The sequence below is a fragment of the Maniola hyperantus genome, chromosome 13, assembly GCF_902806685.2.
Source record: "Maniola hyperantus chromosome 13, iAphHyp1.2, whole genome shotgun sequence".
Classification (NCBI taxonomy): Eukaryota; Metazoa; Arthropoda; class Insecta; order Lepidoptera; family Nymphalidae; genus Maniola; species Maniola hyperantus.
This window is the reverse complement of record NC_048548.1, coordinates 13,642,941-13,775,798: the sequence shown is the minus strand read 5'-3', so window position 1 is coordinate 13,775,798 and position 132,858 is coordinate 13,642,941. Positions and strand designations below refer to the sequence as shown.

At 39.4% G+C, this 132,858-nt stretch overlaps 4 protein-coding genes and 1 non-coding gene across 6 annotated transcripts; 4 read left to right on the top strand and 1 right to left on the bottom strand.

Moving 5' to 3' along the window:
• Positions 1-11,793: 11,793 nt before the first annotated feature.
• LOC117987905 (probable cytochrome P450 9f2) lies at positions 11,794-37,423 on the bottom strand. The gene is made up of 10 exons (XM_069502724.1): positions 37,168-37,423; positions 36,730-36,893; positions 35,416-35,532; positions 32,991-33,196; positions 32,415-32,550; positions 29,533-29,613; positions 28,740-28,958; positions 28,296-28,393; positions 27,712-27,880; positions 11,794-12,035 (listed from the first exon to the last, which is right to left on the bottom strand). Exons 1-10 carry the CDS (start codon positions 37,374-37,376, stop codon positions 11,794-11,796), a joined length of 1,641 nt encoding a protein of 546 aa, XP_069358825.1. The 5' UTR covers positions 37,377-37,423.
• Positions 37,424-46,434: 9,011 nt separating this feature from the next.
• LOC117988000 (cytochrome P450 9e2-like) lies at positions 46,435-58,323 on the top strand. Its single transcript, XM_034975097.2, has 10 exons — positions 46,435-46,818; positions 47,214-47,377; positions 49,019-49,135; positions 51,608-51,813; positions 53,223-53,358; positions 54,450-54,530; positions 56,030-56,248; positions 56,454-56,551; positions 57,137-57,305; positions 57,867-58,323. The coding sequence occupies exons 1-10, from the start codon at positions 46,610-46,612 to the stop codon at positions 58,031-58,033; spliced, it is 1,566 nt and encodes a 521-aa protein (XP_034830988.2). The 5' UTR covers positions 46,435-46,609; the 3' UTR covers positions 58,034-58,323.
• A 2,051-nt stretch (positions 58,324-60,374) lies between these two features.
• LOC117988002 (probable cytochrome P450 9f2) lies at positions 60,375-76,934 on the top strand. Its single transcript, XM_034975099.2, has 10 exons — positions 60,375-60,631; positions 60,753-60,916; positions 61,515-61,631; positions 69,760-69,965; positions 70,748-70,883; positions 71,622-71,702; positions 74,128-74,346; positions 75,368-75,465; positions 76,033-76,201; positions 76,768-76,934. The coding sequence occupies exons 1-10, from the start codon at positions 60,423-60,425 to the stop codon at positions 76,932-76,934; spliced, it is 1,566 nt and encodes a 521-aa protein (XP_034830990.1). The 5' UTR covers positions 60,375-60,422.
• Positions 76,823-88,303, top strand: LOC117988003 (probable cytochrome P450 9f2). Of its 2 annotated transcripts, none has more exons than XM_069502568.1 (10): positions 76,823-76,960; positions 78,504-78,667; positions 79,197-79,313; positions 82,749-82,954; positions 83,818-83,953; positions 85,296-85,376; positions 85,798-86,016; positions 86,257-86,354; positions 86,924-87,092; positions 87,660-88,303. In XM_069502568.1, coding segments are annotated over exons 1-10 (1,359 nt in total). In that variant the 5' UTR covers positions 76,823-76,958; the 3' UTR covers positions 87,827-88,303. The 2 variants fall into 2 exon arrangements, with proteins under 2 accessions (XP_069358669.1, XP_034830991.1); XM_034975100.2 differs by lacking the exon at positions 76,823-76,960 and adding an exon at positions 78,107-78,382.
• A 12,615-nt stretch (positions 88,304-100,918) lies between these two features.
• On the top strand, positions 100,919-100,990 carry TRNAA-CGC (transfer RNA alanine (anticodon CGC)). Its single transcript has one exon. It is a non-coding gene; the product is annotated as a tRNA-Ala (tRNA).
• Positions 100,991-132,858: the final 31,868 nt, after the last annotated feature.

The window sequence follows — 132,858 nt, the reverse complement described above, 5'->3', positions numbered from 1 at the left end:
CTATATTTTTATAATTTTTATAGTGTTTCACCTACACTTGAAGGAAATTTCTAAATAATTTTAAATACACATCAAAAATTGCGAACCGGCAGGAATCGAACCCGCGTCTCCTGGGATCATGAGTCTCCTGGGAGTATGTCATTTCTCGTTCAAAGAGCTGCATTGTAATATGGGCCTTTGAAAGTAGTTTCGATAACTGCAAAAAGATGTCGCTACTAGATGGCAGAAACAGTCGCTTCAGTACTGAGTGAGCATGTACACGTCACAAATTTCGTCACTGGCAGTAAGCGGGCTGTAGCTTAGTGGTTAGAGCGTCGGGCGCGATCCCAGGAGACGCGGGTTCGATTCCTGCCGGTTTGCAATTTTTGATGTGTATTTAAAATTATTTAGAAATTTCTTTGATTTTCCTGGTTAAAAAGTAGCCTGTATCACTCTTCAGGTCTTTAACATCAAGTATTGTCCGTGCACAAAATAACGTCGATTCGTTGCTTCGTAGCGACGTGATTAAAGGGCAAACCAACAAACAAACACACTTTCGCATTTACAACATTGTAAGTAGTGATTACAGTGTTATTTATTTTTGTTTAAGCTTTAAAAAGAATAGTCCACTACGCTGGCCAAGTGCGGATTAGTAGACTATTTAAATGTGTACCTACTGGGTAGTTAAGGTGACGCAGGACGCTCGACTGAAATTGGCAGCGCACGTGGGTAACATGTTTTCTTTTCACTTGACATTGTATGAGAAAGTTGAGAGGCACGATGATTTTCTCTGAAATCAAGCGCGCGAAAAGGGTTCAGGAAAAGTATTTTTGAGAAAAAACGGCTGAATTTATGTTTGCACAGTAAAGTTATTTCAACTAATGAATAAATAAACAACGTCTAATGATAAATTGTTTTAGAATTTTCATATCCCTAATCTTATTTATTTACGCCCAAAGTTGTCATTATTTTAGTGTTAAAATAGGAATCTTTTGAGCCTCGTAACTTTTAAATCAATATTTTTTTTAATGTTTTATATATCAATAAACCTAGATAATGACGAGATAAATCGATATAATTCTTAGTTTTGTGCGTACAATATCGAATATTGTTGTATTTTCCCTCCTACGTTTGTATGGAGAAAGCACTGAACTGAGCTACCTTAATCACGAGAAACTGAATGTTAAAATCAGGTTAACCGTGGAAAGTAATAAAGCTGCCCGCAGCCGGCCAGTAAACATGTCTGGGAAACGAAACTATCTCGAAATAGGAAACCCTGGGTAAAGTACACTTCACATCAATCCCGTAGAAAAGGTTTACTAAGTACCTCTTACATTTTATGCTATTAAAATAGCAGAAAACGTTTTTCAAGGTGTTTATACCAAAGATTTTTTAACCTAAACTCTAGATATACATATCAATGGACAAACTGACTGACTAACATAATATAATATTATGTTAGTCAGTCAGTTTGTCCATTGTAATAATATAAATATAATATTATATATAATATTATAATAATATAATATTATATTATGTTAGTGATTATGTTAGTGATAATGCGAAAGTGTGTTTGTTTGTTGGTTTGTCCTTCAATCACGTCGCAACGGTGCAACATATTGACGTGATTTTTTGCATGTGTACAGATAAAGATCTGGAAAGTGCCATAGACTACTTTATTTCCCGGAAAATCAAAGAGTTCCCACGGGATTTTTAAAAAACCTTATTCCACGCGGACGAAGTCGCTTGCATCAGTTAGTCGAAGATAAGTTTAAATCAAAAAAGTACGCGACAGGTTGAAATGGCAATCGAGGAGGAAACGCCCACACCCGCACATCCCCCGCACTAAAACGGTTCGGGCGAGCGCGGGTGACTTGCTGGTATGCGGGGCGTCCCCCTGCCTCATACCCCGATTGGCATCTCGACCTGTCGCCAACTATAGATACCCTAGAAACTTGACATTTTGCATGTATGTAGATTTTCTACGTATAGAGATTAGATAACCCATTTTATAAATTCCAACGAATTAAAAAAAACTTAAATCCCCAAATAGCTAGTACCTACATTTTTTTAAATTCATTGAAAACGTGAAGGTGGAAAAGATGACTGACTGACTGATCTATCAACGCACAGCTACTTTTTACAGCTACAACTATTTTAGATTAAGAACTCAAGATATTTGGCATGCTATTTATTTGGCATATTATTATAAGTAGCTTTTATGCTCGCGACTTCGTCCGCGTATTTCAAACCCCTATTTTACCCCCTTAGGGGTGGAATTTTCAAAAATCCTTAGCGGATGCCTACATCATAATATCATCATAATCTGCATGCCAAATATCAGCCCAATCCGTTCAGTAGTATGAGCTGTGCGTTGATAGATCAGTCAGTAAGTCAGTCACCTTTTCCTTTTGTATATTTAGATTACTACTATATAGCTACTTATATTAATATTCGAAAATGTAACTTAACTCGTAATTTAATCATAAACTCAGCAAGAATAGCCGCAAGTATGGCGGGCAGCGGTAAAGCAAGAATACAGCGTCATTTCGCACAACGCGGCGATTTCCGCCGTGTCAAGGAGAATTATAGCGAATTCTCCGCGCGGGAAATCACAGCGCGGGAATAAATGCGGGATGCTGCGGTATTCAAATATACGTTGTGACTCCGCTCACTACTGAAATTGTGAACTAAGGGCTTAAAACGCACCCAGAGAGTAGAGCTTAGCTGAAGCGCAGCGTCGTCGTTTGTTCGAGCTTACAATCAAGCTAAATAAATGGTTGTAAGTGGCGGCCATCTTCGCCTCTGTCTTTGAAAACAATTGCCAGAATTTAGGATGTCTTTATGTTTTTTTTGTCCCAGTCATACAATATTATAACTGCTACTTTATTTTTATTTTTTCATAACCACCGTTGAAAACCAAGTTTAAAAAAAATAAAAATCTTTTTTATTCGAATAACTTTTACAAGTACTTTCGAATAGTCGGATGCATCTACCACTGGTTCGGAATGCCTTTGAGTTTGAGTTACAAGATTTAAAGACATTTAAAGTGATTTCACTTATTATAAAACTAGCTTATGCTCGCGACTTCGTCCGCGTGGACTACAAAATTTCAAAACCCTATTTCACCCCCTTAGGAGTTGAATTTTCAAAAATCCTTTCTTAGCGGATGCCTACGTCATAATAGCTATCTGCATGCCAAATTTCAGCCCGATCCGTCCCGTAGTTTGAGCTGTGCGTTGATAGATCAGTCAGTCAGTCAGTCATTCAGTCAGTCATTCAGTCAGTCAGTCACCTTTTCCTTTTATATATATAGATTTGACTCTAAGCATGCAATTTAATCCTAAACTCAGCAAGAATAGCCTCAAGCATGGCGGGCAGCGGTAAAGTGAATACAGCGTTATTTCGCACAACGCGGCGATTTCCGCCGTGTCAAGGAGAATTGTAGCGAATTCTCCGCGCGGGGAATCACAGCGCGGGAATAAATGCGGAATGCTGCGGTATTCAAATATACGTTGTGACTCCATTCACTACTGATAGCGAAAACTTAAGACAAATAAAAAATTACCGTGACGTGATTTTTTGCATCAGTATAGTTAAAGACCTGGAGAGGGACATAGGCTCCGGGAATTTTATCCCGGGAAATCAAAGCGTTCCCACGGGATTTTCAAAAACTAAACCCACGCGTACTAGGCGGGCATCAGCTAGTAAAAAATATTTTTATTTATATATTTATTAGGATTAAGCTCAAGTTGCAAGTGTTGGTGTTGCCTGCATAAGTTCGTGGGTAAGTTATACAGCACCTCATACATCATACAGAGCGCGTACTTAATCTCAATTTATTACCACACAGTGTTGGCACGCGTCACCACTCACCACGTGAAGTGAGAATACTTTACGACGTGTATTTACAGTTTATACTACATCATCAGTGGACATAGAGTACCACTACACACGGTACTTACTTCATCTTTATCATGTCATCATGTCATGATCAACCCATCACACTACAGAGCACAGGTCTCCTCTCAGAGTGAGAAAGGTTTTGGCCATAGTCTACCTTGCTAGCCAAGTGCGGATTGGCAGACTTCACACACCTTTGAGAACATTATGGAGAACTCTCAGGCATGCAGGTTTCCTCACGATGTTTTCCTTCACTGTTAAAGCAAGTGATATTTTAATTACTTAAAAACGCACATAACTCCGAAAAGTTAGAGGTGCGTGCCCGGGATCGAACCCCCGACCTCCGATTGGAAGGCGGACGTCCTAACCACATCTTTCTCAGTCCAATATATAATAGAGTTTGGAGTTTCGGTTTGCGAAAATGACGTAGTGGCAATGGGCAGGGTACATATTCGTAGTTCTAAAAATCGATAGACGTTGGGGTCCCAAGGTCTCAAGGAATGGCGACCTCGCATCGGAAAGCGCAGTGTAAGACCCCTTCAACCCTGGGCGCATCAATAAAACGTTGCAAAAGCCACGAAAGAAATGTATTACATACCTAGTACCTACCTATATCTTTTGTTTCAACTTTTAATAGTGCGGCCTCATAACATTAATAACATAGTAAAACGGGTTTTATATGTTAATGTAAGCACAATTTGCATTTAATATGTTGGCACACTTCGTCAAAGGCACTTGGACACCCTCCCAATTGTGCGGAACATAAAAATGTGACAGATATCCCCTAATGGCGGCCATAAAATAAAAGTGTATGAAACTGGATGGCTGACATAATTTCATTTTATTTATTGGTTTTTTAATTTGATATTAACAATTTTAATTGGAATTATTTTCAACTCATTTTGTCGTCTTATTATAACACATCTGACAAGAATACCTACAAATATTTATCGGATAGTACCTATCGATTGATTATAAATCTAAGACTATGTATTTTGATTTTTATTTTATCTTTTATTTATTTTTATTAACTGAATTTTGTAATAATGTGTAAAATAATAGTTAATCTTAATAAGTAAGTAGGTACTTCTTATAGCCATAGTAGTAACTCAACTGCAATTTCTGTGACAAATTGTATAAAACCACATTATGATTGAATTGGAATAAGGGCTTTATTTATTTATTTATTTTATTTTTATCTACTGCGCCACATCACTATAAAACAGCCGTAAAAAATAGACAACACACGAAGTTTAATTTTGGGCTCCGGGATAAAAAAAATAGACTAATATATCTATCTATCCCTCTATTTTACAAGAAAATGATACCCAATATAGGTTTAATAAAAACATATTGTACCAAGTAACGTGAAAATCATTTTTTACCGCTAACAAATGATAGTGAAGCTGGAACACGAGTAACCGCCATAATATAGCCGCGTCATCTGATTAAGTTGGTAAATCGAGTGGAAGGATTGATTGATGGCCCGCTCGTTAATTATGTTTTAACCTACCTATCTGCCGCGAGGGGGGAGATCGTGACTCGAAAGTAAATAGTGTGTGCACTATCATATCCTGGAGGGAAGCTTGCCAAAATGTCGAGTCTTTATTTAGGAGTATGAAAAAAATATGAATGTAACCTTTGCTTACAGTTAAAGTAAAACTAAACTCACGTGGGATTTAATTATAGAAAACTAGCTGATGCCCGCGACTTCGTACGCGTGGATTTAGGTTTTTAAAAATCCTGTGGGAACTCTTAAATTTTCCGGGATAAAAAGTAGCCTATGTTCTTCCCCGGGTTGCAAGCTACCTCTGTACCAAATTTCGTCAAAATGGTTGAACGGTTAAGCCGTGAAAAGCTAGCAGACAGACAGACAGACAGACAGACACACTTTCGCATTTATAATATTAGCATGGATGTATAGGTTTTCTATCATTTATGTAGTAAGTAAAAATAAAACACCGTTGCTTACCAGCTCATGAACTTAAAAAGATGGCGGCTAGCGTTTTCACGGCGAAATTTGAAATGCAAATTTAAAAACATTTTTGCACTTACACATCGAATTGTAATTTTTTGGATAGTTTATCACGTCTTTAGGATCAAATTAAGACACTTTTTCAAAATCCGGCCAAGTGCGAGTCAGGCTCGCGCAACGAGGGTTCCGTGCTGGCGTCGTATTTTTTCGACATTTTGCACGATAATTCAAAAACTATGATGCATAAAAATAAATAAAAATTTGTTTTAGAATGCACAGGTGAAGCCCTTTCATATGATACCCCACTTGGTATGGTAATCTTACTTTAAAAGTTGAAAATACTAATATTTATTCACGAATAAATTTTAATTTTTCTCTTGTGATGTAACCACAAATTCACGGTTATTAGATTTTTCCCCTCATGTCTGCTATACCTAAGACCTACCTTCCTGCCAAATGTCATGATTCTAGGTCAACGGGAAGTACCCTATAGGTTTCTTGACAGACAGACAGACAACAAAGGGATCCTATAAGGGTTCCGTTTTTCCTTTTGAGGTACGGTAAAATAGCCTACCTAATGTTCAATTCTAACAAGCGCTCTGTAAGTAGCCATAGTTTTAGACATTTCTGTTCAAAATTTCATATCCAGGTATACCTCGTAAATATATTCGGCAGGTAAATTCTGCAGTTAATGTGGCTGGTGGCAATACGTTTCTGTACCCTCGGCACAAAACAGCGGGTTTGTGTAGCATTGCTATTGCACGTGTGTTTTATATTGTTTTATTACACGAATGCCCAAAAACAGGATTGTACGTTAGCTGGCAAGAAATATTGTACATCGACCTTTAGAATGAGATAGCGGCATTGACTTATATATTACTTCGTATTAATAAAAATAATTTCAATTTATAAGAACTGACTTTATTCCATCTATACAATGCTTAATAAACTTCAACCAAAGTTCTAAACTATTATCTTCTTCAAAACATGATTATAAATTCCAATCTCTTCTGCTTCGAATCAATAGCTCCCGCTTTTTCTTGCCGCCATTTTACATCTGCGGCCAATTCTCTTTTCTTTTTTTAAAAATTCAACTCTAGGCAAAGGCAATGCCGCTAACAGTATGGACAGGGTCAGTGAACAAACAAAATGGCACCGACTCATTGGTGCTTATGCACCAATGCAACCTCAGTGACGTCTGGATTTCAAACGGGTCGTTCATTAATATCTAAGAGGTGGCGCTGATTAATTTGGTTTCTAAACCGTGAAAAATTTTGTTCGCTTGACCATATCTTGTCATTTTATATCGATGGATAGCGGTTTCGTAGAGTTGTCTCTGTCGTTGAGACCGACAAAACATCACATAGATATAACTGACAGAGAACGCTCTACAAAGCTCAAATCTCATTCTAACTAAATAAACAAACCAACAAACAAACAAACTTTCGCATTTATAATAATATGTATAGCGATTATGAGATTGTTTTGCCAAGCAATAACAAGTCAATAATAAATCATTTGCTTTAATAACCAAAGTGTTAAAATATTCATTAAAAGGTAATAATGACAATAATTTATTCAGCGTAATTCATTATACTGTATTTAATTACCATTTCATAAAGCTGGTAGGGTTATTGCGATATACAATTGCTTATTACGATACGTCATAGCAACGACTTTAGAACTAATTTTTAACCGACTTCAAAAAAAGGAGGAGGTTCTCAATTCGTCGGAATCTTTTTTTTTTTTTTTTTTTTTTTTTTTTTTTTTTTTTTTTTATGTATGTTCCCCGATTACTCAAAAACGCCTGGACCGATTTTGAAAATTCTTTTTTTGTTTGAAAGGGTATACTTCAAAGTTGGTCCCATTTCAATTTGGTGAAGATCTGATGAACATCTTCGAAGATAGATACTGGAACTCCTCAACGGATAAGAGTAAATTGCTCGCGATCAGTGTAATAGCTTAGTAAACAGTAGATTTTTAACCAGTCATAGCATAATTCCATGGGGCCACTAAAAATTGTGAAATAAATTTTTTTTACAAAAAAAATAAAAACCGACTTCGTTACATAAACACTAAAAATTGAAAAATAATTTAATTTATTACCGAATATATTATGTATACAAGAGTTAATATAGTTCCATAATAATATTTTTTGGGGTCGGTGCCAATAAGGTGCCATTGTGGAGTCCCATAAAAATATGAAGTCCAGACGATTCGCGCAGCTAAAGCTATTTGGCACCGGCACCAAAAAGTATTATTATGGAACTATATTAACTCTTGTATACATAATATATTCGGTAATAAATTAAATTATTTTTCAATTTTTAGTGTTTATGTAACGAAGTCGGTTTTTATTTTTTTTGTAAAAATTTTTTTTTTAGTATTATGTACATTTTCAAAAGTTGAAACCGGAAGCAAACCATGCGTTTTGATTTTATTCTTTGATTATGATTAGTACTTACGTGTGTTTGCCATTATTTTGTTCAGGAACTATTAAAGCTTAAAACTTATTTCGTTCGCAGTGCATATAGCCCAAGTTACTTTTGGATAAAGCAGTTAACTAATGGTAAAATAATAATTAAAATCAGTTCAGTAATTTGAGAGTTTATCAATTACAAACAAACAAACAAATCTTGGGTATATTATAATTATTGTAACTACTAGCTGATGCCCGCGACTTCGTCCGCTTGGATTTAGGTTTTTACAAATCCCGTGGAAAATCTTTGATTTTCCGGGTTTAAAGGTAGCCTATGTCACTCTGCAAATCTTTAAATATACCCATGCAAAAAATCACATCCAACCGTTGCTCCGTTGCGACGTGATTGAAGGACAAACCAACAAACTAATAAACCAACAAAAATCACACTTTTGCATTTATAATATGGGTAGTGATTGTATTATAGTATAGATTATACGCTCTGATTGGCCTACATTAATTTCAATTTTCGAACGCGAATGTGATTGCGACTAGGTAGGTAACCTAATAACTCTCATGTAGTTAGGTATAAATAATAAATTCACAATAAGCTTTACGTTCATTTCGGTGTAGTCATTCCACGCTTACATTGTAGGTTCTGTTTAACGATCCTAATTTACTTTTAATGTGATGTGGTGTTTACTTACATTATGCCTACGTAAATAGAATAAAATATTGTATACTAGCGACCCGCCCCGGCTTCGCATGGGTGCAATGTAGATACTAATGTGGTGTCATTGAGGTGTATTTGCCACGGAAACTCTCAAATGAGAGGATTTTTTTCGATCTAATTCACATTATTTCAATTTCTCTAGCTCAATCTATAAACCTTCCTCTTGAATCACTCTATCTATTGGTGAAAACCGCATTAAAATCCATTGCGTAGTTTAAAAGATCTACGCGTTCATACATACAGACAGCGGGAAGCGACTTTATTTTATACTATGTAGAGATGTTGTATAGAAGCTCTTCTCGGTAGGAACGGCATTCCGAACCAGTGGTAAATTAAAACTACCTGACTATTCATAAGCACTTTTAAAAAGTTTACATGAATAAAAAAACATTCTATTCTATTCTAAAAGCAGGCGTTACTTTGCGGAAGTCCATGATATACAATGAACCAAAAGCTTAATTTGCTATAATCCGCTGAAACAGGTCGAATCTGTATGGTGCAACATGCAGCATGCGAAATGCACCGCCCGCCCTCCCACTGCTAAACATGCAGGAAGAAGCAGCCACCAGGCAAGCGATACGTACCACCACCATGCAGCACCACACAAATCCCAAACACACTCGACGCACGTTTCGCCCCGACACCGCAGCATCCTCAGGAGATGTAGACCTTACAATCCACAATTCAAAAGTCAAAGAATAAAATAGACGAATGGCAAATTCATGGGAAATTTTTAAACTTCTTCGTTAAATTATTTAATGAAAAAGTTCTGCCTACTGTTGAATTCATATTAAATTTATACTAACTAGTACCTACTAGCTGTCCCGCCCCGGCTTCGCTCGGGTGGAATTTGGAAAATCGAGGTGGGGGTTGAATTTCCAAAAATACTGAAACACGCTTTTCTTCATTTGTGACCGAAAACCCAAATAACAATTTTCATGCAAATACCTTGCAAAATGACGTACAAACTTTCATATCCTAAACTATTTTACCACCTTGGTAGTAGAATTTTAAAAAATCGTGAAGTACTTACGTATTGTTTGATTTTTAAACCGGCTTCCAAAAATGAGGTTTGTTTTAATAGAGATAGCGAGCAAACGAGCAGGCGACCATGTTAAGTGATTACCGAAGCCCATGAACATTTGCAGCACCAGAGGAACCGCCGATGCGTTGCCGGCATTTTAGGAATTTGTTGGGAGGTGGTTCTCAATTCGGCCCGTTTTCTTTTTTTCTTTTTTTTTACTACCTACCTCTGTACCGAATTTTATCAAAATCGGTTGAACTGTTGGGCCGTGAAAAGCTAGCAGACAGACAGACAGACACACTTTCGCATTTATAATATTAGTATAGATATGGATTAGTATGGATTTAGATGGAAAAATTATTATTAAGTAACTCAGTAAATGAAACTAACTACACATATTTTTTACAATTTTTTATTATGAAAGTGTAGCACATAATTCATTTAGTTACCAGGCAAAAATGAGTTAAGTGGTAGACCTTCACACAATAAGCTGGTAAGTGTATTAGGCGTGTGGCGCTGTCCGTCCGTGCGTCACGCTCATCTCATAAACTAATAATCACGTTATCCGGCTGAACCGCTCTGTATTAGCCCGGATCGGGCCGTTAGAAGGGCGTTTTTGAAAATAGCTGGTGTTTACTCTGGCTAGATTAAACATCATGAACATAACTCTTAGAATAGATGTACTGTACTGACGTATTTGTATCAATTCAATTCAAATTTCTTTATTGCGAATATGGGTATACAGTGGAGATGTTACAAAAATAAAAAGGTACAGCTAAATTCTGCCTATTAGCATGCGATATGTTATGATATGCCTAACAACGTGTACATAGTTTTTATAAAATAAGTCACATTAGAAACCTTACTCACATTAGAATAAGTCCCAAAAAAATTGAAATACATGATAGTATTACAGAATGTCAAAAATTAAAATAAAATTAAAAAATTTCTAAAAGGTATCATCAATCGAGTTCTTATAGTAGTTGCTATAAAATATGGCAAAATTACTTTCCGTGAAAAATAGCCTGTGAAATCACTGTGAAGAAATAAGTAAATGATTTCATCAAATCAAATTAAATGATTTAAAAAGTAAATCAAACCAGAGGAAATTTTACGTTTCCATCTTTCTAAATGCCAGATGACTAGTGGGTAAGATCTGCTTTTTTCTGGACTCCTCAGAAGAAGTCGGAACGACCACCACTGAGTTTTACTTTTGCGGTAGTACAAATTCTACTTACAGTGCGACAGTTTTATCTTGGCGCGTGGCGAAAATCGGAACTAACGTTGCCGTCAAGTTGTTCTTGTTTGAATATTCTAAGCATTTGTTCTCCAACAGCGCCCCCCTGTCAATGTCATTCAAGTGCCATTTACAGTGCGACAAGGCTTGTAGCACTGTAAATACCGATTTTTTAATAAGTTTAAGTTTTTATAAATGGAACTTTTACGTAGTTATACAAACTCTCATTCGTTAGTTATCTCTCGCGACTCTAATGGCTGTACGGCAGCGTAAAACTTTTACTAAACCATTTAACTTCGTTAGGAAGTCTTTATTTCATAGCCGGGGCTTTTTGCCTAATAGGAAATATTCATAACCTTATATTCTAAGCCTTGCTGCCCCCCGGGCGCTGTAGGGCCGCCCTGGAAACATGCTTAAACACTTTCCGAATATTTTGCTGGTTTTATTAACACGAGGTTTGAGGCCGCTATTACATTTTTCATGGAAATAACCTTATTTTGGGAAACTTTTACGCTTAACCATATTAGACTGGGGGCACACGATGCGTTGCGGCACCGCACCGCAAAGATTTCGCACACGAGCAGTACGGCGCCGCAACGTTGTTATGTCGCAGTGGCGCCGTAGCAGCGTTGGACAGTATGTTAATAAAACAACAGAGCGGCGCCGCTCCGACGTCGCAACGCATTCCCCCCTCCCCGCCTCGTCTCGGTGGTTGCAAGTCCGGTGCGGCGCGGCGCCGGAGCGCATCGTGTGCCCCCGCTCTTACTTGTTATTCATAATATCTTAATATCTTCTTATACGCTGTCTTCCAACGCTGCGCCATCCGGTGCGAGGTCGCCATTCGAGCACCTTGGGACCCCAACGTCTATCGGTTTTACGAACTGTGCCCTGCCCATTGCCACTTCAGCTTCGCAACCCGTTGAGCTACGTCGGTTACTCTAGTTCTCCTACTCCTAACTTGGGCTGTGTTGAGGTCTTTACAGCTATCCATACTAATATTATAAATGCGAGCGTGTGTCTGTCTGTCTTTCCGTCTGTCTGTCTGTCTATCTGTCTGCTACACGGCCCAACAGTTAAACCGATTTTGATGAAATTCGGTACAGAGTTAGCTTACATCCCAGGGACGGACATAGGCTACATTTTGTCCTGAAAAATCAAAGAGTTCCCACGGGATTCTTAAAGGGCCATCCGCTTAACCAATTTGTATGAATTTTGGTACAGAGGTAGCTAGGTCCTGGAAATTAGCATAGGCAACTTTTTATCCCGGAAAAGCACAGAGTTCCTTTGGGATTTTTAAAAAACCTAAATCCATGCGGGCGAAGTCGCGGGCATTAGCTAGTTAGAAATAAATAGAATTTTTATTCGAATAAACTTTTACAAGTGGTTTTGAATCGTCAGAGTAATTTACTAGAGCAACACATAATACGTGTACATAGGGTGGTCTAGAGTCTAGACGCGTCTTGCTCCAGGCAAACCCATTAATTCCAGCCTCAACCGGCCAGCAATTGAGGAGATAACTTTACACGGCCGAAATAGTTTCTAGTTTCGTTTTCAGTCTCACATAAAAGATTATGATTGTCGAGACTTTAGGCGTTTTGGAGTGTTCATGTATTTTAAAGCAAAACTTCTTTGAACGCAACTAACACTGCCGCCAAACAGAACAGTTGTTTTGACATCGTCATTTTTATCGGGGCATTTATAGTACCATCATCATCATCATCATGATCAACCCATAACCGGCTCACTACAGAGCGTGGGTCTCCTCTCAGAGTGAGAAGGGTTTTGGCCATAGTCTACCACGCTGGCCATGTGCGGATTGGTAGACTTCACACACCTTTGAGAACATTATAGAGAACTCTCAGGCATGCAGGTTTCCTCACGATGTTTTCCTTGATATTTAATTGATTAAAACGCACATAATTCAGAAAAGTTAGAGGTGCGTGCCCGGGATCGAACCCCCGACCTCCGATTAGAAGGCGGACGTCCTAACCACTAGGCTATCACTGCTTCTCAGCTTTAAATTATAGCAAGTAGGTAATAGCAGTATCAAGACCATTTTAAATTTTTGAAATTTTTAGTTTAATATAAGAGAAAGAATATTTTTAACAAAAATATTAGGTACATAACTCTAGATACAGGCAAAGTCTAAACAACAATTGTATGTAATTTGAAAAGTAAAAACAAATACTACAGTTACAGACTACATAATATAGATATTGATGCGGGGTTTACATACCTTTTAGACACCTACGAGCGAGGTCCAAAAATAAGAAGAGAAAAAAAAATCGATGTAGTACCTGCATACATAACAAAAAAAAAAACGGGCCAAATTGAGCCTCCTTTTTGGAAGTCTATATATATAAAAGGAAAAGGTGACTGACTGACTGACTGACTGAATGACTGACTGACTGACTGACTGATCTATCAACGCACAGCTCAAACTACTGGACGGATCGGGCTGAAATTTGGCATGCAGATAGCTATTATGACGTAGGCATCCGCTAAGAAAGGATTTTTGAAAATTCAACTCCTAAGGGGGTGAAATAGGGTTTTGAAATTTTGTAGTCCACGCTGACGAAGTCGCGAGCATAAGCTAGTTGATTAATAAAAAGTACCACAAACCAAAATTTACGTCTTAATTAAAACACCACAAAAATATAACAGAATCCCGCTCAAATAAAGAGCGAGGAGCAATTACAAATGAGACGCGGAATAGCAATAATACGCTCAAAGGACCCAAGTTCACCCTCCAAGGCACAACACGGCGTAATTCCACAAACTTCTTACTCCCTGGTAGATTCGCCATCAAGTGTGACATTATTAGGACGAAACCATAATTAACGGCATAAAAAACATACCTAAGCGACAGGTCGAGATAGCAATCGGGGTATGAGGCGGGGGGACGTCCCGCACACCACCCGCACTATCTCGCAATTGGGTAGCACGGGGGTGTGCGGGGCGTTTCCAACCCGATTGCAATCTCGATCTGTCGCGTACTATATTATGCTAGTCGCACTTTGGATATGTTTTCGTACGAATTTGACATTTGAATCGCGACATTCTAAGTACTATTGAGAGCGCGCTAATTGGGTATTTGACTACATCAAAAACAAATTATTTATCAGTGATTATTAAATAGAGGGTCTTCCAAAATACGTAAAATCCACGCCCTTTGTTGGTTTTAAGTGTAATAACCATTTTAAATTATCGATTAAACTAAAAAAAGCACGTCAAATGATTGTGACGTCACACACCGGTATTTCATAGAATCTCGCATACTAAGCGGGCGTTTTGACGTTTGATAAAAAGTTACTGCAGGCCTACCGCGGTAGTTTGACAGCTACAGTGTGACGATCGCAATCACCTCCGATTGGTTGACGCTCGCTTACTATTGGCTACAATGCATTGTTGCAACAAGAATCGCACAAATTCAGCCAATCAGAACAATTGAGATTGTAATAATGATTGATGCAGGTTTTAGACAATCGCCCTGCTGATGACTAGCTGTCAAATACCGTATTGGGTATGAGATGTGAGCACCCAAACTGCGTGTTCCCATATTACTTGGAAGTTTGGACGCACCTCGATTGCGGTAGAATGACAGCTACAATGTCACGATCGCAATCATCTCTGATTGGTTGATGCTCGCTTACTATTGGCTACAATGCATTGTTGCAATAAGAGTTGCACAAATTCAGCCAATCACTACGATTGCGATTGTAATGATGATTGATGCATTTTTCCCGCAATCGAGGTGCCGCAATCGCCCAGATGGTTGTCCCGATTTATAATTCACAAACCATGGCGACCTCAAGCAAAGTTTAGGAAATATGAAGAGAATGCGCAATAAAAACAATCGTAAAAAGTCGGAACGGCGTTGTTGTCAAATATTGCGAATATATGTAGTGGCAGCTAGACTCCGACTCGCGAGGATTTATGCCACCCATTCAATATCGGCCCACTTGGAAACTTCAATATTAGGTGAATAAGAACATCGTTTATTTTTTGAAGTGAAACTTCTTTTATATATTTATTTGATTAAAACAATTTTCTAATTATTATTAGAGAAAATTAAAACAATGGCTACTACTTAAATGCTTTTATGATATACAAGAATTTCTAACTGCATAAACCTCAATAGCGTAACGCACCTGTAAATGACATCTGATATTGACATTTAACTATAAGACCTTGTAAGATTAAATAATTGCAACATAACCATAACTAAATTAAATTCTTACAGTAACTATTTTTAAATATTTTATTCCATTGACAGAGACTTAATCAGACCATGACAGCAATTATTTAATACTACTATACTTTGACCTTATTTTTATTTTGTACTAATCTTGCTTTATAATAAATTCTAGTCAACATTCTCATAATATAATAATATATAAGCATGCAAATGAATAATATTTAATATCTAGTAATGATAATTTTAATAATTTTAATCCTATTCGTATTGTATCTTTAATATTTACCATTTTATTGTACCTAAAATTGTATTTGCAATACCCTGACAGGGTCTCATGTATTTAGCTTTTAGCTTTAAGCACCCACCATCAATAAATGTAAATGTACATGAAAGCAAATAAATAAATCTGAATCTGAATCTGAATCTGAATCTGATTTTCTAGCTGATGCTCACGACTTTACGTGGATTTAGGTTTTTAAAAACCGGGCCACTTGGAAACTCTAATATTAGGTGAATAAGAACATCGTTTAGTTTTGAAGTGAAACTTCTTTTATTTATTTATTTTACTAGCTGATGCCCGCGAAGTCGTCCGCGTGGATTTAGTTTTTTTAAGTACCGTGGGAAATCTTTGATTTTACGGGATAAAAAGTAGCCTATGTCACTCTCCAGGACTTTATCTGTACCCATGCAAATCACGTTAATCCGTTACACCGTTGCGACGTGATTAAAGGACAAATCAACAAACCAACTAACCAATAAACAAACACACTTTCGCATTTATGATAAGGGTACTGATTTTGAATAAACCATTTGATTTGATTTGATTTGCAACACACACGGTTCAAAAGCTGTGAGAGATAAGTAGAAGAGATAGAAAAATAGAGAAGAGAAAGAGTCCAATGCCCCGGAGACAGGTGCAATGTCGTCACTAAAAGGTAAACCAATTAGCACTCTTTAAAAATTCAACACGCTCCAAGAAGCAAGGCTCTCTTTTAAAAGCGTTACGGAGAGTGTCGAATTTTTGGATAAGACAGGAATTTTTCAAAAATAAAATACAAGGTGTAATCAGAACGCTAGCAAAGCAAAAACGAAGACAGGTGATAAGTACTGATGATTACTGATAAAAAAACGTAAAATATAAAATAAAAATATCCTGTAGCGATTTGCCTCCTCATTTCTAATCCGAACCGCTAAGATTTGGAACACTCTTCCAGCATCAGTTTTCCCCTCCAATTATAATAATTAATATGGGTACCTTCAAGTCAAGAGTGAATAGGCATCTTCTAGGCAAGCACGCTCCATCTTAGGCTGCATCATCATTTGCCACCAGGTCTGATTTCAGCCGAGCGATTTCGATTTTTTTAAATTAAAAAAAAAAGTTCTCAAAGGTGTGTGAAGTTTGTGAATCTGCACTTGGCCAGTATGCTGGACTATGGTTTTCTCGTTCTGACAGGAGTTAAGTTACGGTTAAGTAGCAAATGCCTTTCATGGGGATAACTATGGATTTACTTTAGAAAAATCTTGCCATATCCATAAATTTCTTGATTTATGCGACCGCACTTTTAAAATGTGGTGATCTTGTATCAGTATGCGGCGGCATGATCTCCGCGTTACACTCAACGCCACAAGTTACACTCAACGCCACAAGTTTAGTATCGATTCCGCGATAATTGGAAAATTGTCTGCACACTGCACTATTTTTGATATTGGGGATTTGGGTCACTTTATTGCTGTTACTGTGCTTTTATATCGTGCTATTAGATTCTTGAACGCGAAATGTTGAAAGATTGTTAAGATAGAAGATTATCACGCTCTAGAAATGAGTAGGTATACTGAAAACAAAACGCGGAGAATGTTGTATAGAATCAGGCGTTTGTTTTACTTTCCATGATATAAAATTGTATTGTCTTATATTGTTAAATCTAGTATGTATGCATAAAATATAATTATTAACTTTTTTTTTTTTTTTTTTTTTTTACAGGTGTAGTTAGTAGGTACTATTTTTTTTTTTTTTTTTTTTTTTAATACAATAAAACTTAAAGCTAGCCTTATCTAATCTCTCAGTCTAATAGTATCTTATATCTTATTATTAACTATATAAAGATAAGTAATAATAGATAATTCAATTGTAATTTAAGTACTGACTTAGTACTACTGAGTACTGAGTGACTTAGTACTGAGTTAGTGACTTGAAGTTGGTTTATTTTTTTATTTTTTTGCATGCTATAATATGGCTCTTTGTGGTGAAACTTTAATAACTGTAACATCTGTATATACATACCCACATGTGCAATAAAGAATATTTGATTTGATTTGATTTGATAAAATGAACCAAAAGCTTAATTTGCTATAATCCGCTGAAACTGGTCAAATCTGTATGGTGCAACATGCAGCATGCGAAATGTACCGCCCGCCCTCCCACTGATAAACGTGCAGGAACCATGCAGCCCACACAAATCCCAAACACACTCGACGCACGTTTCGCCCCGACACCGGAGTATCCTCAGGAGATTCGACCTGGTTCAGTGTATAAACGCGGAGAACTCTGAGAACTCATAATACATATTATGTCACATTCTTTTCTCCCACACTACATAGTTCGAGCAACTGTCACCATTTATCAGCGCACAATATATAGCACGGGTCGCAGTCAAGCTCATTAACTCATTCACGCCATATTGGAAATTTCACACGTGGAAGCGTTCCCGTAATGCGTGCTCATTGACTCATTTTACATCGACATCCGACATATTACAATATTGATTTAAATTCTTTATACATATTTCGAAGTATTTTAGCTTATTTTACAAGAGAAGTACTCAGTCCGTCTTCTTCCAACCATATCTTTTTTTAAAAAAGAATATTAGCCATGTTAAATGACTAATATTCCCCTTTCCTCTCCAACTAAGCGTCCACTAAGCCTGACAAAATCCCTGGCACTAGGACTTCGAGGTCGCCAGTGGCTGCACTCTCTCCAGGATGTGTGCAACGGGCGTCGCGCGAGAGAGGCACCGGCGTACGTTCTTTAGAGTTCCCGGAGCCTCTCAATAACGCGCTGAGGAGGGCCACCGAGGGGGTTTTAGTGGGTAGAAATCCCACAAAACCCGATTGGGTATCTTCCGAAGATTACCCCTCGAAAAAAAAAGGGTACGAAAATAGTGCAACGGGCGGGGTATGAACCGTCGACCTTTCGGTTTTCATTCCACTCCTTTACCGGTTGAGCTATTGAGGCTATATCACACATAATATGTCTCCTAGTTGGGTAATTAAAAAAAATTTGGATCTGATTCTCCGACATATGATTTGACTAGCTTATGCTCGCGACTTCGTCCGCGTGGACTACACACAAACTCTTATTTCACCCCCTTAGTGGTTGAATTTTCAAAAATCCTTTCTTAGCGGATACCTACGTCATAATAGCTGTCTGCATGCCCAATTTCAGCCCGATCCATCCAGCAGTTTGAGCTGTGCGTTGATAGATCAGTCAGTCAGTTAATCCTATTATATATTTACATAGATTTAATTTGTCTTACCACACAATTCATATGCTCGTAGTATTAAAAATTTGTAAAATGCGTACGTTAATTATTTAATTAACTGTTAGTTAGTTGGTAAAAGCTACTAGGCACTTCAATTATAATACAGCATACAGTACGTGGCAGAAAATAATGTACATCGATCTTTTAGAAAGAGATAGCGGTTTCGTTGAGACCAAAAATGTCACATAGGTATGAGTGACAGAGACAACGCTCTACAAAGCCGAAATCTCATTCTAAAGGTCGATGTACATTATTTTCTGCCGCGCACTGTACATGATATACCTAACAGTACGCGGCAGAAAATAATGAACATCGACCTTTAGAAAGAGATAGCAGTTGTGTAGAGCACTGTCTCGGTCGTTGAGACCGAAAAAAGTCACATAGGTATGAGTGACAGAGACAACATGTACATTATTTTCTGCCGCGCGCTGTAGATGATATAATCAGTAAGTATACCCTTATTATCAGTACCCTTTATAAATGCGAAAGTGTGTTTCTTTGTTGTTTGTCCTTTAATCACGTCGCAACGGTGCAACGGATTGACGTGATTTTTGCATGGGTATAGATAAAGACCTGGAGAGTGACATAGTACTACTTTTTATCCCGAAAAATCAAAGAGTTCCCACGGGATTTTTAAAAACCTGAATCCACGTGGATGAAGCTAGATAATATTACTTATTAGCCCATAGGCTAGATGGTAGTAGCAATAAAGCTACCATTTTATAATGGTGCTTTATGGTGGGAAAAAAAAAAACGTGGATGAAGTCGCGGGCATCAGCTAGTGTACAATGTTTTTAAGCTAGCTGTCAGTCTGTCCCAGTTGTGGATAGTCGGCAGTCATGTTCGGAGCGCGTCACCGCCCGCAGGTTTAAACCAACACAACACAGGCAGGTTTTCGAACGTAAACTGACTGAGAACGTAACTAACACATTATTTCTAAATAGGTATATAAAAGGAAAAGGTGAATGACTGATTGACTGACTGATCTATCAACGCACAACTCAAACTACTGGATGGATCGAGCTGAAATTTGGCACGCAGATATCTATTATGGCCGAGTCATCCGCTAAGAAAGGATATTTGAAAATTCAATGTTAAATTTTCAAAGGGGGTAACATAGGTGTTTGAAATTTGTTCAGTCCACGCGGACGAAGTCGCTAGCATAAGGCTACGTTCAGATGACAGCGTTCAACGCGCGCTAATTTTTTTTACGGTGTTCACATGACACGCGCTGATCAGGCGTTGAACGTGCGTTGCCGCGGCTAATGGTTCAGTAGAGTTCTTGCATTTGTCGAGGATGGATGGATGAAGCTTCGGTTTCCATTTCGAACGATTTCTGAACGTACTGAACCCTAAAATACGTCAATCCGCGTCGAAAGCGCGCACCAAAGAGTATTATAATTGCGCGCGCTCAACTGAACGGTGACATAGAAATCCCATGATCTCAAAGCGCGCGTCAACGCGCGCTGACAACTGTCGAGCGCTAGCGCAGCGTTCAACGCACGCTTAATTAAAACGCGCGTTAGCATGTGTACGGCCTGAATAAAATGTATGTAGTTGTAAACGCGCGTTATCAAAACGCGCGTTAAGCGCTTGTCATCTGAACGTAGCCTAAGCTACTAAATACCTACTAATATAAAATTTAAATTATTTGGCGCAAAAGTTTACATCCTCTGTCGGGACCACGTTGGGAACTCGGGACGGACGGACATACGTTTTGTGCAAGCGAGCGAATTCTGTTTGTCAGCTGTCAATACCAAAGTTGCTTGCTCTAGTCGCTCGTGGCCATTTACGTTTTTTTCCGACTACCTACAGAGTACTTTTTATTTTAATTTTTTAAACAGTATTAGTGAAGTTTATTATGCTGACTAATATTCCCCTTTCCCCTTCAATTAAGCGTAGAGTTTGTGCTAGGAGTAGGTGCGACAATAGTGCAATGGGTGGGTTTTGAACCGGCGACCTTTCGGTTTTCAGTCAGCTCCTTTAACCTTTGAGGTATCGAGTAAATATAAGGTACTAGCTGATGCCCGCGACTTCGTACGCGTTAATTTAGGTTTTCAAAATCCCGTGGGAACTCTTAGATTTTCCGAGATAAAAAGTAGCCTATGCCACTCTCCAGGTCTTTAACTCTACCCATGCAAAAAATCACGTCGTTCCGTTACTGCCTCTGCCATGCCATACCAATTCTAAGTGAGACTGGGGGCCACACGATGCGTTGCGGCGCCGCGCCGCAAAGATTTCACCGTATCAGCGGGCACACGAGCGGTGCGGCGCCGCAACGTTGTTATGTCGCAGCCCCGCGCCGTAGCAGCTAAAAAAAACTGAGCGGTGCCGCTCCGACGTCGCAACGCATTCACCCCTCCCCGCCTCGTCTCGGTGGTTGCAAGTCCGGTGCGGTGCCGGAGCGCATCGTGTGACATGCCACAGATATTTCTATGTGACGAACGCAGCGACACCGCTCGGGCGCCGCACGCCGCCGCAACGCATCGTGTGCCCCCGCTCTTAATCTTTTTCTATCTTAGACTGCATCATTACTTACCAGCAGGTGATATTGCAGTCACAGGCTAACATAGTAGGTATATTACACGACAAGTCGAGATGGCAATAGGGGTATGAGGTGGTGGGACGCCCCGCACACTCGCACAGCCCCCGTGCTAACCCGGTGCGGGCGAGCGCAGGTGACGCCTCACACCCCGATTGCCATCTCGACCTGTCGCGTACTATACCTATCGGTATGAAAAAAATATATAGACCATCTGATTAAACAATAAAGGTCCCACAAAAAAGCGATAGAACCAACACCATGATTTATATGACAAAAATATTCTTCGCAGCTTTTTATAGCTATTTATTCCCTCACCGCAACGATACAAAATCTCCTTTAACCATGAAATACGTCGACGCTCCCCTAACGCATAATAAAATATGAAAATCCTAACAAAAAGACACCTTTTTCACATTTTTAGCGCCCCAAAAAATGTACGGAAAGTATAGGTACCAGTTACGGATACAGCTATCCTTACCTATCTATATAAAACCCAGGCATCGCCGGGGGACCTAACATGTCGTCCAGCAGCCCAGCTACGTGTGGAAATATGCCATCTCATCACGTTCCGGCACATAGAGTCATCAAGGTCTGCAGCCACCTCTGTACGTGATCTCTGGTGCTAACCGACCACAGAACGGTAGAGGGGAAATCGATATAAAATCGATAGAGTTAGTTTTAAGGTAGCATTAATCTAGCATAAGTAGTACTGTAATTTAGATAAGATATAGTCAAGTAAAGGCCTTCGTGTCCTAACGTCGACACGAATGTCCTAATTAAATCATTTTCGTAACCAAAAAGGACTTCTACCTTCAACCCCCGCTCCAGGTAGCCGCCATTACGTAACTTACCAGTGTCTAAATTTGTTTTTAAACTTACTTTGAAGCTGATGCCTAGTCTTTCGGGACACCTTAAGGTTTTTTAGAAACAACAAGTAATTCTAGAATATACAATGAACCAAAAGCTTAATTTGCTATAATCCGCTGAAGCAGGTCGAATCTGTACGATGCAACATGCAGCATGCGAAATGCACCGCCCGCCCTCCCACTGCTAACCATGCAAGAAAAAGCAGCCACCAGGCAAGCAATACGCACGCAGCATTACACAAATTCCAAAACACACTCGAAGCACGTTTCGCCCCGACACCGAAGCATCCTCAGAAAATGTAGAAATTCAGAAAATTGAAAATTCTAGAATCGTAGGCAAGGGGGTGAAATAGAGGTTATAAATTTGTGCAGTCCACGCAGAAGCGCGCGCGCATAAGCTAGTTTATTAATATAAATAATATGTATAAAAGACATATTTTATTATCAACTTAATAACAGCAATTGACAGGTTCTCAGCAATCACTCATGTAAACACTTATGTATCAATAATATTGAAACATTCGCAGCGCTTTATTAATTCAAGCGAGACGAAAAATGTTGGCAAATGCTCACGAATGAAAGTAATGTAATATTTGTGTGTAAAAATAAAATCCTACGCGTCATTACATCCTCAAAGATCCGTGGTGAATTATTTACGCGTTGAGTATTTCAACAAAATATTTAGTACTAGATGATGCCCGCGACTTCGTCCGCGTGGATTTAGGTTTTTAAAAATCCCGTCGGAACTCTTTGATTTTCCGGGATAAAAAGTAGCCTATGTCACTCTCCAGGTCTTTTACTTTTTAACCGACTTCAAAAAAAGGAGGAGGTTCTCAATTCGTCGGAATCTTTTTTTTTTTTTTTTTTTTTTTTTTTTTTTTTTTTTTTTTATTTTTTTTTATGTATGTTCCCCGATTACTCAAAAACGCCTGGACCGATTTTGAAAATTCTTTTTTTGTTTGAAAGGGTATACTTCAAAGTTGGTCCCATTTCAATTTGGTGAAGATCTGATGAACATCTTCGAAGATAGATACTGGAACTCCTCAACGGATAAGAGTAAATTGCTCGCGATCAGTGTAATAGCTTAGTAAACAGTAGATTTTTAACCAGTCATAGCATAATTCCATGGGGCCACTAAAAATTGTGAAATAAATTTTTTTTACAAAAAAAATAAAAACCGACTTCGTTACATAAACACTAAAAATTGAAAAATAATTTAATTTATTACCGAATATATTATGTATACAAGAGTTAATATAGTTCCATAATAATATTTTTTGGGGTCGGTGCCAATGAGGTGCCATTGTGGAGTCCCATAAAAAGATGAAGTCTAGACGATTCGCGCAGCTAAAGCTAATTGGCACCGGCACCAAAAAGTATTATTATGGAACTATATTAACTCTTGTATACATAATATATTCGGTAATAAATTAAATTATTTTTCAATTTTTAGTGTTTATGTAACGAAGTCGGTTTTTATTTTTTTTGTAAAAAAATTTATAGGTAGTAGGTACCCATGCAAAAATCACTTGAAGGACAAACCAACAAACAAGCACACTTTCGCATTTATAATATAGGTCGGGATTTAGGCGTGAAGGTGGCTTTATTTTATTGAAGCAAAGCCGCCAAGCGATTTAGCGTTCCGGTACGATGCCGTGTAGAAACCAAAGGGGTATGGGTTTAATAAAAAAAAAAAACTGCCATACCCCTTCCAGGTTAGCCCGCTATCATCTTAGACTGCATCATCACTTATCACCAGGTGTGATTGCAGTCAAGGGCTAACTTGTATCTCAATAAAAAAAAAAAAAAAGTGAAAACTTTGTTAGGCGCGTAGGGCAATTTTGGGAAGAGCGATAACTTCAAGGTTGCGTCACCGACATGCTAACGTTAATAGTATATCTGTAGCTATATCTAAGTATGATGTATTGCGCCCATAGAGCAGAATTTCTGCTCTATGGTTGCGCCTATGATATTATGCGTGTTAGATAATAATAGGTTACATACCTATCTATCTATAATTTTTGACACTACTAGTACAATTAATTTGAAAATCCAAATAAAAACCAATGTTATTTCATAGTTTTAAGTTTCCACTTCTGTCGGCAGTCCCGACTGACTGCAACTTTTCTTCTATATCTTCGCGTAGACTGTTCTGATCAATAATAATTTTGATCTATGGTATTTAATAATGAAAGATCTGTACCTGTTCGTTGAAGAAAAATAATTCGAGTCAAGGTTTTCAACGTTTTTTTTAATTCATTGTTTGTAAAAAGTTTGAAATTATTCTGGTCTAATATTTCATGAATAACCAGGGTATTAGGACTTACTAGACTACCAAATATATATATATATACCAAATATATATAGATATATATATATATATATATATATATATATATATATATCTATTTGGACGGCGTATATTTTTTGTAAATATAAAATTTTTAGTGATAATTTTTTTTTTACATGCAAATGTATGTATGACTTGTATGTAATAGATATATTATAAAGGTTCTCTCTCATTAAACAACTTTGAAAGGCAAATTAGACTCTAAAATAATAAATAAAAGAATCCAAAAATTCCAAACTAACGGGAAAAATACGAAAAACATTCCCTATTTTCGGCTAACGAATCCCGGCCCGTGTAATTTGCAACGTCAATAGCTGTAAACGCGGCGGCAATTGCAAAGCCTAGGAACACTAAAAATCCTAGCTGCTAATTAGGGTTTACGAGATCCGCACAAAAAGAATGCGTGGGTCTCGTTTGTGCGGCGCTTTTGGCCAAAGGCAAAACATTGCGCCTAAAACTCTAGTAGGTACTAACTAGTTACTAGCATTAAGCATAGACTACAAAAGCTGTGGTAGCCTAGTGGTTAGGACGTCCGCCTTCCAATCTGAGGTCGGGGGTTCCATCTCGGGCACGCACCTTTAACTTTTCGGAGTTATGTGCGTTTTTAAGTAATTAAAATATCACTTGCTTTAATGGTGAAGGAAAACATCGTGAGGAAACCTGCATGCCTGAGAGTCTCCATAATGTTCTCAAAGGTGTGAGAAGTCAATCCGCATTATAACCCTTCTCACTCTGAGAGGACACCCGTACTGACCCGTCTGTAGTGAGCCGGCGATGGGTTGATCATGATGATGATGATGATGCATGGACTATTGCGAGCCCAATGCCCGTGTAAATGACGTAACCAAAAGTACAGCGCGACAAGATCTTGGCGCGTGGCGAAAATCGGAACTAACGTTGCCGTCAAGTGTCCCCTTTGTTCTTGTTTGAACAGTCTAAGCCTTTGTTCTACAACAGCGCCCCCTTCTCAATGCCATTCAAGTGCCAAGAGAGCCTTGTCGCACTGTAAAGTTTTCCAAGAACTGTATAGTATTTCATCAGATCTAAAAGTTAACTCCTACACCACGCCACCCAGTCGGTAAACTAAGGAAGCCCTAATTTAAATCTCAGTTTAAAATTGACGCCATTCATCGCCAGCGTCGTGTGAAATTGAATCGCTTTACTTAAATTGAAACTTGTTCGTGGCGTTCTATATCTACTAACTTAATAATATAACTTAGTTGGTGTCTTTTGTCTTTATGTGTTGTTTTTTGAGGAGCTCGCGACCATTGCGCGAAATTAAGGTAATTTGATACAACCAGACGCGAAAATTCAAATTTTAGTTAATTTTTCGAAAATAGTAGACTTATCGTACATCGAAGGCTTATGGTAATAAGTTTTGCGGGTATAACATTTATGCATCTACATGTTTTTCTATAAAAACTTTGGTCAAAAATAGTCATTTACTTCATATTTGTTCCTGACAGATAATTTTCTGAATTTTCCCAGATTCGCACAAATTTTAGAATTTTACTTTTAATCCTTCTTTTGACATGACAATTGACATATTATAACGTTAACATGGCGCGTGAGGAGTCATTTTGTACGGACTATACGTCACACTGACCTACTTAAATAAAAACAATGGACATAAAACCGTTGAAGAAGGACATAGGTACATAGAGCTAATATGGCAAGAATACGCCAATAAAAATCCAAATGAACCCATTCCGAATGTAAAATGACAAATGAGTACACATTATCTTGCTGCGGTAAATATAAAAGTTGCCAGCCGTTGTGTAAATCACCATAATTGCCGTTGATATGCCACACCCCAGATACACAGTGTCGTGCAGTATCATCATCATGATCAACCCATCACCGGCTCACTACAGAGCGCGGGTCTCCTCTCAGAGTGAGAAGGGTTTTGGCCATAGTCTACCACGCTGGCCATGTGCGGATTGGAAGACTTCACACACCTTTGAGAACATTATGGAGAACTTTTAGGCATGTAGGTTTCCTCACGATGTTTTCCTTCACATTTAATTACTTAAATATTTTTTTGCACTAAGACTCAATCGCCTCAGCATTTTCACGGCAAACGAAACCTTTCTTGATATTTTATATATCAACGTCAATATCCCATGGGGTTGCAATTTGCGGGTAGAATTGGATTAAGACGGAAATTCCCCATACATCGCCCGCCCGCCATGTTCTACCGAGCTGCGCATTAAACACTCCGACACTGCCTACCTACCATGGAATAATAAAAATACGCATTCATCAACTGGCGACTTGGAAACACACGGGGTAGTACAGTGACACGTGACGGCAGCAAGAGCAGTTTCTTTAAAGATTATGCATATGGTCTTTAACATTAGAATCTTCCCCAACTATCGTAAGGCTTGGACATGGAGTATATACAAAATTTTTGAGTACTAATGACTGATTATTAAATAAGTTGTTTTAGCGTTTAAACTACCGTGAGTGATTTCCATTCTAAATAATATCTGTCCCGGCTGTACTTACGTGTTTAGTCGACGTTAGCCCGACTAGTTTCGAACCCATCCGGAGTCCTTTTTCAAGGGAGTCCGTTCGCGCACGCGCCGCGGTCATTTAGAATTAAATAAGTTGATTGACAGCCGTACTCAAAGTCGCTTAATCGTACGGGGAAATACGAATTCCCGTTTCACCCACTAGTGGGAGAAGCCCACAGATGCACAGGTAGCTCCCCAAGCAAATTAACAAGCTTTTGAAAAAAAAATATACTTATTATTAGTACGAAACATAACAAAATTAGTACAAGTATAAATAAAAAACAAGATTATACAAAGTAATATAAACAACTAGCTGCCCCGGCGAACTTCGTACCGCCTAAAAAATATTTTTAATTTTTCTCTCCGTAAGAACCATCCCCGTACGGGGAAAAACTCTCAAGTGAGAGACTATGTAGAGAACTCTTACCGATGCAGATCCTAGGTCCCATGCCGAAGGGCATGTAGGTGAAAGGTTTGATGTTGTGCTTGTTCTCTTCGGAGAACCTGTCTGGTTCAAACTTGGTCGGGTCGGGATGGTATTGCTCGTCCATGTGGACAGAGTTGACTAGATTGTAGACTACATCGCCTTTATTTAACTGTAAATAACATAAAATGTGGGTAAATCAGTTTTTATTTTTTATTTTATTCGCTCCCGTGGGAACTCTTTGATTTTCCGGGATGAAAAGAAGCCTATGTCACTCTCCAGATCTTTAACTATACCTTATACGTTCTTCTCGGTAGGAAAGGCATTCCGAGCCAGTGGTAGATGCATCCGACTATTCGAAAGTACTTGTAAAAGTTTATTTGAATAAAAAAGATTTTTATTTATTTATTTATACCAATGCAAAGCATCACGTCAATCCGTTGCTCCACTGCCACGTGATTGAAGCACGAACGAAATTGTGCCTGCCATGAATCGAACCTGAGACCTCCCACATATAAGACCAAAGCGCTCACCACTGCGCCAGAGAGGTCGTCAACATCTCTAATGGACCTTTTAGGGTAACTTACTTGCACTGGCTTGCCGCCCTCCCTTGGTGGGGGTAACTCATAGGGTTTAGTGCAAACCCTGTCCATGATAAGAGCGGCTGCCCATTTCCTTTGCGTTTCTGGAATTCACACAAGTATTGTACTTAATGACTGAAACATAACGTCATTATTTTATAGTTTGTAAATTTTCATCATCATTATCACCATCATCGTCATCACGTGTCCTCTTCGAAACGAAAGATCTCTCTTCGAAATATTGGCAGCCATCATAATATGAAAAGCTTCTTTATTTAAAGCCGCTCCTTTTAATTTCGGGTAACTAAGCCCTGTTACAATACCATTAACGTTTTGGCCTTCAATTCTTCCTTTGGTTCGAATATTAGGGATGAGAATTTTGCTCCTTTCAGTGTGACGGTAGAGTTATTTACCCATTTTATTCCGATGTTAGTTAGGTAATATTCTTACCACATATCACGCAGTCCAAGTATTTCAAAGCACTAAGGTTGTCGTAAGTCAATTCCCCGTGCTTCTCCTTGAAGCTTCTGATCTCCTGGTACAATTTCTCCTGGACATCGGGGTTGATGGTCAGCTCGTGTAAAGTCATCACCAGGGCTGTAGCAGAACTCTCGTAGCCAGCTTTGAAGAAGATTAAAACTTGGCCCGCCAGTTCACTTTTAGTCCACTCTAAAAAAAGGGACATAATAAATAACTCGGCTCGGTTATGCCCGCGATTTCATCCGCGTGGATTGAACTAACTTAGAAGATATAATATCAAAGATGTCTCTCAACAAGTTTAATTTCTTTAGGGTTCCGTACATCAAAAGGAAAAACGGAACCCTTATAGGATCACTTTGTTGTCTGTCTGTCGGTCTGTCAAGAAACCTACAGGGTACTTCTCGTTGACGTTCTAGAATCATGAAAGGTAGATAGATAGGTCTCATAGCACACATTCGGGGAAAAATCTGAAAACCGTGAATTTGTGGTTACATCACACAAAAAAATTTTAATTGTGGTCATAAACTAATAATTAGTTGTTTCAATTTTCGAAGTAAGATAACTATATCAAGTGGGCTATCATATGAAAGGGCTTTTCCTGTGGATTCTAAAACAGATTTTAATTTATTTTTATGAATCATAGTTTTTGAATTATAGTGCAAAAAGTCGAAAAAATACGACTGTACTACGGAACCCTCGGTGCGCGAGCCTGACTCGCGCTTGGCCGGTTTTTTAGTATATTATATAGGTACGGTAAACTTACGCCTCTGTACTGCTTTTGGTTTGAAAGTGTCGCCGGCGAGCGTCATGTCGTCGCTTGCGTCAGTATCATCTTTTAATGCACCTGTGAATAAAATAAAACATTACTATAACACGCGGCTGAAAGTGATGAACATCGGCCTTTAGATTGACATTTCATCTTTGTAGAGCGTTTTCTCTGTCACCCGTTTTTGTGTGTGTTGTTTCGGATTGACTATGCTGCGTAGGCCCTATTGGCCGCTACAGCGTCACCGGGGGGGTTGGCGAGCGCGAAGCTCCGCCTGGGGGTGAGCCCTAGGGCTCGAAGAAATAATTCGAGAGGTCGGGGGGCAACGTCCTCCTAAGGGCGCCTCCTGTGAGGCTCGGACCACGGCTTAGGATGACGTTGGGATGGGTGGAGTTGTCGGTTTTGTTGGTTAGTCCGTACGCCCCCGAGGCCGTGGCGTGAGCCCACGTCCGGGTGACGTTAGAAATCGGGGACCTCGTCTTCGCCGGCGAAGACGCTGTGATGAGGTTGAATTGTGTATCCCTACGAGATAGGGTGCATTGTCGGTCATGATTTGATCGTCGGGGTCGTTAAGGACGTGCTTAGGGCGTCTTTTATCTGGGGGGTCGTTTCGGTCAGGGGTGTAAGTCGCTGCCTCAACTATTAGGGGGTTGGGGTGTCTAATGGCTTTCTCAAAATAATTTTTGGAAAGCTGTTTAAAGTAATGAGCTATTGTCGGGAGTTGGAGGTCTCTGTGGAGGTCCACGTTGCGCATGTACCACGGGGAGTCAGTGGCCGTACGCATAAACTTATTCTGTAGGACTTGGAGAGGTTTGAGAGAGGAGGGCGGCAGGTGTGCAAATGCAACACAGGCATAAGACATTATTGGGCGGATGCACGTTTTGTATAGCGTGACTTTATGTCGAAGTGACATTTTGCTCTTTGCGCAAATCATGGGGTAAAGACGGGAGAGCACATACGCTGCGTTCTTGCGGACTCTACGAATGTGCGCGGCGAAGCTCATCTTGTCGTCAAAGGTTACACCCAAGTACTTGGTATTAGTTTGCCAGGGAATGGGGCGGTCGTAAAGAGTTATTTCAGTCTGTCGAAGTTTGTATTGTGATTTCCTTTTGGACTTTTGAAAGAGCACTGCTGCGCTTTTCTCCGGGTTAACCTCTATCCTCCAAAGGCGGAACCAGTGGCCTAGGCTACTGACTGCCTTTTGGAGTCGAGCTTTAACGTTCCGGTAGTTTAAGTCGGAGCTGTATAGAGCGGTGTCATCCGCGAACTGGGCTATATGAACATGAGGGGATCTGGGAATGTCGCTGGTGTACAGCGCGTACAAAAGTGGCGAGAGCAGGGAGCCCTGAGGGACTCCTGCTCGAAGAGGTCTTGGGGAGGATAGGGTTCCATCCAGACGGTAGCGGAAAGTTCGATTGGTGAGAAATTCTCGTAGTAAACGTACGAGTCTTTCGGGCACGCCTAGATGGTAAAGCTTGTAGATCAAGCCGGCGTGCCACACCTTGTCGAAGGCTTTGGCTACATCGAAGAAGAGGGCTCCCGTTGGGATGCCTCTCGTTTTGAATCGGTTGAAACCGAGAAGGATGTGCTCCGTGAGGCGGTGCACTTGATGAACACATGAGTGTCTGGTTCGAAAGCCAAATTGCTCGTCGTTGAGGAGGTTTTTCTCCTCTACGACGGACCTAAGTCGGTTGAGGATGACTTTCTCATACACCTTGCCAAGGGTGTTGAGCAAACTAATGGGGCGGTAGCTAGTAGGGAGGTTCCTAGGTTTCCCTGGCTTGGGGATGCCTATAACGGTAGCTTCTTTCCACCTGTCGGGGAAGGAGCATCCCGCCATGAGGGTGTTGAAAATGACAACCAGGAGGTTGATTAATACGTCGGGGAGTAACTTTAGAGTTTTGTTATTAATAGAGTCGGGGCCTGGGGCTTTTTTGGCGTGAAATTCTTTGATAATTTGACGAACTTCGCCGCTATTCGTCGGGAGAATTGGATCGCCACCTGGGGCGGAAGAGAAGATAGATGCTAGTTTGTTTTCGACTAGTTCTATATGGGACTTGTCTACAGAGATGGTGCTCGGGGAGCATTGGGCTTCTAAGCTATCGGCCAAGCATTCGGCCTTATCGACATCTTCAAAGGCGGGCGGTTGATTGGGACGTAAAAGCGGAGGAGTGGCCGAGACAGGGTCGGCTTTGAGAGCTCTCGCCAGGCTGTAGTAGGCTACATGCGATGGCTTGAGCTCACTCAGCTTCCTGTCCCATTGTTCGTCGCGGAGTTCGGCAAGGCGAGCCTTTACCTCCCTCTGGGCTCTCCAGAGTTCTCTCCGGTTGTCGGCGTTAGGACATGCGTCATGGGCTCTACGTTTAGCGTTTTTGATGGTGATGAGCTCTCTGGCGTCGTCCGGCAACTGTCGACGGGTGAAACCGTTCGGCATCTGTCGGGAGCAGGCGCTTAGAGCATCGCGGATATGATTAGTAAGGTGCAGTGAGGCTGCATGCGCTTCATCTAGACTACCTATAATGTCAGGAATTTGAGAGATGTGCACTGAGTCTATAGACTTAAGATGCTCTGAGAGCTTCTTGAAGTCAATGACTGTTTTGGTCGGGGGGGCCGCGGTGGGCGGGGGTCCTAGCCGCATTAGGACGGGACGGTGGTCTGAGCCTAGCTCGGACAGCACCTCCAAAGGACTCACCTGAAGGGCGATGTTCTTTAGAAGAGCTATATCGAGTATGTCTGTCACCCATACCCATATGACCCTTTGTCGGTTTTAACAACCGAGACAGTGGCGGATAAGACTTCGCGCGTCGACGGCCCAGACTTTTGCATACATTTCGTCTTTGTGATCCCATTTCGCCTTAATGAGTAATTTCTTGACTTACCTTTAGACGCCTCCATCAGCAACTGTATCATATCGGGTCTCTCCTTGTTGTTCTTCTCTCTATCCTCCATCGTGGTCGCCACCAGCTGGTTGAAGAAGTCCATTGTCTTGGCCGGGAAGATATTTACGCCAAGATTCTAAATGATACAACTAGTTTAAAAAACCGGCCAAGTGCGAGTCATATTCGCGCACTGAGGGAATTACGTACTGCAGTCGTATTTTTTCGACATTCTGCACGATAAATCAAAAACTATTGTGCATAAAAATAAATAAAAATCTGTTTTAGAATTTAAAGGTAAAGCCCTTTCATATGATATCTCACTTGGTATAGTAATATACAAATTATTTGTTCAAACACATTTTAATTTTTTTTGTTATGTGACCACAAATTCACGGTTTTCAGATTTTCCCCCGAATGTCTGCTATAAGACCTACCTACCTGCCAAATTTCATGACTCGAGGTCAACGGGAAGTAGGTACCTTGCAGGTTTCTTGACAGACCGACAGACATAATTCCGCATTTGTAATAGGTATTACTAGTATGGACATTATGTGGGCCAGTTTTATTGCATCTCACCTTAGATAAACTAGGGAAGATAGCAGTAAAGAAGAACATGAATCGCTGCCAGCCGGTGAAGTTGAACAGATGCTGGCCAGTCTTGTAGAACTTGTTGTCCTTGTCCCGCACCGAGTCCACCTGCAGCCCGAAGGCGGCGGACGCGATGACGTCATTCGTGTAGCGGCGTATCAGGTCCTCAACGTCGATATCTTCGCCGATACGATCTATGGACAACCAGATAGATTTAAAGCCTCGATAGATCGATATTATATTCCGTAGTGTGAAATGAGCTTTAGCACAAAATCATTACTCAGTTCTTCATTTGTTGTCAAAGTTGGAGCTAAAACTAATATTTATAAATAACTAGAGGATGCCCGCGACTTCGCCCGCGTGGATTTAGGTTTTTAAAATTCCCGTGGGAACTCTTTGATTTTCCGGGATAAAAAGTAGCCTATGTCCTTCTTTCCCCGGGATTCAAGCTATAGCTGTACCAAATTTCGTCAAAATTGGTTGAACGGATGGACCGTGATAGGCTAGCAGACAGACAGACAGTCAGACACACTTTCGCATTTATAATATTAAGTATGGAACAACATATTTTTACCCGACTATGGCAAAGCCAAAAGGAAGGGTTATGATTTTAGCAGTCTATGTATGTATGTATGTTTGTAAATATTTTATGTGTTCCACTGTAGCGGCTAAACTACGTTGTCGACTACATAATAAAACCTTCTAATTTGATAGACAAATAAAACCAATGGGAATGCCGTCAATCAATAAATTAAAATAATTTTAAAATTACTTAATTTAAAACGGCGCAGCAACTTTTAATGGTGTTAAAATCCAATTAATGTTTAATGAACGTTTATCAAGCGTGTTTATTTCATCTAAGTGATTTGGGACCCGGCGCGCGTCGCGTAGTTACGCAATTATGGTGATGGGATCCACATCCATTTCTGTTTACTGTAAAACTAATTCAAATAAAATTATAGAGTACTAGCTGATGCCCGCGACTTCGCACGCTAGATTTAGGTTTTAAAAATCCCGAGGGAACTCTTTGATTTTCTGGGATAAAAGTAGCCTATTTCACTCTCCGGGTCTTAAACTATACCCATGCAAAAAATAACGACGATCTGTTGCTCCGTGGCGACGTGATTGAAGGACAAAGCAACAAACTAATAAACCAACAAACAAACACACTTTCTCATTTATAATAAGGGTACTTAATTTAAAATGGCGCAGCAATTTTCAATGGTGTTAAAATCCAATTAATGTTTAATGTGAACGTTTATCAAGCGTGTTTATTTCATCTAAGTGATTTGGGACCCGGCGCGGCGTTATGTAATATGGTGATGGGATAAACACATCCATTTCTGTTTACTGTGAAACTAATTCAAACAAATATGGTGCAAAGCCGCTGCTATTAGGTTTTGTGCCTGCTCAGTCCTTTAAATCGCCCTACTTTTAATAAGTATACCCTCCTATAATTGTATAATAAGTATTAATTTTTCATTAGATACTGTTTAGGTTTAAGTGTTTTATATATTATATATGTACTAATTATTTATGTAATTGTAACTGTTTATCTCCATAAAATAAATAAATTAAATTAAATTACTTTTAAGCGTTGTAACAGTGATAGATTTAAGCTTATTAAGACCCTATTATAGAGTCGAAATATCGACAAATTATAAAACCATCACATTCATAGTGACAACTAGTTGTGATTGACCGATGATATCACTTGCGTCCGCTAGGTTGACCTTGCGTGTGCTATCAAGGGCATCAATTTAGTTTTTTGGTTGGCGGTTGGTTTATTAGGCTATTAGTATGGGACATCGATGGTATGGGACCACGAGAGAGTTAAAATTATGACAGAGCACCAATATATTTTTGAAAATTCATGTCTCTATAAATATGAATAAATTTTCAAAATGAATGACTGTCATAATGTAAATACTAGATTATAAAAAAAAAATATTAAAAAAAACTGACTTCCAAAACCACTACAAAGTAAAAAATAACTTTTGTTTCTAGGTTCTGTTTTTATTATGCTCGCCCGACTTCATACATACATAGATACAAGTGTAAAAACATAAGATATTTTTACTTTGTAGTGGTTTTGAAAGTCGGTATTTTTATTCTTTTATTTTAAGCTGTTTAGTGTAAGTACTCATTGCTTGATACCTGAAATAATTCACCAGCAAAACTTTCGAAATCCACACGGTTTAAAAGTTCAGATTTCAGCATCAGGAGTTACAATAAAAGATTATTTAAATAAAAAGACAGTTTGGGAATGAGTTGCCAAACAGCTTTGTGATTTTTAAAGTGGGGATGATAAAAAAAATACCCGGCCTCAGACCTGGGCGCGTTTGGAACCCTCGTAGCTTTAGTTTTAATGGTTTACGCAATTAATTATCACCACTATGTCGTGCTATCTTACTTTTCAAGTGGTTGACGATGTTGGCGCTGATCTCCGTCATGAACGGCAGCATCTTCCTCATCTTGGAGCCGGTGAAGGCAGGACTCAGGGTGGTGCGCATGTCGTGCCATTTGTCACCTAACAAAACACATTATTTTTATCTTAAAATCGTTCTTGAAAGAATATAATGCGCATAGACACGATGACTTCCAGAATTACTCACAATCCACATAAATTATAGATTCTCACGGTCGCCGTCGACTGAGTTGCTGGGCCTGGCGGATTGTGGAAGTCGCCGTGTCCGCACCCGTCGCGGCAACAACGTGCGCATAGGCGCTAGGTACGACTTCTATACACGGTGAAATTTTAGTGGTTGTCTTCCCGCAGCACTAGTACTCTTTCGATAGTAGGTACTATTGTACTATCGAAATTTTAAGTCAAACATAAAAAGTAAAAATGTTTTTGTTTGAAACAATTTAAAAAATATCATCAACTCGAAAGTGTGAGAAACTATAGTAACTCACTAGACGTAATGTGAATAGTAGGTAGGTACATCCACTCGAACCGCGCTGCCTATAAAGTGAAAAAGTTTAGAGCAAAATAAACTCTCGCGCGTAGTGATACGGCTTAAACTAGCCTGCACGCACGCAGTACTTCTTCTTCTTCTTCTTCTTCGCTCTGGGCTGCTTTCCGCACTTAAACGTTTCCGTCTGTTGTGGCACGCAGTACTACTATTGGTTCAAGGTCTCATTCGATTTTTGTTTTCCTCGATTATAAATTTGACATTTCTGAATTTTTTATATTTATAAATCCATTGTAATACCACGACAAATAATCATCTCGCTTCGGGAAAACAACCATTACAATTTTAGCGTGTACAAACTATACAGGCGTGTAAGCATTTGTTTCATTTTGTAGTTTTAGTGATTTAGTATTTTTCAAACCCACAATGTGTAGCGTGCAAAACTCGGGTCAATGCCCTGCCTACGAAGCAGCATTGACTCCGAGTGGCCTACTTTCGCAACGTTCGTTGACGTCTAGCGTCAGTCAGATGTTTTCAACATACCGTAAACTTTTACAAAATCATAGGATTTTTTAAATATTTTTTTCGTGTTTTTTTGTGGTATCATATCAGTAATCATCAGTACTATCACCTGTCTTCGTTTCTGCCAGCGTTCTGGTAACAACAACCTGTAGATTATCACGGTCACCGTCGACTGAGTCGCCTGGCGACTCAGTCGTGCGTAGCGTGCGTAGTGGCTCAAGTAAGTTATCGAAAGATTACAGATATATTATACTATTACTTTTGACTGAAAGCCATCATAAACTGTGTACCTTTCATCATAGGTAAGCTGCCTCCAAGCAATGGCTCAATCTCTTCAGGAAAGAATTCCTTGTGGTCAACGAAGTGATCGAAGTCCTTGATCGTGATGGCTTTCATCAGCTCCCGGTCTCGGATGAGGAGGATCGGAGCCGTGCCGTCTATGTAGCCTACATACCTGAGCAAAAAATAACCTAAGCAGGTACTTACGTTTAAATTATTTCTGAAGAGGTAAAATTATTTCAAATCGTTCGTGCCTTTCAATTCCTCGCTACGCTCAGGATTTTATTTTTGAACCACTCGCTTCGCTCACGATTCAATCTTAGAATCCTTCGCTGGTTCGGAATTCAACACAAAATCTCACGGCAAAACAATCACATTTCAGGCTTGCAAAGCATAACAAATAACTATTTTTTGTCCAATTTTCGAAAAAAATATACAAAAAAACTTACTTTTCATCCGGGAAAGCTCGATACAACGTATCCAAATCATCAATGAAATGATTTTTCAGAAACGTAGATTTCAAAATATTTCCAAAAATCGGTACCCCGGGTAAGTACTTCACTCCCCTCTTGTCGAAATAGTGATGTACCCATTTGTACAGGTACAAAAAGTACACTAATAAAGCGGTTATCAGAAAGACTATGATCTCCACGATCATTTTGTTTGAATGTCACTCGTGTAATAGATACTAGTGTTTGTCCGTCCTTGATGAGCAGAGGATACATATGTTTTAGTTGACTGATAACTGCGCGGAATACCTATTTAAGTAACAAGCGATGAGCAGGCGAAAGTTATATACGAATAGTTACGAAAAAATAAAATAAATTCTATGGAATAGGTATTACTCAAGAACTATGTTCAATCTTGCCGTAAGATGCAACATGATCGCGCGTAGATTTTTCCGCTGCAATGAACAAGGTAAGAACAAGAGTGTTCTGTCAAAACATTTACACTTGCCAACTATGGTTTTTCTAAGAAGAAGGTATGTGATGAATGGTTAGAATAAATAAATAATTGTTATCGCTTACGCTTACGTATTGGGCCACCCCACCGTTCATCTTTTATTCAATTAAAGAATAACGACTACCAATTGGTGTGAATTCGGAGGCCACATTCCACCTTCAAAATTTCATGTTATAAGTCCCGCAAATTGCTAATGCGCGTGGCTGCAATTTTAGTGACGTCGGCACTAAACTGAAGTGTGAGCTGATGGTATATTTTTATTTCGGCTGACGTCAAAATGACGCCATTTCAATGTGAGACATGGTTCCATCGCAATAGCAATTTGCGGGACTTATAATTAAATTATAAGCAATTAAATGATAAGCAAGCTTGGGAATGAGTTGCTTAACGGATTGTGATAGTTCTAATAAGTTTCAATAATTTTGTAAAGTGGTGATAATAAAAAGAATACCTGGCTGAGTTTGTTGTGGGCTCTTCTCAGACCTGGGCGCGTTTGGAACCCTCGTAGCTTTAGTTTTAAGTTTGCGTAATAATTATCACCACTATATCTTAGAAATCCAACATCTGACCATCAAAAAGAGTTAATTATTACCTATTTTTAATAAATCATTTGACTTGACTTTTTTGACTTTTTAAACACATTATTTTAACCCATAAAGTAGCCATTAGGTAGCGCCACCACCAATGCTTTACACTTACAGTAATCGAGTGTCCTCTTAAATCTAAATATATAAAAGGAAAAGGTGACTGACTGACTGACTGACTGACTGATCTATCAACGCACAGCTCAAAATACTGGACGGATCGGGCTGAAATTTGGCATACAGATAGCTACTATGACGTAGGCATCCGCTAAGAAAGGATTTTACAAAATTCAACCCCTAAGGGGGTGAAATAGGGGTTCGAAATTTTGTGTAGTCCACGCGGACGAAGTCGCAGAGCATAATGCTAGTTGTTTATACGTCAAGTATTTTACTTTGATACGAGATACGTTTAAGCTTATTTCACATTACGGGACATAAATTATATTATAGTCCGGTCAAAATAGACATTCAAGGTTACAATAATTTGCATAGGGCTAAAAATTGGTACGAATGTTGGCAACATCAATGGAAATCGTCTACGTCATATTAGCTGTTTGCATGCCAAATAGCCCGATCTGTCAGCTTTTCTTTTTCGTTTCATATATGTATAAATATATAAGATACATGAATCGCGGAGACATTTACTATGCCGCGTTGGCAGCATAATAACTTTCTGTCCGTGTGTCAGCCGCGTGACGGATTGCGATGGGGGAGCCATCTATCGGAATGCGACCCACTTCGCAACAAATGTGCGCGGCTTTTACATGTAATTCATAATATTTCTTCTGTCAGCATTTTTGGGAATGTTCTATTATTATACCCATCCATTTGGACGTGCCAGACCTACCTAGAGCACTCATCATCATCATCATCAACCCATCGCTGACTCGCTACAGAGCACGGGTCTCCTTCCTGAGTGAGAAGGGTTTTGACCATAGTCTAACATGCTGACCAAGTGCGGATTGGCAGAGAACATCATGGAGAACTCTTAGGCATGCAGGTTTCCTCACGATGTTTTCCTTCACCGAGTGACATTTAATTTCTTAAAAAACCCTGAAAAGTTAATGCTGCGTGCCCGGGATCGAACCTCCGACCTCCCGAACAAGAGGTGGACGTCCTAACCACTAAACTATTAGCGTTTCAAGTAGTATCTCATATTGATCCGAAATACCAGCCGTGCGAAGCCAGGGTGACGCAGCAAGCAACTTATAATTAAAATATACATCCACGATTTATTTCCCAAAAAATACATGCAATAAGCTAAGTAGGAAATATGGCGGTGTGAATAAAAAGTAAAAACCTTTTTGCCGTTGCAATAAATCCACATAAAGCTTGACCCATAGAGGATAAAAAGTGTCAGGCAAACGTCCGTACTATTTACAAAAGTAACATTCAAAATGGCGCCATCCATCATGGCGGATCTGTTTGGCGAGTATAAATTTGGCGGGAAATCCTCACGTGCATTGTCACAGCCGTATAATATATTGTTAATTACAAGGTAACTAATGGACTTGTATACGGGTGTATTATGTTTCTGTCATATAATATGTTAACGAACATATTTTAATGTATATAACGGATACATACCACGATTAATTTTTATTTTAATTTGTCGATATTTCAACCCAATTGCACAGGTCGTGGTCACGACGGGACTGCGGAGCTGCGAGACATGAATTTCGAGCTGTCAAGGGCAGTAGCGAACTACCCTCTTTCTTGTTATTTTCGCTGGAACTTCACGAGTTGTCCGGCAAAATACACTCACATCGTCACTATTAACTTTCGATGTCGTACGATCCTGTCCTGATTTGCATAATTCTACCACTGGATTCCACATACTTGTCAAAATCAAAGTCAAAGTCAAATGATTTATTCAAAATAGGTAATAAATTACTCGTATTGATGGTCTGGTATGGTGTTAGATTTGTAAGATATATTGGTGATAATTATTACGTAAACTTAAAACTAAAGCTACGAGGGTTCCAAACGCGCCCAGGTCTGAGAAGAGCCCACAACAAACTCAGCCGGGTATTCTTTTTATTATCACCACTTTACAAAATTATTGAAACTTATTAGAACTATCACAAAGTCGTTAAGCAACTCATTCCCAAGCTTGCTTATCATTTAAATAATCCTTTACATTGTAATTGGATTTTTCAATTAGTTTACGTTTTATGAAAACTTTGAACTTATTGAGAGACATCTCCAATATGTCTTCTGGAAGCTTATTATAGAAACGTATGGAATTACGAGCAAATGAATTGCTAACTTTACTTGCTAGTTTAAAGCCATCCTCACGATTGAAATTCTGGTGTTTGCGAATTTCAACCGCTTCGCGCACTAGTCTAGGCATATTATAGTTGCGGTCTGTGGAGACTAGACTAGTGAGCGAAGCGATTAAAATTCGCAAACACCAGAATTTCAATCGTGAGGATGGTTTTAAACTAGCAAGTATGTGGAATCCAGTGGTAGAAGTATGTATTAATCGTCGGGTTAAATATGAGCCATACAACCGCCTACAATGACTAGCATAATTCTTATCTACCCTCAAAATGTTATTCGACTCGCGTGCAACATCAACTGGGGGAAGATAAATATGAGGAGGCGACGGCTTACTCAATTAGTTTTAACGCCTCCGTATCCACGTAGAAGATTACACTGAACAACTCATAAATACAAAAGGATTGTATTATTCTGCATCGCTTTTTATCTCAAAGATTTTCAGCCGAAATGAATAATTGAATACCTAATCAATCTCATATGTAACTAGCTGAAGCCCGCGACTTTGTACGCGTGGATTTCTGTTTGTAAAAATCCCGTGGGAACTCTTTGATTTCCGGAATAAAAAGTAGCCTAAGATGTCACTCTCCAGGTCTTTAACTATACCCATGCATAAAATCACGCCAATCGGTTGCTCCGCTAAAATTTGTGTAGTCCACACGGACGAAGTCGCAGGGATAAGCTAGTTGACACATAAAATTAAAATGGCGCGGGAGAGGTCATTTTGTACGCATAATATGGTACTTTTACGGCTGAAATAGTATTAAATTATACGTTATAAAACGATAAGTATTATTATAATCGCAAGTCCATTGTACCGTACCTACTTCTATTTAACCTCAATAGCTCAACGGGTAAGGAGTGGACTGAAAACCGAAAGGTCGACGGTTCAAACCCCGCCCGTTGCACTATTGTCGTACCTACTCCTAGCACAAGCTTGATGCTTAGTTGGAGAGGAAAGGGGAATATTAGTCATTTAAATTTTAACATGGCTAATATTCTTTTTAAAAAACAAAAAAAAATGTAGATTTCAGTGACCTACTTATAAATACAATGAATATTAATGCAGTTTTAAAATAATAATAATGCATAAAACACCCCCATTAGCTTAACTCATGCGTTATAATAAATTTGTAACACATATTCTAATTCGGTTATTATGCCAAACCATACTTCCCGAACTAAAACTCATATTGAAAACATGAAATTTGCATAAAACGCAACAATATTCCAACAACGTACTATTAAATAGACTTCACCACGCTATAAATTTCCGCCATAGTCCAATTAAACTTTGCTAGGAAAGCGTCGGTCGCGCGAACTGGCGTGAAAAAGAACTTTCCAAGCGGAAGTTGGTCTTGCGAAATCGGTGTTCTGTATCAGGATTGTTGCGGATGCCAATATTTTGACATCAACGGATGCGGATGCGGATGTCTGAATTAATGCGAAAGTTTCGCATTTGCGGATGCGGATACGAATATCCGTACAACCCTGTTGGGTGCCAATTGTACACTTTTTGATTGGTCAGCGAATATCAACTAGGTAGTAAACACGCACGAAGCACGCACCACTCTGGCTGGCCCCGTCTACTTTCTTTGCAGGTCGTTACTTCTTTATCCGTGCATCCATAAAAGCTCCGCGTTAATTGATGCGGATGCGAATGCGGATGTTTGAATCAATGCGAATCTTCCGCATTTGCGGATGCGGATGCGAATATACGTAACACCCCTGTTCTGTACCGGTGCACTGACAGCCCGTTCTTTCTTGTTGCAACAATGCATTGTAGCCAATAGTGAGCGAGCGTCAACCAATCAGAGGTGATTGCGATTGTGACATTGTAGCTGTCAATCTCCCGCAATCGCGCAGCGGGGTGATTTTAAAATGGTTCCATTATTAACATGGGTTACGGAACCCTAAAAACGAAAAACGACCAAACATGGGCCAAACTCTAGATAGTTTTGTGGTTTGAACGCGGGCGACGTCATATCCGTATGTGATAAATGCGTTGCGCCAGCAGCCTCGGCCTCGTCCTCGATTATATTGTAGTTGCGATATACAGGGTGTAACCAGAACGCTGGCAAAAACTAACACAGGTGGTAGTACCTACTAATGATTACTGGTATGATAACAAAAAAAACGCGAAAAAAATATCCTATAGTTTTGTAAAAGTTTACGATATATTGCAAATAAAACATCTGACTGACGCTACAGGTCAACGAACATTGCGTAAGGAGGCCACTCGGAGTCAATGCCGCGTCGTAGGCGGGGCATTGACCCAAGTTTTGCACGCTATACATTGCGGGTTTGAAAAATACTAAATCACTAAAATTACAAAATGAGGCAAATGGATTTATTGGATTGTGTTTAGGCGCTCAGTTTTTGCTAGCGTTCTGGTTACACCCTGTATACAAAATTTAAAATACAAAGTTCAAATGCATTTTTATTGCACTTATCGATCGAATAAATTTTTTGTAAATTTTTGATAGTTTATTATCTATTAACTTTAAGATCAAAACTAAGCCACTTTTCAAAAAAAGGTAAAATTCTTATTTTTTATATCTTATTCTTATCCCAGCCGCAGTCGACATGCTAACCTACGTTACGTACTGTACATCTTAAATATATTAAAGGAAAAGGTGACTGACTGACTGACTGACTGACTGATCTATCAACGTAAAGCTCAAACTACTAGACGGATCGGGCTGAAATTTGGCATGCAGATACCTATTTACTATTATGACGTTGGCATCCGCTAAGAAAGAATTTTCGAAAATTAAATCCCTAAAAGGGTGAACTAGGGGTTTGAAATTTATGTACTCCACGCGGACGAAGTCGCGAGCTTAAGTTAGTTTCAGGCTAAAACTAAGAACTAGCCAAAATGGATTTTGGAATAGCCCGCAATAAAAAGTAAAAGGACGTCGATATTCGATGTGGATGGATTCAAAAGTGCGATTTAACGGTTCCACACCTCCGAAATGCCATCGGAATTGTAATATCGGGACGTAAAGGAACCAGCGTCCTGAGGTGGGTAATACCCGTAATACCCAACCGCTCTAATAGCGACTCATTGCTATGCAAATGCCTTTACGATCCAATGAGCGCGCGGAATCGTTATATTGATTCATCAGGTTCCTACTTTTTGTGGAAAGGAGAAAAATCTATTGGAAATCTACCGAATATCAAAGAATACTCAACCAAAATAACTTATTTAGATCTATAGTCGAATTTTTAACAAAACAACATTTTTTGATTTAATTTCAGTGCTACCAGATTTTTATGAAAAATAAATAGTGCGGGGGCATCGATATAAATGACAAGATATGCCCAAGCGAACAAAATTTTTTACGTTTTTGGAACCAAATAAATCAGCGCCACCTCTTTGAACGACTCACGACGAGTTTGTTCAATGGCCCTGTCCATACGAAGTAATGTATAAGTCAATGCAAAAGTGAGATTTAACGGTTCCACACCACCGAAATGCCATCGCAATTGTAATATCGGGGTGTAAAAGGAGCCAGCGTCCTGAGGTGGGTACTCAACCAAAATAACTTATCTAGATCCATACCTACTCGAATTTTTAACTAAACAACGTTTTTTGATTTAATTCCAGTGCTACCAGATTTTTATGAAAAATAAATAGTGCGCGGGCATCGATATAAATGATAAGATCTGCCCAAGCGAACAAAATTTTTTACATTTTTGGAACCAAATAAATCAGCGCCACCTCTTTGAACGACTCACGACGAGTTTGTTCAATGGCCCTGTCCATATGAAGTAATATATAAGTCAATGCCGAAACGTGGAAACGCCGTACCCCGTATGCTACAGGAAAAAGTTATCGACAAAAACTAGTAAATAACAAAATCAGCTGCCGATCATGTCACTAGTTCGTATATACATTTTGATTAATGTTATTTCCCCCGCCCTTCCCGAGTTTCGGGGTAGGGTTGGAAAAAATTGTTTTCTGGAGGAGATAAATATGTCTCGCGTCGACTGGAGCGGAGACATCCATCATAATATGATTACAAGTCACCATGCTGGGGTGACGATGGCGTTCCAAATGTGAGGACAGTCTTCAAATAATTTCTGTGATTCCTAATGAATTTTTATCAACAAACTAGCTGACCCGCCCCCGGCTCGGGTGGAATTTGTAAAATCGAGGTGGGAGTTGAATTTCCAAAAATCCTGAAACACGTATTTCTTCATTTGTGATCGAAAACCCAAGTACCAATTTTCATGCACGGACTTTCATACAAACTTTCAACCCTCTTGGTAGTAGAATTTTCAAAAATCATGAAATACGTATTTTTTATTTTTAATCGAAACCTTAAATACCAATTTCAATCGATATAACTTCAAAAATGACGGACTTTCATACAAATTTCCATCCCCCATTTATCCCACCTAGGGGTGGAATTTCGAAAAATCCTTTCTTAGTGGATACCTACTCTTTATTAAGAATACACCCTCCAAATTCCACCACCCCACCTCCACCCTCATGTCTAACCAGCGGTTTATGCTGTCGCTTATATAAATAAGTCGTTCAGTCAGTCAGAAAGTCAGTCCGTCAGACGTATCTACCTTTATTACTCTATCTACGCCGTCAGGACTTTAAGTTTTATATAATATAGATTATAACAAATTAAGCTTCGGAAAATCTTTGAAATGAGGGTTGGTATAGTTACCCTACTCATCACAAAATCTGTCTTCGACGGGGGAAAATATAGGGTAAGTCAATGTTGATAAGGAAAAACATCGTGAGCCAGAATGACGGGATAGGAGCTGTTTACGCGATCAGATACCAACTTATTGATGGCTCCCTTATTGCTAGCGTTTCGCTTGTTAAATACAGATTTGTCATACATTTCCACAATATTTCCCTTTAAGTACCAATAATCATATTTATATCAAGTAGGTACTAGATGATGCCTGCGACGTCGTCCGCGTCGATTTAGGTTTTTAAAAATCCCGTAGGAACTCTTTGATTTTCCGGGATAAAAAGTAGCCTGTGTGCTAATCCAGGGTATAATCTTTCTGGGGTACCAGCTAGGTAACCTCCCCGTGTGCCTGAGTGTTGCGAGTCCCTTCCGGGGGAAGAGCAGCGCTTGGGCCGGTGTACCCTGGTAACATGGTTAAAAGTTTCTCTTCACGGGATATTGTTAGCCATGGATGGCTAATTGACCTGGCAAGGAGGGGGTGTTGTCCGCGCGTCCCTCTGAGAGAGCAGAGGGCGCAGTAGACGCACCCATGGGGGCTAGCCCCAGGAGCGCAGGGTGTGGCTGTGGTGGGTGGTATGGTAATGACTAATGAGTGTTTCATCACCCATCCAAACACTGGCTGCCCCAACGGTCTCTCGCCTGTCTCGTTTGGTGACGGGCGAGGGAGATGGTGAGGATGGGGAACGTGGAGAGGGTATGGCCCTCCCCGCGAGCCCTAGGCCTCGTGAGGATCTGTAGATGATGGACACGGGGCGGTCCGTCGCTCACGGTGTGGTTCTCAGGTTGGTTGACGTGCTGTGGTTCCGGCATGCCTCTAACGGTGTTTGGGGAGACGGAGTGCCCCAGTGGTGGGTCTGCTGCGGCGGACATCCGCTGGCGGAGTAACGAGACGTCGTTGGTCCCTTGTGCTGTGTGAGATTTTTAGTCGGTAGGAGTCCGACATAACCATTGTGCACCCCCGTGGCCGGTGGTATCCATGATGGATTTTCCTCACGAGAGAAAAAAAAGGGCACTGGTTTCAAAAAACTGCCATACTCCTTCCAGCCCGCTTCCATCTTAGACTGCATCATCACTTACCACCAGGTGAGATTACAAGGGCTAACTTCAAAGGGTATCTGAAACAATAATTAAAAAAAACTTGCATAAAAAATTAATTTTGTAATGGCCAATCCAGTTAGTAAGGACATACTTGTAGATATCGATAACTTCACCAGCCACCCCTCGTTACTTTAGCCAAGTTATCAACTTTAAATTTAAATACTCGTTCGAAAACTTGGTTTGATACGAATTTCTGATAGCTAAGTACTAGTTGTTACTTGTTAGTACATCAGTGACATTGAGTCGAAATGATCGTCGAAATTATAGTCTCCCTTTTAACCGCGTTACTTGCGTACTTTTTGTACCTGTACAAAAGGGTACATTACTATTTCGACAATAGGGGAGTGCAGTACTTACCCGGGGTACCGATTTTTGGGAATGTGTTCAATTCCACGATTCAAAGGAGTCATATGGTTGATGATTTAGATACGTTGTATCGGGCTTTCCCTAATGAAAAGTGAGTATGTTTTTAGGGTTTTTGTTGTCTGTCTGTCTGTCTGTCTGTTCGTCTGTCTGTCAAGAAACCTACAGGGTACTTCCTGTTGATCTAGAATCATGAAATTTGGCAGGAAGGTGCTTATAGCTGGCATTAGGGGATAAATCTGAAAACCGTGAATTTACACCGTTATATCACACAAAAAAAAAATTGTGGTCATGAACTAATAATTAGTATTTTCAACTTTCGAAGTAAGATAACTATATCAAGTGGGGTATCATATAAAAGGTCTTCACCTGTGCATTCTAAAACTGATTTTTATTTATTTTTACGCATCATACATAGTTTTTGAGTTATTATACGCGGACGAAGTCGCGGGCATCAGCTAGTATTTATATATATAATATTTTGTTTAGGTATGTAGGTTACATAGACGGCACGGCTCCGGTCCTCCTCATCCGAGACCGGGAGCTGATGAAAGCCATCACGATCAAGGACTTCGATCACTTTGTCGACCACAAGGAATTCTTTCCTGAGGAGGTTGACCCATTGTTTGGAGGAAGCTTGTTTCTGATGAAAGGTACACAGTTCATGACGGCTTAAACATCTTAGATTTCATCATCATCATCATCAACCAATAGACGTCCACTGCTGGACATAGGTCTCTTGTAAGGCTCCCATACAAGGTTTTGCCCGTAATGACCGCGCTGGGCAGGCGTGTTGGTCATCGCAGGGCTAGACTGGTCGCACCGGTTTCGCTGCTGCCCGACACCGGCCTGTGTCATTTATCCAGTCTAGCCAGCTCGAGTGGTTGTACCGCCATTTGTCGGTCGCCAGAGCCTCGTCAGTAGTCCAGCAGGGGGCACCGCGTGCAGGTGAGAATGACCGTAAGAGCGCTGGGTGGCTGGGAGGTGCGCTCCCTTAAATGGGGGATATCATAGATTTAATCCACCCAAACTATCTCTCTCTAAATCGTATTCCTCATTGCTGAGGGGCATGTTCCCTTTCATTTAGTCATAATATAGAAGGAGTTTTCTTGCCAAAGACCAGGCAGAAGTCATAATCCACCACGCTGGCCAAGTGTGGATTGGCAGACTTCACACATCTTTTAGAACATTATGGAGACTATCAGGCATGAAGGTTTCCTCACAATGTTCTTCTCCCTGTAAAAGCAAGTGATGTGTAAGGAACAGCAGGGTGATTCGCTAATTCAGTTTCTAACACTGAATGATAGCCACGGAGTTCATTTTTAGGGTTCCGTACCTCAAAAGGAAAAACGGAACCCCTATAGGATCACTTTGTTGTCTGTCTGTCTGTCTATCAAGAAACCTACAGGGTACTTCCCATTGACCTAGAATCATGAAATTTGGCAGGTAGGTAGATCTTATAGGTGACATTTGGGGAAAAATCTGAAAACCGTGAATTTGTGGTTACATCACACAAAAAAATATTAAATTGTGGTCATGAACTAACAATTAGTATTTTCCATTTCGAAGTAAGAGAACTATATCAAGTGGGGTATCATATGAAAGGTCTTCACCTGTACATTCTAAAACAGATTTTTATTTATTTTTATGTATCATAGTTTTTGAATTATCCTGCAAAATGTCGAAAAAATACGACTGTAGCACGGAACCCTCATTGCGCGAGCCTGACTCGCACTTGGCCAGTTTTTTAATTCGTTGAAGGTTTTTTACGAAAAATATTTTAATATCACCCCGTGAAGCAGCAATGTAGAACTAACCAACCTCGGTGGCTATCATTTAGTGTTAGACACTGAGTTAGAGAATCACCTAGCTGGTCAATAAAACGGTTTGATTACGCTTATCAAAAATTTTTTTTAAATCTAAACGTTATTATGTTGGTACAAATCTGAACTTATTTCCAAGCAGAACGGCCTAAAATATTGTGCTAAAATAATTCGATCAAAACGGCATAAGTACTACAGCAAAGTTTCTATTGTAACTTTAAGCTTTGTTTCAGTTTTTACTCTTATACTATCTCTTAATACTATATTTTGACACAGTACCTATTATCATACTACACCTCGTATAATTGCATTGTTTTTTTGCTTAATTTTTTTATCTTAAAACGCCATGTGCGTTTTCAGTTCCAAGATATTAGAGTTGCGCGCCTGAGATCGAAGTCCAGACCAACTGAAAAGGAGGCCGACATCAATCACTAGACTATATTACCGCCTAAATAAAATAATGCATTTTAGGTGAAAGGTGGCATGACATGCGCACTACCCTTAGCCCGGCCTTCACCGGATCCAAGATGAGGAAGATGCTGCCCTTCATGACGGAGATCAGCGCCAACATCGTCAACCACTTGAAAGGTACTTGCTTGCTCAAGTTTTTGCTGGTTCTTTAGCTACACAAAAAAATTGTGTAAATTATAAGTGCCTATGGTAATATCTAAATATATAAAAGGAAAAGGTGACTGACTGACTGACTGACTGACTGACTGATCTATCAGCGCACAGCTCAAACTACTGGACGGATCGGGCTGAAATTTGGCATGCAGATAGCTATTATGACGTAGGCATCCGCTAAGAAAGGATTTTTGAAAATTCAATCCCTAAGGGGGTAAAATAGAGGTTTGAAATTTGTGTAGTCCACGCGGACGAAGTCGCGAGCATAAGCTAGTTACCTAATAAAATAATAAACTGCTATAACTGCTGTGCCCCAACGGGGTTTCAATATTGTAATACGGTATTTGACAACTAGTCAAATCAGTAACTTTTCGTCAAACGTCAAAACGCGCTCTTAGTATGCGATATTCTATGAAATACCGGTGTGTGACGTCACAATCATTTGACGTGCTTTTTTAGTTTAATCGATAATTTAAAATGGTTATTACTTATTACACTTAAAACCAACAAAGGGCGTGGATTTTACGTATTTTGGAAGACCCTCTATTTAATAATCACTGAGAAATAATTTATTTTTGATGTACTTAGTCAAATACCCAATTATAAAAATAATTGCATAGTAATTTATATAATCAATATTGGAATGCATGAATAATAAATTAATGAAATTAATTAAAAACCCACGGAAAACAAAAAAACACAATAATTGATACCACACGCAAGGTCAACGAAGGGGACGGGAGTGATATCATCGGCCAAGAATCAACTAAGCAGCTGTTATCACTGTTAAACCGCATTTGAAGGACTGAACGGACACAAAATCTATAGTCGAAATTTTAATTAATCAACACGTTTTGACATTAGCTGTCAAATCGTAAAATAATGATACCAAAATTAATGCTTATTTCAAAATAACTCATATTGCATGGCAATAAGCATATTTAACCAGCGGGGCGATTGTCTAAAACCTGCATCAATCATTATTACAATCTCAATTGTTCTGATTGGCTGAATTTGTGCGATTCTTGTTGCAACAATGCATTGTGGCCAATAGTGAGCGAGCATTAACCAATCAGAGATGATTGCGATCGTGACATTGTAGCTGTCAAACAACCGCGGTAGGGCCACAGCTTCCTTCCCACGTTAAAGTAATGCGACTGCCTTCACTAAAATCATTCTTAAACAAGTGGTTGTTAGAGAAATGCTACTATTCGATTAATGAGTATTTAAAACCATTATATAAATGACTTGTTTAATTTTAAAGAGGATAAGGATAGTTTTTTCGGCATTTAATAACATATTATTATGATTGACATGATTCTTACTCATTTATACCTATTTGAATTGTAAATTTTCTATTTTCTGTATTGATTACTAAAATTATAATGTACTATATTTAATATTGCACGCCATTATATTATGGCAGATTGTGACATGTACCTACTTAATAATTTATGTAACATCTTTTTTACACTGACACTTATGCAATAAATGAATTATGAATTATGAAATTAAGATTATAGTTATGTATGTGGTTCAGTTGTGTCATGTGAATGAGTCAATGAACCAGTGGCCCTACCGCGGTTGTTTGACAGCTACAATGTCACGATCGCAATCATCTCTGATTGGTTAATGCTCGCTCACTATTGGCCACAATGCATTGTTGCAACAAGAATCGCACAAATTCAGCCAATCAGAACAATTGAGATTGTAATAATGATTGATGCAGGTTTTAGACAATCGCCCTGCAGCTGCTCGATTGCGGTAGAATGACAGATATAATGTCACGATCGCAATCACCTCTGATTGGTTGACGCTTGCTCACTATTCGCTACAATGCATTGTTGCAACAAGAATCGCACAAATTCAGCCAATCAGAACAATTGAGATTGTAATAATGATTGATGCAGGTTTTACTGAATCGAATGAAAATAAGCGGTACGAAGTTCGCCGGGGCAGCTAGTTTTTCATAAAAATCTGGTAACACTGGAAAAGTCAAAAAACAAAAATTCGACTGTAGTTGAACTTCTTTCAGAGTAAACAGAACAACGACCTCTCTGGTGCAGTGGTTGCAAGCGTTGTTGTATTATTAGTGGGAGGTCCGGGGTTCGATTCCCGGCAGGGGTTTGGAATTTTATAATTTCTAAATTTCTGGTCTGGTCTGGTGGTGGCTAGTAGTAGTAGCCCTATCGACAAAGCCATGCCGCCAAGCGATTTAGCGTTCTGGTACGATGCCGTGATGCCGCGATAGCTCAGTCTTAAAGGTAGCCGTAGCCTCCTCGAGTCGACGGTCACCTCAAACATGGGCAGCCCAAAAAGCCGCAACCACGACAGCTCGGTCTTAAAGATAGCCGTCGTTGTGAAAAGATTAGTCAGCCTCCTGATTTTGTTTACCGTTGAACTATCGACGCTTTAAATCTATCTGGTTGTCCATAGGTTGCATCGGTGAAGATATTCACGTCGAGGACTTGTTACGCCGCTACACGAGTGACGTCATCGCGTCCGCCGCCTTCGGCCTGCAGATGGACTCGGTGCGCGACAAGGACAACAAGTTCTACAAGACAGGGCAGGACCTGTTCAAGTTCACCGGCTGGCAGCGGTTCCTGTTCTTCTTTATTGCTGTCTTCCCTAACTTATCTAAGGTAAGCACCAAAAGGGAGAGAGAGCTGTACTCGGAGTTTCTCTACGTGGTCAAATCAGAAATGAGGAGATCTGTAGGAGAACTAGAGTAGCCAACATAGCTCAACAGGTTGCGAAGCTGAAGTGGAAAGGGGCAGGGCACATAGTTCGGAAAACCGATGGACGTCGGGGTCCCAAGGTGGAATGGTGACGTCGCATCGGGAGGTGCAGCGCTGGAAGACGCCCCAGTAGGTGGGCGGACGACATCAGATGAGTCGCAGGGAGCCGCTGGATTCAGGCGGCGCAAGACCGCGGTGTGTGTAAGTCCCTACAAGAGATCTATGTCTACCAGTGGACGTCTATCAGTTGATGATGATGATGAAGTAAGCTAAAAGACCAAAGTACTCGAACAATGCGTGTTGCCAGTGATGACGTCATATGGATCCGAGACATGGTCGCTAACTATGGGCTTCATAAGAAAGCTCAAAGTCACTCAGCGAACTTTTCCTATCTGATTATTGTTTGTCTTTTATTTATCTTTCAAAATAGAATTGAATATAAATATTTTTTATTCAATTAAATTTTTACAAATGCTTTTGAATTATTAAATACATCTACCACTGGTTCAGTATGCCTTTATAACAATACTGGCTTATTCCCGCGACTTCGTCCGCGTGGACTACACAAATTTCTAACCCCTATTTTATCCCTTTAGGGGTTGAATTTTCCAAAATCCTGTCTTAGCGGATGTCTACGTTATAATAACTATCTGCATGCCAAATTTCAGCCCGACCCATCCAGTAGCTTGAGCTGTACGTTGATAGATCAGTCAGCCAGTCAACTTTTCCTTTTATATATTTAGATATATTTAGATACTAGCGTCCCGCCCCGGCTTCGCATGGGTGCAATGTAGATACTAATGTGGTGTCATTGAGGTGTATTTGCCACGGAAACTCTCAAATGAGAGGATTTTTTTCCGACCTAATTTACATTACTTCAATTTGTCTAGATCTCTAATTTTGTAAGAATTAAACTATAACTATAAACCTTCCTCTTGAATCACTCTATCTATTGGTGAAAACCGCATTAAAATCCGTTGCGTAGTTTACAAGATCTACGCGTTCATACATACATACAGACGCGGGAAGCGACTTTATTTTATACTATGTAGAGATAATATTGTGGCTTATTCCGTTGTACACAATCTCTAAACTAAACTAAAATGGCACGTCTAAAATCTATTGCTATTCCTTTCAAAATGTTGCTTGCGGAAAAGGTCAGCACTAGATTTAGACCTGTTAATTTAGTTTAGATTAGAGATCGTGTACAAGAGAATCGGCCCTATTATGCCGGCCGTGTTTAAAAGTAAAATTAATGTAATCCAACGCATCGCCTGAAGCGAGCTGCAAATCCACGCTCTTTAATCATTTAGAAACTTGGCGTAAAAGTCTTCCCGGCCGAAACTATGGACTTCTTCAACCACCTGGTGACGAGCACGATGGAGCACAGGGAGAAGAACAACATCGAGAGACCAGATATGATACAGTTGTTGATGGAGGCGTCTAAAGGTAAGTTTGTTTGTTTTTTGAAAAATCAGATACAAGTGAGCCTTTGACTGCAAACTCACCAGTAGGGCGATTGTCTAAAACCTGCATCAATCATTATTACAATCTCAATTGTTCTGATTGGCTGAATTTGTGCAATTCTTGTTGCAACAATGCATTGTAGCCAATAGTGAACGAGCATTAACCAATCAGAGATGATTGCGATCGTGACATTGTAGCTGTCAAACAACCGCGGTAGGGCTACAGGACGTAATCTAAGATTACGGACCTGGAAGGGGTATGGCAGTTTTATTAAACCCTTTGAATGGAATTTTATTTTTAAAGACTGCGCTCTCACATTGTGGTACATGCAATCTAAGGTTCAAAACTCACTGAGATTCAATGAAATTATATATTAATTTCTATTGACCATAATTCTTTCAGATTTTTCACTGGTTAACTTCGGAGATAAGGGGAGGAGAAGGGGGGGGGGAGGGGGGAAGGAACGGTATTTTTTACGACATTTTGCACGATAAATCAAAGACTATTATGCATAAAAATAAATAATAATCTGTTTTAGAATTTACAGGTAAGCCCCTTTCATATTATGTCACCCCACTTTATATTAAGTTATCTAACATTGAAAATTCAAATACTTAATTATTAATTCATGAATCCGCCGCCGCATCATCACTTTCCATCAGGTGTGATTGCGATTAAGCGTTTGCCTATAATGAATAAAAAAAAATGAACATATTTAAATATTTTTTTGTGATGTAGGTACCTACTCCCTAACCACAAATTTCTTCCATCCACGGTTTCTTGATTTTTTTCCTTTACTTGTGCTATAAGAACTACTTACCTACCAACCTGCCTTTCATGATTCTAGGTCAACGGGAAGTACTCTATAGGTGATTCTATAAGGGTTCCTTTTTCCTTTTGAGGTTCAGAACCCTAAAAACTATTACTGTTTTATACATAGTAGAATAACTCAAGGTTTTTTTCGCACAACAGACGAAAACATTTAAGTGCGGAAACCAGCCCAGAGTAAAGAAAGAAGAACACAAGTTCTTATAAACTAAGGTACTTATAGTGAAGTTTTGTTTTATTTACAGGAACTTTAAAAGATGATTATGATGCAAGCGACAATGTGTCGACTACCGACGACACGTTCAAACCAAAAGCAGTACAAAGGCGTAAGTTTATCGCAACACCATACAACGTATTTGATAAATTATTATACAGGGTGTAACCAGAACGCTAGCAAAAACTTAGCGTTATTGTTATACTACCTAAATACAATCCAATACCAAGAACCATTTGCCTCATTTTGTAGTTTAAGTGATTATTTTTCCAACCCGAAATATACACGCTGAAATTTTAATGGTTGTTTTCCCGAAGCAAAATGATTTTGTCGTGATATTACAATCGATTTATAAATATAAAAAATTACTAGAGTCAAAAATGTCAAATTTACAAACGAGAAAAACAAAAATCGAATGAGACCTCGAACCAATAGTGATACCGCGTGCGTGCAGGCTAGTTTATGCCGTATCACTACGCGCGAGAGTTTATTTTGCTCTGAACTTTTTTACTTTATTGACAGCGCGGTTCGAGTGGATGTACCTACCTAATATTCACGTTACGTCTAGGGAGTTACTGTTGTTTCTCACACTTTCGAGTTGTCGATTTTTTTTAAATTATTTCGAAACAAAAACATTTGTATTTTTTAAGTTTAACTCAAAATTTCGATAGTATTACTGAGGGCAAATCGTTCTGCCGCGGGAAGTCAACCACTACAATTTCACCGTGTATAAGACCTTCTTTTTGTATCTACTTTTTAGGATTTCTTTTTTGTAACCTGTCATTTGTGTTTTGTGATGCAATAAAGAATATACGTACATACATACTTTATATTGTGCAATTACACAGTTTTGTTCGATAGTTCATGTTTATTAATCTCCTTTAAATCAGGTTAAATGTATTAAATAAATATAATGATGTAAATATTTATACGAGTAGGTATAATAAAAATGGTAGCGGTCACGTTTTATCGATATAGTTATCATAGGGAATTTGGTTTTGGGATTGGATTAAGAAAAATAAAACAACATATTACCAACTAATTAGTTAGGTACTCGATTTGAGAGTTTAATCTGATTCTGACGTAATAGCTGGTAAGTACTATGCGCGAGGCGAAACAAACATTAGATCAATACTCTAAGAATATTAATCCCACCAAAAATATTTCATGTAAATTTGGTGGCCAAAACTCACAAGTTCATAATGCTTTCAACGTTAAAAAGTTATGAGAGTACGTAATCTCAAAGTCAAAGATGAGTCAAAGCCATATTTTATTCAAAATTGATAGGAACCATAATTGTATTCTTACGGCGGTTACGCACTCATCCGATCCGAGTCCGTGAAAATACGTTCCTTACTGTCACCATTTCACAATTACACGTAAAACTTATTAGAACTACCAAAGCTGTTAAAGCAACATCATTTCCAACCATTCTAATCATTTAAACAACCATTTGTACTAGGATTTTTCGATAAAACATCTCCGATATGTCTTCTGGGATCTTCTTGCATGAGATTTATAATACACCTCAGAGTTTGCCTAACCATTTAGGGCAAATCTTAGCACCGCCAACTTTTCAACTTTCATACCCCGTATTATTACTTTTTTCAGAGTGGACTCAAACTGAGCTGGCGGGCCAAGTTTTTCTCTTCTTTGCAGCCGGTTACGACAGCTCTGCTTCAGCCCTGGCAATGTGCGTACACGAGCTGGCCCTCAACCCGGATGTCCAGGAGAAATTGTACCAGGAGATCAGAAGCTTCAAGGAGAAGCACGGGGAATTGACTTATGACAACCTCACTGCTTTGAAATACTTGGACTGCGTGTTATGCGGTAAGAACATTTTATAACATAAATCAACTTGAATTTTTTGGAGTTCAAGACTTGAATTTTATTCAGACTATGAAAAGTAAACTTTGCAAGCTGTTGTTTTATGTTCTTCGTATATTTGGAATGTAAGGAAGACCAATTATTAACATTGAGTTATGTTGATGAAGTTATGTTTCAGGAGACGCTATAATACTTTTGTGAATTCCAGAAACGCAAAGGAAATGGGCAGTTGCTATTATCATGGACAGGGTTTGCACTAAACCCTACGAGTTACCCCCACCGAGAGAGGGCGGCAAGCCAGTGCAAGTAAGTTACCCTAAGAGGTTCATTAGAGATGTCATTTTAACGACCTCCTTGGCGCAGTGTCGCAGGTCCCAGGTTCGGCCCAGGTTTCTCAAAAACCCTGTGGAACTTGATTTTCCGGGATAAAAAGTACATGTCGGTATCCAGTATGTAAGCTATCTCTGTACCGAATTTCATAAAAATCGCTTACCCATACTTTTGTATGGGTCTGAAATCCCGTGGAAAGTCTTCCATTTTCGGGTTAAAAAGTAGGTACGTCTGTCCTTTAGATGTAAACTAACTCTGTATCTCAAAAAAATCGGTTACAGTATGCGGCAGTACATCGGTCTTTAGAGGAGATCGGTCGTTTCGGCTTTGTAGAGCGTTGTCTCTGTCACTTATACCTCTATGACGTTTTGTTGGTCTGAACGAAAGAGACAGTGCTCTACAAAACCGTTACCTCTCTCTAAAGGTCGATGTACATTATTTTCTGCCGCGTACCGTAAATGGATGGGCCGTGAAAAGCTAGCAGATAGACCGACAGAGAGACTCACTTCCGAATTTATAATAATAAGTTTGGATTAACCATCCACTGTATCTTATTTACAGTTAAATGAAGGCGATGTAGTCTACAACCTAGTCAACTCTGTCCACATGGACGAGCAATACCACCCCGACCCGACCAAGTTCGATCCGGACAGGTTCTCCGAAGAGAACAAGCACAACATCAAACCTTTCACCTACATGCCCTTCGGCATGGGACCTAGGATCTGCATCGGTAAGAGTTCTTCTTACAAGTTTAATAAATAGATTTCCAGATAAAGCTCTAAACCAGGCTTTATTCAGATTCTAAAATCCCCAGATATAACTAGCATTCTAAACCTATTACGTCTAGTTTTTATCTTATCCAGGAAAAAGTGTACTAGGAGTTCACATTTCCCAAACAGGCAAACTGGCAAGTTTTAATCCCGATATCCAGGAGAAATCCTACTAGGAGATTAGGCGCTTCTGCAGGGCTCTAACATTTCCGAGTTAAGTATGTGCGTTTTAAGCACTAAAACATCACTTGCTTTAACGGTGAAGGAAAACATCGTGAGGAAACCTCACCACTCACAGGCATCATCACTTACCACCAGGTGAGATTGCAGTCAAGGGCTAACTATTGTATCTGAATAAAAAAAAAAAAAAAAAAACCTACATGCCTGAGAGTTATCCATAAGGTTCTCAAAGGTGTGCGAATTCTGCAATTCTGTGCGAAAACAAAATCCTCTCTCCGAATTTCTGTTTCCCTGAATCTCTAAGTGCCACTGATCAGTTTAAAAATATCCCTTCTTTGCAGGATCCAGATTCGCCCTTATGGAGCTGAAAGTTATGATATACGACCTCGTGCTGAACTTCAAGACAGTGAAGTGTGCGAAGACCATGGACCCCATCGAGCTGCAGCCGCACCCCTTTAACATTACACCCAAGAACGGGTCCTGGGTTCGGTTGGAACCTAGGACCTAACCAACCGATCGATAGATCGATAACCTATACAAAGTTCATCATAAATCAATAGTAATGATAGAAATCATTTTCATAAAAACGTAAATTTATGCGGACAAAGTCGCAGGCAACAGGAAGTATCTAAAGTTATAAACAGCACGTCTATATTACTATTTTGTATAATCATGCGCTATTTTTTAATATTTGCATTATTTTTCGCTGGATAATATAATTAAAATTATACAATAAGGTCTGAGGGTCTTTTGATAATAAAGGTTATCAAAACAATTTTTTTTATTACTATTACTTTCAAAATTTGTTCCTTAACCCTACTATCGAGGTTCAATTTTTAATAAAGGGTCTAGTATGCTTTCTGTAACGGTACGCTTAGTACGAGATTTTATGTCTCACCAACGATGATAGTATTCGAGGGTCATAACATAACACTTTCGCGTTATAGTAACCTGAATCTTAACTGCCTTGTTTTAAGCTCAAGTTTGTCTACACATGTACAGCCAGCGCTCCAAGAGGAAACGTTGCAAAATTAAAATCAGTGGCATTGGTTGTTTGACTTCAACTCAAGGCTATTTAGGTCCATTTTACTTTGAAGTTATTGTGTTTCGACTCTCGAATTCCCGCAACGTTGGTGAGACGTAAAATCTTATACTAAGCGTACAGGTGTACCACCTAAGTCCAGAACGAAATCTAACTACCCCGACGACTGTCTGTCCGTCTATCTGCCAGCTTTTCACGGCCCAACAGTTGAACCGATTTTGATGAAATTACGTACAGACTACAGAGTTATTTTACAACTGATTTTACAACTCACCAAAGTTTATAGTATTCGAAAATCGAAACAGAATAACGTCAAAGTAAAATGGACCTAACTGTCATTGGTTTTGAAGTCAAAATATCAGTTCCGCAGATTTTAATTTCGCAATATTTCGACTTGGAGTGCTGGCTGTAAATATATGGACAAACTTGAGCATTAAAACAAGGAGGTTAAAGTCTATTTTTAACCGACTTCAAAAAAAGGAGGAGTTTCTTAATTCGTAGGAATGTTTTTTTTTTACGGATGTTCCCTGATTACTCGAAGACACCTGAACCGATTTTGAAAATTATTCTATTTTGAAAGGGTATACTTCCAAGGTGGTCCCATATAAATTTGGTGAAGATCTGATGAACATCTTCGAAGATGAATCATTATCTATCTTCGAAGATGGAACTCCTCAACGGATAAGAGTAAGATTGCTCGCGATCAGTGTAATAACTTATATAATACAATAGATTTTGACCAGGTATAGCATATTTTAATACAGGGGGCCACTAAAAATTGTGATTTAAAAAAAAAAATGAAAACCGGCTACAATACCTAACCGTGTTTGTACACTAAAAATTAAAAATAATAATAATTGATTACCGAAAATACCATGCATGCAAGAGTTATTGTAGTTCTATTATAATATTTTTGGAGCCGGTGCCAAAGCGGTGCCAAACAATATGTAGAGATGGAGTTACAAAACTGAAAAGTAGGTAGACGGTTCGTGCGGAAGTTATAAAGTTCAAAATTTCCCCTGCCGGGAATTGAACCCGGGACCACAGCGCTCATCACTGCGCCAGGGAGGCTAAAAATTTACAAAAAGGTTTCACGAAATAAATAAATAAGTTAATTAGTTGTACATATAGTCCCTTTGTGAGGAGAGATTTTCCGGGATAAAAAGTAGCCTATGTCACTCTCCAGGTCTTTATCTATAACCATGCAAAAAATCACGTCAATCCGTTGCATCGTTGCGACGTGATTGAAGGACAAACCAACAAACCAACAAACAAACACACTTTCGCATTTACAATAGGGGTAGTGATATTTTAAGAGGACACTCGATTACAGTTTTACATCGGTAATAGTTTCATCAATTGAATAAAAGATGAACGGTGGCCCAATACATAAGCGTAAGCGATAGCAATTATTTAAATCAAGCCATTCGTCAGACCTCTTCTTCGAAATATCACTGATATCAGTACCCTTATTATTAATGTGAAAGTGTATTTGTTTGTTAGTTTGTTGGTTTGTCCTTTAATCACGTCGCGACGGTGCAACGGATTGACGTAATTTTTGCATGGGTATAGATGAAGACCTGGAGAGTGACATAGGCTACTTTTTATCCCCGAAAATCAAAGATTTCTCACGGGATTTTTAAAAAGCCTAATTTCACGTGGATGAAGTCGCGGGCATCAGCTAGTTTGTAATAAGCTTCCTGTGCGAAGCCGTGGCGGATCGCTAGTCGCTTCTAACTTACATAGGTATCCCACTGCGCAGTTATCAGTCAACTAAAACATATCCTCTGCTCAGTACATACACCCACAGACAAACAAACACTAGTATCTATTACACGAGTGATATTCAAACAAAATGATCGTGGAGACCATAGTCTTCCTGATAACCGCTTTATTAGTGTACTTTTTGTACCTGTACAAATGGGTACATCACTATTTCGACAAGAGGGGAGTGAAGTACTTACCCGGGGTACCGATTTTTGGAAATATTTTGAAATCTACGTTTCTGAAAAATCATTTAGTTGATGATTTGGATACGTTGTATCGAGCTTTCCCGGATGAAAAGTAAGTTTTTTATTCGATGATTCGATTTTTATCTCCAGGTTGCTATCCCTATCATTTTATTCCAGAAAACCAACAAGGTGCCATGGAATTTTTTGTATACCATTAAATATATTTTGTCCAGGTATGTAGGCTATATAGAAGGCACGGCTCCGATCCTCATAATCCGAGACCGGGAACTGATGAAAGCCATCACGATCAAGGATTTCGACCACTTCGTCGACCACAAGGAATTCTTCTCTGAGGAGACTGACCCATTGTTTGGAGGCAGCTTGTTTATGATGAAAGGTACACAGTTCATGATGGCTTAATCTTGACAGAAATTCTATGTAGAGGGTACTTCCCGTTGACCTAAAATCATAAAATTTGGCAGGTAGGTAGGTCTTATAGCTGACAGTACGGGAAAAATCTGAAAACCGTGAATTTGTGGTTACATCACACAAAAAAATTAAATTGTGATCATAAACTAATAATTAGTATTTTCAATTTTCGAAGTAAGATAACTATATCAAGTGGGGTATCATATGAAATGGCTTAACCTGTGCATTCTAAAACAGATTTTTATTTATTTTTATGCATCATAATTTTTGAATTTTCGTGCAAAATGTCGAAAAAATACGAGTGTAGTACGGAACCCTCGTTGCGCGAGTCTTACTCGCGCTTGGCCGGTTTTTTTTAAAACTTAAAACGCACATAATTCCGAGATATCAGAATTGTGCGCCTGATATCGAAGCCCAGATCCACCGAAAAGGAAGTCGGTGTCAATAACTAGACCGATAGATAGATATCACCGCCTAAATAACTAGACCGATAGATAGATATCACCGCCTAAATAACTAGACCGATAGATAGATATCACCGCCTAAATAAAATAATACATTTTTAGGTGAAAGGTGGCACGACATGCGCACCACCCTTAGCCCGGCCTTCACCAGCTCCAAGATGAAGATGATGCTACCATTCATGACGGAGATCAGCGCCAACATCGTCAACCACTTGAAAGGTACTTACTTGCTCAACTTTTTTGCTGGTTCTTTAGCTACACAAAAAATTGTGTAAATTATAAGTGCCTATGGTAATATTACCTAATAACATAAGAAACCTACCGCCAACAAAAAAACACAATTATTGATACCACACGCAAGGTCAATGAAGCGGACAGGAGTGATATCATCGCCCATCGGCCAATCAACTAAGTACCTAGCTGTTATCATTGCAGGGCAATTTGAAGGACTAAACGGACACAAAACGTATTAGTCGAAATTTTAATTAAACAACACGTTTTGACATTAGCTGTTGTCAAATCGTAAAATAATGATACCCAAAGAACTTTATTTTATTTTTATTTTATTTGGGACAGTAAACAATTACCTAATAAAAGTTATAACTAGGTACGACTTAAATCTAACAAAATTGACAAATATGAAATCCACAACACTATCCACAGCTTACTACATACAACTTGCATGTACTTATGCGTGGTGTATTCCTATGTCGATGATGATACCATGTTCAGTTGTGTCATGTGAATGAGTCAATGAACCAGTTCCCGCTTTTCTATTTTACATTGAGCTCACACAAGCATAGTAAAAAGGAAGCATTGTAAAACTAGTAAATAATTACTAAAATGAAATAAGTACCTAGATGTAGGTAAGGTTGGTATAAGAGTGCTTTAAATAAGGTTTTAGGATATGATTAACGTAAATATATTAAGTATATTGAGTAATTAGGTGGTCTAAGATGTTATGAAACTATTTACAGCAGGTGATTGAGTTTTTTTATAATTTTTATACCATTAATTCCATTGAACCATCGACTCCCAATGCTAGACACCTATGTAAAGTTACCCGTAGCTACTGTACCAACTCAGTTGGAGATCCTTTTTGCCCCCCGCACTATTTATTTTTCATAAAAATCTGGTAACACTGGAAACGTCAATAAATAAAAATTCGACTGTAGTTAAATAAATAAATAAAATAACCTTTTATTTGGGACCATAGCGCACAGTACAAAACAGAACAACACCAGACAAACGTACATAAACAAAACAAAAAAACACAACAAAAAACAAAGCATGAAGACAAAAAGATCACAAATACTTAACTAATACGTACGGCTTTCCATGCATTTCAACCGAGAAAACCACTGCACTTACTTAGCTCCTATAGATAGTGTACGACTGTAGGTACGTGTATAGAGGCGGCGATTTTCCCAGCCGAATTGCATGGAATTACAGTAAAATTAATCTAAAATAAAATAAAATAAATGTCTGACATAAACCCGAATGCGTGTCTGTGGCGCATAGCTGTCCCAAAAAAGGGAATTGCCTCAGCGTAATGCTGTAGTAGTGTATGTGGGTACACTACCTCAGCGCTGTTTTTCAGGCATCCCCTGGAAAATTCCGCTCGACGTCCCGGACCGGTCCGGGTTTCATAATTTATCTGTGCGATTGACCCCTCGGCGTAAAATTGACATACTAATATCTAGTTGAATTCCTTTCACAGTGAACGATGACCTCCCTGGCGCGTTGGTAAGCGTTGTTGTCTTATTAGTGGGAGGTCCCGCGTTCGATTCACGGCAGGGGTTTGGAATTTTATATTTTTATTGCACCATTATGGAATTAGGGGTGCAGCATTGGAATTGATGAGTTCTTACCTAAATGATAGAATACAAAGGGTAGACGTGAATGGAAAGCGATCTCCCGGATCCGTTGTAAAAATGGGGGTGCCACAAGGTTCCATCTTAGGACCTTTTCTGTTCCTTATTTACATCAATGACCTTCCTTACCTCGCTAAGGACAATTACGGGATAGTCTTGTTTGCTGATGATACATCACTTTTATTTAAAATCAATCGATACTTAACAACTTTTGATGAAGTAAACAATTCTCTCACCAAGTTAGTACAGTGGTTCGAAGCTAATAACCTGCTTCTCAACGGGAAAAAGACAAAGTGTATTAAATTCACTTTACCAAATGTTAAGCAGGTGAAAACCACTGTGCAACTTAATAATGAGGAATTAGATTTAGTGGATACCGCTATTTTTCTTGGAATAACGTTAGATGCAAAACTTCAATGGGGCTCTCATATAAATAACTTATCGAACAGACTTAGTTCTGCCGCATATGCGGTAAAAAAGATTCGCCAGTTGACAGACATAGAAACTGCGAGACTAGTATATTTTAGTTACTTTCACAGCATTATGTCATATGGTATATTATTATGGGGTAATGCTGCTGATATTAATTCTATTTTTGTGCTGCAGAAAAGGGCTGTTCGAGCCATATACAGTATGGGGCCACGAGAGTCGCTGAGAACTAAATTTAGGGAAGTTAAAATTATGACAGTGCATAATCAATATATTTTTGAAAATTTACTATACGTACATAAAAACATAAATAAATTTAAAAAAAAAAGTGACTGTCATAATATAAATACTAGAAATAAAAATAAACTTGTAATTCCCGCCTCTAGGCTCAGTAAAGTTAGCAATTCATTTGCTCGTAATTCCATACGTTTCTATAATAAGCTTCCAGAAGACATATTGGAGATGTCTCTCAACAAGTTCAAAGTTTTCATAAAACGTAAACTAATTGAAAAATCCTATTACAATGTAAAGGATTATTTAAATGATAAGCAAGCTTGGGAATGAGTTGCTTAACGACTTTGTGATAGTTCTAATAAGTTTCAATAAATTTGTAAAGTGGTGATAATAAAAAGAATACCCGGCTGAGTTTGTTGTGGGCTCTTCTCAGACCTGGGCGCGTTTGGAACCCTCGTAGCTTTAGTTTTAAGTTTGCGTTATAATTATCACCACTATATTATCTTACAAATCTAACACTATACCAGACAATCAATAAGAGTAATTTATTACCTATTTTGAATAAATCATTTGACTTTGACTTTGACTTTATAATTTCTAAATTTCTGGTTTGGTCTGGTGAGAGGCTTTGGCCGTGACTAGTTACCACCCTATCGGCAAAGTCGTGGGCTCCACTATAGAAAGGTTCACCACTATTTATTCACGAATATTATACTATATAGGTATAGCGGTAATATTCAGTATAAAGAGGTTCATTTGCACTTTACATATCTGTAATTTCAAGTTTCGGAGACACGTATTTATAGACATTTATACAATTTTAAAATGATTAACATTATAAATAGAAAACACGATTACTACATAGATTTCGTTAATATTCACTGGAAAGATATTAATTTGCACTGATCTTTACGTAATTTCTTAATTTCAAGACACGTAATCGCGTATTTTATACAGATTTATGTAAATAAAATGAAATTAATTAGGTCCCTAGCATTTTTAGAAACACAAAACCGCAAAGTATGAACTACGAACACATATAAAGATTACCATAACATAAACCTATAATACTTTTTTTTTTAACTGGTTTTACGGCTCTGGGATCTATAATAATCTTGCTGGGAACCAAAGACCAATAAAGTAAACTTAGCAAGATACTTTTTTTTTAACTGGTTTTACGGCTCTGGGTTCTAATCTATACCTCCCCCCCGCTCCCACCATCAAGAGCGAGCGAAGCGAGCTCGGTACTTGGGGCACTCCGACTCGGAAGGGTTAGGTTAGAAGGGGATGGCGGGGTCTGTAAGACCCCGCCATCCCCTTCGTGGGTTATTTCTTTTTTTACCACCCAGAAAAAAGGAGCCCCGCGAAGCGGGGCTCCGTCGACGGGCCCCGGTCGACGAGAAGAGACCACCACTATGGTGGGGGGTCTCTTTCCTCCCCCCCGTTCCCACTATCAAGAGCGAGCGAAGCGAGATCGGGACTTGGGGCACTCCGACTCGGAACGGTTAGGTTAGAAGGGGATGGCGGGGTCTGTAAGACCCCGCCATCCCCTTCGTGGGTTATTTCTTTTTTTACCACCCAGAAAAAAGGAGCCCCGCGAAGCGGGGCTCCGTCGACGGGCCCCGGTCGACGAGAAGAGACCACCACTATGGTGGGGGGTCTCTTTCCTCCCCCCCGCTCCCACCATTAAGAGCGAGCGAAGCGAGCTCGGGACTTGGGGCACTCCGACTCGGAACGGTTAGGTTAGAAGGGGATGGCGGGGTCTGTAAGACCCCGCCATCCCCTTCGTGGGTTATTTCTTTTTTTACCACCCAGAAAAAAGGAGCCCCGCGAAGCGGGGCTCCGTCGACGGGCCCCGGTCGACGAGAAGAGACCACCACTATGGTGGGGGGTCTCTTTCCTCCCCCCGCTCCCACCATCAAGAGCGAGCGAAGCGAGCTCGGGACTTGGGGCACTCCGACTCGGAAGGGTTAGGTTAGAAGGGGATGGCGGGGTCTGTAAGACCCCGCCATCCCCTTCGTGGGTTATTTCTTTTTTTACCACCCAGAAAAAAGGAGCCCCGCGAAGCGGGGCTCCGTCGACGGGCCCCGGTCGACGAGAAGAGACCACCACTATGGTGGGGGGTCTCTTTCCTCCCCCCCGTTCCCACTATCAAGAGCGAGCGAAGCGAGATCGGGACTTGGGGCACTCCGACTCGGAACGGTTAGGTTAGAAGGGGATGGCGGGGTCTGTAAGACCCCGCCATCCCCTTCGTGGGTTATTTCTTTTTTTACCACCCAGAAAAAAGGAGCCCCGCGAAGCGGGGCTCCGTCGACGGGCCCCGGTCGACGAGAAGAGACCACCACTATGGTGGGGGGTCTCTTTCCTCCCCCCCGCTCCCACCATTAAGAGCGAGCGAAGCGAGCTCGGGACTTGGGGCACTCCGACTCGGAACGGTTAGGTTAGAAGGGGATGGCGGGGTCTGTAAGACCCCGCCATCCCCTTCGTGGGTTATTTCTTTTTTTACCACCCAGAAAAAAGGAGCCCCGCGAAGCGGGGCTCCGTCGACGGGCCCCGGTCGACGAGAAGAGACCACCACTATGGTGGGGGGTCTCTTTCCTCCCCCCGCTCCCACCATCAAGAGCGAGCGAAGCGAGCTCGGGACTTGGGGCACTCCGACTCGGAAGGGTTAGGTTAGAAGGGGATGGCGGGGTCTGTAAGACCCCGCCATCCCCTTCGTGGGTTATTTCTTTTTTTACCACCCAGAAAAAAGGAGCCCCGCGAAGCGGGGCTCCGTCGACGGGCCCCGGTCGACGAGAAGAGACCACCACTATGGTGGGGGGTCTCTTTCCTCCCCCCGCTCCCACCATCAAGAGCGAGCGAAGCGAGCTCGGGACTTGGGGCACTCCGACTCGGAAGGGTTAGGTTAGAAGGGGATGGCGGGGTCTGTAAGACCCCGCCATCCCCTTCGTGGGTTATTTCTTTTTTTACCACCCAGAAAAAAGGAGCCCCGCGAAGCGGGGCTCCGTCGACGGGCCCCGGTCGACGGGCCCCGGTCGACGGGCCCCGGTCGACGAGAAGAGACCACCACTATGGTGGGGGGTCCTCCCCCCCGCTCCCACCATCAAGAGCGAGCGAAGCGAGCTCGGGACTTGGGGCACTCCGACTCGGAATGGTTAGGTTAGAAGGGGATAAACCCCCCCCCCCCTAACCTACCCAATCCTTAAGTTTTTTAAAACAGGCTACGCCAGAAGACTCGCTTTAAAGCCGTTTAGAAAAAAAAAGTTTACTTTACTGGTCTGTAGTCTGTAAAGCAGCAGCAAAAGTATTATAGATTAGAACCCAGAGCCGTAAAATCAGTAAAAAAAAAAAGTATTACAGGTGTTAACGGTGGTAACCTATGACAGTATCTATTGTATTTTGCGATTTTGTATTGTGTTTGTTTAGTTTATTCTAAAAATGCTAATTGTGATTAAAGTGATTAATTTTATTTAAAAAAATGATTTTCGAGCTCTGAAATTTTAACTTAGAGTTTCAGGAGCACCCCCTTTACTGCCCCCTATCCCAATGGATGGTATTGTACTCTATAGCAACCCCAAGTCGTGCCGCCAAGCAATTTAGCGTTCTGGTGCGATGCCGTGTGGATACCAAAGGGGTACGGGTTTAATAAAAACTGCCGTAATCCTTGAAAATCGGCGTGGGAGTGTTTCCAAAAATCCTTACCTTGTAGACCTTACAATCCACAATTACAAATTACTTTGCAATTGTGGATTGTAAGGTCTACATCTCCTGAGGATGCTCCGGTGTCAGGGCGAAACGTGCGTCGAGTCTGTTTTGGGATTTGTGTGGTGGTGCGAATTTATTTATTTTATTTATTTATTTATTATTATACCATAATGTGCACTGTCCTTACAGGGTAGTCCTAATGCGACAGTGCACTCTAATCTATCTTATACCTATTAACAATTATACTTAAAATTAAAAAATAAATTATTTACAACGACAATAAAATTATTAATCTACTACTTAACGGCTATCTTATGAATAACTTATAATCCACATTGCTATCCTTGTGAGCTCAGTCAGAGAGCAACAAAAAATATCTATTATTTCGGCTATTAAGTTAAGGGTGCGGAGTGCGCGCGTCAGCGGCGCCTGCCTGAGCAAGTTGGTACGCCCGTACGGCACGGCCAGCAGCGGCGGCCGGCGTCTCCGCTCCACGTACCTCTCCGGGGCACACAGACTAACCTGCGCCAATATGTCTGCATCGCAAACCTTCCCTCTCAATATCTTGAAGATATATGTAACGAGCGCAAGTTCCCTCCTTACCCTCAGCTCGTTATATCCTACCATCCCTAGAACAAACAATGTTGGGTACATTAGAGGATAATATGGATATACCCCATACAGCCTCATATACAAGTACCTGACAAACTTGTTCTGTACCCTCTCCAACATCATACAATATTTGGTTTCATGAGGAGCCCAGATGACTGCATTACCTTCTAATTGGCTTCTTACAAGCGCATTGTATAAGGCAACGACAGCCTTCATATTACTAAAACCGCGAACCGTGCGAAGTATAAAGCCTAAATTTCGATATGCTTTTTTACAACATTTAATTATATGAGAACGAAACGTTAGCTCAGTGTTCAGACTAACCCCCAAGTCCCTTACCTCTACAACCCTCGACATTGGCATCCCGTTGATTTTATATTGATTTAGGATTGGAGCATGTGAACGAGAAAAACTGATGACTGCACACTTTGAGATATTGAACTGCAAGAGGTTATCCTCGCTCCATCTTACCACTCTGTCGATATCCCTCTGCAGCCTTGCACAGTCAGCCTTTTCAGTCACTCCTACAGAGAGCTTGAGGTCGTCCGCAAATAGCAAGCATTTTGCTTCCCTGACTACTCTCGGCAGATCATTTATCATTTATCATTGCTTGCCTGGTGGCTGCTTTTTCCTGCATGTTTAGCAGTGGGAGGGCGGGCGGTGCATTTCGCATGCTGCATGTTGCATCATACAGATTCGACTTGTTTCAAGCAGATTTTTTTTTTTTTATTCAGATACAAGTTAGCCCTTGACTGCAATCTCACCTGGTGGTAAGTGATGATGCAGTCTAAGATGATAGCGGGCTAACCTGGAAGGAGTATGGCAGTTTTTATTAAACCCATACCCCTTTGGTTTCTACACGGCATCGTACCGGAACGCTAAATCGCTTGGTGGCACGGCTTTGCCGGTAGGGTGGTAACTAGCCACGGCCGAAGCCTCCCACCAGACCAGACCAGAAATTTAGAAATTATAAAATTCCAAACCCCTGCCAGGAATCGAACCCGGGACCTCCCACTATTAAGACCACAGCGCTCACCACTGCGCCAGGGAGGTCGTCAAAAGGGATTATAGCAAATTAAGCTTTTGGTTCATTGTATATCATGGACTTCCGCAATGTAACGCCTGCTTCTATACAACACCTACTGTTTAATTTTTAACCGGAAACCCAAGTACTAACTTTCATGGAAATACTTGAAAAATGACGGACTTTCATACAAACTTTCATATCCAATTTTTGTTAAAACTGTATCTTTAAAAAAATACTAGCCAAGTTTATCATGATGACTAATATTCCCCTTTCTACTCCAAGTTGCGAACTAAGCGTAAAGCTTGTGCTAGGAGTCAGTACGACATTAAGGGTGACATTCATGCAATGGGTCGTGTGGTTGAAACGGCGATATTTCGGATTTCAGTCCGAGAGGGGTATTCCAACTACAACAACAACTGGTCCGCTCCTGACTATCGACGCTGTATATCTATCTGGTTGTCGATAGGTTGCATCGGCGAAGATATTGACGCCGAGGACTTGTTACGCCGCTACACGAGTGACGTCATCGCGTCCGCCGCCTTCGGCCTGCAGGTGGATTCGGTGCGGGACAAGGACAACAAGTTCTACAAGACTGGGCAGAACCTGTTCAAGTTCACCGCCTGGCAGCGGTTCCTGTTCTTCATTATTGCTATCTTCCCTAATTTATCTAAGGTAAGCACCAAAAGCGATGGAGAGAACTATGCTCGGAGTTTCTCTACGTCGTCAAATCAGGAATGAGGAGATCCGTAGAAGAACTAGAGTAGGTACCGATATAGCTGAACGGGTTGAGAAGCTGAAGTGGCAATAGGCAGGGCACATAGCTCGAAAAACCGATGGACGTTGGGTTCCCAAGGTGCTGGAATGGCGAAACCTCGCACCGGAAGGCGTAGCATTGGAAGACGCTCTAGGTGGACTGACGACATCAGACGAGTCGCAGGGAGCCACTGGATTCAGGCCGCGCAAGACCGTGGCGTGTGGAACTCCCTACAAGAGACCTATATCCAACAGTGGACGTCTATCGGTTGATGATGATGATGCTAGAAGACCCAAAGTCTTCGAACAATGCATGTTGCCAGTGATGCCATATGGATCCGAGAGATGGTCGCTAACTATGGGCTTCATAAAAAAGCTCAGAGTCACTCAGCAAACTTTTCCTATCTAATTACTGTTTGATTGTCGATTATTTATCTTTCAAAATAAATTTAACTTTTACAAATACTTTTGAATCATTAAATACATCTACCACTGGTTTAGTATGCCTTTATAACAATACTAGCTTATGCTCGCGACTTCGTCCGCGTGGACTAAACAAATTTTAAACCCCTACGTCATGATAGCTAACTGCATACCAAATTTCAGCCCGAACCGTCCAGTAGTTTGACCTGTACGTTGATAGATTAGTCAGTCAGTCATTGCTGGAGCGAGCTGCAAATCCACGCTCTTTAATCATTTAGAAACTTGGCGTAAAAGTCTTCCCGGCTGAAACTATGGACTTCTTCAACCACCTGGTGACGAGCACGATGGAGCACCGGGAGAAGAACAACATCGAGAGACCAGATATGATACAGTTGTTGATGGAGGCGTCTAAAGGTAAGTTTGTTTGTTTTTTAATTCAGATACAAGTGAGCCTTTGACTGCAAACTCACCAGTGATGACGTAATCTAAGATTAACTGGAAGGGGTATGGCAGTTTTATTAAACCCTTTGAATGGAATTTTATTTTGAAGACTGCGCTCGCACATTGTGGTACTTAAGTGACGATGCAATCTAAGGTGCAAAACTCACTGAGAATCAATGAAATTATACATACATTTCTATTGACCATAATTATTTTTTATTTTTCACTGGTTCACTTCGGAGATAAGGGGGAGGGAGGAACGGTAGGTATTTCTTACGACATTTTGCACGATAAATCAAAGACTATTATGCATAAAAATAAATAAAAATCTGTTTTAGAATTTACAGGTAAAACCCTCTGATTATGATACCCCACTTTATATAGGTATCTAACATTGAAAATTCAAAATTCAAAATTATTCGTTCATGAACACATTTTAATGTTTTTTGTGATGTAACCACAAATTCACGGTTTCTTGATTTTTTTCCTTTACTTGTGCTATAAGAACTACTTACCTACCAACCTGCCTTTCATGATTCTAGGTCAACGGGAAGTACTCTTAAAGTTTTATTGACAGACACGACAGACAGACAGACAACAAAGTGATCTTATAAGGGTTCTTTTTTTCCTTTTGAGGTACGGAACTCTAACTAACTAACTAACTCAAGTTTTTATAAACTAACGTATAGTAAAGTTTTGTTTTATTTACAGGAGCATTAAAAGATGATTATGATGCAAGCGACAATATGTCGACCACCGACGACACGTTCAAACCAAAAGCAGTTCAAAGGCGTAAGTTCATACAACGTATTTGATAAATTATTATACAGGGTGTAACCAGAACGCTAGCAAAAACTTAGCGTTATTGTTATACTACCTAAACACAATCCAATACCAAGAACCATTTGCCTCATTTTGTAGTTTTAGTGATTCGTTGCACATCGTTGGTGCGCCTCGAACGTGTGGTGGGGGACCTCGTGAGTGGGTCCCCGGTGGAGTCCCCAGTAGTATGTAGTGGGTATTCCGGTCGCCTCTCAGCCGGTGAGTCCCACATACCTTCCTTCCAGTTGGCTGGCTGGTTGGGTAGCTGGCTGGCTTTCAGGGGGGGATGCGTAAACGCATTTCCCAGTGATAAAAAAAGGGGTATCACGCTACGAGGCTCATTATTTTTTTGGTAGATACTTCTACACATCGCTCGGTCCAAACCTCAGTTTGCAGGGATGTTGTGAACATTATCTAGCACCTTCTATAAATTATTTAAAAAAAACTCTATTCTGTAACTCTATATAATAATTAATTTCAGAGCCAAAACGGCCTAAAAGATTGCGAAAATTGCACCCAAAGTTCATAATTTTCATCACTTCACTGAAAAGGTACTAAACTGGAACTCATTTCACAAAGTTTATCAGCGTTTATTTAGTACTTTATTTGTGTAATTACACATTTTTGTTCGCGAGCTCATGTTTATTAAACAACTTATTTAGTACCTATCTCCTTTAAATCATGTTAAATACATTAAACAAATATAATTATGTAAATATTGATACGAGTAAGTATAATAAAAATGGTTGCGGTCACATTATCAATATAGTTATCATAGCATTGGGTTAAAAAAAATAAAACAACAACATAATAACCAACTAATTAGTTAGGTACTCGATTTGAGAGTTTAATCTGATTCTGACGTAATAGCTGGTAAGTACTATGCGCGAGGCGAAACAAACATTAGATCAATACTCTGAATATTAATATCTAAGTACCTAATCTCAAAGTCAAAGTTGAGTCAAAGCCATATTTAATTCAAAATTGATAGGAACCATTGTATACTTACGACGGTTACGCACTCATTTTCATCAAGAGAAGAAAAAATACAAAGGACAATATGACAGTGTTTTTAAAGACTTTTACCTGTTAACAGGAAAGTAGAATACTTAATAGTAAAAAATAATATTTTCTCAACAAATTTAAAAAAAAAGGTTAAAATGCGGGATAATGCTAGGAAAAATAGGAAGGTGAGATTTGTAGAGCCAAAAATGTATAACTACTACGGTAGAAGAATAAGCGCATATTTAGTTCCTAAAATATTTAATGCAATCGGTTGGGCTGGGGAGGATATCGATAGGCTCAGTGAGGGAGTCCTTAAAAAGAGGTTAAAGAAACACTTACTTAGGGACTCTCTAACTGACTATCATGCTTCTTAATAATTATTAATTTGTGTTTTCTTTGGTTATTTATTAGTAAGTTGTTAGTATACTCAATTGTGTTAGTTTTTATCTTTTAGTGAAGTAGGTAGGTTTAAATTAGTATGTAGTACAGTTTTATTATAAGAATAGATATAGGTGTGTCAATAGCGTTAAGGAAATATAGTAGTAAGTTATGTACATAGTATTAAGAGCGCCACCTCGCCAACAAACTGGCCCACCAGTTTGGCGAGATAGATATGTAGGAAACTCTGTAAAATTAATATGAATAAATAAATTTAAAAAAAAAAAAAAAATCCGATCCGGGTCCGTGAAAATACGTTCCTTTTTGTTTTGTATGGGAGCTTATGACATAATAAATATGTCGTAAATAATCGCTGGTATTCTCACGGATGTCGGATATAACTCTGATGACGGAAGTACAGTGCGTAATCCGTAATTTTTAATTGTCAATTGTTGATTATGTAAGATATTTAATGTAATGGTTATAAAATTACGTTAAATTAAACCTAAAGCTACGTCTACGAGGGCTCCAAAGTCCAAACGCGCCTTAGGCCCCCCACCACTAACTCAGAGGGGTTTTCTTTTTACTGTCACCATTTCACAATTACACGTAAAACTTATTAGATCTACCAAAGCTGTTAAAGCAATGATCATTTCCAACCTTTCTTATCATTTAAACAACCATATTTTAAGTGAGTAGGTACATTGTAATAGGAATTTTCGAAAAAACATCACCGCGGGATGTTCATTGCTGTCAAACGCCACACGTAACATCGGCTACAGAGAGACAGCAATAGCCCCACAGCAAAACAAGAAGAAGAGAGACAGCAAATGAACTGTGGCATTACTACTGCTGTCGCGTTGCTGTCGCTACTGCAACGTTTTACGTAATCACCCCGCCGATATGTCTTCTGGGAATATCTTGCATGGGAGTTATAAACTTCAGAGTGTGCCTATCCATTTAGGGCAAATCTTTGCACCCTCAACTTTTCAACTTTCAAACTTTTTTTTAGAGTGGACTCAAACTGAGCTGGCGGGCCAAGCTTTTATCTTCTTCGCAGCCGGTTACGAGAGTTCTGCTACAGCCCTGGTAATGTGCGTACACGAGCTGACCATCAACCCGGATGTCCAGGAGAAATTGTACCAGGAGATCAGAAGCTTCAAGGAGAAGCACGGGGAATTGACTTACGATAACCTCACTGCTTTGAAATACTTGGACTGCGTGTTATGCGGTAAGAACATTTTATACATTTTGGAACTAGCATGATATCCGCAACTTAACCTACATATAGTGCTATAAAAAAAGCTCATAGTGACGGGCAACACTGAGGGCAACAGACAGAGAGGCCGCTCACCAACTAGATGGTCCGACCAGCTAAAGGAGTCCAGCAGGTGTGGATTTCATCACATTGTAAAAATGGCCACCGACAGAAGCCGATGGAAACAGATAAGCCATTCGAGGGCAGTTTGCCAGGACCACGATCTTCAGCAATGAAGGAACGACCGGAGAGAGAGAGAGTGCAAATTAACAGAACAAATTAATTATTTGTCGCTGGCTAGAGAAACTTCGAGATCTAAGAGTATATCTATGATATCTATCGGAATAACTGTATGATTTTTAAAAACCGAAATCCACGCGGACGAAGTCGCGGGCATCAGCTAGTTATAAAATAATGAAATGAAATGAAATGAAATGAAATGAAATAATTTATTTGTGTGAATATTGGAAGACAAGGTGTTTACAATAGAGAGTTGCCAACATATCCAGTCAGGAAGCCCTGACGTACAAATGTTTTGACAAAGTAGGCAGTACATCAGATAAGAATATCATATTGCGTCAAAGATATAAATGTCAGTCAATAATATTAATAACTTAATCAAATTCATTCTAATTCTTGTGCTTAAATTCTAAAAACTCACCAACAGAATAAAATACATTTTGCGACAGCCACTTTTTTAATGCATTTTTGCATTTGTTTACTGGTAGTGCAGTTACAGATTTAGGAATTGCATAATAGACTTTTACACACATGGCACTACAATTCTTTAAATACGTGGCTGTCCTGGGCGTCTTGTTTAACATCAGCCTTTCCCTATTTCTAGTTCCGCGCGGAAATACCTCCCTTGCAGTCTTGAAAAGATGCATGTTGGTTTTAACAAACATCGCTATCTCTAAGATATATATACAAGGGAATTGGAAAAGGAAATGAAGTTATGTTTTAGGAGACACTACAATACTTTTGTGAATTCCAGAAACTCAAAGGAAATGGGCAGCCGCTCTTATCATGGACAGGGTTTGTACCAAACCCTATGAGTTACCCCCACCGAAGGAGGGCGGCAAGCCAGTTCAAGTAAGTTACCCTAAGAGGTCCATTAGAGATGCCATTTTAAAACGACCTCACTGGCGCAATGGTCAGCGCTGTGGTCTTATAAGCGGTCCCAGGTTCGACCCAGGCTTCTCAAAAACCCTGTGGGAACTTTTCGATATTCCGGGATAAAAATTACGCTGTGTCCGTGTCCAATGATGCAAGCTATCTCTGTGCCGAATTTCATAAAAATTGCGTCTAAAATCCCGTGGAAAGTCTTCCAGTCTGTCCCCTAGATGTAAACTAACTCTGTATCTCATCAAAATCGGTCACAGTATGCGGCAGAAAATTATGTACATCGGTCATTAGAATGACGTTTCGGCCTTTTAGAGCGTTGTCTCTGTCACTCATACCTATCTGACGTTTTGTCAGTCTCAACAACAGAGACAGTGCTCTACAAAACCTCCCTCTAAAGGTCGATGTACATTATTTTATGCCGCGTACTGTAAATAGATGAGCCGTGAAAAGCTAGCAGATAGACCGAGATAGAGACACACTTTCGCATTTATAATAATAAGTTTGGATTAACCATCCAATGTATCTTATTCACAGTTAAATAAAGGCGATATAGTCTACAACCTAGTCAACTCTGTCCACATGGACGAGCAATACCACCCCGACCCGACCAAGTTCGATCCGGACAGGTTCTCCGAAGAGAACAAGCACAACATCAAACCTTTCACCTACATGCCCTTCGGCATGGGACCTAGGAACTGCATCGGTAAGAGTTCTTCTGTCCTGAAACCAGGCTTTATCCAGTTTCTAGAATCCCCAGATATAAACCAGGATTCTAAATCCTATGCCTAGTTTTTATGCTTATCCAGGAAAAAGTGTACTAGGAGTTCACATTCTCCAAACAGGCAAACTGGCAAGTTTTAATCCCGATATCCAGGAAAAATTGTACCAGGAGATCAATGCCTAGTAGGGAAAAAGGCTCCGCATTTGTCCCGATATCCAGGAGAAATCGCACTAGGAGATTAGGCGCTTCTGGGCACGTCGCACTGCTCTAACTTTTCTGAGTTAAGTATGTGCGTTTTAAGCACTTAAATCACTTGCTCTAAGGTTGAAGGAAAACATCGTGACGAAACCTGTATGACTGAGAATTCTTTATAATGTTCTCAAAGGCGTGCGAAGTCTGCAAATTCGCACTTTGCCAGCGTAGTGGACTATGGCCAAACCCTTCTCATTCTGAAAGGAGATATGGACAAACAAAATCCTTTATTCAAATTTTTGTGTTCTTGAATCTTTGAATGTTACTAATCAGTTTTAAAATATCCTTTTTTACAGGGTCTAGATTTGCCCTTATGGAGCTGAAAGTTTTGATATACGACCTCGTGCTGAACTTCAAGATAGTGAAGTGTGCGAAGACCATGGAACCCATCGAGCTGAAGCCGCACCCCTTTAACATTCAACCCAAGAACGGGTCCTGGGTTCGGTTGGAACCTAGGACTTAAGCTGCCGATCGATAGATCTATAACATGTACAAAGTTCATCATAAATCAATAGTAATGATAGAAATCATTGTCATAAAAACGTAAATTTATGCGGACAAAGTCGCAGGCAACAGGAAGTATCTAAAGTTATAAACAGCACGTCTATATTACTATTTTGTATAATCTAGCGCTATTTTTTTTATTTTTGCGTTATTTTTCGCTGGATAATATAATTAAAACTAGCTTCTGCCCGCGGCTTCGCCCCCGTGGCCTACAGGAAACAAATGGCTTTTTTTTTCAGAAACAAACATTATAACATCAGGACGCGCACTCTGAACAGCACCGAATAACACATTTAACCTTCCAACCCCCATTTCACCCCTTTATGGGGGGGGGGGGATTTTTCTCATAGTCGTTTCTTAAATGACACCTAACCTCAAGAAAAAATCTACTTTCCAAATTTCAAGTTAATTATAATATCAATAATTAAAACTTTCCCATACAAACTTTCATCCCCTATTTTACCACCCTTATGGGCAAATTTTACAAAAATCCTGAAACAATTATTTCTTCATTTGTGACCGAAAACCCAAATACCAATTTTTATGCAAATCACTTAAAAAATTACCGACTTTCATACAAACTTCCATCCCCCATTAAACCCACTTAGGGGTGGAATTTCGAAAAATCCTTTTTTAGTGGATACCTACTCTTTACAAAGAATATACCCTCCAAATTTCAGGTCGTTAGGATATACGGTAGTGCGTTTCACACCATCATCAAGATCCAAAAGGCGAAGCCAGGGTCGAATAACTATAGCAGATATCAAAACTCCAATAAATTAGCCTAGTTGTGAAATAAATCTATCGAAATCAGAGAGTCAGTTATGCAGAAGTTTTGAAATCGAAGCAAACAACATCAAAACAATACACACATAATATTATTTTAACATGCGAAAGATCACAAAGTACAAACATGGCACAAACTACAGATTCTTTAGCGCCATCTATTGAGCGATTAAACAAAAAATAATTTACATATTTCTGCTGTCTGTAAGATGGCGCTTGTAGCAACCTGAAAACAAGCTAATATTCTCATAGTGAAACCCCCCTGGGGCCCCTGGATATCCCACTGCGCGTGCGCGTGCACAGTTATCACTTATCTGTCAACTAAAACATATTATCCTTTGCTCAGTAGGTACATACACCCACAATGACAAACAATCACTAGTATCTATTACACGAGTGACATTCAAACAAAATGATCGTGGAGATCATAGTCTTCCTGATAACCGCTTTATTAGTGTACTTTTTGTACCTGTACAAACGGGTACATCACTATTTCGACAAGAGGGGAGTGAAGTACTTACCCGGGGTACCGATTTTTGGAAATATTTTGAAATCTACGTTTCTAAAAAATCATTCGGTTGATGATTTGGATACGTTGTATCGTGCTTTCCCGGATGAAAAGTAAGTTTTTTATTCGATGATTCGATTTTTATCTCCAGGTTGCTATCCCTATCATTTTATTCCAGAAAACCAACAAGGTGCCATGGAATTTTTTGTATACCATTAAATATATTTTGTCCAGGTATGTAGGCTATATAGAAGGCACGACTCCAATCCTCATAATCCGAGACCGGGAGCTGATGAAAGCCATCACGATCAAGGACTTCGATCACTTCGTCGACCACAGGGAATTCTTCTCTGAGGATACTAACCCATTGTTTGGAGGCAGCTTGTTTCTGATGAAAGGTACACAGTTCATGATGGCTTAATCTTGACAGAAATTCTATGTACAGGGTACTTCCCGTTGACCTAAAATCATGAAATTTGGCAGGTAGGTAGGTCTTATAGCTGACATTAGGGGAAAAATCTGAAAACCGTGAATTTGTGGTTACATCACACAAAAAAATTAAATTGTGGTCATAAACTAATAATTAGTATTTTCAATTTTCGAAGTAAGATAACTATATCAAGTGGGGTATCAATTATGAAAGGGCTTCACCTGTGCATTCTAACACAGATTTTTATTTATTTTTATGCATCATAATTTTTGAATTTTCGTGCAAAATGTCGAAAAAATACGAGTGTAGTCCGGAATCCTCGTTGCGCGAGTGTGACTCGCGCTTGGCCGGATTTTTTAACTTAAAACGCACATAATTCCGAGATATCAGAATCGTGCGCCTGATATCGAAGCCCAGATCCACCGAAAAGGAAGTCGGTGTCAATCACTAGACCGATAGATAGATATCACCGCCTAAATAAAATAACACATTTTTAGGTGAAAGGTGGCATGACATGCGCACTACCCTTAGCCCTGCCTTCACCGGCTCCAAGATGAGGAAGATGATGCCCTTCATGACGGAGATCAGCGCCAACATCGTCAACCACTTGAAAGGTACTTGCTTGCTCAAGTTTTTTGCTGGTTCTTTAGCTACACAAAAAATTGTGTAAATTATCAGTGCCTATGGTAATATTACCTAGTAACATTAGAAACCCACCGCCAACAAAAAAACACAGTTATTGATACCATACGCAAGGTCAATGAAGCGGACGGGAGTGTTATCATCGGCCAATCAATGTGCCATGTAAATAAATATGACGTAGTATGCGTACAAGAGACGGATCGCGGCCCATAATCCGCGGCCAGAAATACCCAACATGACGCGCATCATCGAGCGACCACACCACAAGTACGGCAGCGCAATTTATACCCGACACGGTGCGCACGTAAAGTCTGCCTATATGACGGATGAAAATAATGTGGAGATCCTGACCGTAGAGCTGTCCGACACTACGGCAACGTCCGTCTACAAACCGCCCAGCCACCCCTTCCTTTTCACCCCCCCAATCAACTTTGGCAACACGAGTACCAGCATAATTATTGGAGACTTTAACAGCCATAGCTTCATTAAACGCAACACTAACGATCTCAGAAGTACCAACTGTATTATAAAAATATTTAATGCCCTGACCCGCAGTATCTTAGAATATGCAGTCCCAGCATGGAATTCGCATTACAAAACTCATACGGCAAGAAAAGAGCGAAATCAGCGTTCCTTCACAAGGTACCTGGCCTTCAAAGATAAGTCATGTCCATATCGCGCCGATTACGAAATACGAATGAAACACTTTAAAATCCAATCCTTGGAAAAACGCAGGCTTATGTCGGACTTAATAACTCTGCACAAAATTGTCCACAACACTCTGGATTCCCCTGACCTATTGAACCTGATAAACATCCTTGTCCCACGACGACCTCCTAGACTTCCTGTAAATAAAACTTTTTTGCCCCATTTTTCCAAAAGTAATCTAGGAAAATTAGCCCCATCAAATCGATTAATAAACTCTTACAATAACTTAACATACACTGGCATTGATATATTCCACGATTCTCTTTTAATTTAAGAATTAATTGTACTCCATGAATGAGCTGACATTGTCGTAATCTTTAATCTTTAAATTGTTATCCTTATCTGACTCTTATCTAATTTAATTTAATTTTTATGTAATGAGCAACTAATTTTATTAATTAAGCAATTGTATCTATTAATTTAGCTGTAGATTATATTTATTAATTAGTGGTTAATGTTAAAAGTTCTTCTAAATCTTATTGTTAACACAACCGGAGACTTACGTAATGCTGTATATGCCTATAATTGATGATTGTAGTAGGACTGGAATTGTTTGTGACATGTTTTTAATATTTGTGAATGTTGTTACAATTTATCGTTGGCATATCTAATAATAAAAAAAAAAATAGCGTCTCATGGGGCTACAGCGCAACAGATAGTAATGGAGAGGCCGTTAAAGAATGGAGCGAGGCCAACAATCTTGCACTGGTGCACGATCCAAAATTGCCCAAGTCTTTCAATAGTGGAAGATGGAAAAGGGGATACAACCCAGACTTAATCTTTGTTAGTGCAAACATTAGTTCTCAGTGCCGAAAACGAGTCGCAAAACCGATTCCTCGCACCCAGCATAGACCTATCTCCTGTGACTCCTGTGAGGTAAGTGCTGTGGTCCAACCTATTACAGTCCCTTTCCGGAGGCGCTTCAACTTTTAAAAGGCGCATTGGGAGGAGTTCTCAACCACAATAGACAACCGTATCCGCACAATGGAAGCCACCCCACAGAATTATAACATATTCATAGACATGGCAAAAGCAGTGTCTCGCAAGACCATTCCGAGAGGGTGCACCACATCTTATGTACCCGGGCTGTCTGGGGACGCTGCATGTCTCCTACAGGAATACCAAACCCCTTTGAAGGAGACCCCTTCTCCCAATCCACAATCTCCCTCGGCGAACGCCTAATGCAGTGTATCGGTGAATGCCGAAGGAAGAAATGGCAAGACCTGGTTGAGTCAGTCGATATGACCCACAACAGCAAAAAGGCCTGGTCAACTCTCAAGAATCTAACTGGCACCCAAAACTCACCCGGTGAGTACACAAACGTAACTGCAAACCAGGTCGCCCACCAACTGCTCCTAAATGGAAAGACTAAACCCCTTCGAGGAGCTACTAAAATCCTAAGGAATCTAACCACAGAAACGGATGCTCTGAGCACTAACAATAGCCTCAACGAAATAAAAGCTGGGCTCAAGAAGTTGAAGAGTGGTAAAGCGTGTGGACTTGACGATCTCACAGTCGAACAGATAAAGCAATTTGGCCCTGCAACTTTGGACTTGATTTTGAGGCTGGTATAATGGACACGTCAATAAACAAAAAATTCGACTGTAGTTGAATTTCTTTCAGAGTAAACAGAACGACGACCTCCCTGGCGCAGTAGTAAGCGTTGTTAAATTATTAGTGGGAGGCCCCGGGTTCGATTCTCGGCAGGGGTTTGGAATTTTATAATTTCTAAATTTCTGGTCTGGTCTAGTGAGAGGCTTTGGCCGTTGGCAAAGCCAAGCAATTTAGCGTTCTGGTGCGATGCCGTGTAGAAACCAAAGGGGTACGGATTTAATAAAAACTGCCGTAATCCTTAAAAATCGGCGTGGAAGTTTTTCCAAAAATCCTTACATTGTAGACCTTACAATCCACAATTGCAAATTACTTTGCAATTGTGGATTGTAAGGAGGATGCTCCGGTGTCGGGGCGAAACGTGCGTCGAGTCTGTTTTGGGATTTGTGTGGTGCTGCGTGGTGGTGCGAATTGATTGCCTGGTGGCTGCTTTTTCCTGCATGTTTAGCAGTGGGAGGGCAGGCGGTGCATTTCGCATGCTGCATGTCGCACCATACAGATTCGATTTGTTTCAGCGGATTATAGCAAATTAAGCTTTTGGTTCATTGTATATCATGGAATTCTGCAAAGTAACGCCTGCTTCTATACAACACCTACCCTCTAACAAATAAACCTGAATAGCGGTGGAATAGTTATACTCTGTTTTGTCTTTCTCTGTCATCAGTAATTCGACATTTGAAGGCAAAAGACAAAACAGAGTATAACTATTCCACCGCTATTCCAGGTTTATTTGTTAGAGGGCTTCTGTTTAATTTTTAACCGGAAACCCAGGTACTAACTTTCATGGAAATACTTGAAAAATGACGGACTTTCATACAATATCCTATTTATGTTAAAACTGTATCTTTAAAAGAATACTAGCCAAGTTTATCATGATGACTAATATTCCCCTTTCTCCTCCAAGTTGCGACCTAAGCGTAAAGCTTGTGCTAGGAGTCAGTACGACATTAAGGGTGACATTAATGCAATGGGTCGGGTGGTTGAAACGGCGATATTTCGGATTTCAGTCCGAGAGGGGTATTCCAACTACAACAACAACTGGTCCGCTCCTGACTATCGACGCTTTATATCTATCTGGTTGTCGATAGGTTGCATCGGCGAAGATATTGACGCCGAGGACTTGTTACGCCGCTACACGAGTGACGTCATCGCGTCCGCCGCCTTCGGCCTGCAGGTGGATTCGGTGCGGGACAAGGACAACAAGTTCTACAAGACTGGGCAGAAGCTGTTTGAGTTCACCGCCTGGCAGCGTTTCCTGTTCTTCATTATTGATATCTTCCCTAATTTATCTAAGGTAAGCACCAAAAGTAATGGAGAGAACTATGCTCGGAGTTTCTATACGTGGCCAAATTAGGAATGAGGAGATCCGTAGAAGAACTAGAGTACCGAAATAGCTGAACGGGTTGAGAAGCTGAAGTGGCAATGGGCAGGGCACATAGCTCGAATAAACCGATGGACGTTGGGTTCCCAAGGTGCTGGAATGGCAAAACCTCGCACCGGAAGGCGCAGCGTTGGAAGACGCACTAGGTGGACTGACGACATCAGACGAGTCACAGGGAGCCGCTGGATTCAGGCCGCGCAAGACCGTGGCGTGTGGAAGTCCCTACAAGAGACCTATATCCAACAGTGGACGTCTATCGGTTGATGATGATGATGCTAGAAGACCCAAAATCTTCGAACAATGCGTGTTGCCAGTGATGCCATCATATTATGGATCCGAAACATGGTCGCTAACTATGGGCTTCATAGAAAAGCTCAGAGTCACTCAGAAAACTTTTCCTATCTAATTACTGTTTGAATGTCGATTATTTCTCGTTCAAAATAGAATAGAATAGAAATATTTTTCATTCAATTAAACTTTTACAAATACTTTTGAATCATTAAATACATCTACCACTGGTTTAGTATGCCTTTATAACAAAACTAGCTTATGCTCGCGACTTCGTCCGCGTGGACTACACAAATTTTAAACCCCTATTTCACCCTCTTTGGGGTTGAATTTTCAAAAATCCTTTCTTAGTGGATGTCTAAGTCATGATAGCTAACTGCATACTAAATTTCAGCCCGAACCGTCCAGTTGTTTACCTGTACGTTGATAGATCAGTCAGTCAGTCATTGCTGGAGCGAGCTGCAAATTCACGCTCTTTAATCATTTAGAAACTTGGCGTAAAAGTCTTCCCGGCCGAAACTGAAGACTTCTTCAACCACCTGGTGACGAGCACGATGGAGCACAGGGAGAAGAACAACATCGAGAGACCAGATATGATACAGTTGTTGATGGAGGCGTCTAAAGGTAAGTTTTTTTTTTTTTTTAAATTCAGATACAAGTGAGCCCTTGACTGCAACCTGACCAGTGATGACGTAATCTAAGATTTAGGTTTTAAAAATCCCGTGGGAACTCTTTGATTTTTGGGGATGAAAGTAGCCTATGTCACTTTCCAGGTCTTAAACTATACCCATGCAAAAAATCACGTCGATCCGTTGCTCCGTTGCGACGACGTGATTGAAGCACAAACCAACAAACAAACACACTTTTGCATTTATAATACGGGTAGTGATAAGGGTAGTTATTAATGTAAATAAAGTTTAAAACGCTGTGAAACTGAAACTGCTCGCCGTTGCCCTGCCAGTCTTGACAGACACGACAGACAGACGGACAGACCAACAGACAGACAACAAAGTGATCCTATAAGGATTCCTTTTTTCCTTTTGAGGTACGGAACCCTGAAAACTATTACTATTTTATACATAGTAGAATAACTTAAGTTTTTTTACGCACAACATACAGAAACGTTTAAGTGCGGAGACCAGCCCATAGTTTTTTTTATTATTATTCATTACAGGTAAACGCTTGATCATAATCACTCGATCATTGATAGAAAGTGATGATGTGGCCTAAGATGGGACCCGTTGACCTAGAAGATGCCTATTCACTCTTGTTTTAAATATACCCGGATTATAATTGGTAGGAAACACAGATCGTGGAAGAGTATTCCAAACCTTAGCCATACGTATGAGGAATGATGACGCAAAACAAAAACTTTACAAATTAGAAGGGAATATAAAGACCAAATATTTTTATATAAAATCATTAACGGTATAATCGATAGTTCTTATTTCTTAATTAAAATAAAATATTGCGTAGGTACCTAAATTAAGTAAGCGTAAGACACGTAAACATAATATGTTTTCGATTCCACTTGCCGAAACTAATTACAGTAATAACAGATTTATAATACGTGCTTGTGATACGCACAATAAAAAATATCAAAATGTGGACCTATTCCAATATAGGTGCGGTGGGTATATATATTTAAATGTATAATATATATATATATATATATATATATATATATATATATATATATATATAGATATTTATATATATTATATATATATAATATACGTTAGTTTATAAAATCTTGAGCTCTTCTTTCTTCACTATGAAGACGTCGTCGGGCAAAGTTTCCATCCTTATGTCGTCGACATTTAAATACATTTAAATATATATATATATATAATGTCGACGACATAAGGATGGAAACTTTGCCCGACGACGTCTTGATAGTGAAGAAAGAAGAGCTTAAGATTTTATAAACTAACGTAAGTATAGTGAAGTTTTATTTTATTTGCAGGAGCATTAAAAGATGATTATGACGCAAGCGACAATATGTCGACCACCGACGACACGTTCAGACCAAAAGCAGTTCAAAGGCGTAAGTTCATACAACGTATTTGATAAATTATTATACAGGCTGTAACCAGAACGGTAGCAAAAACTTAGCGTTATTGTTATACTACCTAAACACAATCCAATACTAATAACAATTTGCCTCATTTTGTAGTTTTAGTGATTTAGTATTTTTCAAACCCGTAATATATCCGCCTTTTATCCTAAAAAGTCGGTATACTTTTGAGGATTTCTTTTTTGTAACCTGTCTATGTGTTGCAATTACAAGAAGAAGAAGAGAGACAGCAAATTAACTGTCGCATTGCTACTGCTGCAACGTTTTACGTAATCACCCCGATATGTCTTCTGGGAATTTCTTGCATGGGAGTTATACACCTCAGAGTATGCCTATCCATTTAGGGCAAATCTTAGCACCCTCAACTTTTCAACTTTCAAACTTTTTTTAGAGTGGACTCAAACTGAGCTGGCGGGCCAAGCTTTTATCTTCTTCGCAGCCGGTTACGAGAGTTCTGCTGCAGCCCTGGTAATGTGCGTACACGAGCTGACCATCAACCCGGATGTCCAGGAGAAATTGTACCAGGAGATCAGAAGCTTCAAGGAGAAGCACGGGGAATTGACTTACGATAACCTCACTGCTTTGAAATACTTGGACTGCGTGTTATGCGGTAAGAACATTTTATACATTTTGGAACTAACATGATATCCGCAACTTAACCGAACAAATTAATTTTTTGTCGCTGGCTCGAGAAATCTCGAGATCTACGAGTATATCTATGATATCTATCGGAATAACTGTATGATTTTTAAAAACCGAAATCCACGCGGACGAAGTCGCGGGCATCAGCTAGTTATAAAATAATGAAGTTATGTTTCAGGAGACACTACAATACTTTTGTGAATTCCAGAAACGCAAAGGAAATGGGCAGCCGCTCTTATCATGGACAGGGTTTGCACTAAACCCTATGAGTTACCCCCACCGAGGGAGGGCGGCAAGCCAGTGCAAGTAAGTTACCCTAAGAAGTTCATTAGAGATGTCATTTTAACGACCTCCCTGGCGCAATGGTGAGCGCTGTGGTCTTATAAGCGGGTGATCCCAGATTCGACCCAGGCTTCTCAAAAACCCTGTGGGATTTTTTTGATATTCCGGGATAAAAATTACGCTGTGTCCGTGTCCAATGATGCAAGCTATCTCTGTACCGGATTTTATAAAAATTGCGTCTAAAATCCCGTGGAAAGTCTTCCAGTCTGTCCCCTAGATGTAAACTAACTCTGTACCTCATCAAAATCGGTCACAGTATGCGGCAGAAAATTATGTACATCGGTCATTAGAATGACGTTTCGGCTTCTTAGAGCGTTGTCTCTGTCACTCTTACCTATGTGACGTTTTGTCAGTCTCAACAACAGAGACAGTGCTCTACAAAACCTCCCTCTAAAGGTCGATGTACATTATTTTATGCCGCGTACTGTAAATAGATGAGCCGTGAAAAGCTAGCAGATAGACCGAGAGAGAGACACACTTTCGCATTTATAATAATAAGTTTGGATTAACCATCCAATGTATCTTATTTACAGCTAAATAAAGGCGATATAGTCTACAACCTAGTCAACTCTGTCCACATGGACGAGCAATACCACCCCGACCCGACCAAGTTCGATCCGGACAGGTTCTCCGAGGAGAACAAGCACAACATCAAACCTTTCACCTACATGCCCTTCGGCATGGGACCTAGGAACTGCATCGGTAAGAGTTCTTCTGTCCTGAAACCAGGCTTTATCCAGTTTCTAGAATCCCCAGATATAAACCAGGATTCTAAATCCTATGCCTAGTTTTTATGCTTATCCAGGAAAAAGTGTACTAGGAGTTCACATTCTCCAAACAGGCAAACTGGCAAGTTTTAATCCCGATATCCAGGAAAAATTGTACCAGGAGATCAATGCCTAGTAGGGAAAAAGGCTCCGCATTTGTCCCGATATCCAGGAGAAATCGTACTAGGAGATTAGGCGGTTCTGGGCACGTCGCACTGCTCTAACTTTTCTGATTTAAGTATGTGCATTTTAAGCACTTAATATCACTTGCTTTAAGGTTGAAGGAAAACATTGTGAGGAAACATGCATGACTGAGAGTTCTCCATAATGTTCTCAAAGGTGTGCGAAGTCTGCCAATCCGCACTTTGCTAGCGTGGTGGACTATGGCCAAAACCTTCTCATTCTGAAAGGAGATTTGGACAAACAAAATCCTTTCTTCAAATTTTTGTGTCCCTGAATCTTTGAATGTCACTGATCAGTTTTAAAATATCCTTTTTTACAGGGTCTAGATTTGCCCTTATGGAGCTGAAAGTTTTGATATACGACCTCGTGCTGAACTTCAAGATAGTGAAGTGTGCGAAGACCATGGACCCCATCGAGCTGAAGCCGCACCCCTTTAACATTCAACCCAAGAACGGGTCCTGGGTTCGATTGGAACCTAGGACTTAAGCTACCGATCGATAGATCGATAACCTATACAATGTTCATCATAAATCAATAGTAATGATAGAAATTATTGTCATAAAAACGTAAATTTGTGCGGACAAAGTCGCAGGCAACAGGAAGTATCGAAAGTTATAAGAACAGCACTGTTTGTATTACTATCCATACTAATATTAAAATTTGAAAGTGTGTCTGTCTGTCTGTCTGCTAGCCTTTCACGGCCCATCCGTTCAATTGATTTTGACGAAATTTGGTACAGAGATAGTTTGCATCCCGGGGAAGGACATATGCTACTTTTATCCCGGAAAATCAAGGAGTTCCCACGGGATTTTTAAAAACCGAAATCCACGCGGACGAAGTCGCGGGCATCAGCTAGTTTTGTATAATCTTGCGCTATTTTTTAATTTTTGCGTTACTTTGCTCTGGATAATATTATTATAAGGTCTGATTGGTCGTTTGATGATAAAGATTATAAAACCATAATTTTTTATTACCTTTTTAAAGTTCCTTAACCCAAACAATCGAGGTTCCATTTTTACTAAAGGGTCTAGTATGCTTTCTGTAACAGGTGTACCCCACCTAAGCCCAGAACGAAATCTAACTACTTACCCCGACGACTGTCTGTCCGTCTGTCTGCTTGCTTTTGACGGCCAAACAGTGGAACCGATTTTGATAAAATTTCGTACAGGCTACAGAGCTAGCTTACCTATTTTACAACTCACCAAAGTTTAAAGTCGAAACCAAATACCGTTAAAGTAAAATGGACCTAAACATCATTGGTTTAAAGTCTAATTTTCAAAGTTTGCACTTGGAGTGCTGGCTATAAATATTAAATAAACAAACTTGAGCATTAAAATAAGGCTGTTAAAGTCTACTTTACTTTAACGCTGAAATGTTTCGACCATCGAATTCTATCAACGTTGCCGTTAGTGAGATGTAAAATCTTATACTAAGAGCTAGACGCAACACGTGAATTGCCAGGTGGGGTCACAAATTACCCCACCGGGCTGCAATTCCCCCGCTCGCAACTTTTCCCCCTTTTTCCAGTGACTAATGTTTGCGGGGGTGACACGGCACCGCGTGTGATTTTCCGTTGTAGCAACCGGTGATTTTGACTTAGGGTTGGTAAACGAGATATCAAAAAAGCCTTTCTAAGAAAGGCGACTACCCACTATCGGATAAGGACGCTTGGACAGCTCTCCTCTATCACAATGAAGTAATGTTACATATCAATATTTATAATAATTTTTGTTTTTATTTTTTAACAATCAGTTACCCTTAGAACCCTACAGAACCCTTATTATAACGTGTTTGTTTGTTTGTTTGTTGGTTTGTTGGTTTGTCCTTCAATCACATTGCAACGGTGCAACGGATTGATGTGATTTTTTTGCACGGGTATAGAAAAAGACCTAGCGAGTGACACAGACTACTTTTTATCTCGGAATATCAAAGAGTTCCCACGGGATTTATAAAAACCTAATTCCAAGTGGACGAAGTCGTGGGCATCAGCTAGTTTTTTATATTTTAGCAAATCAAAACTGTAAAATCAATTTGTTTTAGATAAAATGTGTATTAAGAATGTTATGTTTTCTTTTGTCAATGATTGGACGTTCAACTAATGTACTTACGTATGTCCGTTCCTATTTTACTTCTTAATTGTAAAAACGGAACAAAAATAATGCTGGAACATAATCCATACTTAATTTTCATAATCATAATCATAATCATTTATTTATTTTGCTCAGATATGGTAGGTACATGTAAATTATTTACATGGGGTCTTAAAAGTTAGGTAATCAGTTACATATCCTGCCAAGCATGGCGTGCAAAATTATTTCTAAATTATCTTCATAAATTATCTAATTTGATTGATTATCTAATTTAATTGGAAATGTGAAAGTGTGTCTGTCTGTCTGTCTATCTGTCAGTCTACTATGTTGACTCAATCGAAGTTTTGATGGACACACACTACTATCCTATGAATATAAGATAGTTTTTATCTCGGGAATATTTTTCGGGATTTTTAATTTATTTATTTTTACGCGATCATGCGCAAACGTGCCGCGTCCATGATGAGCAGGCTGTTGAGGAGTACCAACACTCTCCTCAGCGCATTGTCCATGAAATTGGATAGCCCTCTCTGGAGGTGCTGGAGTGGTGTGCACATAGGTGCAAAGAGACCCCCTCGGGCATTATAAATAGGATTAGTTTTAGTAGAATTAGTTGTTAAGTTAAGTTTAAGCTAGTAATAAGTAGGTACTAACATAGGTTAAGGAATTGTTTCTGTACTAACACACAATTATGGGTGTACTTATGCCTGAAATAAAAGTTTATTTATTTATTAAACCCTTAAATCCATGCGCATGGATTCGCTGGCATAGCTGGTAGTTAGTACTCAATGGGCAAACAAAATAATCAGAATAGCCTTGACTTGTTTAAAAAGGGTAGAAAATTATTTTTTTAGTTCCCGTGACAACCCTAGTTTCCATAGGTGACTAGCGGTGGCAAATACAATTTTCACACCAATAATTTTTCCCGTACGTATAGTTGACTTTGACAGCTTACATATCGATTTGTTATTAAAGTCGTCTGTCTGTACCTGTCTATGGTCGTATCCACGGTGAGTGTAAAGTAGCAGACTGTATCATCATCATGATCAACCCATCACCGGCTCACTACAGAGCACGGGTCTCCTCTCAGAGTGAGAAGGATTTTGGCCATAGTCTACCGCGCTGGCCATGTGCGGATTGGTAGACTTCACACACCTTTGAGAACATTATGGAGAACTCTCAGGCATGCAGGTTTCCTCACGATGTTTTCCTTCACTGTTAAAGCAAGTGATATTTTAATTACTTAAAAACGCACATAACTCCGAAAAGTTAGAGGTGCGGGCCCGGGATCGAACCCCCGACCTCCGATTAGAAGGCGGACGTCCTAACCACTAGGCTATCACAGCTGATACAGCAGACTGTATAGATGACGCCAAATTTCTTGATCGCTCTGAAGTTGCAATAATGTGAATGATATAGAGATACTTAGAAGGATATATTATTTTTTCTTCATCATGATCGATCCATCACCGTCTCACTACTGAGTACAGGTCTCTTCTCAGAATGAGAACGGTTTAGGCCATAGTCTGGCACGCTGGACCTATGCGGATTGGCAGACTTCACCCACCTTTGAGAACTTCATGGAGAAGGCATGCAGGTTTCGTCACGATGTTTTCCTTCACCGCTATAGCACATAATATTTAATTGCTTTAATCGCAAATAACTCTGAAAAGTTAGCGGTGCGTCCCCGGGTTCGAACCCGCGACCCCCCGAATAAGACGACGTCTTAACTACTAGGCTATTACCACATTTTCTTACGAGATATTTGTGTATGTGCGAAATAATATAAAAGCACTAGCTTATGCTCGCGACTTCATCCGAGTGGACTACACAAATTTCAAACCCCGATTTCACCCCTAAGGGGGTGAATTTTCAAAATCCTTTCTTAGCGGATGCCTACGTCATAATAGCTATCTGCATGCCAAATTTCAGCCCGATCGGTCCAGTAGTTTGAGCTGTGCGTTGATAGATCAGTCAGTCAGTCACCTTTTCCTTTTTATATATAAAAGCATTAGCCCGCATGACACCGGTGCGCAGTAATCAAAACAAATGCCATGCGTGTATGGCTCGGATAACATCGTCTCAGATTACACCACGGGGACAGAAATACGTGTAGCCCACAGGATTATTCAAATACTGCATGTTATGAGATATTTTTAGGCTATAATATTTTCTTTAATTTCTATCCTATCTCCTTTTATAATATTTTAATAATATTTTTTATATAAACATCGCATAAACTTATAATTATGATTAATATTATTATCTCGCAAGACGACTGTGGACGCCTATCAATCGCGGTTCTTAGCCAAGCCATAGCTTACGGACGCGTCCCATAGTTTGTTTCACGCTTTAACCTTGTGTTTTGTTTATTTATTTATTTTAAATAGTTGTAATACCTAGCTGTAAATTATTAACTACCCATATCTTATGTTTGGGAAGGCACTGGCCCCTAAGACATGGGATTTCCTAGTTTAGGGGTCAGGATTCCAGAGAGTTGATTACTGTACTGAGTTTAAATAAATAAATAAATATTATATTAAATATTAACTTGCATACATACAATGCATCGTTAATTTTTTAAATTATTTGGGTCCATTTTCGCCATTGTTCACCGACCTTTAGAAGTAGATAGCGGATTTGAAGAGCATTGTCTCTGTCATTGAGGCGGAGGCGGTATGAGTGACAAAGACAACGCTCTTCAAAGCCGAAATGTTATTGTAAGGCCTGTACATTATTTTTTGCTACGTTCTGTACTTTTGCATTCATATTATAACAGCTGTATTCATATGCTTGCGATTTCGTTTGCGTAAATTTTTATTTTATTAATAAGTATTCTACGTCCATTTCCAGAATCCAATCTATATTGAGCCGTGAAAAGGTATGTATCAAACAAACAGACAGACTTTCGCATTTATAAATTAGGGATAGTTGTGGATCGGGGCATATTTTTTGTGCACGCAGTGTACTCTTAGGTAGAGGCTGTTTATTTGGTTTCCTCCCGCTCTGATTATGAGTAATGCCGAAGTTTATTGCATTGTTTCGGATATAGGTGCCCAATTATCTTTCTTTGTAGTTAACACAGCTGCCTTTATCTAGCCTTTTTTTTTGTATTCAGATACAAGTTAGCCCTTGACTGCAATCTCACCTGTTGGTAAGTGACGATGCAGTCTAAGATGGAAGCAATCACTCACGATAGTTTAAACGCTAAAATATATTTGGCGGTTGTGAAATAAGCCTTTTAATATTTTATCTGACAAAAAAAGACGGGTAAGATCCCTTCATGTAAGAATATTTCCCGCGATAAGCCACCGCGCGATGACGGGCCGGGCTTGGCGGTAATCCCGGCACAATCCCGGGCGTCCCCGGGAATTTGAGCGGGATAACCCCTCGCACCTTGGGGGTAATTTATACTATACGGCCCCCACGTGCTGAATACCTAATTGGCATCTTAAGGACAATGTGTGATCGTTGAAATATATAGGTAAGGTCAAACTAAACTTTACATTTGCGCCATTCCCAAACTTGTAGCCGTTTTCTGGCTCATTTTTAGGGTTCCGTACTTCAAAAGGAAAAACGAAACCCTTATAGGATCACTTTGGATCAATTTCTTTTACCACTGAAAATGGTAATATATTCTTTCTTTTTCCATACAGACGGAGATGGATTCTTATGACCGATTCGTTAAACAGATTTTGACCCTACAGAGTTATAAATACTATCTGTCCCGGCTTTACTCACGTGTGTAGTCGACGTTAGCCCGACTAGTTTCGAACCCATACGGGGTCCTTTTATAATAGGGGGGTGGGGGGGGTTTCAGAAAAACAAAGAGACAAACGTAGACTCAGTCGTGCGCACCAATACCTACATAATCATCAAGAAATGTATCCCTACATTTCTGCACAAGTCGACAAGTCAGTGTGGATATAAGGGAGTTGGTATTGCGCCGATTTTTACGGATTTCCCCGTTATTCCCGACCCGCGCCTTTCACATCACATCACACAACATCGTGAGGAAACCTGCAAGCTTGAGAGTTCTTTAAAATACATAGTTGTGTGAAGTCTGCCAATCTACTCTTGGCCAGCATGGTGGACTATGGCATAACCCTTCTCATTCTGAAAGAAGGCCCGTTCTCAGTAGTGAGCCAGCGAAGGGTTGTAGATGATTCTATAAATAGTAAATACCAGGAAAACATAATCATCAAGAAATGTATCCCTACATTCCTGCACGACAAGTCGACAAGTCGACAAGTCAGTGTGGGGGATTAGGGAGGTGGTATTGCGACAATTTTTAAGGATTTCCCCGTTATTCCCGACCCGCGCCTTTCAAACTTAGTATTCATTTGCCGTGCGACAGCAGCAGCGCCATAAATTTAGATTACTGACGCTATTATGTACGGAGCGGTATCAAACTGACGTACTTTTCCAGTCGGTCACCTCTTCCTTTTTAACCGACTTCAAAAAAAGGAGGAGGTTCTCAATTCGTCGGATTTTTTTATTTTTTTTTTATTTTTTATGTATGTTCCCCGATTACTCGAAAACGCCTGGACCGATTTTGAAAATTCTTTTTTTGTTTGAAAGGGTATACTTCAAAGTTGGTCCCATTTCAATTTGGTGAAGATCTGATGAACATCTTCGAAGATAGATACTGGAACTCCTCAACGGATAAGAGTAAATTGCTCGCGATCAGTGTAATAGCTTAGTAAACAGTAGATTTTTAACCAGTCATAGCATAATTCCATGGAGCCACTAAAAATTGTAAAATAAATTTTTTTTACAAAAAAAATAAAAACCGACTTCATTACACAAACACTAAAAATTGAAAAATAATGTAATTTATTACCGAATATTTTATGTATACAAGAGTTAATATAGTTCCATAATAATATTTTTTGGGGTCGGTGCCAATGAGGTGCCATTGTGGAGTCTCATAAAAATATGAAGTCTAGACGATTCGCGCAGCTAAAGCTAATTGGCACCGGCACCAAAAAGTATTATTATGGAACTATATTAACTCTTGTATACATAATATATTCGGTAATAAATTACATTATTTTTCAATTTTTAGTGTTTGTGTAATGAAGTCGGTTTTTATTTTTTTTGTAATTTTTTTTTATATATTTAGATGGAATAGAAATCTTTTAAATCCCAGTCAGTAAAGCACTGTTTATCACACTAGTGCCCGAAGTGTAATCTCTCTGTAGCAACTGTCGCTCTAACCCCAGCCGGTCCGTTAGTCTCTAACGATTCGGTTAAACTTATCACCTACCGACTTCATCTATCAGCTGCTCGGAATTTTAACTCTACTCCGTTTGTTTTAGAGTAGAAAGTTTACTGAGAGAAGTGCACGCTTCGAATTTCTAATAGTTGGGCCAGGAAACTGGCGTTTTGATTCACTATAATATAAATAAATAAATTGTGTTTATTAATCCCGCACATTGCTATTGCGCTGGACCCATGTCTCATTACCATCGAAATGATGATGATGATGAGTTCGAGGCCGGCGTCCGCAATCCGGGCTCTGTTTTCTACTTATTTTTCCATTACTTGTGATATAAAACCTACCTACCTGCCAAATTTTATGATTCTAGGTCAATGGGAAGTACACTATAGGTTTTGATTCCCTTTTCTTGACAGATAAACAGACAACGAATATAAGGGTTCCTTTTTCTTTTCGGGGTACGGAAACCTAAAAATCAACAAATATCCCCTTTGTTGATTTTTAGGTTTCCGTACCCCGAAAGGAAAAAGGAACCCTTATATTCGTTGTCTGTTTTTCTGATTTTTTTCAGAACATCATCGCCTCCCGCGTGGCCCCAGATGGGGCTCGAAACAGAACTTGCGGCCAATTAAAAGTTTTTAACAATTAACCGGTGGCAGTGACGCTTTGTTCGAGGCCGGCGTCCGCTTCTCCACTTACAACTTTGCGATGCACTTTTCAATAAAACGAACTGTAACAATCTCGTATTACCTATATTTTATTTAAAAATTGTAGCTCGCTGCAGGCTTGCCTTCTATACTTCTATACTAATATCATAAATAGGTAATGTCGTTAAGTTTGTTTGTAGGGGGTAATCTTTGAAATTACTGAACCGATTTTAAAAATTTCACCATTAGAAAGACACATTATTCCTGAGTGACATAGGCTATATATTTTTATTTTCAAAAAAATTAGAGATCGCTTCGAAAATTGCAATAAAGTGAAAAATGTCGTCTCATCTGTGAGCTTCCGTGGCGTGCGCTGCCTAAATAGTTAAAGTTACACGAAAACAATGTTCGGTGGAATTGTTCCTATTAAACAGCTCTAAAAAAAGTCCGCAATAGCATATATCTTAGATCTTTTACGGTAGGCTCAAAATAACCATTTTTATGGTTTTGAAATGTGGTGTAAAACAAAGCTTTACTTTCGGAGGTGTTTTTATTATCATAGTATTAATCCTTATTAAAATAAAATTGTTCGTCATCTCAACTGTTTAATTTAGATCGAAACTGCCCTTTGTATCATTTCATTTAGATTAATATCTTAGGGGATATCACGAAATTAAAATAATGGCGACGGCCGCGGCAGTCCGTGCGTGCAACGCGATTATATTGGAGGTAGGTAGGCTTGATGCTGTAAGGAATTGCATTCTTAAATCGTGGTGATACCATGGGATTGTTAAAGAATCATGCGTTTAAAAGTTTTTACGAAATTCGGCACTGAGATTTCTTGCATCACGGGGACGGGCTACTATGGAATATGGATAGGTTACTTTTTGTCCTGGAAAATCGAAAGTTCCCACGGGATCTTTAAAAACCTAAATCCACGCGGGCGAAGCCGCGGGGATCCGCTAGTTATTTATAAGTAAAGTTCAATCGATTTTTAAAGAAAAGATAAAATGTGAAGATGTCGAATACATACATACAGTGGTAGATGCATCCGACTATTCGTAAGCACTTGTAAAAGTTTATACGAATAAAAAAGATTTTCATTTTCATTTTCATTTTCATTTTTCATTTTCATTTTCATTTTCAATAGGTACCTGTATGGTTTTGTCACTACGACCATGTGTTTTTTCACTTTATACCATAACTAGCTGATTATGCAAAAATGCAAAGTTTTCCTCATAAATGGTGCGTTGGGAATAAGATGAAGGAGGGCGATAAAAATTGTCGCGTACATTTGTCGGCATTCTCTCGACGGCCCTGCGATTTAGATTAGGGAAATAAATTGGTAAAGCTATCTTTGTCTTTTGTAAGTTATATTCGTTATACTAAATTGATTAGCACAACGATATTATGATGCTTTGTTGAAGACAATAATAAGAATGGGGTGTTTCCATTTTCTGTTATCCTGGTACTTATCTCATGGTACAAAAGTTACAGTACGCGGCCGAAAGTGATGAACATCGGCCTTTAGGACATATTTCAGGTTTGTAGAGCGTGGTCTCTGTCATTCACATCCATATGACGTTTCATCGGTCTCAACGACCGAGACAGTGCTTTACAAATCTGCTATCTCCTTCTCTAAAGATCGATGTTCATCACTTTTGGCCGCGTACTATACAACAGAGCGACAATTAAACGTATTAATTTTTTATATTCATACGAAAATTATTATGATTTTTTCATATATTTCTTGTTATTTTAAGTAAATGGTTAAATTGTTATAATTTTAATTTAATCATATTAATCGAACCCTCTTATAAGACCGCATGCGCCCACCACTGCGCCAGGGAGGTCTTCAAAGGTCTGCAATACTGCAATATGTCTGCAATGTGCTAGATTTAAATTAAACCATTTAGCCTTTATTGAAGCTTCTTATTTCGCGTTTGAAGTTTGAACGGTATAATGGGGCAACAAAATTGGCACTTATTGGCTTCTAGTAGAGATGGAATATTTTCACAGATAGCAATTAGCATGTGAAAAATCATGAGAAAAACCTTTTCATATGTAACACTTGCTATCTTATTTAAGTAGCATGTGAAAAATCAGGAAGTGAAATCTTACAAGTTTCAAAATTATTACTTTTATTGTATTTTCACGCACGCACTGTCTTCGACCCCCCGCTAAAGATTATGCGAGCAAGAACACTCGTATAATTTCGTCTTAGATAGTGATACACATCTAATTAAATTAATGTAGCCAACCATCGCTTGCTACTTTCATGAAAAGCGAATTTTGCCACTTACAATCATAAATGCAAAAATTCACTTCTCGTGAAAACCAACCTGCAAAATATCAGTCCAAAAGCGCAATAGATCTTGATGATAAATCGCCTGTGAAATCGCTGTGATGAAAAATAACAGATAATTTCATCAAATGAAAATGATTTAAAATTAGCAATGATGTACATCGCTAGCCTCTAGTGTATGGCATTGAATTTTGACTCCTCCAATTTGGCAATGCAGAGCGAATGGTACGCCTATCCATTAAGCTTAATTGCCATCTGTGACTGCGTTCTCTATTTTCATTGGGAGAGGCAAATATTTATTGTTTTCAACCGACTACGAAAGGCGGATTAAATGTCGAGACCGCCCTAGCATCTTATAAGCGCCCCTCTAAAAATTACTAACTAACTTCAAAGGAACGATGAATCGACATTTTGCTATATTAAAGAAGAGGTGGTCACTCCAAGATTTTGCATAGAAACCCATCTCTACATGATCGCACGCGCCCCTTTGTAATCTCGCGCCCCTAGGCACGTGTCTAGTTTGCCAATGTTTAATCTTTGCTGATTTCCAAGACTAACATTGTCAGCAGAGGTTGGTACTACGTAACCTTTGGCTCTCGCATTTTACATCGCGCCCGATGCTTACGTAACTCGATGCTTATCCGGAAAAAAATGCGGTTTTTGCGGCTCTAAGATCGTTCCTCCCGCTCGCGTGCTCTCGCTACCAGGACATCATAATTTACGCAGTCATCTACTGAAACGGCCGCCCAAAGTCTCATTGAACTTAGGGATAATCCGCCACTGCGTGTTTGCATGATCGATTCCCATCATTTACTAGATTACGTCTTGATGCCCGCGATATCGTCTGCGTAGATTTACAATAGGTTCTTAAAAATCCCGTCGGAACTCTTTGATTTTCCGGCATAAAATAAAATAAAATAAATAAAAATCTTTTTTATTCGAATAAACTTTTAAAAGTACTTTCGAATAGTCGGATGCATCTACCACTGGTTCGGAATGCCTTTCTTACCGAGAAGAACCAGCAAGAAACTTGGCGGTTGCTCTTTTCAAATATTTGATATAGGTACAAGATTATGCCATGTATAAAATAGTATTTGCAGTCTTGTGCGTCGTCGGAACGAGCTGCAGGTCAAATCCACGCTCTTTTATCATTAAGATAATCTTCAATTGTGTAATATGCTTTTTTCAGGAGCATATTTTTAATAGATTTTTTAAACTTGTGCAAAGGTAAGTCCAAAATAGTTTGCGGGATTTTATTATAAAAGGTAATACCCATACCCACAAATGACTTTTGGACTTTCCTGAGGCGGAAGGTAGGAGCTGCAAGTTTGTCTCTGTTTCTAGTTAGCCTATTGTGTAGATCACCAATTTTCTTGTAATTTCAATAATATCATTCTCCAGGCCTTTAAGTATATCCATGCAAAAAATCTCGTCGATCCGTTGCTCCATTAAAGCATCCGATAAAGCAATTAACCAATAAATCAACAAGCACTTTCGCATACTTACAATAAAACCCATTGCGAAATCCAACATGCACTTGACTAGTTTTTTATTTTTCACACAGACAAAACAAAAAGGGAGTTCGGAAATCTGGTTTCTAAATCAAAACAGCGGCATCCGAATTACTCTCTGGGCACTCTGGGCAGGATCGCAATTTCCTGTTTTCTATTTGGCCGTTGGAAAAAGCGTGGAATGGATGGAATCCGGGGCCGCGTCAGGAATCAACTGGCAGTTTAAGCCCGTGGTATTATTGTTGCTACTTTGGTACAAGTCAAAAGAGATTATAGAAATAGAAATAGTTTTTATTTGCTAGAATGTGGTACAATTTGGTCTTAAATCTATTTTGCGCCCTTGACATTCAACCAATAACTTGGTGTGCAAATTATTATAGTATACATTTCGTAATTATTATTATAGTGCACCATTAGTGCACACATTTTGAGAACTCACTCGCCATATTAGCTTAATGTGTCAACTGTCATGTCAAAAGTACATTTATTTTAGTCGTATTTTAGTCCTTTTAAAGTGACGCAGTACGCTCGGCCGTAATTGTTGGCGCACCTCGGGTCGGGTAACCTGTTTGCTTTACCCCTAACACTGTATGAGAAAGGCGGGAGGCACGATGATTTTCACAGAAATCAAGCGCGCGAAAAGGGTTTAGGAAAAGTATTTTTGATAAAAAAATACTAATTGTAAACCTATGTTTGCAAAATAAAGATACTTCAACTAATTTTTTTTTTTTAAATTTACATCGCGCCCGATGCTGACGTTACTCGTCTAGAAAAAATGCGGCTTTTGCGGTTCCGGGATCGGGTTGAATCCTTAAGATTCCTCCCGCTCGCGCACGCTCGCTACCAGGACATCATAACTTACGCAGTAATCTACTGAAACGGCCCAAAGTCTCATTGAACTTGGCGGCAGTAAAAATCTGATGGGGTCTAATGACAGAGATTTTGCCGCGTTTTTTACGATCTCCAAGTGCCGGCGCATCGGAATTTGCGAGGAGCAATAAAATTAGACGTCTCAAGTCTTTTTGCTGTGTAAAAAGGAGAGTAGGTGCTTACTTTATTTTATTTTCGAGTCAATTCGTTTTTTTTTCGATGACAGTTTTACGTTTGATACCAAAATCAAGTCACTCTACCTATCTAATATCTAATTATACCTATAGTACCTACCAACAGTAGTCTATACACTTAAAGCTCTAACTGATTAGGAAGAACGATAGACTGGCTTTTGATACAATATAGAAGGCAGTTTTAAATAGCTATTTAAGTAATCTACAAGGCTTTTAAATAGCTATTTAATAATTTTAAATAGCTATTTAAGTTATCGACATAGCTCAACGGGTTGCGAAGCTGAAGTGGCAATGGGCAGGGCACATTGTTCGTACAACCGATAGACGTTGGGGTCCCAAGGTGCTGGAATGGCGACCTCGCACTGGAAGACGCAGCGTTCGAAGACCCCCTAGGGGGACGGACGACATCAGACGAGTCGCAGGGAGCCGCTGGATTTAGGCGGTGCAAGTCCGTGGCGTGTGGAAGTCCCTACAAGAGACCTCCGAGTGAACGTCTATTGGTTGTTGATGATGATGATGATGATGATGGCAAGGCTTTTACAATAAACACTCTGTTTATGCAAAAATCGAAGGAAAGCTATTAAAATAATAATCTTTATTTTTTTTGAGATAATTCAGTTCAAAATTACACGAAGTGAAAATTATAACAATTTTTACTAAGTATAATTTTGCGTGTAATTTCAGCTTAAAATAAGCTACAAATAGCTTAAAATAAGCTGAATTTCGAAGCTTTAACAACGGGGGGTGTAACTCAGTGGTAGAGTGTCTGCTTCGCATGCTGAAAGTCCTGGGTTCAAATCCCAGCACCTCCAAATAAAATTAAAATTTTCCTTTTTTTTGTCACAATAATATTTCATTATGCCTTTATTTTTCAAGGGGAAAAAGTATTCTCAACAAGAATTAAGGCTTACGTAGGCGTTCGTGATATCGCTGTTGTTTGTACCTAATTAGACTATTTTAGAAAAGCTAAGCCGATTTTCAGACAAATAAATCAAAAATAAACGTGCCTACATAATGTAAATGCGAAAATTTTGAGAAAGGGGTTGTCATACATTTTGCTCTATGTATATAACACATCTGTGTGTAGTTAAGATTTAGCCATATTACTATGATTTAGTAGGTACGGTAAACCCATACTGTGCCCATGGTAATTGGTATAGTACGCGACCGAAAGTTATATATGCAAGTTATGTGCCTGTATTAGTAACTAATAGTTAAGAAAGCTGTAGATAAAGGTTTTTTTTTTAATTCTCTTTTAAAAGTCACTAATGTGACTATGTGGCTCTCGTAAGTTTACAAAAAATTATTCAGACACTTAAATCTAGATCTAAATACTACTTATTTACTAATTATTTCTACGACTTATGTTATTACGGACCATCTTGTACATACTTTTTGCAGCTTCGGACGTCGGGTTTGCCAAAATAATATTTACATTTCCCAGCGGCGTCCTGTCCAGCACATCAATCACTCTGGACACATTCCGTCAATATAATATTATGATATCTAACACCATACCAGACCATCAATAAGAGTAATTTATTACCTATTTGGAATAAATCATTTGACTTTGACTTTTGACTTTTGATACACATCTTCCCTTGCGCCTGGACAGTCTGGACAAATAAGTGAAGGTGACAGCTGTAGATAAAGGTTGATGTATTAATAAATCTTTGTTACAGTCCGTGGCCGAAAGTAATGTCCATGAACCTTTAGAAGGAGATAGCAAATTTGTAAAGCACTGTCTCTGTCGTTGAGACTGACAAAATGTCATATAGGACAGAGACAACGCTCTACAAAGCCGAAATATCATTCTAAAGGTCGATGTACATTACTTTTGGCTGCGTACTGTAAATCATAATTTTGACATGACAGTTGACACATAAGTAAATATGGCGTCCTTTCTCAAAATTTACTCAATAAATCAATCAATCAGCCTGTTTGCGTCCACTGCTGGACATAGGCCTTCCCAAGAGCACGCCACCACACACGATCCTCCGCCTTCCTCATCCACCCACTTCCCGCTATCTTCTTAAGGTCGTCAGTCCAGCGGGTTGGAGGTCGTCCCACACTGCGCTTGCTGATACGCGGTCTCCACTCCAGAACTCGTCTGCCCCATCGGCCATCGGTTCTGCGGCAGACGTGGCCTGCCCACTGCCACTTCAGCTGGCTAATTCGTTGGGCTATGTCGGTCACTCTGGTTCTTCTACGGATTTCCTCGTTACGGATTTTGTCCCTCAGAGAGATACCCAACATAGCCCGCTCCATAGCCCGCTGAGCGACTTTGAACTCCAGGACAAGGCCAACTGTCAGTGTCCACGTCTCAGCGCCATACGTCATCACAGGTAGGACACACTCATTAAAGACAAAATTTACTCACTATGGTTTAATTTTATTCAGATAAAATAAGTCATAAAAATAAAGCAAGTTGAGACTTCTGGCAAACTCCTGGTAATTAAATAGGGGTTCAGTTTTATTGAAATAATACCAGGGTCCCATAAGCCCGGGTGACAAGTGACAATCGTCCGTCCTCGATCCGCGAGATGAAATTAAATCATCCGACGACACTCCGCACCTGCCCAAAAACCGATTAAAATGATGGAACGGTGCACGGATTTTTTGACACAGATTTGAATAACCTGGAAAAGTCGCAGTGTATTGTTTTGTTGGTGTGAACTTTTGCCCATGTAAGCACGACATGGTGCGCACTGGTGCATGCGGCCTGAACAGCAGTGCTGACAGTGGCGTGCACAGGGTTTGAAGCCAGGGTATGCATTAGTTAGGTAGGAACCTGTTTACTGGCAGGTCATAATGAAAAATATGCATTGAGCTATTACAACTGGGGTAAGCAGTGCATTTATGCCTCTATGACCTGCACGCCACTGAGTGCTGATGAGTACATTTTAGTACTCCTGTGGCCCTACCGCGGTTGTTTGACAGCTACAATGTCACGATCGCAATCATCTCTGATTGGTTAATGCTCGCTCACTATTGGCCACAATGCATTGTTGCAACAAGAATCGCACATATTCAGCCAATCAGAACAATTGAGATTGTAATAATGATTGATGCAGGTTTTAGACAATCGCCCTACTGATCTCGTGCAGCTGATCTGCACCAAGCCATCATAAAAGACAGCAGGAAAATAAGCGGTATATCTAGTTGCACTGCGTCGTTGTTCTTGATTTAATCTTTCATTCTCGCCGTATTGCCGGCTGAAATTTTTCAAACGTCACGCCGGGTTTGACAAATGCTCCGGGGACCTCCCCGCAAATTACAATCCGGCAATTTTTCGCGCGCTTTTTTTAATTGGAACAGATGTAGGTTTTGGGTAAACTTTCTCTCACTTTGCGAACTGATTTTTAGGGTTCTGTACCTCAAAAGGAAACACGGAACCCTTATAGGATCACTTTATTGTCTGTCTGTCTGCCTGTCTGTCTGTCTGTCCGTCTGTCTGTCAAGAAACCTACAGGGTACTTCCCGTTGACCTAGAATCATGAAATTTGGCAGGTAGGTAGGTCTTATAGCAGACATTAGGGGAAAAAATCTGAAAACCGTGAATGTGTTGTTACATCACACAAAAAAATTAAATTGTGGTCATGAACTAATAATTAGTATTTTCAATTATCAAAGTAAGATAACTATATCAAGTGGGGTATCACATGAAAGGGCTTCACCTGTGGATTCTAAAACAGATTTTTATTGATTATTATGAATCATAGTTTTTGATTTATTGTGCAAAATATCGAAAAAATACGACTGTACTACGGAACCCTCGGTGCGCGAGCCTGACTCGCACTTGGCCGGTTTTTCATAATAAAATGGATATTTCGTGAGCGGTTACCCTTAACATTATGCGTGTATGGTTTATTTATGTTGACGTAGAAACGTGTACTTTTTTCATATTTTATTTACAAGGTTCTATGTTACTTGTTTCAGTAAATAACTCAGTTCTGGCTTTTAGATTAATTGCCTAACATTGCCAACTTATTTACTGTACATAAAATAAGGTCAATACATGTACTTTCACTCTAATTATAATTAAAAAAAAAACCGGCCAAGTGCGAGTCAGGCTCGCACAATGAGGGTTCCGTACTACAGTCGTATTTTTACGACATTTTGCACTATAATTCAAAAACAATGACGCATAAAAATAAATAAAAATCTGTTTTAGAATGTACAGGTATGATTCATATGATACCCCACTTGATATAATCACTCACTTCGAAAGTTGAAAATACTAATTATTAGTTCATGACCACAATTTTTTTTTTTTTGTGTGATCTAACCCTAAATTCACGGTTTTCAGATTTTTCCCCAAATGTCAGCTATAAGATCTACCTACTTGCCAAATTTCATGATTCTAGGTCAACGGGAAGTACCCTGTAGGTTTCTTGACAGACAGACAGACAGACAGACAACAAAGTGATCCTATAAGGGTTCCGTTTTTCCTTTTGAGGTAGGGAACCCTAAAAATTTAATTATGGGTAGTCCACGCAGACGAAGTCGCGGGCATAAGCTAGTATTTTGTATATTTTTAAAAATAAGGCATACAATTTTCTTTTGAATTCCCACTTTAGTTGCCAATTACTGTTGGATGAGGCGAAAACAACGAACGACCTCTTATCAATTAAGAGATAGGCGTAATGATAAACAAACAAGTCGACTACAGCGCCCCTCGGGAAGTCGTCAGCCTCCAAATAAAATGTTATTTGCTGACACTAATTGTAGTGGTGCTAAGGAGAAAGATATTTTTTAATATTTATCGTGTCCCCTTATTATTTTTTAAGGTTCCGTACTGTAAAGGAAAAAAGGAACCCTTATAGGAAAAACTTTGTTGTCTGTCTGTCCGTCTGTCCATCGTGTCTGCAAGAAAACCTATAGGGTACTTCCCGTTGACCTAGAATCGGTAGATAGTTAGGTCTTATAGCATAAGTAAAGGAATAAATCCGAAACCCATGAATTTGTGGTTACATAACAAAAAAAAATAAAGTGTGTTCACGAAATTTTTTAATTACAGCGCCATCTATATGTGGCGCTGTTGTCATTATCTTGCAGTGTTGCACATAAAAATGTTAAAATATCTTGTACGATAGTACGGAACCCTTCGTGTGCGAGTCCGACTCGCCCTTGGCCGGTTTTGTTAATGATGTTGATTCGAATTTTGTATTCTGTCTTGTCAGGTCAGTCTTATCACTTGTCTATATGAAAATGTGAAAGTGTGTTTGTTTCTGGGTTTATAAACGTTTGTTGGTTTGTCCTTTTATCACGTCACAACCATACCCCTTCCAGGTTAGCCCGCTTCCATCTTAGACTGCATCATCACTTAGCACCAGGTGAGATTGCAATCAAGGGCTAGGTTGTAACTGATTACAAAAATAAAAAAATGTGATTTTTTTCAATGCGTATGGGAAAATACCTGGAGTGTAACATATAGGGTTTCGTACCCGAAGAGTGCCTACGGGACCCTATTGCTAAGCCTCCGCTGTCCATCCGTCCGTCCATCCGTCCGTCCATCTGTCTGTAACTCATGAACCGTAATGAAAGTACGGAACCCTTCGGTGTGCGAGTTGGAGATCGGTGTGACCGGTAATTTTTTTTTAAATTCATTTTATTTAAATATTTAACTCGTCAATTTTATTATATTGTAAGCCAGTGACGTTAGGGTAGTATAGAAGGCTGTTATCGCATTTTGTAATTGGCGCCCTTTTGAAATGAAAGTAGCATGTTCTATTCTGAGGCAGCCATCTTGAGTCGATTGTATAAATACGGGTGGTTGATGTTTCAACCCCCCGGTGACGCTGTAGCGGCCAGTAGGGCCTACGCAGCATAGTCAATCCGAAACAACACACAAAAAGGTTTTTAAGCTAGTCTCGTTCTAACTCGAGACTCGAACGACTATTAAATGCTTTTTGTGTTTAGGTCGCCATTTTGATTGAGGTTGCCCTAATCAAGTTAATATTGCAGTTAGGTCATTATAAAAGCTAAAAACTCTCGATAAGCCTATTCGCGCCGTGATTAATATTTACTGCACTTCTGGTATGTTTATAAGGAGGTCACTGAAAATCAGCGTTGGGGCGTCAGGTACCTCAGATATTTGCTATAGAGGTTTGTGTCTGAGGGGCCCGACGTCTCAACACAAGCTGAGTGGCCTCCCTACCTGTTGAAGGTGTTGCACTGCTGTACAAGGCGATATTGCCTACACCATGTATATGATACCTCTAATAAACATTTTTCTATTCTATTCTATTCTATAATGATGTTGACAAAAACAAACTAAGTAACTACTTTCCTTGTTTCTTTCAGTAAATAGTTTTAAGAGTTCAAAGAAGACCAAAAAGGAAACAAAAATAAATTACAAAGAAGAAGTTATTTACTTACTTATTAAACTTAAAAGCAAAGTCCTTATTAAAAGCAGTGTTTCGTTTCAAAATATAAAATTCTAAAGCTTGAATTACACGGGAACTTTTGATAGTTGTTTTTCCATGAAAAAATTATATTACAGAATGCTATGAAGTAAAACTCACTCAGTTCACTATGTTGAGTATCACTCAATGGTATATGAAATCTGTTAACCAATAGCCTCAGCTGGACATAGGTCTCTTGTAGGGACTTCCACACGCCACGGTCTTTCGCCGCCGGAATTCAGGGGCTCCCTGCGACTCGTTGGATGTCATCTTTCCACCAAGTGAGGGCTCTGCCAACGCTGCGCTTTGGGACCCCAACGTCTATCGGTTTTCGGGAAAAGCATCTTGAGGAAACCAGCATGCCTGAGAGTTCTCCATAATGTTCTCAAAGGTATGTGAACCCGCACTTGGCCAGTGTTGTAGACTATGGCCAAAACCCTTCTCACTCTGACGCGTGCTGAGTAGTGAGCTGGCAATGGGTTGATCTGATGTATTGATGTTGAATCAATCAGTACCCTTATTATAAATGCGAAAGTGTGTTTGTTTGTTGGTTTATTAGTTTGTTGGTTTGTCCTTCAATTACGTCGCAACGGTGCAACGAATTGACGTGATTTTTGCATGGGTGTAGTCAAAGACTTGGAGAGTGACATAGGCTACTTTTTATCCCGGAAAATCAACGAGTTTCCTCGGGATTTTTTAAAAGCTAACGAAGCGAACGAAGTCGCGTGCATCAGCTAGTCAAATAAATATTTTTAGTCAATTAAATTTTTACAAGTACTTTTGAATCGTCAAATGCGTCTACCACTGGTTCGGCATGCTTTTTGATGATGATGATGATGATGATGATGATGATGAAAGTTTACAAAATATAAAGCTCCGAGGAAAGTACGCAACGATGCCCATTTCCATGTTAGCTTAATTTAAAACAGTTCACCACTTTAAACATTTGCTTTGCCGATGTACGCAGCACGGCCGCTGAATAAAATTTGCAATTTATGCTCCGTGCTTTATATAAAGTTTCATTACTTACTAGACCACTAGTAATATTGTAAAAATTAACGCTTTTTTAATAAGCTCCCTTGCTCAGCTTGAAAAAAGCTGTGATATCCTAGCGGTTAAGGACGTCCGCCTTCTAATCGGAGGTCGGGGGTTCGATCCCGGTAACGCACCTCTAACTTTTCGGAGTTATATATGCGTTTAAGTAATAAAATACCTATCACTTGCTTTAACGGTGAAGGAAAACATTGTGAGGAAACCTGTATGTCTGAGAGTTCTCCATTATGTTCTCAAAGATGTGTGAAGTCTACCAATCCGCACATGGGCAACGTGGTAGACTATGGCCAAACCCCTTCTCACTCTGAGAGGAGACCCGTGCTCTGTAGTGTGCCGGCGATGGGTTGATCATGATGAATAAGTTCCCAGAAGACATATTAGTGATGTCTCTCAATAAGTTCAAAGGGCATCATCCTGGGCACGCACCTCTAGTTTTTGCAGTCATGTTTGTTACCTTGTTTGACTTCCAGTATAATACACGGGAATCCTGGCAAGAATTAGGTTAGTGAAACAACAGTGAGTTAGGGTTGGAAATAGAAAATACTTTGTTAGATTCTGTGATGGTATTGTGTATCGAACACTAGGTTGCAGTCCACAATGTAGGAGGAAGCGATTTATTATAGTGAAAATTTCTTTAGGCGCATTGGGCGATTTTCAAAGACAAGGTTAATGTTAATAAGTAAAGCTCAGGGCGTCGTCGATGGATGTAACTAAACTAATGTTAATGGTTCAAATTAACAATTAATATAATAATCAAAAAAAAAACAGTGTTGTTTAATAGTTTTAAGTTTTTATTTTATTTATTAGGAACACACGCAATACATTAATTTAACACAAACTACGACACTTATAGACAAACACAGGCTGATAAATGTATCTATAATATGTGTACACAGCATTTGCAAAATATCTAGACAAATAAAAAGAACTTAACTAAGTACTTAACTAAACAATTAATAATTAAGTTACTTAGGAGATGAACCCACCGTAAAATGATAAGAGCTTTTTTTTGAATGCAGTAGCTGAGTCATGAAATATGTATATTTACTTCTGTTAATCGGTTCGGTCCTCACTGGCTGCCATTTTTTAGTTTATTTAAAGACATGAATAACAGTCGTCACCTGCGAACAAGTCAGCTCTGTCTGATTTCAGTATTTCTAGTCTCTGCTTTAGAAGCGTTGCTTTTGGAAGGTTTCCTCCACTAAAGCTTATGATTTGTCCCGCTCACGCCTTTGACTTGTAGCATGTTGAGACAGTATAAACAGTCGTGTCACGTGCGAACACGGCGGCTCTGTCACGCGGTGTCAACGATACTGATTACAGTTTTCGCGTTACCGTCGCAGTGGCGTTACTCTGATATAAAGGATTTCCTCTGCTAAAGCTTATGATTTGTCCCGCTCACGCCTTTGACTTGTAGCAGTCTTGAGACAGTATAAACAGTCGTATCACGTGCGAACACGGCGGCTCTGTCACGCGGTGTCAACGATACTGATTTCAGTTTTCGCGTTACCGTCGCAGTGGCGTTACTCTGATATAAAGGATATAAAGGATTTCCGCGCGGTTATGTTTATATAACCGCCATCACAACTGTATGTGACGAGAAATTGAGATTCTCCGTGAGACGGAAGTAGAAAATGGAGCGAGTAATCTTTCTTTCAAATGAATTTATTGCATTAACTGCTTTATTTTACGTAGGGGAACCAAAGTAAGTCGACATATCTCAACGGGTTGCGAAGCCGAAGTGGCAATGGATAGGGCACATAGTTTGAAAAACCGATAGACGTTGGGGTCCCAAGGTGCTAGATTTTTTAAAATTTTATCTTTTTTTTTTTTTATTCAGATACAAGTTAGCCAGTCAGCTTTTCGTTTTATGTAATAGATAACTACACTGACAGTTGACACCACATTAATATCTACATTGCACCCGTGCGAAGGCAGGGCAGGTCACTAGTCAGTACCCTTATTATAAATGCGAAAGTGTGTTTGTTTGTTGGTTTATCCTTCAATCACGTCGCAACGGTGTAACGGACTGATGTGATTTTTTGAGTGGGTATAGATAAGAAGAATAAGAATAAGAATAATTTATTTTGAATTTTGAATTTTGAATTTAGACACAAGAAACAAGTTTCCTACCCTCTGCACTAGGAAAACCCTGTATTGCAGAAGGCAGTTACAAGTTTTTTTAAAACTAAGGACTTAATATATTATATCTAATATTATACTAAAATATATAGGTAAGAGAACGAGTTTCCTACCCTCTGCACTAGGAAAAACCTGTGTTGCAGAAAGGCAGTTACAAGTTTCCTAAAAACTAACCTAATATTATACCTCACCAATTATAGATAAGAGTGAGTGTGTGTACGTGTGTGTTTTCTGTATGTGTGTGTGTTTATATCTATGTGTGAGCGTTTGTGTGTGTGTATATATCTGTGTGTGAGCGTGTGTGTGTGTGTGGGTGGGCGCGCGCGCAAACTATATTCTTATTTTTAAAATATTTTCTGTTTCTTCATAGCCTTTGGATGCCAGCCAGCTTTTAATTGCTTTTAATTGCAGATAAAGACCTGGAGAGTGAAATAGGCTACTTTTTATCCCGGAAAATCAAAGAGTTCCCACGGGATTTTTAAAAACCTAATTCCACGCGGACGAAGTCGCTTGTGCAGCTTGTGTATCATAAAGAAGATTTTGATCTGCTTTGTTCATATTTACAAAAGTAGTATGTACCTACTTACAAATACAAAGTCGAGGATTCGATAGTGCAATTTCATCGATATAAAGGATTTCCGCATAACCGTCATAACAACTGTATGTGACAAGAAACTGAGATTTTTGCTGAGCTGGCAGGTAGAGCGAGTAACTTTGGTTTCAAATGAATTTATTACATTTATTTATTTATTCAAGGGGCGGACCAACAAATTCCTGAAAGGCTGGCAACGCATTGGTGGTTCCCCTGGTACTGCAAATGTTCATGGGCGGCGGTAATCACTTAACATCAGGTGACACAACTCTTGATTTGCTCGCCGTTTTTATATAAAAAAAATATTTATTTAGATACAAGACTGCACTCTCACCTGACTCCCTTGACTGCAATCTCACCTGGTGGTAAGTGATGATGCAGTCTAAGATGGAAGTGGGTTAACCTAGAAGAACATGAAATCGCTTGGCGGCATGGCTTTGCCAGTAGGGGTAACTATAGCCACGGTCGAAGCCTCCCACCAGACCAGAAATTTAGAAATTACAAAATTCCAAACCCCTGCCAGGAATCGAACCCGGGACCTCCCACTAATAAGCGCTTACCACTGCGCCAGAGAGGTCGTCAAAAAGTGAACATAATCAATAATCATATTACCTAGTTCACAAAGTTCAGTTCGCGTTTCGCGTTTATACGAACTCGCATTCGGCGTATAAATAAACAACAACTAAAATTAAGTGTCATAACTCAATTATTTACCTAACATGGCGAAATGCGCCCCGTACTTAGGGCGTGCGTAGAGTAGAATTCTACAGAGATTTAACAAAACATTATACATTCTCATATATACAAAAACCGGCCAAGTGCGAGTCAGGCTCGCGCAATGAGGGTTCCGTACTACAGTCGTATTTTTTCGACATTTTGCACGATAATTCAAAAACTATGATGCATAAAAATAAATAAAAATCTGTTTTAGAATGTACAGGTGAAGACCTTTCATATGATACCCCACTTGATATAGTCACTCACTTCCAAAGTTGAAAATACTAATTACTAGTTCATGACCACAATTAATTTTTTTTTGTGTGATCTAACCCCAAATTCACGGTTTTCAGATTTTCCTCAAATGTCAGCTATAAGATCTACCTTCCTGCCAAATTTCATGATTCTAGGTCAACGGGAAGTACCCTGTAGGTTTCTTGACAGACAGACAGACAGACAGACAGACAACAAAGTGATCCTATAAGGGTTCCGTTTTTCCTTTTGAGGTACGGAACCCTAAAAAGTAATCACTTTAAGATACTAGGCTTCACAGTATATATCTTACGTTGCAATAACTGTCATAGATGTTAAATTCCTCTCTGTAATAGTCTTAAGACCACAGTAAGATGGCTTCTCTGTTTTTTTATTTACGTTCTTTATTGTTATTAATACTTACTATACTTTAAAAACAAGATTTTTATCATAATAGTAGCTTATGCTCGCGACTTCGTCCACGTGGACTAAATGAAGTTAAAAACCCTATTTTCTCCCTTTATGAATAATGATTGCAATCGATTCTGTTACTGATTCTGAACAAACTACTCTCAGGTTTTGTGTATACTAAACTAACGTTGTATAAAAGCTCTGTTTAATATTAATCTGTGTCAATTACAGAGAACTCAACTTAGTAGCACGCCCTCATCTACTCTGTTCTATTGGCTTATTAATGAGCTCTAAGATTACGCCTAATGTATTGTTGCCTGAAGAACCTGAAGAAGCTGTGATAGCCTAGTGGTTAGGACGTCCGCCTTCTAGTCAGAGGTCGGAGGTTTGATTCCGGGCACGCCTAACTTTTCGGAGTTATGTGCGTTTTAAGAAATTAAATATCACTCGCTTTAACGGTGAAGGAAAACATCGTGAGGAAACCTGCATACCTGAGATTTGTCCATAATGTTCTCAAAGGTGTCTGAAGTCTACTGATCCGCACATGGCCAGCGTGGTAGACTATGGCCAAAACCCTTCTCACTTTGAGAGAAGATCCGTGCTCTGTAGTGAAACAGCGATGGGTTGATGACGATGATGATGATTGTTGCTTTCATGTACCTACTATGAAGATATCATGAGAAATTCTGGTATCCTTGATTGGTAGGTTATACTGCATATTTTTTAAAGAATATTAGCCATGTTAAAATGTCTAATATTCCCCTTTCCTCCCCAACTAAGCGTCAGGCTTGTGCTAGGAGTAGGTACGACAATAGTGCAACGGGCGGGGTTTGAACCGTCGACCTTTCGGTTTTCAGTCCACTCCTTTACCGGTTGGCTATTGCAAAAAGAGGTCGCAAAAATCGTATTTATACCAATGTATTTCCAAGAGTATGTATTGAATAAACCAACAGGGTTAAACGCAGACACATCTGCGAGGATATTGCGGTGTGTTTTGATAGAACAAGAAATCATATCGCTCGAGATGGTTATTGGTTTTGGTGGAGATTTTCCCTCTTCATTGCGATTGCTGGGAGCTGTAGCAAAACATTAATACTGAAATTGGTTCCATTCGTACATCATGATCAACCCATCGCAGGCTCACTACAGAGCACGGGTCTCCTCTCAGAGTGAGAAGGGTTTGGCCATAGTCTACACACGTAGGCCATGTGCGGATTGGTAGACTTCACACACCTTTGAGAACATTATGGAGAACTCTCAGACATGCAGGTTTCCTCACGATGTTTTCCTTCACCGTTAAAGCAAGTGATATTTAATTAATTAAAAACGCACATAACTCCGAAAAGTTAGACGTGACGGACGTCCTAGCCTAGTGGTTAGGACATCCGCCTTCTAATCGGAGGTCGGGGGTTCGATCCCGGGCTCGCACCTCTAACTTTTTGGAGTTATGTGCGTTTAAAACATCGTGAGGAAACCTGCATGCCTGAGAGTTCTCCATAATGTACTCAAAGGTGTGTGAAGTCTACCAATCCGCACATGGGCAGCGTGGTAGACTATGGCCAAACCCTTCTCACTCTGAGAGGAGACCCGTGCTTTGTAGTGAGCCGGTGATGGGTTGATCATGATGATGATATGGATCATACAGTGAGATAATTTTTAAGGTTTTAGTATTTGGTAGTATGATGAAATTAACACGAATAATCCTGCAAGTAAAGTACCAACACTCCAAGAATTCTGCATGCATATTAATGTAACTGCAATGTATGTTTTCCTTAACGAGACTTGAAAAAAACCCCAAATGCGAGTCAGATTCGAACTCGTAGGGTTCCGTACCATCGTAAGCACAGTACGCGGCAAAAAATAATGTAAATCGACCTTTAGAAAGAAACAGTGGTTTTGTAGAGCGTTGTCTCTGTCGTTTTGACAGACAAAACGTCACATAAGTATGAGTGACAGAGACAACGCTCTACAAAGCCGAAATCCCATTCTAAAGGTCGATGTACATTATTTTTCGCCGAGTACATACTGTACAAAATATAACACTTTGTCTTTTTTAATTTACATGGTAGCCATTTTGTGATTTTTATTATTTGTTGTTATAGCGGCAATAGAAATACATACTCTGTGAAAATTTTAGGTTTCTTGGTCTCTACCTATGACCAGAGTGAACTAGAGTGAGAGAACTCTCTGTTTGATCCTGAACCGACGATATGTCAAATATTAGGCTATGGTGACGTGAAATCAAAGAAAAATAGGGCTACCTTAGCGTCAAATGTACTAACATTTGACGCCTGCCAGTGACGTCAAAGCCTCGACGTTTTGTGAAGTTTCCCTGTCGTGAACTGTGCTATTACGATGAGATACAGACCGCTGACAGACGGACGGACGGACAGACGAATGGACGGTGGAGGCTTAGTAATAGGTTCCCTTGGCACCTTTCATGTACGGAACACTTTAATGCGATACTTATTAAAGTAACACGTCCAAGTTACAGCAAAATATCCTGGAGCGTCCTCATGAATTTATGCATGTGTTCGCTCCTGCAATTGTTGGTTTGGCGTTTAAAATATACATTCTTTACTGTTTGTCTAACTATATCTACTAAACTGAAGCTCTACATATTCATCATCATCCAGTCGCCGGCTCACTACTGAGCACAGGTCTCCTCTCAGAATGAAAAGAGTTTAGTACCATCGTACAAAACCACTTATGATTTCTGTAATTTTTCATGGTGGCCATTTTGTGATTTTTATTTTAAATAGTGGCAATAGAAATACAAAATTTCAACTTTCTATATAGTTAATGAGATGAAACCCGCTGACAGACAGACAGATGGACAGACAGCAGAGGCTTACTAATAGGGTTCCGTTGGCACACTTCGGATACGGAACCCTAACAGCGGTACTTATTAAAGTAACACGTCCAACTTAAAGCAAAATATCCTGCAGCGTCCTCATGAATATATGCATGTGTTCGCTCCTGCAATTGTTGGTTTATGGTTTAAAATATACATTCGTACCCGTCCTGCGCCGTGTACACTGTTACGGAGAGGAACGTCCGTGTATGTAGACATGTTTTACTGTTGGTCTAACTATACCTATTAAACTGAAGCTCTACTTACTTTGTTGTTACTAGTGGTTAGGACGTCCGCCTCGTAATCGGAGGTCGGGGGTTCGATCCCGGGCACGCACCTCTATCTTTTCGGAGTTATGTGCGTTTTAAGTAATTAAATATCACTTGCTTTAACGGTGAAGGAAAACATCGTGAGGAAACCTGCATGCCTGAGAGTTCTTCATAATGTTCTCAAATGTGTGTGAAATCGGTTAATCGGATGGACCGAGAAAAAAAAGAGATGGATATTTTTAGGATAAAAGTCAAAAAGTCAAATGATTTATTCAAAATCCATACTAATATTGTAAATGCGAAAGTGTGTCTGTCTGTCTGTCCGTCTGTCTGTCTGTCTGCTAGCCTTTCACGCCCCATCCATTCAACCGATTTTGACCAAATTTGGTACAGCGATAGCTTGCATCCCAGGGAAGGACATAGGGTTTTATCCCGGAAAGTCAAAGAGTTTCCACGGGATTTTTGAAAAACCTAAATCCACGCGGACGAAGTTGCGTGCATTATCTAGTAGGTAATAAATTACTCTTTTTGATAGTCAGATGTTGGATTTGTAAGATAATTTAGTGGTGATAATAATTATTACGCAAACTTAAAACTAAAGCTACGAGCTAATTCCAAACGCGCCCAGTGATAAAAATATTATTTTTTCTTATGTAGTCATAAAGTGGAAAATCAGGAAACCCAAGAAAAGGTCATTATGTGATTAATGGTAAGGGATACCACCCCTAGCAATGAGGGTAGACTGCCCAGATGCAATAAATCTTCTTAAATCTTAATATATAAAAGGAAAAGGTGACTGACTGACTAAATGACTGACTGACTGACTGACTGATCTATCAACGCACAGCTTAAACTACTGGACGGATCGGGCTGAAATTTGGCATGCAGATAGCTATTATGACGTAGGCATCCGCTAAGAAAGGATTTTTGAAAATTCAACCCCTGAGGGGGTGAAATAGGGGTTTGAAATTTGTGTAGTCCACGCGGACTAAGTCGCGAGCATAAGCTAGTTTTTAATAAATTTTGTAAGTCTTACCCTGGGACCTACTAGGAATACATGAAGCGTCAAAATGTCGAATATTGGACGCTAGCCGCTACGTGGTATGCGCTGTCCAGAGTCCAGACGTGATGTCCATAGGGTATTGCATTTATGGAATATTTTAAACTTGTATGTACCGTTAGTTCCATTTATACTGTATAGCTAGCTGATCCCCGCGCCTTCGCCCGCGTGGATTTAGGTTTTTAAAAATCCCCTGGGCACTTTTGATTTTCTAAGACAAAATGTAGCCTATCCGTAGCAACCCGTCCCCGAGATGCAAGATACCTCAGTAACTTTCGTAAAAACATGTAAACGCATGATCTTTAAAAATCCCGTGGTATCACCAGGATTTAAGAATCCAATTCCTTACAGCATCAGCATTAAATTTTTTTATGGGATAATGTCGCAAAGTTTCTTAATCTATTAAAAAAATACGCAAATTGGTTCAGTAATCTCGGAGATTTCGGTGTGCGTATAGGTAGAAAAACACAACTCCTCCTTTTTTTAAAGTCGGTTAAAAAGTAGCAATTATGTTAATCCCTGGTTTATCCTCTACTTGTTTGTGAAAATCCCGTCAAAATAAGTTCAGTAACAAACAGACAGACAGAGACACAACAATTTTAAAAACGTGTGATTCAGTTATGGTACAGTTCAAATAACCATATGAGCTTAATATGATTTCGAAATTACAGACAGACACTTCAATTTTATTTATTAGTATAGATAGTAGATTCAATCTGTTATTTTATCATTCGAGCAAACTTTTAAGAACAGCAGAAGAGCATCAAAATTGTTACCTACTGCAAAATCCCCTGACTCCATTATTGTCAGAACTCTTGACTCTACAAGTTTTCGCTTACTATCAAATAAATTACCAAAGTGTGGTAAGAGAGCGATAGATCTTGTTACAATAGCCAGTGGCAATTCAGAATTGCCGCCGCATTCGAGTGGCTCAGTTTCGGAAACCGTTCCGCTACTCATGTTAGCCTAGTACTCGAGCCTGCATCAGTTACTATGGAAACTAAGCTTTTAGGGTTCTGTACTCGTATTAAGTATATTCTTTATTATGTTGTATAGTCATGAATACGGACGTGGGGCAAATGTACGATTGTCTCTGATCAAGTCCCTACCATAGACCAAATATGGCACAATCATATGTGTTAGGCTTCCGAGACGGTCAAGCAGCTTGATGGCAAGCGCGTAGATTTTTGGTTAAGCAAATCCGTTTACAATGTTAGGTTGCCCCGTTATTGATGCAATTTTATATTTTTGTTTGACGAGATGTTCGTACACCGTTTGAAAAATGGGAAAAGTGCCTTTTGCTGGCTTAAGCTGCTTGAGCCAATAGAAAATTACGTGCTTGCCATCAAGCCGCTTGACCATCTAGGAAGTCCTCTCATTCCGAGAACGAGGATGTGGCGATGGCGTGACTGAATTACGTCCCCTATCTACTACTTACTACATAATGTGTCTGTCCGACTGTATTACCAGCCATTATTCCACATAAGCCATTTAAAAATAAGAGATCATTGTTTAATTATTGTTGTCGGGCTCAAGGCGGGCTCCATTTTGTACAAAATACTCACTTCAAAGCGTAACTTCCTTTCAAACAATTCTTTTACAGTTAAAAAGGATATTTACTTCAACTGTTTGCCTGTGCTAAGTGCTGTCCCGATTAAGATGCATCTTCCGTGTCTGAATAAAAATACTGGAGACTAAGGAGTTTCCCAGTGAATGTCTAAGAAAAGAATAGTCAAGTTCTATTTCAAGAAAATCAAGATAAGTAATATTGTGAAGAGCAAAAGTTATCTACTTTGTAGGTTTTCATACTGTGAATGTTTGATAGGTCGTCGAATGGTGATGAATTTTATAACTTTTTAGAGTTCCGTAGCCAAATGGCAAAAACGGAACCCTTATAGATTCGTCATGTCTGTCTGTCTGTCTGTCCGTCCGTATCTCACAGCCCCTTTTATCCGAAACAATACTATTGAAACTTGGTAAGTAGATGTATTCTGTAAACCGCATTAAGATTTTCACACAAAAATAGAAAAAAAACAATAAATTTTGGGGGTTCCCCATACTTAGAACTGAAACTCAAAAATTTTTTTTTCATTAAACCCATAAGTGTGGGGTATCTATGGATGTCTTTCAAAATGATATTGATGAAATTTGATTTTCCATGCTTAAAAGTAGCCAATGTCACTTTCCAGGTCTTAAACTATACCCATGCAAAAAATCACGTCGATCCGTTGCTCCGTTGAGACGTGATTGAAGGAAAAACCAACAAACAAACACACTTTTGTCCAAACGGAACGGAACCAAAACGAAATTTGGTTCCGTACTACAATCGTATTGTATCAATATTTGAGGGTCAAACTCTTTCCATTATCACACAATTTCTATCAAAAAAATTCTCGCGAGTTTAATGCGGTGAATTCTCATGTCTCAGATCTTCCTGCATAGTTACGTAAGTCGTAATAACATCTTTCATTAAGTTTATCAAAAGTTTCCATCCTCGGTCTTGCTGCGTCACCTAGACCGCTAATAAACTTGGGAAGTCTTAAACTTAATTTAAAACGGAGTTCAGTATGCTTAGTACAAGATTTCATATCTCACCAACGCGACGATGATAGTAGTCGAAACACAATAGTTGTGTTCGTTTGCTTTTTTTGTGCGCATGTGCGCGCCAATTTCAAACTTATAGCAAAGTCACTTATCAAGCCACTTGTTAGAGCAAAACTATTTTTTGTTTATTCCGATACAAGTTAGCCTGGGAGGAGTATAGTTGGTTGGTTGGTATGGTTTATTAAACTCATACTCTTTTGGTTTCTACACGACACCGTACCGAATGCTAAAGTGCTTGGCGGCACGGATTTGCTGGTAGGGTGGTAACTAGCTACGGTTGAAGCCTCCCACCAGACCAGACCAGAAATTTAGCGATTATACACTTTCAAACCCCTGCCGCGAATCGAACCCGGGACCTGCCACTGATAAGACCTTATCACTGCGCCGGGGAGGTTGTCTATTTTATTAATTGCGCATGTATAATACATGTCAAAAAGACTTTAAATCAAGGGCTTGAAGGTCCATTTTCCTTTGACGTTTTTCATCTCGATGCTCGAATTCTATCAACGTTCGTGAGATGTAAAATCTCATACTAAGTATACAGATCTGAGTTTAATATGAGACGCCATTTATAGCCAGGGCCGTGTGAAATTGGATTGCCTTACTTTAATTGAAATCTTCACTCGAATGAAACTGAATTTCACTAATTTTATTTATCGACGACTCTTTGTCTACGCGACTTTTATGTCGCACTTGTGTTCGGTTTTTTTTACAAAAAATTTGATCTGATATAAATCATAATAATGACAAATAAAACAAATTAAGCAAAAAACCGGTCAAGTGCGAGTCGGACTCTAATAATTAATATTCCCACGGAATAGTGACACAAATAAAATTCTATTTTGGACGAGCGGTGTCCCAAATCAAATTTACAATTTAAAATATTTGTTTACTTTTTTAAATGTTACATTGTAGAGCGGAGCGAGACCAATATTTTAATCTATGGTTACATTATTACTAAAATCTTGGACTAAGGCCCGATAGCTGTCGAAAATTTGAAAATTGTTATGCATTTTCCAAAATAAAATTCACAGCTCGACGCTTTAAAACGATTGGCCGGGGCTTTTCTGAAAAACGCTGCACCAAAAAACACTGTTCAATGTTCTGTTTTTTACATAACTGCCAGAAAAAAGGAGTGCAGTAAATGTTTCCACATGTATGGGATACTTATCGTTAGAATTATCCCGAGTGATACTGGCTATCATCATCATCATTAACCGATAGACGTCCACTGCTGGACATAGTTCTCTTGTAGGGCTTTCCACACGCCACGGTCTTGCGCCGCCTGAATCCAGCGGCTCCCTGCGACTCGTCTGATATCGTCCATCCACCTAATGGGAGCTCTTCCAATGCTATGCGCTAATGCTACGCAAAGTTTCCTTTCAAAAATCAATCAAATCAATACAATAGAAATACACATTCTGTGAGAGTACAGTTCATGAGATACAGCCCGCTGACAGACAGACAGACAGACGGACGGACGGAGTCTTAGTAATAGACTTCAAACTTTAAAAATAATGCAGAAACCTTTACACAGTGAACTTAGGTATTCTAGATAGTGTTGCCGTGAAGATTTACTACGGTAATCTATTCAGGACGCGCGCAGCGAACGTCGACCTGGCAAGAATAAACAAAACTGTAACATGCGAAACAGGCGCAAGCAGCATATTAGACATATCGGCGTCTAATTCTAATATGTAGTACGTACGCAAGCATTAGAACCTTTATACCCAGCTACACCCAATATCTTCCAAATATATAAAAGCAAAATACCACTTCCACTGACTAGTCACGAAATCTCAGGAACTATAAAGCCTACAAACTTGAAATTTGGAAGGTAGGTTCTTTCTTGGACGTAGATGTCAGCTAAGAAACGGGTTTGAAAAATTCCCTCCCCAATGTTGGTTTGTCCTTCAATTACGTCGCAACGGTGCAACGGATTGACGTAATTTATTGCATGGGTATAGATAAAGACCTGGAGAGTGACATAGGCTACTTTTTATCCCGGAAAATCAAAGAGTTCCCATGGGATTTTTGAAAAACCTAATTCCATCTAGCATCAGCTAGTTGATTACACATAACTACATACAATCAGACATAATGCAAGTTTCCAAACAGAATACAATGAAACATTTCCGAGCTAAAATTTATAAAAGTCCTTACCCTCCTCCCCCCCCCCCCCCCCCCCCCCCCCCCCTCCCACTTATTCAGCAAAGTGGTTCTCGACAGCAACAATGCGGACACTCGCGATAACAACCAACTGAACGCTCAACAATGGACATAAAATGCTACTTTTATCTGCTACTATTGTTTGCTACTCCTTGCTACTGTTGTGTGTAATGAAGAAATGTTGGAATTGCTTTCGCCGACACAGATCGATTAGATTGCGCAGCTTTTAATTCAGCTTCATCTGAATATATAAAAGGAAAAAGGTGATTGACTGACTGATCTATTCAATAACACTTATACAGTCTCAACCGCGACGCGTGCGCGAACTGAGTCCCTGTGAAATAGGACCCCGGATGGGGTCGAATCTAGTCGGCCTAACGTCGATGAAATACGTGAGCAAAGCCGTTTCATCATACATGTATAATGGAATTCACTCACGATAGTCTAAACGTAAAAATGTTTTTCCTTTTTCAAATCGCGTGAAAATCCATTTGTAGTTTTCTATAACTACAACTCAGAACCAGTAGTCTTATTTTAGACATCAGAGAGATCTTTCAATCTCAATTTTTCTCTCCGAGCTGAGCAAGCTTTTCTTCGGGACTCTTTTAAATAAGTAAAAGAAAGGAGCCATTTTGTAATTGTGCCCGAGCGACTGCGAAGTGTTCTGAACAGAGGAATCGGTAAAATCACTTTGGGTTTACTCCACACTGTACCACAGTTCACGACAGTTAAAAAACTAAACTTGTAACAAAACCTCGAGGCTTCGTCTACACTGGCAGGCGTGAAATGTAGGCTATGACACGACTAGGTATGTGACTGGCGCGTGCAGTGGCAGTTCTAAGCCTATACTAATAAATAAAATTGAAGTGTTTGTCTGTAATTTCGAAATAAAGCAATATCCGTGTAGGACAAATAAAACTTCAATACACCGTTCACTGAATATTCAGGACCCGGGACGTCCGCGCCGACGGTCAAGCCAGTGAATTCTTTATGAGTTCTTGTATAAAGTATTCAGGGACCGCCACAAACTTTTGTCTTGTGAATTTATTCGAGTTTCGGTTGTCGGACGTCCGTGGAACTTTGAGTTGAAACGTGAAACGAAACTTGCTCATTAAAAATTCGTACAGAGGTTTATGTAATGTATTTATGAATGTATGTAATATTTTTAGGACTACTTATTCAAAATTGTAAAATGTAAATCTATTTAGCTACCTAATTTTATTTTAATTATTTTGTACTTATTATTAACTAGATGATGCCCGCGACTTCGTCCGCGTGGATTTACGTTTCTGAAACTTCCGTGGGAACTCTTTAATTTTCCGGGATAAAAAGTAGCCTATGTCCTTCCCCGGGATATAAGCTAACTCTGTACCAAATTTCATCAAAATCGGTTGACCGGTTGGGCCGTGAAAAGCTAGCAGACAGTCAGACAGGCAAACAGACACACTTTCGCATTTATAATATTAGTATGGATTATTATGTTTAAGATATTTGCATGCCAGCTTGGCGTGGTATAGCTGGACCAATGTATTGTTACATGTTGTTTGTAAACCTGTATCAGCAAATAAATAAAATTGAATTGAATTGAATTAGTGAAGATTGTAAACACTGTTTGTTCTAGAAGCAGAATTATTTAAATAGAAATAGAAAGACGTTTTAATTCAAATAAACTTTTACAAGTGATTTTGAATCGTTAAGTGAATCTACCACTGGTTTGGAATACTCACGAGAAGAACCAGCAAGAAACTCGGCGGCTGCTCTTTTCAAAAAATTTGATTTAGAATATTACTAGCTAGTATAGATTCTTTAAAAAGGGTACCAAAAGGAACACTCCAAAAAGATTGCACTTTCGGACACTTAAATAGAAGTCGAGACGTTAGAGGGAACTTAAAAGCTACTGTTCCCAATTGTTCCTACGGGACTGTCTTTGCCTTAGCTCTTAGACTATTATATGAAGGCGAATCGTATGATAAACAAAAGAATAACTTTGTATCATATTTATTTTTTTGCTTAGTATACGATTGTGGCTAACTCTATTCTAACTCTAAATATTATTAGTAAATCTCTAGACTTAAAAACTACTATTTCCAGTTGTTCCTACAGGACTGTCTTTGCCTTAGCTCTTAAACCGTTATGAAATGAAATGAATATTTATTTACCAGAATTATTACATTTTGAATAAAATGGAGTCATGGCCCCTAAACTAGGAGATCCCGTATCTTAGGGGCCAATATTTAATAAAATATTATCAATAATATATATTAAATAGGGGCAAAATATATAAAATCTAAAGTAATATAAGTATAATAATAAAAGTATAAGTAATTCAAAATGATTTTAGTCTGTGTCGTTAGTCGTTACGCATAAATGTATCATATACTAACATACGAATATCAAAAATACGAAAAGCAACAAAATGTAAAAAACAAGAATTAATCAAAAAAAACCGGTTAAGTGCGAGTCAGTTCCATATCTACTACAGTCGTATTTTTTCGACATTTTGCACGATAATTCAAAAACTATGATGCATAAAAATAAATAAAAATCTGTTTAGAATGCACAGATGGAGACCTTTCATATGATACCCCACTTGATATACCTAGGTACCTCCCTGGCGACCTCCCTGGCGCAGTGGTGAGCGCTGTGGTCTTAATAGTGGGAGGTCCCGGGTTCGATTCCTGGCAGGGGTTTGGAATTTTATAATTTCTAAATTTCTGGTCTGGTCTGGTAGGAGGCTTCGGCCGTGGCTAGTTACCACCCTACCGGCAAGGCCGTGCCGCCAAGCGATTTAGCGTTCCGGTACGATGCCGTGTAGAAACCAAAGGGGTATGGTCTTAATAAAAACTGCCATTTAAAACTGCCATAAAAACAAGAGTGAATAGGCAACTTTCTAGGTAAACGCGTCCCATCTTAGGCCACATCATCACTTCCCATCAGGTGTGATTGTGGTCAAGCGTACACCTATAATGAATAAAAAAAAAAAACCCCTTCCAGGTTAGCCCGCTATCATCTTAGACTGCATCATCACTTACCACCAGGTGAGATTGCAGTCAAGGGCTTACTTGTATCTGAATAAAAAAAAAAAGTAGTTATCTTACTTCGAAAATTGAAAATACTAATTATTAGTTCATGACCACAATTTAATTTGTTTTGTGTGATGTAACCACAAATTCACGGTTTTTCCCCTAACGTCTGCTATAAGATCTACCTACCTGCCAAATTTCATGATTCTAGGTCAAGGGGAAGTACCCCGTAGGTTTCTTGACAAACCGACAAACCGACAAACAGAGAGACAGACAGACAGGGTTCCGTTTTTCCTTTTGAGGTACGGAACCCTAAAAAGTGTTAAAAAGACCAAAATTTTTTATTTGACGTATACTAATGCTAGTAACAAGAGTGGCTAATGAGAAAAATTGAAAACAATCACACTCTTTACTAAGCACACAACACTAGGTGCAGCCAATTAAAGCGCCGCTGGGGGATACGCGAAAGGAAACAATGGTTTGCTTCGAGTTTAAACGCGGCACGTGTTGATTGCGATTGTGAGCAATGCAAATGAGAAAGACTTGTAGGAAAAGGGCGGGGTTCATTTTTTACTATTTTGGTACGGAACCCTAAAGATGGTGATAGCTAACACCCGTATTCACAATCATTACTATGAAGTCGCACAGTGTTCTCGAACGCATAAATGATATGTTCATGGCAATGAACAGATGTCATTCTTTCATTACAATCCCAAATTCCCTACATTGAGAGCTTGCATCAGTGATGTAAATTCTGTGAGAATAATTCTAGTAGTATCTAAATAAAGCTAAGTGTAAGCGCACTTATAATAATTAATTATCTCTGACAGACGTCACGTGATGTGTTGCATCACCATCTTGAATCGATTGGTATAAAAGCGAGTATTTGATGATTCTTAAGGCAGTCCGTGTTCAACCACAGACTCATTCGACTATTAAACGCTTTTGTGTTTAGGTCGCATTTCTGATTGAGTGGTTTCAATAGCAATTGTGCCCTAATCAAGTTAATATTGCAGTAAGGTTATTATGAAAGGCAAAACTCTCGATAAACCGCTGTGTGTCGTGGTTAATATTTAGCTTCACTTCTGGTATGTTTATATAAGACAAAGATAAACAATGGTTTGCTAAGTTGTAAAGCCGGCACGTGTTGATTGCGATTATGAGCGATGCAAATGAGACGACGTCGCGGGACATGAATATTCACACGCATTACCGCGCCAGTGTGAGACGCGGCTTTGGTAACTGATTAACTTGTGAATCCAGACACGAGGCTGGCTACTTACTTGTATTGTGTGGAACTACCTTTATTAGAAGCTATATAATGATATATTCTGGATTTTGTACTGTAAATCTTGAGACGTAGTAACTTATAACGTTCTAGATGGCGCCACGGGTATCTTCGGTCAATCACTATGAATTCTGACTCGCGCTAACGAAATGTTAACTTCGGACACCTTGGAAGACATGAATATTCAAACGCATTACCAAGCCATTGTGAGACGCGGCTTTAGTAACTTATTAACTGGTGAATAAAGATACTAGCTGGCTACTTGCATTGTAGATCTTATGAGACTATTTTATGAGAAGTCATAGAATTATATTCTGTATTCCGCACTGCAAGCCTGAGACGTAGTAGCTTATAACGATGTCACTAGATGGCGCTACAGGTATGTTTGATCACTCACTATGAAGCCTGAATCGCACTGAAGAAGTGTTAATCTCATTGACATTAATACTGAATAGTCACACGCATTACCGCGCCAGTATGAGTGTGTCTTCTTACTTGTATAATATTGTGTAGAACTACCTTTATTAGGAGCTAAGTGTCCAAACTGCCAGGATCTTAAAGTATTTTTGCCAATATATTATAACACGTTGTAAAAATGATTGTTGTAAAGACGAAGTCGCGAGCATCTTTTAAAAAATAACAAACATGGTTCATTTCAATATTTTATATTATTTTTTCTCTGTAGTAAATGCACTATACAGCATAAGCTAAAAGGTGTTCATTTACAATACGTGATACTGTATTCTACAATTTTCTTAGTCCAGCCTCGTATTTATACCGAGATATATACTAGTTTTATTTGTAAGAGATAGGACATCGTGCTAGACATAATAACTCAAAAATAATGAGCTATTTTGGCTACTTTTCTCTCTGGTGTAAAAAAATGGAAATCATGTACTAAATCGATACATTTATTATATACTGACTGACCCATCTGCCTTTGCTCTGGTGAAATATTTATAATATAAAAATGAATCACTAAATGTGTTGCTCATCGCAAATCTCGAAAACAGCTGAACCGATTTCGCTAATTCTTTTTTTATAATGTTCCTTGAAGTACGAGGATGGTTCTTACGGAGAGAAAAATTTAAAAAAATTGAATCGACTGCTAGGCGGAACGAAGTTCGCCGGGGCAGCTAGTATGAAAATAAAAGTAAAAAGTGGAGAGGCATACAATAATCTTGCATCTGATCTCTTATAGGCTGTTTCTAATCGTCGCCAAATCAGATTATGAATGTGTGCGGGAATGCATATTGTGCATTTTGCGATCACATTTAATATGCACTGTGATATCTTCTGCGTATCTGTATCTGAGTAGCCTGACAGCTGTGGCTGAAATGCAGTTAGGAAAAAAGGGTTATTATTCCTAGCACCAGTCTTTACCTTTAGTTGGAAAGGAAAAAAAATATAATTAGTAAAAAATTTTGGAATGTGAAATCACAAATCAAATTAGCACAGAACATTTAATACATAGTACTATTCAGGTATATAAGGATTACTCTTCAAAAACGTATTCAGCGCAGCACTGCGTGTCTAAAATTTAAATTAACTTACAAATTTCCTCTCTTTCTATCGCATAAATTCTAATCTCTCTTAGAAAAGGTAAGGGATACTCGAATGCCCTCGTAAGGGCATACCACTGTAGGTATGTTTAACTTTATTCCGCGTTTAGGATATAGCCGGTCTACCTTTCGTATAAAATATCTACGTATTTATACATAACTGCGGATCGTTGCAATGGGCTTGTACGTGCCGAACGACTGCGGTGAATGGACACGTTCTACCCCTGTACATACATATAACATACCACCCTACCAAACAAATATACACCTTATTACATATACCATAAAGTATTGTATCCAATGGTAGTACTAAAAATTTACGATGTAAATCTTTAGTTTGCGGATATCAAATTTACAATTTAAGCACCAACGTATTTTAGACTTAAACACTTGGTTATAAAGTTTAATATCAAATTACAGTGAATTGTATATAAGGCTTTATTTTACGTGTTTAAGTAGGAAACGCGGTTGCATCTGTCACCAACGTGCATGCAATAATAAACGGTATTGCACTCCGTATAGTGGTGATAATTGTGTGTATTTTATTTAATGTTGAAGATATTAATTAAATATAAATAAACATTTTTATGAATGAGTTTAATTAAATTTTTCTGCAGCACACGATCTAAAGGGTTTTCCAAACGATTTGTCTTATTTGTTTTGTTTATCAATAGTAATGAAGAAAGATATTTTATAAGTATTACCTAATAGTAATTTGTAGGTAAGTATGGTTTTTCTTTCAGTGTTGTGGTCTCAGCTCTCAGCCTTATACGGACAGACTGACGAGCTGAAGAAAAAGGGTCCCATGTGCTATTAAAGAGCCCAAAACAAAAAAAGCGAAAAATATGTAAATTAAAATGGAAGTCAGGAGTTTAGTGATGTACGGAACCAGTTTTTTGTGAAATTCAAACTGTTGAAACGGTCGAGCATACAATATTTTGGTAAAGCAAAACTGTAAACCCAACAAAATTTCAACAACTGTTATTAAACATACTGTGATATAACATAGCTTAGGTATCATACAGTTCAGAAAACATTCTTCAAGTCTTAATATAGTGTTACACAATATCTTGATACTTGATGAGAAATTGACACATAGGCTACTTTTTATCCCGTCGAAATCTTGGTTCCCGCGGGATTTGTTAAACATAACCGCGGTTAGATTTAACTAGGGCATCATCTAGTTAAATCTAAGACTACAACTTGAGACAATTACTAACAAATCTATGGCTATAATAAAATCCATTTCATTGCCGAAATGCTCAAAGGTTTGCCAAAAATACCAATATTCACAAAATTTAAATTTAATTCACTCGTTAGCGTTTCTCTCAACTGTATGATAGCTAAACGGTGTTCTACACACGATAAATTTTCGGCAGGGTCCAATTAAACTTCGGCGAAGCGTCGCGCGAATTGGCGGTAAAAAAAAAAACAAGCGGAGTCGACATACTCTATGGTTGTGACGTCACATCTGCACGCGACGTGGAACAAAATAGAAATAATATGAGATCCAAATTCTAGGTTAGGTTATTTAGCTTTTTTTCTATGTAGGATATCAGACAGTCTTGCGGAAACATTGCGAAATTAAAATCAGTGGCATTGAATATTTGACTTCAATTCAAGGCTGTTTAGGTCCATTTTACTGTAACGCGGAAGTATTTCGACTCTCGAATTTGGTTTCATTTGGTGAGACGTAAAATCTTGTACTACGGGTACTGGTCTAAAATGTTTTTTTTTATTGTGAGATAGGCTGGTGCTTGACGATATGCATACTGTGTCTCTGTCTGTGCGCGTATTACGCTGAAACTGCTGAACGAATTTGAAAATTTTGGTATAATGCGTAAACAATGACTTTTCACGCGCCATTTTAACTTTTTGTGTCAAAATGCATGTCAAAAGTACGATTTTAGTCCTATTATTTGGCTATGGTGCAATGCTTGAAGTTGAAATGAGGAGATCCGTAGGAGAACTAGAGTAACCGACATAGCTCAACGGGTTGCGAAGCTGAACTGGCAATGGGCAGGGCACATAGATAGACGTTGGGGTCTCAAGGTGCTGGAATGGCGACCTCGCACCGGAAGAGGCAGCGTTGGAAGACCCCCTACTAGGTGGGCGGCCGACATCAGACGTGTCGCATGGAGCTGCTGGATTCAGGCGGCGCAAGACCGTGGCGTGTGGAAGTCCCTACAAGAGACCTATTTCCAGCAGTGGACGTCTATTGGTTGATGATGATGATGATTTGTCTATGGAATAAGAATAAGAATAAGAATAAGAATAATTTATTTTGAATTTAGAATTTTGAATAGTAAGTCCACTTTGCGTAATAACTAAGGCAAACTAAAGTATTTGTTGTGTAAATGTTGTGTAAACACAAGCGGAGATTCAAGCCGGAGCGCGCAGGAAATGAGAGCGGCCGAGACAGTCCCCTGTCTTGTACCTACCATTGACTTATCATAACTGGTACCTACCTACACCATCCTGTCTTATCTCACTGATTTATTAGTAGCTATTATCTGTGAAAAGTGGCGATAGATGTCCTCCTATACGAAGATACGGGTTCCGATGACACCGGAAAAGTTAAAACTTTGTGGAGCTATGTGTGTTTTTAGAAGAAAAACGTCATGAGCAAACTTGTATGCCTCCATAATGTTCTCGAAGTGTAAAATCTGCCTATCAACTTTTAGACAGCGTGATAGATATGGTCAAATCTTTCTCATTCTGAGAACCCATGTTCAGTAGTGAACCGGCGATGGGTTTGGCATGATATTCATATTTGTCTATGGAATGACTGCGGCCCATTCGGTGCGTGCCCATACAGTCATTGTCATTTAGAAATTTTCACAAGGTTTATTCTTAATTGTCTATGGAATGGCTAAGCCCAACCGTGCGAAGCTGTAGCGGGCCAACTTTGCGTAATAACTAAGGCAAACTTATTTGCTGTGTAAATGTTGTGTAAACACAAGCGGAGAGTCAAGCCTGACCGCGGAGGAAATGAGAGCGGCCGAGACAGTCCCCTGTTTATGTTCACCATTCCGTCTTATCTCACTGATTTATTATTAGCTATTATCCTTGATAAGCGGTGATAGACTAGTGGTTAAGACGTCCGCCGCCTATACGGCGGGTCGGGGTTCGATCCCGGATGCATTTCTAACGTTTCGGTGCGTTATCGAGCTAGCGCGCACCACGGTAAATTTCCGTGCATTTTTTCCCCACAAAATCTGTGAACTATATCATACTATATCATACAAATAAATTATTTTATTTCATTTCATTTCATTTCATTTCATTTCATTTAATTTAATTTAATTTCATTTCATTTCATTTCATTTCATTTCATTTCATTTCATTTCATTTCATTTCATTTCATTTCATTTCATTTCATTTCATTTCATTTCATTTCATTTCATTTCATTTCATTCCATTCCATTCCATTTCATTCCATTCCATTCCATTCCACACCACTCCACTCCACTCCACTCCACTCCACTCCACTCCACTCCACTCAACTCCACTCCACTCCACTCTACTCCACTCCATTCCATTCCATTCCATTCAATTCCATTTCATTTCTATATGGAAGCACGCGCACTACGGAATAATTCCGCGCCGGATTTTGATACATTTAAATTCAAATTTACAGATTTTAAAACACACCGCAATTCACCGCACCATGGTGAGCGCTAGCTCTTAGGCAAATAAATACCACTCTTGCTTTAACTACGAAGGAAAACATCGTGAGGAAACCTGCATGTTTGAGAGCTATAGTCAAAGAGTTCTCAAAGGTATGTGAAATCTGCCAATCAGCACAGAGACAGCATGAGTTTTGAAAATAGATCACTAGAAGGAAGGCCGGCGATAGGTTGACGACAATGACCCAAGTACTATCATCATCATTATTATCAGCGTGACATCAAAATACACACACACACAGCTTAAATGTGTTTAAGCTGTGTGTGTGTGTATTTTGATGTCCATGACCACCACATACATTCACATTTCACAGTTCACAGTTGATCATCGTAATCGAGACGCTCGTTGTTAGACATAGGTCTCTTGAAGGGATTTCCAGATAGTGTGCGGACAGACAAACAGACAGACTATTAAAATTTTACATTTGCAGGTGTTTCACTCACTTGTTTTATGTAGCAATCAGAATCATACGGCTGTAATTACCGCAACGTAGCGCCAGGGTAACGAAGCGCTACGTTTCGTAGCTCTTCGTAGCATGACTACGATGCCGTAGTCAGCTGCTATTATGAGAATGGCATGACTGTGGATAATTGAAAACAACTGGGAGATTAAATTTCGCGTTGCATTTAATTTGAACAAATAAAGCCTTTTTTATTATTACACTTTTTATCCGAACATGGAATGGTTATGATCGTCATAGTAAGAACATGTTTTTGTATATTGTGTTCGTTTGTTTGTCTTACCTGTGCCGTCTTAGCATCTGAACTTATCATTAGAGTTTAATAAATATAAGTACGTGACAGGTCTAGATGACAATCGGGAGGGAACGCCCCGCACACAAGCACAGCTCCCGCGCTAACCCGATGCGGGCGAGCGCGGGTGACGTGCGGGTGTGCCTATAAATTCTAGTGAATTTATATGGCCTTTTGCTGTGTCATTTTTTCTTACGGATCTCAGGCTTGCGGGCCGCACCGAGAAAGTCCACGGGCCGCCGGTTGCCGATCCCTGGATTACAGTAATAGCACAGAATATAATTTTTACACCAAACATTTACATTATTATTTTCTCGCCAAACTGGTGAGCCAGTTTGTCGGCGAGCTGGCGCTCCTTAAAAATAACTAGAATCTACGTATTAAATTGTACTTATGTATGTAAACTTATATTCTAACTTATAAACTTATACTCAGATTAAGGATTATGATCGCTGCAGCGAATTGAACGCTTCAGAGATCAATCCTCAATCTGAGGTAACAAACAAAATAAACTAAGATAAAAAACAAATAATAAACAAAACAGTAAGGGGGTCCCTAAGGAAGTGTTCCTTTAACTTTTTCTTAAGCACCACCTCACTGACCTTATTCTCTTCCCTTAACCACTCTATGCCGTTGTAAATTTTAGGTACCAAATATTCACTTAATCTTTCACCGTAGTAGTATAATAAATAGGTAATAGTTATTAAATATATACGATGCATTATAAATATACGACACATCTCGCTGGCGGTTAGGTATATTATTTAATATTTAATTCACAATGAAATAATTGTACCGTTATACTTTAGCTCATATAAAACTATTTTAAAACCTTTCCGCCTATTAATCGGATACAATGTAGCCAATTAATTACACGACCGAATTGAAAATCCGTCGAGATCGGTTGAAATGCGGCTTTATTTAATTGCTTATTATATTAATCGATAGCGTATTATCTATCCTACTTCCGTCAACTCAAATATCAAGGCTTATTTGAGTTTGAATTAAACTCGAAGTCTTAATATTGAATATACGATAAAAATCGGTCAAGTCCGAGTTGGAATCACACACTAAGGGTTCCATACCATTTTACAAGATAATTATACTTAACACTATGTACTTTTTATTTTTATTTTTTATTTTTATAAAAGAATATTAGCCATGTTAAATGACTAATATTCCCCTTTCCTCTCCAACTAAGCGTCAGGCTTGTGCTAAGTGTAGATACGACAATAGTGCGACGGGCGGGGTTTGAACCGTCGACCTTTCGGTTTTCAGTCCACTCCTTTACCAGTTGAGCTATTGAGGCTCTATTTATTTTAATTTGCATGGCGCCTATGCAATTAATTCTCAATCTTAGTTTTTTATTGTTTGTTGTTATTGTAATGTATTATGAAATTAAATACTGGTTCTCAAGGTCTTTAGGGTTTATTTTAGTATTTACACTTGAATTAAATATATATATATATTATATTATATTAACTATATTAACAAGGGAGCTTAGCGTAGGTACACGGAAATCACCAGTGGTAAAGTGAAGGACATTTACACTTGACAGATATAAAAAGTATAACTTTGACAGTTGACACTTCGTCTTTTGTCTATTAGTTGTCTCTGCTACAGTTACAGCGGGTTCTTACATACTCTGTGAAAATATAAACGCTGTGCCTATTACGGTTTACGGTCGGATACAGCCCACTAACAGATATAGACGGACGGACAGGCGTAGCTTTAGGGTTTTATTGGTATGCTAAACACATCGCCCATATCTGCTTTGGTGGTAGATGGAGAGGAAAGGGCAATTAGACTTTAAAAAAGTTCCTTGAGAAAACTCA

Bases quoted from the DNA above. Each gene is read 5' to 3' on its own strand.
- LOC117987905 (XM_069502724.1), bottom strand. From the start codon at position 37,376: ATGATCGTGGAGATCATAGTCTTTCTGATAACCGCTTTATTAGTGTAC. The intron at 36,894-37,167 runs GTAAGTTTTTTT...TTTTTTGCTCAG, and splicing joins CGAGCTTTCCCGGATGAAAA to GTATGTAGGCTACATAGACG. The intron at 29,614-32,414 runs GTAAGTCAAGAA...TTTTATTCACAG, and splicing joins GCTGATGGAGGCGTCTAAAG to GTGCATTAAAAGATGATACT.
- LOC117988000 (XM_034975097.2), top strand. From the start codon at position 46,610: ATGATCGTCGAAATTATAGTCTCCCTTTTAACCGCGTTACTTGCGTAC. The intron at 47,378-49,018 runs GTACACAGTTCA...AATGCATTTTAG, and splicing joins AAGCTTGTTTCTGATGAAAG to GTGAAAGGTGGCATGACATG. The intron at 57,306-57,866 runs GTAAGAGTTCTT...CCTTCTTTGCAG, and splicing joins GGGACCTAGGATCTGCATCG to GATCCAGATTCGCCCTTATG.
- LOC117988002 (XM_034975099.2), top strand. From the start codon at position 60,423: ATGATCGTGGAGACCATAGTCTTCCTGATAACCGCTTTATTAGTGTAC. The intron at 60,917-61,514 runs GTACACAGTTCA...ATACATTTTTAG, and splicing joins CAGCTTGTTTATGATGAAAG to GTGAAAGGTGGCACGACATG. The intron at 70,884-71,621 runs GTAAGTTTGTTT...TTTTATTTACAG, and splicing joins GTTGATGGAGGCGTCTAAAG to GAGCATTAAAAGATGATTAT.
- LOC117988003 (XM_034975100.2), top strand. From the start codon at position 78,174: ATGATCGTGGAGATCATAGTCTTCCTGATAACCGCTTTATTAGTGTAC. The intron at 78,383-78,503 runs GTAAGTTTTTTA...TATTTTGTCCAG, and splicing joins CGTGCTTTCCCGGATGAAAA to GTATGTAGGCTATATAGAAG. The intron at 78,668-79,196 runs GTACACAGTTCA...ACACATTTTTAG, and splicing joins CAGCTTGTTTCTGATGAAAG to GTGAAAGGTGGCATGACATG.